This window comes from Manacus candei, unplaced genomic scaffold (assembly GCF_025592945.1).
Source record: "Manacus candei isolate 608988 ecotype Guabito, Panama unplaced genomic scaffold, ASM2559294v1 h1tg000043l, whole genome shotgun sequence".
Lineage (NCBI taxonomy): Eukaryota > Metazoa > Chordata > Aves > Passeriformes > Pipridae > Manacus > Manacus candei.
Genome location: NW_026138091.1, coordinates 10,772,131 through 10,916,309, shown reverse-complemented (window position 1 = coordinate 10,916,309; position 144,179 = coordinate 10,772,131). Strand labels below are relative to the sequence as shown.

The window sequence follows — 144,179 nt, the reverse complement described above, 5'->3', positions numbered from 1 at the left end:
GTGTTCTTTATTCTCCCATTCCCTGCCTTTGCCCTCTGAGACTTGGGTGGTGTGGCTGGAGCAGTTACCAGTGAACACTGAGACAAAACAGCCATTGAGTAACTCAGCCTTCTTCATATCCTAAGTAACCAAATCTGCCATTTCCTTCAGGAGAGGGCCCACATTTTTCCTAGTCTTGCTTTTATCACTGACATACCAACGGGAGCTTTCCTTGCCCTTGATATCCCTGGCCAGATTTAATTCTGTCTTTCCAAACGTGATACCTGGCTGCTTAGACAATTTCTCTGTATTCCTCCCATACTATCTGTCCATGCTTCCACCCTCTGTAGGCTTCCTTTATGTGTTTGGGTTTTTCCAAGAGCTCCTTGTTCATGCATGGAGGCCTGCTGGCATTTTTGACTGACGTCCTATTTGTTGAGATGCATTGTTCCTGAACTTCGAGGTGATCCTTGAATATTAACTATATCTTTTGGGTTCCTCTTCCCTTCAGGGCTTTATCCCATGATATTCTACCAAGCAGATCCCTGAAGAGACCAAAGTCTGCTCTCTGAAGACTAGGGCAGTGATCTTGCTGTGCACCCCCCTCACCGCCCCAAGGATCTTGCATTCCACCATTTCATGGTCACTGCAGCCCAGGCTGCCCTTGAGCATCACATTCCCCTTGTTGGTGATAACAAGGTCCATCACAGCAGCACTTCTCATTGGCTTTTCTATCACTTGGAGAAGGAAGTTATCACCAACACATTCTAGGAAAGCTCATGCCAGAAATCTAGGGTTGCTTACACTAATGTCTAGCAATGCAGCCCAGAAAGGACGCACATGTGGATCTCACTAGTGGGAGGAGGTAAGTTTCCTGCAAGCTTAATCAGAGAAAGCACACAATGTGATACTTATTACAGTTGTGCCCTGTGAAACAAGAACACACATACACTTTTTACTCAGCTGAGACAATGTTGTATATGAGTAGAAATAACTGTGCTGCAGCATCTTGGTGTCTGCTCACCAGGACTATGTTAAGCACAAGATGATAACAAGCTAATAGGTATTTCCTGCTTAACAATTATATGAATAAAAAACAGAGCAGCACATGCCAGACATCAGTAAAATGTGGCCAGCTCACAGCTGGGGAAATACACCCTAGCAACAGATCATAAACCAAACACAGGAGCAGCAACACTGGTGACCAGAGAAAGAAAAAAGCTTTCGTCAGTAACAGAGATACTTTTTATAGTCGTGACAGCCAACCTTCAAGATGACAAGTAACTCCTCCACAGCTATCAAACCAGCTGACTGAAAACCAACTGCAGAAAAACAGCCTCTTCTCTTTTTTTCAGGGAGAAGGGCTATCACAAGATACCCCAAGTCCAAATGACTACAGATGTGAGAAAACAGCTGTACCAAGAAAAACAAATAGCTTCCCCTCAGCCCCAAACCAACAGCACATGCCATAATAACATCCCAGTTCTATCAGCATGATTTATTTTTTGTATTTTCATTCCATCAAAGAAGTGATTTAAGAGGTAACACTTGCTGGAGTGATCGCTGCCAGAAACTGCACTGAGTCCTCTCCCTTGGACTAACTGAAGCTGCAGCAGAGCCTCAAGAAGTGTTTAGAGATGTACGAGTCATCTCCCCTATGGCTGTCCAATGAAAATGTTTGGGGTGTTAAATGTCATTAACTTGTCACAGCTTAAATTCTTCAAAATGACAGAGGGGAGGTGACAGACAGGGATGGAGAAACAATCAGTACCCTGACAATGTCATGTAGGAACATGGGAAGGTCCTTTCCGGTACTGTGAAAAGCTTCAGCTGAAAAAGTTCAAACATCTTATTGCAAGAAACTAAAACTAAAGATTTTGATATTTCTTTTTGAAACTGCATATTTCCTTTTAATAGAAACATGTATCTTAGAGAAAAGAAAAAGTCTTGAATATTTTTAAAGTTAAGCTCAACTGGAAAAATTCTTTCAACCATTTTCTTCCAGTTTAGCTACTAGTCCATTGCTTTCCTGGTTTTAATGGAAACCTGAACAACTTAGTGTAGTGATATGTCACTCCAGGCACATGTATTTGGAAGAGAAATGCTGTTTTTTCCTGTTTTTTTTTTTTTTTACCTGATCTTTGCCCAGAAATAAACAGCTTTCCCAACGCAGCCCAAGAGTGACACAGAATCACAGAATATTCTGAGCTGGAAGGTACCCACAAGGATCACTGAGTCCAAATCTTCAGTGAACAACCCATACAGGGATTAAACCCACAGCCTTGGCATTATTAGCACCAAGCTCCAATCAACTGAGCTGATCTCACGACCCAGTTTGGGCAGCAAATCCCATCATCCCCATCCCTGCTGCCCACATTGCCAGTTAGGGCTGGTGCTGAGCTGGGTGGCCCTGGGCAGAGGACCTGTAAGCAAATGGTGGGGCAGGCCTAGGTGGGGTCAGACCCCAGCTTTATGTCCAGGAGCAGACAGAGCAGCAGGTCCCAGTGAGGGTAACAGTAGCAGCAGTGCACAATGGACAGCGAGACCACTGTGCAACCTTAAAGTGACAGGGCTGCACCATCCACCCTGCGTCAGGGCTCCTGCGCAGGACTCTGGTAAGTGAGTTTGACAGACCACCACTGTGTTTCCTCCCCCTCTCAACAGTTAAAATTGCAGTGCTAAAAAGACAATATAGAAGAAAGTAAGGAAAAATAACAAAACAATCAGCTAAAAGTAATAAAAACCCAGCTAATGTTCTTTGCTCAGCCAGAAGGGTCCCTGACCACCAGTTTTTCCTGGTCTGCATTCACATGTCCAGCTCCTCCCTTTGTGCTCTCCAGTCAGAAACAAAGCCAGTAGGGAGGACTCCAGTGGGATGGTACAAAGACACCACTGAAGTTACCAAAATGAGAATTTGGAGACAGAACCCACTATTGGCTCACTCATAAGCTTATGAGTGGCTGCAGGCAATTTCCCAGGTCTCATTTCATTAAAATCATTCCCCAGGAGCTGTACTTAATTACTTCAGTGGGATTCACGTATGTTCTTAAGTATTTTCCCAATTCAGGACCTTAATTGCTCTGTGCCTTTGCTGCCCATCTGCAAGATAGGTTTAACATTTGCTTTCTCCTGAGCTCTTACTATTTAGATTTGCATTCTCCCAGTTGAAGCCTGTCTCGCAGTCCCTGTCTGCTCAGCACTTTGTCTGATAAGGCTGAGGTTTCACTTGAGCTATTTTTGGCCTTGTCACATTTCACACTTACAAAAGCCACACTCCAAAACCTGGTGGCCTTTGTGTGGCTTTTGTGTCTCTAACAGTGACAAAATAAGTTGCTTGTTGATTTGGGAGCAAAGCAGCAAGTGGTATTTTTTACTTTAACACCATCACAAATAGAATAATTACATGGCACTTTGAGGCAATTTGCTAAAGACACTCACACATTTCAAGAGGGTAAAATTACTTTATCCTAAGCAATTATAAAAAAGCTAATTAGTGAAACTGACTGTGAGTTCTTATAAGTGTGCTTTGTGGAGATGCTGCTATTGATGTCAGACAGCAAGCCTCCAGTTTATGAGTTATTTTCAGGTAATGAAGAAACTCTTGCAATGCAATAAACACATTCTTTTCATCTGAGATTTTCTTATCCAAGATGTGCATAGATTCCCAAATTAATAAGTCAGTGTTCTGGCCTTTCCTACAGCCTCATCACACCATTGTAACTTTGTCAGGTGAGCAGCAAGATAATCACTGGAGCAGCTGGGCAGGATCTTCATGGGAGGAAGGACAGCCAGGACATCATCACACTGGGCACAAAACAGACTTGGGGCACATCCCAGGTGAATGCACTCACTGCTGCACTGTCCCCAGAGGAACTTTGTTTTGTACTCCAGGACTAGTGGCGAGACAAAACAGCTTTGAAAGAGCTTTCTAGTTATGATATAAGGATTAATCATCTATTAATTCTTTCTGTCATCTCCCTGCAAACTGACAAAAGACCTGTGGGTAAAAAGAGGTTATTTGCCATTTGAGACAGTGGGAGGCTGCATTTCTGTTTAGATTCTACTAGCTGATAAAAAATGAACATGGGCAAAATGTCTTCATGAAAACACGACTTTAAAATTCTGTGAGGCGAACAATCATAACCAAAGAAAAATACAATTTCTGGGTTGTTGGAGTGTTCCTTTTATTTTCAGACAAAAGGTGTCCATTATGCATGCATTAATTGTTGCAGGCTGTGAAATTAGTCTTAAGCATTAGTGATGGACAGGAGTGACTTAGCTTTATGGAGTTAATAAAATACAAACCGGAGATGAAGTGAGTCCCCAGGTTTGGGTTTTTTTTTGGAGAGCTGTTAAAGCAATTGTCGGCAGAACATTACACCTCAGTGTAAATCTAGGAACATTTTGCAATAAATAACTTTTATAAAAAAATCCAGACTGTGAATTTAGCATAGAATTTTAAACCATCTGTGCACTGTCACTCTTATACTGACATCTCACTTATTTGTGTATTTTACCCATAAGATCTGATGTGAGTGGTAATAGGAAGAGAATATCTCCATTAAAATCGGAGATAACACAGATAAGCATTTCATTCTTTTGAGGTATAAAATTTGTTTCATTTCATTTTAAAACCACATCCACATTTAGGTTCCTCTTCATCTGTTTCATAAAAGTTAGAATTTATATTTATAAAGCTACGATAGCGTACTTTGTACATGGAACTTAATAAAGTGGAAAAATGGACAATTATACTCCTTCTGCCCATATAATCAGGGAAGAAACTATGGAATATACAAGTGTGTTCTTTAGTTATAACTTGTGCTTTACAAAATCACTTGTTTTTTGGATTGATATACAGATATGTAAAACTCATGTTCTTAATAACCAACAACTCCAAATGTGGCATCCACATTTCTGAATATCTAATTATAAGTAGGCAATAGATCTGAGGTGATTTCGGTACAGGAAAACAGAAGAAGATGAACTAAAAAATCAAGGATTGGTAAGCATTACATGTTAGATTTTACCACTGATATCTCCCTTTGCTGTTTCATCCATTGCTCCAAGTAGTAATATAATAATGTTGCCTCCATTAAAACATTTGGCTACCTTGGATAGAATCTGGGCTTGCTTACAGTTCCTGTATCTTAGATCAGAAGGGAACGACTTTTGCCCCCTGTCTACTGTTTTCATAAAGAAGACCTCATTCCTTATTTTAATGAGCACAAAACAGCCTTTTTTTTAGTGTTTGGCTAATCTATTTATTTAAGACTTCAGTCATGATACATTAATAGCTACATATTCCCACGTATTCATTACAAACTTATCTTTTACAATCTTTTGCAAGGAGCTGACCTTCACACCTGTAACAGTTATAGTTGTATTAAATGGCATAGCTCATCGCTATTGACAGCCATGGCATGATTTCCAAGCAAGAGAGGTTAACTGGTAGACATCAACAGCAAACTATGGTCTGGAGGATTTTCCTCCCCATTTTCTTAATGTCTTGTCATAGTTCTTTTTTAACTAGCTGTTGATAAGAAGCAATAAATCTACTCAAGTGCTGACAGGGACAATCCAGACAATTGTTGCTCTCTGACTGAGGTGGAACAGGTTTTCTTGGTTTGTTTATTTGTTGAACATAATCTAACACTTATTCCCTTTTGTATGTGAGAAATTTACTACCTGTTCCCCTCTGGCAGATGTTTGAGACAGTGTCATCCTACACGAAAGCTGTATATTTAGAGATACAGCAAGGTCCAGACTTGGTAATCATCATTAATCTATGTGTCAGGCTGTGGTTTATGTGCCTACTCCAGCATAATAGATATTCCCTCACCCAGATGGGAGGCCCAGGAGGCATTGTGTGTCTAGGAGTCCTCTTAACCCTAGAACATCACTAAATTACACAGATGCTATACCTGCTAGGTCTGTCCTGTCAGTCCTGGAAAAGATATAGCATGTGCAGATTTCTCTAGGCCAGCCTTCCTGCCACCCTCTCCATAGCTAAGTCTATCTCTTTCCAACCCCTTTCTAGGCAGCCTCATCTTGAGAAAGATAGTAGCCGGAGGACTCATATCCCCATACCTTAGCCCTGGCCAGCGGATGCATACCTTGCATGTTGGCTCCTGAACACCTCTATAAAAACTGGGACTGATAAAACCATTCAGATTGAATGGCTTATGTTCAATAGATATGTCATCGCAATGGTACACCATCATGCAAGTACAACAAACTGTATATAACAAGTAAACTTAAAAATTACTTTAAGATTCTGGACATCAAAGGTAAGTAGAGTTGTTCTCTGCCATTCATTCAAGTTGTACATTCATTCTTGTGCTCTTGTGTTCATTATAGTCTCTGATTTGTAGCAATTAAACTTGTTGCATTATGGCCTTATCTGAGTTTATTGCCAAACTTGACCATCTTTTTGTCCTTCTGCTGCTCCATCCTATTTCTGTTTCCCACTGCTCATCAGAACATGTTACCATGGGATGCAAACTGGGTGGAAAATGGGAGGAAAATATTTCAGCAATAGTCTCCAAATTGCAGATGCCTCTGATAAGATAATTAACTACAATGACAGCTGAACGCCAAGGATAGACACAAAAATAAAGATGTCAGTCTTTGACTTCTGCAGGAAATAAGAAACATTTGCTGCTTTCAGTTCGGAGGATTAGAAAACATTCTCAAATATTTTGGAAAGAAAGGCTGTTATTTCTTGGAGTGTGATATTGCCTCCTTATTCTAGGAGACTATCCTGGGGGAAGTCTCATGGAAGGAGACACTGCCTGATGGTAGGATGCCACCCAGACGTTAACACCTCACTGCCAGTAATTTAGGAACTTTCAAATCTAAAAATAGTTTTCCCCCAAGTACCCTGTTGGCTGCTAACCTCTTCTCTGGTGCCATCAGTGTGGAATTGTTTGAGTTTAACCTGGAAAGTCCAGAGAGCCTGAATTTCCTGATGCTGAACACAAATAAATCTCCCGAATGTGTGACAGCATCGAGATGGGTGGTCACCTCAGCCTGATGCCTGTTTGAGATATACCATGCTCATCCCTCCTGCACTAGGAAACTGCAGACTCTGGACTGGTCTTTCAGGGTGGTAGACTACTTCCCTTCCCTCCTACATAAGAGAATAGAATCATAAAATCATAGAGGAATTTGGGTAGGAAGGGACATTTAGAGGTCACCTAGTTTAATCTCCTGGCAATGAGTAAGGACATCTTGAACTAGATCTGGGGGCTCAGGGCTCTATCCAACCTGACCTTGAATGTTTCAGGGATGGGGCATCCACCACATCTCTGAGCAACTTAACACCCTACATTTGAAGGCTTAGAGCACTAAAAGGAGACATAGGAGACACAAAGTTTTATTACTTTGTGATAAAGAGATAAATACTAAATGGAACATCCTTTAATATCCAGGCCTCTCACATCTCAGATAAGAGCTATCCTCCCATCTGTAGATTCTTATGGGCTTTGACCCAAGACAGTTATAATGAATACATAACTAATCCATTTAAAATGAAAGAGGGACTACAACTTTCATAGCTTCAGACCAGAGGTTAGAAGGTAGCAAAGAAAGACTATAAGGAAGATTGAAAGAAAAGGGGGATCTGAACTTGAGTTCTGCTAAGGAAAGGACAGGAACCCAAATTTTTGTAACAGAAGATGATTATAGAGAAGATTTTTTCTGTCTGCACTTTATAAGAAGGCCTTGGCAAGAGGTCTAACCTAGGAGAGGTGCACATCTGAAAATTGTGCTCTGGTGGAAGTCTGTACTCAAGAGATGTGACTCCAGAGCCACTCTGTCCTCCACAGTTCTTCCCCCTGGACTGTCTAAGGAAGATGTCTCTTCCCTGGGTAGCTTGCAAAAGTTTGTGCATATCTTTGTTGCTAAATCCTCCTGCACACTGTAATAGCCTGTGGGTCTAACACAGCCTGTAGATTACACCACAAGCAGTGTATTTAGCGGGAAGGTTCTGTTGTGCTTCAAATAACAAGGCTGAAATCTTTTTGAGGAGCTACCCCAAAACACAATTTTGCTAATTTTTTCTATAAGAATGTCTAGTTTTCCAATACAAAAGATTCATAGCTGCAATGTTGAACTTGTGTTTTGAACTAGTGATGTTGATATAGTTTAATTTTCTAAATTAGTTTAAGGTCATGTCTCCAGCATGAACTTTTCCTTTTCGCTAACTATCTAAATTACAGCTAATCCGGTCCTACAAAACTGAGCAGTCAACAGCAAGATTCAATCCCCATGCAGAGGAGTAGCAAAATGTGCACACTATTGCAGTATTTGTTATCACAGGTCATCTGTTCCGAAGCCAATTTTTTTTCTGTTTTCTTCAACTGCATTATTGTCTTTCTCTCTCTTCAGAATGTGGTAAAGAAATTAAGAGAATTAGAGCAGCTATTCTCTACAAGTTTATTTCCTTTCTGATTTAAAATAAGAACAACCTTTCTTTATTTTCTTTCTAGCTCAGAACAAGAGCCTCAGGCTCCACTACTTTGTCAGACTGTTCCACAGCAGTCTAAACACTAAAACACACACAATTATTTTTTAAATTATGTTAGAGCTTGATCTTTATTTTAATAAAGAATATGGTTTGGCTACTATTTCTCACACAAATCAGCTGTTATAAATTCTAAGTTTGGTTTTGTTTGGTATCCGTACTTTTGCAAATACCACAGTAAAAGCAGCTCAGATATCAGAAATTGCATTCTGTTTCATCAGCTTACAAATGCCAACAGCGCATATGGATGTTCCATAAGCTGCTATCACCAAAGCAATCGTCTGCAATGGGTTGCCTTGTAAACACAAGTTGTGTGTATTTTACTTTCTGAAGTCAGGTGAAATTCTTTCATCTTAATTCAGATGTGATTTACTGTAAATAACTCTGATGTTGCTAAGAGACAACTTTCAAAACAAGTCTCAGCTACAACAGTGTTAATATTAAAAATCTTAAATAGATATTCATGTTGTGCAGGACACACTTTAACATCCTTTGATAAGGCCAAGTAACTTTTCTGGGGGGAGGACAAGCAGACTTGCCAACACTGGCAGGTCAGAGGGCAATAGGTCTGACATATTCCATACTGTACCTGTCACACACACTTGAGGAATCCCTACACTCCCAGTAGCTGTTCCTCCGTATGCCTAGCAGAGCAGGCTGCTGAAATCCAGAAAACTGGTACATTTGAGATGTCTTGGGGAGGATTTTTTTTTACACATAAAAATCACTTTGTCTTTAAAAGACAACATTGATCTCACTGCTAATCCAGGGGACAATTTGCTGAAATATGGTTGTTTAACATGAAGTATTGGAATTAGGCACTGAAAATACAATGCAGGTCTGTGTCTGTTGGAAGGACAAAAATGGCACTATAACTTAAAGTTGGGGACATTTTATGTTGCTTTTTGGTAAACAATCTAAACCAAATAAATATTCCCTCATTTTAATCCTTCCTCCTTTTCCAGCATGTATGCAACTTTGCCTGACTTGGGTAGGGAATAAGGAGACAGCTTTGCCTGCCTTAGGGTAACAACGTAGATGCTATTCAGGAAGAAACAAACAAGTTTTAACTATTGAATGAGATGCATGGTGAGTAAGAGACACTCTGATAGGAAAGAGAAAAAAAAGATGAGTAAGCTTTCTAGGTGTCTGTGTGAGAGTCTTCTGTGAGTGTCTGTGTTTTATCTAATGCCATTATAATACATATTCATGCTTTTTTCATGTATCTATTTAAGTATAATGGAATAATGTACCTTAGCAGTTACTGAATTGACATGGGCATGGTTTCACAAGACACTCATTTTAATTAATCCCAAGGTGGTAGTTGGTTCTCAAGAGAATAAAAAATTAACTTATCAACAAGGATTTAGGAGGGGATTGAGGAAGCAGAGTGCTGAGAACTGAGAGAGGTTTCCTGAAATCAGGCTGTGGGCACTTTGAAACTTAGCAATCCCAATATGTCTCGGTTCTTTTTGGAAGTTGTTGTTCATGTTTGACCTAAATTGCAGACACAAGCCATTTCGCCTTGTTACCTTCTTCACAGAGTATTGAATTTGAACTTCTAAAAGAAAGCAGACATTTAAAAATTAACATTTGTGCTAGTGGCGGGGCCAGGCAGCCAATATGGATTCTGGCCAAGGGAGGGTGCAGGGAGCCAGGAGATCTGGGAAGAGTCTGTTCCCCTGTCGTGAGAACAAGCACATGGAAAAGGATATATGGAAGACAAAGGGATAAAAGTGATGAGAAGGAAAAAAAAAGATATAAAGAGGAGAAACAGGAGGGTCAGACCATGCTGTCATTATTTTAATTATACTGTCTACGGTAACAGTAAAATTAATTGGCAGTACATGCAGTTCTGCATGGAGTTGAGATTGTCTTATGCCTAGAGACATTGAAGCAGAGAAAGAAAAAGGTATATGCAGTTTTAGAGTGCTTAAATACAACTACACAAAGTACCTGAAAATACATGAGAGGTCAGAAACTTTCTCTGTTTTTTACTGTAGGAACAAACTTAATTTACAATGTTCAAGTCAGCTGTGAAAAGATGGGAACTAAATGAATCCAAGCTGAATAACACTGGACAGATCTGCTCTGAGAGACCTTTCTGAGCTTTGGCAACCCTTGGTGAGCAGGTACTTCATGCAACCTGTTGTCCACAATGATAGGATGCCAACTACACTAAAGTCTGGTGTATCCTTTGGCAAGTGCTCCTCTACCATATGAAATGTTCAGGCTGATTTTGAGTGAAGAAGATTTCATGACAGTAGCAATCAGAATAAAACTAATTACAACTGTTTGATGGTAGGACCTACTTTAAAATAATTTGCAACAAGCTCCCTAGGGAAGTTTTCCCCTTTGAAGTGCCTCTTACTCCGGGGTTCCCTTTTGAAGTAGCTCCCCCTTTGGATTGCTTTTGAAGTGCTACTTTTCCTTTTCTTAGGTTTTCTTTGAGTTCTGCTTTGTTGCACCTTTCACATTGCATGTTCACAGCTGAAGATCACTGAGTAGAAAGAGAGACTTTGATTTAGACCAGTTTCTCTCTTACACTGTGCAGGAAAACCTACCTGCATCTCCCCAGAAGTAGCTATACAGGGAGAATTAAGAAAACCATTCATTTCCTTACTGGCACCAACTTCATGTGTAAACTGGCCACCATCCAGACTAATGTGCAAAAATGTCTCTAGCTGTTTAAAATGCCTGTTTTGTATGACTGCAGAACAAATTTTTTTTCATTGCCTTTCTCCCATCATCTTAGATATCTGGTTGTCTCCTCTCCTTCCTTACATGGCATAAGTCTCCACTGCCACCTGGAAAGCCCTTAATTCTGAGGGAGTTCATAAAGCCATTAGCTGTGATGAACAGTTTGGAAACAATACTTTACTCTGGCAGCGAGACATTCCCAGAAGTAGAAAAGTATCCATTCCTACACCTTCATCCTGGCCTGAGCATTTGGAAATGCTGTGAACAGAGAGAAGGAAGCAAAGGTTTGAGGGTTCAGAAGGCTTTCAGATCAGATAAGGATGACATAAGGATGGGGTCGGGAGCGCTTAGCAATAACACATGAGGTATACCCATGACCTGAGAGAGAGAAAGCTATCTCTCAGGTCTATCTATCCCTTAAAACGCCATATCACTCCTCACTACATGCTATGTATCATACTATGGGTACAAACTGAAAGAGAGGAAATTTATGTTAGATATTAGGAAGCAATTTTTTACTGTGAGGGTGATTAGACACTGTAACAGGTTGCCCAGGGAGGTTGTGGATGCCCCAACCCTGGCAGTGTTCAAAGCCAGGTTGGATAAAGCGTGGATCAACCTGGTAGAATGGGAGGTGTCCCTGCACAAGGCAGTTGGGGTTGGGACTAGATGATCTTTAAGGTCCAACCTTAACATTCTTATGATTCTATCCTATAGCAGTATTCTATGTTGTGGCAGTAGCTCACAACATTTTCTGTCATTCTGCATTGCATATCCACATATCCCACCAACTGTCATCCCAGTCTTTAGGGCCCAGTGGTTTTGGTTTCCATAATTTGGAATAGCTGGAAATACTGAAACAAATGGTGAAGGGGTAGATCGAGTATTATTTAAAATTATATGAGATCAGTGGAAATCCCTCTGAAATACTGTCACTCTCTTTATCATACTAGTAAAATACTATTAAATGAAGTGCTGGGGCCTTTGAAACATAGAATGATGCTGACAATACCACAATGTGCCTTGGTGAAGGGAGTCTTCCCTGTTTTGTTATACTGGCATCTTCTGTAACTCAGAAATGAAAGTCTCCCAGTTCTCTTGCTAGTGATAAAAATTTGCATCAATATAAAATTCTACCACTATAATGCCTGTTCATTAGGCGTGTCTGTGGTATATGTTGTAGAAAGTTTAGTTGTTAAGACTTGTGTATTTAAACTGAAGCTTTATTTTCATATTATGTTTCTCCCAATACTAGTGCTACCGTGAGGAGAATATTTCCTCCCTGTCATTGCCCCTGTCCCTGTCTTTACGTACCCTCACTAGGTTGACTGAAACGTTTGCAGGTCCACAAGAAGGTCATTGAAGCAATCTGATGCTTTTGGGTTGGGAGGAGTCTGAAAAACTTATCACTCTGGAACTGTCACCAGAGAAAACCTCCTATGAATCCATAGCCTCAGAGATTATTCAACACTCTCTATCGGCATTTGTCAAGCAGGGACACGTGTGTATTATGAATGAATTATCTATTGTCAGGGAAATTATAACACTTTCTGGGCCACCCAGGGTGAGGTAGAGTTTCAAAAGCCTTTTTGCATATCAAAAGCTAACATTGTATCAAGTAGCTTTTCACTAGCAAGAAGATCATAAATTGATAGCCTAATTAAACCAATTATCAAGTCTTTGGGCTACAGGAAATTCCCAGTGGTATTTAGACTCAGCTGAATTCACATGGAAAACATGGGTTCACAAGCTTTGAGTACAGGTGCATATTGCACTTGTCATAGAGGGATTAGGCTGTTTGGGAGTGTGGTTGCATTTGCCTCTGGGCTGGTGCCCAGCCTGCTGCACAGAGGAAGACAGATTTTGACACCCTCCATCCTGTGTCCACCATCTCCTCTCCGCTCTCTTCTGCCCCAATGGTATCCACTGGACATCCTGATGAGTCAAATGACCTCACTGAAGCTTCAGACAACTCTTTACTCCCTTTCCTCCTTCTGGGATTGGTTTTCTGCTGTTTCAGTGAGTTAAATCAGCTCATGAAAGGCTTCAGCAAGGCCCAGAACTGGTCCAAGGGACACACAGATGAGTAGCCACAGGATGGCATGTAAATGAGGTGTGTGACATCAGAGTAGGATCTGCCCTTTGATTCTTTGCACCTGTTTTACAAACCTAGAAGGCTTTTTAAAACAGTTTCTAGTGTAGCAGAACAAAACTTGTTTTATTTTTTCACCTCAGCAGGATAACCTGTGAAATGTTGAGATGTCACCCTGCACTAAGAGAGATGTGCAAAGAGGAATCCCTTTTGGAGTGTAAGTCTTGTGTAGTCAGGAATTTTCTTGCCACTGAGCTGATAGAACCTTCTCAGAGGTCTCCAACACTGACAGACAAATTGTGGGGAGCAGAGTGTCAATGGGAATGCATAGGCAAACTCAGTGGCATTAATCAAATGATAGGGATGAGTAGCAACCCCGAGCATAAGGATCTACCTACCCACTTGTAGCTCTCCCTGATCAGCTGACAAATTGCTCAAAATGCTTCTGTTGCCCCTCTTACATGCTGCCCTTGGTGTTGCTAACACAAGTGATGGTGGAGCAGTAATAGCAATAGGAAGAGTGATCACAAGTCTTTCTTACTCATCGGGTTGGACTCGCCACTCACCCTAATTTGAGCCCATCTGGGGTTAAGCACCCAGTATGCACCAAACTGACTAACTCCTCTGGTCACTGGGTGCAGTAGGACCATGGGTTTTTGCACTAACTGCTGAGGGGGCTTTGGGAGGCCAATCAGACTAGCAATCTGCCAGAGGTACCAAAGGGAAGGGACATTTCTAGCTGATTCTCACATGCATTCCCATTCCGTATCTTCAAAGTATGTTCAACTGCAACACAAGGTAGAACAAATTATCCTTTCTTCCTTTTGCAGTCATTGACACAGAAGCCGAATCAAGTTGCAATCATCCCTTGGACTAAGTACTAGTTAAACACAGAGACTTTCAAAGCAAAACAAAAAGATCCTGTATCTTTTCCTGATGATGAAATTATTTGAATTTATGAATTCCAGTTATTTCACGAAATGGCTCAAAATGTATTTGTTATTTGTTTCAAGATACTGTGAATCAGCCAGGAGCTGACACAGACCCTGGAACACATCACTCACCCTGGCCATAAAAAGCTGCAGAACAAACAACAGTGCTCATAAAGCATATCCATTGGGCTCTGGCCAAACACTGACTGTGATAAGGGAGGTGAGTGAGTGGGAAAATTAGTTTGATTAACTTTATCAGCAGGAAGGTGAGGAGTGGAAAATCCCCAAGCAGAAGAACAAAGGGGCAGAGGTGATAGAGCAGAGGCTTGAAGAGCAAGGCGGCTTTGGTCAAAAAGGAGGAACAAAGGCAGATATCTTCATGGAGGGGACTTTTCTCCCCTCCACCATCAGCTAAAGAAACAGAGAACTAGCTTGAGGGCAGGAGAGTCCAGAGAGAGGGCAGGAGGAGATTTTCAATGTGTTTCAGGGAAAAATTCATGTGAAGGTTGGGGAGAAGGGGTAGGTTAAAGGGAGATGAGGGTTCTGGCCTAGTTTTCAACCAAAACATCTCTAGATTTTTCCAGATATGTCCACTTTCACTCTCTACCCAGAAACTTTGTCAGGAGAAACAAGGAGCTTTTTGGCCTATTAAACGTGTAAAGAGAGGAGCAAGGATAAATAATACTAATGGAGTCACCAGATTTCTGTAAGTCCCAGACATATGACCATCACACCTGGCAGATTGATTATGTAGCACATAAAACATGACATTGGGGTATCCCAGACAGACTGGACTTGGCAAATAGACTCTGTATGGCTACTCTGCACATGGACTCAGCACCAGAACAAGTCACACTCCAGAGTGTGGAGGTATCATTTATATTGTCCCGGCAGATGTTTGGAGGCTATTCCAAAGGATGCTCCAGAAAGGTGTAGAATTTCAGGTGTTGAGATCTGTCTCTCCTCTGCAGTTTACAGTCAAGTATGATTGTACCAGATTGTACCAGATTGTACCATGATTGTCCTTCACAGATCGTGGTTGCCATCATTTACTTAAAATTACTTCAAATATCATATTGCTTTAAATATCAAATCAGAAGCTAAACTATAAATTAAAACTCTAATGTTATTTTTTGGCAATGAGTGTGTTTGCTTGTCAAGGGTTCTATGATGTGACTTAGGATGGACAGAGAATTCTGGTCCATTTTTGTGAGGAGTAAGAACACTGACCATGCCCAAAAAGTATAAGAGAGAAGCTAAGAGAAAAAAAATAAATAGTGTCTCAGTGCATCTGCAAGCCTGACTGCACACAGCTCGAGCATTCTCTCAGAAGACAGCAACTTGACAGATAACTAGGAAGGGAAATTGTGTTACAGCTTAGCTAAATTCTTTTCATCAAGAAATATTTAATATCTCTTACGTATTGGGAGACTGAAGCAAAGAACAAGGAACAAACTCCTCCAGGGTGACCCACTAAGAGAAGTGACAGAGATAAGAATAGACTATGCCTTTCAAATTCTCACAGACTGACCTGCAGATAACCATCACTTGTACAGTAACCTTAGCAAGGCTAAGGACACCTCAAGGGCACTGTGAAGAACTAAAGGTGACTTGAAAGATAGTACTGTGACTACTGAGGCATGAGGCTCATGGATTTTTTCAGAGATCACCATGAAAAAGATCTCAAGATAATCATGATTAAAACAAGTATCATAAATCTTTTTGATGAAGGGCAAAATATTAGATACATGGAGCTTAACTAGAAATGCACTTAAAGTGTATGGGCATGTTCACTGCTTCCTGAGCTCTTTCCCGGGAAGCCTGCATAGCCTTTCCCAGTGTCAGGTTTCCTTCAACCTTATGGTATCTTAGCAGTAAAATAAAATACTGCAGAGTGACTTCATTCATTGTCTTTCACCTCTGGGTGTCTATGGTGAATTTTTCTTGAGTCTTTAAAGACAGTGTTCTTGGTGGATGGATGGAGAACAGGTGTACTGAACTCACCCTGTTTTCATTTATGTACTTTATCTTAGAGCTCAGTGTGTTCAGCTTGGAGCTGTATGTCAGCATCTCAAACCAGGAAAATCTGACAGTCTGGGAATCACACACGCTCTTGGAATAATCAGTTAGCCATGGTGATTAAGTATGTGCTGCAGCTGGGAAAGGGCCTTACAGGAAGAGACTTTGGGGAGCACAGACGGTCTTCTAGGAATTGCTTAAATGTGCAGCATTTTGTTTCGGGTAGTAGAGCTAGTGTTGAAGAAGGAAGTCATTTTAATGAAGGCTTTGGCTTCTGAGGTTGATCAAATCATGGGTTCAGAGCCTTGCCCAAATGCATCACTTGATTTACTATGGTTTTGTCCAATTGAGTACACAGTTGGGAATGAAGTCTTACCAAGAAGAATGGCAAAAAATTACTTTAAAATTATAATTTCAACATCTTTCAGTTATCCTTCATTCTTGTGCAAAACAAAATGGATTAGCATAAAGTGGTGGTACTTTTCATATTAACCTCCTCAACTTTGCACTGGACTGAAATAGATACAATGGAAAAGAGTTTTCAGAGGAAATTTCTGTCTCGTGGCTACTATTGCTGCACACCTGTGTTGCCGGTGTATTCTGGTGCTGAAAAAAATCTCCGGAGCAGTTAATTAGGGGTGAGATAAGAAAGAGTTTATTTGCCAAGGCAGTAGATGGTATACGACGCGCGCAGGCCGTGCCTGAGAGGTTACATTTTATAATATCATCCATCCAATCCCAAATGTGCCCACCCTGGGCGCCCTTCCTCTGGTCCGCCCCGGGTCCACCCCCTGAGAAATGGGTCTGGGGGCTTTTACTTCATCATCTTCACCATCTTCAGAGCACAAAGGGTACATAGTTACCTAATTTTTGACCGTATTCTGTGGTTTAGGCCCTGATATGCTGTTCTGTCAACTGTCTGGGCCTTGCCTTGACAAAAGACTAAACACTCTGCTGTATTCAGGGGTAGGATTGATATGGGGAGCATAGAATGGGGTAAGAGGGTTAGGAATGTATAAACAAGGGAAAGGAACAAGGGACAAGGGGGGGGAAGGTTACTGCTTCTAAAACTTGCTTATAAAACTTACAATTCTTACAAATATTAGAAAAATAAAATAAAAAAAAAAACATTAGGGGCTTAAGGCATCACCTAGCTGTCCACACTGCACACAGGAAGTTTTCCTGAACAGGCTGGTATTTTGCTCATTCTTGGCTCCTGCTTGCTTAGCAGGCACCATGAAAGCGGGTGACAGAGTTGGAGTTCAGAGGCTGAGGAGTTTGTTTGGCTTCAAATCAACAGCTAATCTGGGGTTTAACCAACAGTGTGGCCTTACCTTTAGCTTCCAGTGTTCTACGGATGTGTGTCATCAACAAGGATTTGTGTGAGAATGAGCTGGGCTCTTGCAAATAGAAATGGAAATAAATAACTCTAAGTAAATTTTGGCCAAATGCAAAATTACCCAGCAGAGATCAGAAAACCCTACTTAGAGATCATCTGTTTGATTGTTTCCTTCCCTCAAAAATTAAAGGAGATGCAATGGGTCCTTTAGAGAATTCTTTCCTAAAGGTAGCTTTAAAATTACTTTACCTGAGTTAAAAGGGGTCTGTAGCTATACAGAGGGACAGTTTTTGGCTGACTTACAATCAGTGGGCTGTGTGGCTCTGATGGGCTGGGAAAGAGAAGAAAAACAAGAAAGACTCTAAGTGTCCAATATCACCTCATTCTTCAGTATAGATGAGAGAAGTCTTTTCTCCTCCTGATCCTACTGAGGTGATGACCAGGGCATAGAAGTCACCCACATTTTTCATCTTGAAATTGAACTGACTGTGGGGATGCACTGTATTTGAAGAGAGGCAGAAAGCCATCACCCTTGTGGTATTTAGAGCCCTCTAGATAAATTTAAATATCTAGATAAATAATTTGGATTTCTAGATAAAATAATCTAGAGATGTATCTAGAGTAAAACCATATGCTCATGTCTGCTAAGGTCACACACATAAGCCTCATCAACTTGGACAGTATATTTATTTTGAAAGGGAACACTAAAAATTTCATTTAGAACCAGCCACACTTAATTTAAGAATTAATAACTTACTTAAAATTTTTAAATGGGAGCGCTTCGATTGAGTAATATTTTGAATGTTAATTTTCAAGTATGCTGAACTAATATGACAGCATTGCAGCTGTGCAAAAGGAAGATGGTTAAAAATAGCTCTAATCCCATATCTGCTAATAACAACGATTTACTCATCACCTCCGTGTCCAGCATGACTGTGCCAGTTCAACAGCATCATTTCAGTGCCAAATGCCTTGTGCAAGCACACACTTGTGCTGAATAAGGAATAGAGCCCAGCAGGGAATCCCTCAGATGAGGGTGGGAATTGAACTGCCAGAAGTTAAGAGGAGGGATTTGTGCAGGGAGGGTGCCAGTGGAAAAGCAGAGATCAGCAACTGGCAGAGAGTAAAGACAGCCATGAAGAGGTGGGGAGGGCAGAGCTCACCTACCACAGACAAAGTCTAGCTGGGAAAAGGATGACCAAAGCTTAGGTGCTGGGTTTTTACTGTCTGTTCCCATGATAGATCCCCCATGTGCCTCAGGTGTTAGACAACTCTGGGATGTAAAACTCTCTGTTCAAGTGGCTCAGTGTCCCACAAGACAAGATTAGGCTTCATCCAGCATGAATAATCACCACACCTCTCTACAACAGCACCTGAAGTAATTGAATTTTGTAGCAGATGTCCACATCCTAGCATCAAGAATGTTAATATACGTATAGAAACATATACAGATAGCAGAATTGTGCTCATTGCATTGTTTGGATACTGCAATATTTTGATGGGCAAACTAATTGGTTTGAATTTTATTTTCATGTTTCCTACCCTTATTGCTCACTCTTCAGGGCATGCCAAAGCCACCACATTGTTTAAAATACTAAAACTTTGAGAGCTGCATGTCTTATATCTAATGATCTAGCTAATGATCTAACAAATAGACCATTAAAAAACCTCACAGTACATATTTGCATTAAGGAGATGGAAATTGCAAGCACCATCATTTGCATTTTTTGTTTTGTCTGAACTAAAAGTGTTCCCCCTCCTCCCCCCTTCTCTTTAAACACTGAAGATAAAGCACATCTCATTGTATTCCTCAAAATTTCCAATATCAGAGAGTAAGGGAAGTTAGCTTCTGGTCAAAACCTGCTTAAAAGATTTATGTCATCAAATACATAAAGAGGAATCTTGGGGCAAGAAAATGATGACTTGTAGGAAAGGGTAGGTTGTAAGAAAGTGTTAACACATTTATTATAGCTCTAGGGAAAGGTGTATTTTACATTCTTATCGGACCTGCTGTTAAAGTATAAAGGCACTAAATTTTGAAACTGGCTTTGAAAACCCAGAGTCACAAGATTGACCCAATACTGAGTTGATTAGATTTATTTTTTGATTATTAAATGCCTTGGTACATTAGACATAAAACTGAGGACAGTGGTCATTGCGGTCTACATACAACAGTGGTATTTCGGCTTGTATTAATTTTGTTGTCAAAGATACAGCTGTTGTAGGAAATATTTTGAATTTTTAGTACCATCTGGTGTGCTGAAAGAAAAAGAAGTGCTTTAAACTTGGCATAAATCCATTTTTCTAAGTGGGTAATATTGGTACTTTGAGAATGGGGTTGTCAGAGCAGGAGACGAGAAGTTGTTTTTTGGGGCTGTTTTCATTGCTCTATTACACTACAAACCCTATCCCACCTTAATTAAAACAAACATGTTTATGACTCTTACAGGGTCCTCATTATGGCTTGTCATTGCTAAATATATTTGCATTATCAAACCCTTTTTTTCAGGGTACAACTTCTGTCTATGCTGGGAAATGACAGACATGGGGATTGCAGAATGCAGGGAATGGAGAAAACTGAGGCCTTAAGCTGAGGCAGTTATAGCATCCTCCCCATGGGGATGAGTGCCTGTTTGATGGCCCCTCTGTAGTGCTTGTACCTCTTTTTGCCTCTCCACACTGTCTATGCAAGCAAAAATCTTACTGCTTTAACCTCCTTTTGTTGTGCAGATAACTGATAGTGAGATCGGCCTTTGTCTTATAATTAGATCAGAGAGAAATAACTGGGCTTTGGTAGGAATGTTAGATGAGTGTCTATATGTAGTCCCCTAGTAATCTCCTCTCATGATGACTTGGGTTACGGGAGAAGTAGCTGCTCTGATGCAGTAGAACGTTTCCACATGGGAGTCCTGAAATCTTCCTTCACAGAGTCTCCAGTGTTACTGTGAGCATTAAGACAGTCTTAAAACCACAGAAACTGTAGACAACAAAAATTAAACAACTTGTTCCAGGGCAAAAAAAATGAGATGAAAAGTCTCACATGCAAACATTTTCATACAGTCATCAAACCTCCTTTTTAAGGCAAAACACGGACCTCATTATCCGGGTGATTCAATCTCTAGAGTGGACGTTGTGTCTTTTCAGTAAGGGAGATTTTGCAGTTGCAGACCATCAGCACTGCATAAATCCTACAGAGTTTTAGGGAAACTTCCTGTCTTGTGGAGACCAGGAACCATGTGTGTGTATACCACAGTTTCAATGTGGGCTGTATGCCTGTCTATCGGGGGGACACTCAGAAGTGGCATCACACAAAGCAAGAAGAATTTCTGAGAACTGACTGCTTTTCTGTAAAAAAAAAAAAAAAAAAAAAAATCAATTAACATTTTTTTGAGAATCCTGCAAAACTTAATTTTTCTCTCTTTCTTCCCATAAACTACTGTTTTTGTATAATACTACCTTGTTGAACCATTAATCTTGCCAAACTATAATTTTTTTGCTGAAATACTACTAAAACCTGTTAGTATCATCTCTTACTTTTCCTCAAGGGATTCTTTGTGCAGACAACCGGTTTCCTGAGACCAGACTTACATCCTGCCTCTCTGTGGGATACTTTCTCTTTCACCAATGCTGGGCTGTAATTTAACTTTATTGAGTCTGCAGTTCTGAAGAGCTTCAACACTTAATGGTGAGCATATATTTTATTTTTCATTTCTATTCCCCTCCTTTACAGAGCCATACCTTGGAAACACATTGTTCTCACACAGATCATTATACTGGGTGCAGAGATGTTTTGAATACCACTTTTAATAAGCATCAGAACTGGATGCTCTTACTCTCAGTGTTCAGTATAATTTAAAGACTGCCCAAATGAGAGCTCTATCACCACACCATAGAGCAGAAATCAAGCCCCTCAAAACAGGGTTGAGACTCATCCTAATTGTCTCTTCTTGGAAAAATACTTGGTCTTGCTCTGGCATTTTGTAGCAGCAGGAGACCATCCTATGATGATATGTCCTTCCACCAGCATTATCACTTAATTCCCTTCTTTTTGAAGGTTTTTATAGGGATTGGGTGCAGCTGTTTTTCATCAGCCCCTTCTTATTAGAGTTTCTAAGAATCCTGATTAATTTAGAGCCTGTTTCAACTGCTGATTAAGGAGATTGAACATTTTGCCAGCTTGGCCTGCTTTCACAGCATTTAAAACATTATGTGCAGTGTTATGAATTTCTTTTTGTTGTTTATGGGCAAATATATGCATAAATTTATTGCTATTGGAGGTATTTGTCTTATTCTCAGGGTCTTAATCATTTCTTTCTTCTTCCCCATCTTTTAATTTCTTAAAATGTGTCTAATTTGTAGGACAGGACAAAAATGCACGGGAATAAATTTGAGCTCTGAGGGGACTGTTACATACAGAATCCTGGAAAGGGCTGAGTAATGCTAAGCTCTACCTGAAAGTGGGTCACTCACAGTACCTTGCAGGACTTCCCATTGTTCCTAACCCATCTGGTTGACAGTGAATTTTCAGGGATTAAACATGAAACAATTCTTAGAGGAAAGGATGTCTCCTTCCCCATATAATCATTTAGCTATCCTGTAAAGGATTCAGACTTCTTTTTGTGTTCCTTCCCTGCTGAACAGATTTGATCTGTCTCTTGGAAATTGCTGTGGTTCTGTTTGTTGCTGCAGTTTAAACCAAGCCTGAGGAATTGTGGTCACAGGGCTATGACCTCCTGGGGCTTGAGCTTGGGCACATCCAAGATGTTCTGCAAACCTCCTTCTCTTATTCTTGAAGGAAAAGGTGTTGAATGGCACAAGAGGGACACAGCACAGGTGAGAGGTTGCCAGAGGCAGAGAGCCATGAGATGAGAGCACAGCTGCGTTTGGGGGGTCACTGTCTCCCAGGGGAGGCTGGTGAATACTGTGTGGCATCTGCTTTTTGGTAGTTTTTGAGCATACACTGATAGACTCTGGGTAAACCAGAGGGTTTGTGACACCAAGAACATACCTCCAGTGTTACAGGGTTCAAAGAGCAGAGAATGGTGCCTTCAAGACCAGCAGGGCTGTGGCTGAATGAAAAATTCTTTGCAAGTGCTGAAGAAAAGATCTTAGAAAATAGTTGCCTGGAAGTAGGGACAGAAATCCTAAATGATTCCTATCCATAGGTTATGAGAATTTCTGAAATACCTTTTTTTTAAATGGCAACTAACTAACTGTCCTAAAAAAAAAACCCAAATAAATAAAATATGTAGTTATTTTGTTGATTTCCTGCAGGTAATTATAGGGATAAGGAAAGTAATTTAATTCTGAAGGCTTAAGGCTTCTGGTGTGGTCCTGTTTTGATTTCTTAACCTCATCCCTTAGATATGTTTCACCAAATGCAAATTCTCTTCTCCAGAAAGCTTCCTGATTGCTTAGTATGGCATGACCTTGTTCTCCCATAAAAAGCCTTTTGAAGTGTTCTGCCCAGACCTTGAGAAGATGGTTTGAAAACTAGTTGGCTCCTGGATTAATTTTGTCTGAATCCAGGAACAAGTTCACTGTTAAAAAGCCTTAAAAAAAATTCATTCACACATACATTTCAACTGTCATTCCCTTGTAATAAATTATATTTCTGCTATTGTTTACTCTGGTTTCAAGGCAATGAAAGTAGTACCAAACTGTTATATAAAAAGGTTGGAGAAACAGCCTAATTTTTAATTATGTGGCATGATAGGACCTATACACCTCAACCCCATTGTCTTCTACTGTATAAATACTATATATTGCATAACACTTCTATCAGTTTATTACAGGAAAAGCATGAATTAAGGAACAAACAGTTTTGTTCTTAGATTACCAAAAGGGCTATGCACAACCATCACAAGATTCTTGTTTTAAATACTATTTATCATTTCCTTAAGTGATCCATGAAGTTAGTAATATCTTAGTTTTATGCAGGGTATCTGATCAGTCTCACACAGCGAATGTGTTATAGAGAGAATAGACATTGCCTCTAAACTAGAGAATAGGGTTATGGCTTGAGGTTCTGTAACAATTTAGGCCACATTTGTAGTTTCTAACTTTCAGTAATATAATTTCAGCCTGACTTTTCTCCCCAAAAAGGAGTTTACTTCTTTTTTAAAGTGAACACCCTAAACATCTCAGCATTACTACAATGTTCTCATTTTCTCGTTGATTTGCTCCTCCACTTTCACATTCCTGTGGAGTTTCTCCTAAGAGTCATGGAAATTGTGTAATACTCAATTTAGCAATACGTTTCCAAACCCATTCTTGTTAAAATAGGTCAGAAATTTGCTAAATCAAGCCTGATATTTTTCCCCTTTCCAAAGGGAAAATGTGTCTCTTGAGGACATTAATGCAGTTGCTGCTAGAATGTTTTAGGACTTTATTTTCAACATTAAAGGAGTCCAATGAAAAATCCAATTACATTTGGCCAGTAGTTAAAAAAAGTAAGAGCTGTAATACTACCGAATACTGTCACATCTACATTGTACAATATTTTCTTTCCTAATCCAATTTCATCCTCAAGTAGTGATTTGATGCAAGGTCTGAAGTGACCAGTGAAACTCACTTGCTTAGAAAATCCCAGTCTTGGTTTTAATGAGCAGTGTACAAAGTTGTAGCAGGAAACCGATGATTTTCAGATATCGCTTACAATTCAGGTTTCCTTGTGAAGGAGGTACACTTCACAAAATGGTGTCCACAAGCACATACCTTATTTTAGTTTCATTTATTTAGCTCTACTATCAAAAGTTCTTCATTTTTACAGCAGAGTAAAACTCTTGAAGAGCCCAGGACGACGGTAAGACCACTTGGGGAAGCCTATAAAAGGTAAAAGAGACACAAGCATGGCTCATCTTACTGGTTCAAACAGAAGAGGTTGAGGAGAGCCTAATGATAAGTGAAAGGCAGAGAGGGGAAGCTTATGAAACAAGGCAGAGTTTTTGACTGACTGATGTTTCGCTTAACCGAGCAAATGAATGTAGTGTTTAATAAAAGAGTTAGTTATGTTTCTGATATCACTGTCTGGTAACTTAGTTAAATTGTGTTAGTTAGACATGAATTCACAGTTAATTGATTCCTCTGTTTGCAGCAGGTTTATGGTTCAGTGCCAGTCGGGGTGTCGATGGAGTAACACAGGCAGCAAAAGTGACTGGCAATGGCACAGCAAATGCTGTGAGGTTTGTACTCAGCTGTTGTAGCACACTTTCTGCTTCTTATAACCTTTAGCAGCTAAGGTTGTTAGACAGTATTTATAATGCAAACTTCATTTGTCTATCCAGGTAGCTTTGGATTTTCTGCTGCTAGAAAAAAAGATGGACCATAGATGCAGGACTAATTTACAAACTGGATGTTTATTCTCCCTCCATCTTGTTTTACTTTGCTATCAAAACATATTTTTTTTCTGCTAATCTAGAAAATTAAGCTGTAGTAATCTAAGGCTATTTACCCTGAATGAAACCATTCAAGAGCAGCTTAAATATGCTATTACTTGCATAAATTGACTTCACACCTTTAGCTGATTGATTTATTTAACTTTCCTGAGTGACCCTGTGTAGGCAATCAAAACCGCTTAATTAGTGAAATGAGGACTGCCCTATGAGCTGTATCTCTTACAGCTTCTCTCAGCCCCTATCCTGCACTTTTTTACTACTATGAACATTTAAAACCTTGCAAGGGGCCAAAGGCCAGCTTTAGCTCATTGCTTGGATGACACTTCGAACCCAGCCTTTTTCTCACTGCCGTAGGATCTTTGCTTCCAGCCCCATTCTCTGCAGAGCCCTGTCCTCCCACCCAAGCAGGGCTCCCAGTGCAGCGCGCTAGAGTGTTTTCCAGTGTTACCCAAGCACCTTCATTTTTCTTCTTTCCCTTTCTGACAAATTTTCTGCTTCTTTACGGTATTATTTTAATTTGGTATTTTTCCTGGAACCCTTTCCAACAAGGATTCTCTCGGATACATTTCCTACTAGCACAGCATAAAGCAAAGCCCTGATGTAAGAAATCCATGAGTGCCCCCTCTCGTCTGCTCTCCAGTAAAACATCTCTGGCGTCTTTTCCGTGGAGGAAGAGGAGAATACAGTAATTTTGCTTAATCAGTCCCTGTGCATTTCTTTACAGACTGAAATGGAATAAAATAGAGACACTCACAGCATGATAAATGTAGATGCCTGCACATGCTTGCAGACTGAAAGGTTGAGCTGTCCTTTTTCAGTGGGGAGGAGATTCAGAAGTACAGACAGAAGTAGTAATAGTTTTTCTGTCTACTCCACATTCCTCATTTTTTTTCTCTGCAGACAGAGAAATGCTTTTGGTGTTGCTTTGATCAGAGAGACTACAGATGATAAAATATTCCCTTTTTTCTCAGCCTTGCTTGAATCTTGGGATTCACTTTTTTGTGAAACTTTATCTTTGAAATGGTTACACTGTGATATGAAGTAGTTTGATTCCCCAGCTAGTCAGACTCATAAATATTAACATTCTCACAGCCCCTCTAGAATAATATAGAAAAAGAAAATATGTCTATCTTTTTGAAATGTCCTAGGTGATGAGAATGGAAGTGGCAAATGGAAGCCACACAAAGAATTACCAGGAGGACTGATTCCCTGTGGTTACTGTAGTTGAGCTGTCATCTTGAGAGCCAAGTCTGCAGAGCTAGCAGGGCTCTGTCAGGTTGCTGTGCTGCAGAATGGGTTTGGACAGAGGAGGCTGTGGGGTAGGATCCATTGGGAAGTGGACCCATGGAATCAATATTCTTGGGGACAGCCTCTGGCTGGGAAACTATAAGCTCCTTGCAGTTAGATGAACATAGAGGGCTTGAACATGAAAATCCTAATCTGTGGCTTTAAATATTTCCTATAAAAAGCCATGAAATGTTTTCATATCATAAATTGAAAGTCTGCAGCACAGTCTGATTTTTGTTCTCTCTTTGCCTTGTTTTCATTCTTCTGCACAGTTTTTGGTTTGCTGACTGGAAAGTGACCCCTGGAGACAAAGTCAATTTTATTTCAGGAACTGTGCCCACAAAACAGGGAGATGAATGTTGAGTTCTGGATAATATTAAAGAAAAACAAAACACAATGCACCACTGAAGTTCACGTGAAGGCAGTGCTTTCAAGCAGAGCCACACTGACAGTGACAGGGAATAGAGGCTCTGATTTACCTGGGTAACATGCAAGCCCAACGCTATGTTATCCCACTAGTACATCTAGGTGTCAGGGCTGTGACTCCACCATCTAATCAATATGATGCTGTGCCTGGCCTAATCGGCTCCACTTCCTTAATTAGGCCAGCCAGGATGCTATGCTGATACGGCTATGCTGCTTTGGGACTTTGGCAAGTGTCTCTGCACATCTCTGCACTGCACAGACCTGTCAGCTTGAAGAGATTTGAGAGGCCACCCCATGCTGTGAGGGACACAGACAGTGTAGTCCTGGTGTTTGTTTGATGTTCAGCCCTTGCTGAACCACCAGACTTGGTCTGACTGAGCAGCTGATATGCTTTGTTCATGCTGGAGTCCTCTCTTGGGGAAATGAATGACCCTGTAGCCACCGACAGGACCAAAGCACATTTCAGGGCTTTGTCTTAGTAATCTCAAAAAAACTGACTCCTCCATCACAGTTTCTGCCTCCTGGATGGATTCCCCAGAGGATTGAGTTCATGTCTCGTCCTTATTATAATTGACTTAAAATTCAGTCATCTATGAATGGCAATTCTACCAGAAATGGGGTTTGATGAGTTCCAGAGGCTTGAGAAAGGACACCTCTCCCAGGCCCACAGGGTGGGCTGACACCAGTCTCCTCCTACTCCTCCTCCTTGCCCAAGTCACCCAGTGAGGTGATTTCACTAATATCTAATCTAGTCCAGGTTTTTTCCAAGCCCTTCAATGCTAACATATTATTTTTATTTTCTTTACAGCTTCAGGATATTTTTGCTTTCCTAGGATACTGTTCCCAGTTGAGACTGCACTATATTGCCTTGGATCTCTGCCAGAAAGAACTACAGATGTTTCAAAGGAAATGTGCAGAAACCATGAGACTGAAACAGAATAAATTATGCTTAAAATCAAGGAAATGTCCTAATAAGTGAGAAATGCACCAATTTTTCTGAGAGCTTTTTTTCCCTGCCCTACCACCTGTGTTTATTTTTGGAGTTCTTTTTATTTTACTGTATGGTACAGCAGATGGTTCTTTCACATGAAGAAGTTTGCAGGAAGGCCAAAGTTTGAGAGGATTTTTAGAATTTATGAAATTTTCTAGCTTCATAATCCTTTACTAAAATTTGCAGGTGTATTTCTTAGTCTGTACAGACAGAAAACATGGTTCTGGAGCAGATGTTAGAATTACAAGCCCTCCCTCATAAACTACAGATGGAACACTTGACCCATTAAGCAGAGTCCCAGATGTTGGCAGAAGTGTTCCCACTTTGAATCAGTGGAGTGAAAGGGCTTTCCACCAGAGGACTGCATGTAGTCCACAGTGTTACATCACTGTAAAACTCCCCAGTGCCATCCCCCTCCCCTTCACCGAAGGTGCCTGGGCATTCCCACATTAGCATATATTAACCCACTGAACTTTGTGTTTCACAGGGTTTCCCCACCCCTGATGGATTAAGACTGTGACCATCACTTCGACTAACAGACATTAAAATTGCAGCAATCATCTCATCGCTGGATCTACGATGATATCTTTCTACTCTAATTCTTTCTTCTTTCTTTTTTTTTTCTTTCTTTCTTTCCTTCTTTCTTTCTTTCTTTTTATTTCTTTCTTCTTTCTTTCTGTTTCTTTCTCTCTTTCTTTCTTTCTCTTCTTTCTTTCTTTCTTTCTCTCTCTTTCTCTCTCTCTGTCTCTCTTTCACTTATTAATTTATATCTTATAAATATTAATATATACATATATTTTATATAATATATAAATAAATCTTATATCTGTATATACATATTTTTGTGTTATTTTTATGCTTTTGTGTTGCTATATTTCCACAGATAATAACCAAAACATAACCAAACATACCTCCTTTTTATTGTAACCACATTGTTCTGAAGTAAACCAGCCATATATATATATATTTATATATGGCAAATCATTTCTTGTCTAATCCATCCCAAGAGATCTAGTATTAACAAGAACCTCAGTTACCCCACCTTCAATGGTGGGTTGTAACACATGCTGTGTTCAGAGAGGAGCATTTCTCATTTTCTCATTTTTTTTCTCCCCATAGCTGTATCCCAGCGAAATTGCAAACTTGAGTGATGTCTCTTGGCTCCTTGCTTTCCAATAAGCCTTTCCCTTACTTAGCAGTGCCCGTTGCCTGCATATACACAGATTCCAACAATGAAAAATACTTCTGGCCAGCTGTATTCCTTTTTTAACTCTGCTTGAAAAGCCTAACCCAAAGTCTCAGAAAACCTGGTCTAATAGAAGATGACAGATTTTTATACCTTCCTTTCCAAACCACAGCAACTAATCAAATATCTGATGGAATCATCAATACTTGCTCATTCCATTCAAGTAATTTTGGAGAGAAGGCATTTCCACCTATTTCAGTCAGGAAAATACTTCTTAGATTAAAGTTTATCTGAAGACAATCTGCAAAGCGATCAAAATGGAATGTATTTTCCTCAGTGTAATTTAGCCCAAATTTGAATTCCTTTCTAGCTATGTATTTTAATTATGCAAACTAGGGACTCAAAACAGTTTTGCCATGTTAACAGAGAACACAACAAATTTTCCCAATGCCAAAAAATGTAAATCTTCTCAGCCTTTGCTTGGCTCCAACTTACTATATTTTCATGCACCTTAACACTCTATTTACCACTTGCATAGCATCCCCCTCACAAAATCAGGATCTTGCTGTCCCAAGTTTGGTTTGTAAATGTATAATTTGTTTTTTGTAGTTCATGAGTAAGCTATAGCTCCCACATTGTCTTTTTTTGTAACATGTGAACTCTGGTTGTCTGGTCTATGTTTGGGAAGAGGTTGAGCTTTTTCTAACAGAAGAAAATGTTTGAAACCACTGAGTCAAAATGAATCATGAGCCTCTTCTCAATGCTCCCCATCCACAGTGTAACACTAAGTAGTGTGCCCAGTTAGGGTTTTATGCCATTGAGATCTGCACATGCTATCCTGTGTCACTTCACACACTGCAACATATTGTCTCCCCATGTTCCCCTCAGCAGCCATAATCACGCTTTCCCTGGTTCTGCTGTCACAGCCACATGGATTGTTTTCCTTCAGACTTGAATAATAAGTCAATTAGAGCAGGATTAGCCTCTGGGAAGTGAAACCAGTTATTCCCTCTCTCTCAGAATGAGGACCTTAAACGATCTGCTTGAACATTTTGATTCCCTTTTGTTTTTTTCTTCAACCCAGTGAATCCCTTCTCTTCTAATTAGCTTGCCAGTAGCCATCTATCAAATGTTTCTCTCATTAACTTACAGACAGAAGAGTGCTTTGTAACATCTTATCAAGTTACAGCCAAGTTTGTTGTTTGGTGGAGCTGGAAAAAAATAACCAATCCATCCGACTCCCAAAAAAGCTCTGCCTGACTCTGTGCTATGTTTTCATGCAGGAACAAGTTCATTTTCCTCCCTGGCTGATGCTCTCATTTCACTCCTCTAGCAGTTGGGAAAAATCACGGTGGAGTCCTCTTTTATAAACACCAGCATGCCAATGTTTAGACAAGGGGACTACACTTCTGGTCATGTTTTTCATTTCCTGGATTAAGACAGGCAGAAAAAATGTGGTTAGCCAATATAAATGAGTTTTGGCCTTGTTCTGTGTTAAAAAGTAAGCAAATCCAAAATATCAGCTGGTTTTCTGTGCCTAGAATTTAAAGGATCAGCACTGGCTCATCATCACATCTGACCCTTGCTGCAACCTCAGGAAAACCTAATCCTTCTCCTGTTGGCCAGGCTGGTCACGAGGGCAGTTGTCCCAATGGAGTATCATTTGTTCTGGATGGTCCTTAAGGTTATGAATTTCCCCACTGCAGTTTCCCATGAGCCTCTGCATCCCCATGTTTAACCCCAGCCAGCAGCCAAGCTCCACGAAGTCACTCACTCACTCCTCCACCAGCAGGATTGGTGAGAGAATAGGAAGAGTAAGAGCCAGAAAATTCACAGGTTGAGATAAAGATGGTTTAATAGGGAAAGCAAAAGCCACACACACAAGCAAAGCAAAACAAGGAATTAATTCACTCTTTCCCATGGGCAGGCAGGTCTTCAGTCATCCCCAGGAGAGCAGGGCCCCATCAGACTTAACAGTGACTTGGGAAGACAAACACCTATCAATCCAAACCTCTCCTTCCTCCTTCTTCCCCGCAGCTTTATATACTGAGCATAATGCCATATGGTATGGACTACCCCTTTGCTCAGTTTGGGTCACCTGTCCTCACTGTGTCTCCTCCCAACCTCCCATGCGCTCCCAATTTCTTACCAACTTGGCAGTATGGAAAGTAGAAAAGGCCTTGGCTCTATGTAAAGCCCTGCTCAGCAATAACAAAAACATCTCTATATTATCAACCTCGTGTTCAGCACAAATCCAAAACAAAGCCCCATATCAGTCACTGTAAAGAAAGTCAACTCTACCCCAGTTGAAACCAGCACACTCCAGGAGCAGCAGCTGAGATCATGAATGGCAGCTACAGGAAAGGCTTGGAAATAGCCAAGGAGGCACTCCAGCTGTGAGCACAGCTGTGTGAGGTCTCTCTGCATCCCCTACTGCTGCTCAAGCCATACAGCAGCTTCTCCATGGTGTTTGGAGTTTTTGCACTCATGTTATGTATGAGATGCGAGATGCAGGTTTTGCTGCAGGGCCTCAACCATCAGTAAGCAAGAAGAGGAGGCAGAGCATGACAACAAAATCTGCTGGCAAATGGATTTTTGAGAAGCTGCTAAGAAAAAAATCTGCAAAGGTCCTGCAGCCTGGCTGTGGACCCCTTTTAGTTGATTCCTCTGAGTACTAGAAAATAAACATCTTGTTTGCAAACAGATCTCTATAACTGTAGTCTGGTTGTAACATGGGCCTTAATTTATCAAGAGCATACCAGAAAAATTCAGATTAAGCGAATCACAGCATGGATTTTTTTCAAGCAAAGCTGTTGAGAAAAGTTCGTTTTTTTCAAATCTGGAGATGCAGCTTCTGCTTTCATCTTTTCTACCAACTGGCTACTAGGAGCCTGCAGATGCAGCTGGATGCTCTGGGTGCTTTGCTTGGGGCTATGCTCTGAATCACACATTCATGAATCTTCATCTTCTGAACTGCAAAACACATCCTATATCTTAAAGTTAATAAAGCAAATATCCACTGACAGGGAATGAAAGGTTAACGTCAGGTGGAGCCAGTAAGAGAGACTAATGTAGAGATGTGCACGCAGAAAACATCCAGGCAGTCACCAAGCATCTCTTAATCAATTCCGATGACAGCTTTGCACGCAGCGTTCAGCAGCACTAGTGCTGGTCGCGGCTTTCCCTGCCAAAGAGCTCCCAGCCATCCAGGCTGGATTTGCTGTGCATCAGTCTCTTCTCAACATCCTTCTTCTGGCACTGGGGCTGTGATTAACAGCCTGGCCAGGCTGGGCCAGGGGCCTCTTAATATATTCAGTCTTTTAGAACAAAGCCATCATTCTCCAGGGCAGTTGAATGTGCTGTAATGAACTGAAGTAAGGCAGAATGTAAAGGCAGGGAGATATAGGCACTCTGCTGGAAGCAAAGTCATTAAAAATAATGAGCAGTCTTTCACTTCCTTCTTTTTATTAATTTTCTGCAGAGGACAACCTGGGACTTTATTTTTAACACAGTCGCTGCTTTACTAATATCTGTTAGACAGATGGCTAAATTTTTTTCCACAACGTGCCCCACAATATTTAGAAAAACAGTTAAAAATATAATTTAAAAAAGCAAAACTGAGCTCCTCCCTCTCTGAATTCAACAACTCCTGCCATGCTCTATGGTGATCTCATGAGAAGTGATGCACAAAGATGCCATGCCCAACAGAGTTTGAAGCATGTATATATTAACCATCAGTAACAATTAGTGAAAATTTGAATGAATAAAGTTCTGCAAGCTCTTCCTTGGGACAGATGCAAGTCCATAGCCACAAACAGAGTCCTGGCATCCCGATTCAGGCTGAGTAAATCAGCCCTGCCCTAAGAAGCAGGGGTGACACTGGTGACAGGATCCACCAAGAATTGCATGTCTTGGGCTGCTTTTGAAATGGTTGCTCAGGTACCTCTCCCCAGCCTTTAGAAAGGTCTGATCATTAGAAACAGGGCTGTTAATTGCTCTAGCAGCTCTCTCTACTCCTATAACTGCAGAAATATTCAGCCACAGCCCAGAACCAAAAGGTCAGATCCTGACTCTGTTCTCCAGACCAACACCACCCTTGAGCTCCTCTGCCCATGCTAGCTGCCCAGGCTTGTAATGCAGGGATTTGTAGCCCTTTGTAGACACTGAGGTACCAAGTATGGTGAAGATTAAGCTTAGCTACACGCAATGTTAAAATATTCCATTACTATAATCAGAAATGTGGCTGAAATCTTTGCCCCAGATCTAAAGAGCTGTTGAGTAGGATTTAGACTTCTAATTTATGCTTTTAACTTGTATTTGTTGCCACTTAAAACTGATCTTTTCTTATTTATTACTGCAATTCTACCATCCTGGTCAAGGCTTCCTAGGCTCCTAAAAACCAAAGGGTCTCTCCAGACTCCCTTGGGTGAGATTTGTCCCTTCTGTTCCCTGAGCTGGGCTCTTAATTTTTGCCACTTCCCTCCCTACAACCATGCACAGCACCTCTGCCCTCAGATTGCAAAACTCTGCACAGAACCCAGAAAGGAATATTTGAGAAGAGTGTAAGATAAACTGAATGTAACATCAAAATGAAAAAGCAACACATTAGCATCAGGCTTGAGAAGGGGGTGGGTGCATGGAAAGCAAGAGGGAGCTTCCTGGAGTCAAGAGAGCAACATCACACAGCCCTGCACTACCTGCTGGCCACAGCCCAAAGTGTTGGGAAAGCCTTAGAGGGAGAGCTAAAGGAGCCATGAGCAGCACATTAGTGCTCTCCTGATCTGCTCAAGCATGTATTTTACAGATACATCAGTAGCAAAATGAAGGGCAAGGAAAACCTCCATTCTTTACTGGACATGGGTGGGAATATAGTTACCAAAGATGACAGCTGGCTTCCAGAGCTTGTAGAAAGAGATAAGAATCTGAATAGCCCCCTGTAATCCAGGAGGAAACAGTTAGTGACCTGCTGAGCCACTTGGATCCCCACAAGTCTATGGGACCAGATGGGATCCACCCAAGGGTGACGAGGGAGCTGGCGGAAGAGCTCACCAAGCCACTCTCCATCATTTACCAACAGTCCCGGCTAACTGGGGAGGTCCCAGATAATTGGAAGTTGGCGAATGTCACACCAAAACACAAAAAGGCCCGGAAGGAGGACCTGGGAAACTACAGGCCTGTCAGCCTGACCTCAGTGCCTGGCAAGGTTCTAGGGCAGATCATCCTAAGTACAATCACACAGCACCTACAGGATGGACAAGGGATCAGACCCAGTCAGCACAGGTTTAGGAGGGGCAGGTCCTGTCTGACCAACCTGATCTCCTTTTATGATCAGGTGACCTGCCTGATGGATGAGGAGAAGGCTGTGGATGTGGTCTATCTGGACTTCAGCAAAGCCTTTGACACCATCTCCCACAGCATACTCCCGAAAAAGCTGGCAGCCCATGGCTTGGACAGGGGCACCCTGTGCTGGGTTAGGAACTGGCTGGAGGGTCGGGCCCAGAGAGTGGTGGGGAATAGTGCTGCATCCAGTTGGCAGCCGGTCACTGGTGGTGTCCCCCAGGGATCAGTGTTGGACCCAGTTCTATTTAATATCTTTATTGATGATCTGGATGAGGGGATTGAGTCTCTCATCAGCAAATTTGCAGATGACACCAAGGTGGGGGGGCATGTTGATCTACTGGAAGGCAGGAGGGCTCTGCAGAGGGACCTGGACAGGCTGGAGAGTTGGGCTGATTCCAATGGGATGAGGTTCAACAAGGCCAAGTGCTGGGTCCTCCACTTTGGCCACAACAACCCCCTGCAGTGCTACAGGCTGGGCACAGAGTGGCTGGAGAGCAGCCAGGCAGAAAGGGACCTGGGAGTTCGAGTTGACAGAAAGCTGAACATGAGCCAGCAGTGTGCCCAGGTGGCCAAGAAGGCCAATGGCATCCTGACCTGGATCAGGAACAGTGTGGCCAGCAGGACCAGGAAGTGATTCTTCCCCTGTACTCAGTGCTGGTGAGGCCACACCTGGAGTACTGTGTCCAGTTCTGGGCCCCTCAGTTCAGGAAGGATATTGAGGTGCTGGAGCAGGTCCAGAGAAGAGCAACAAGGCTGGTGAAGGGACTCAATCACAAGTCCTATGAGGAGAAGCTGAGGGAGCTGGGGCTGTTGATTCTGGAGAAGAGGAGGCTCAGGGGAGACCTCATCACTCTCTATAACTCCCTGAAAGGAGGTTGTAGCCAGGTGAGGGTTGGTCTCTTCTCCCAGGCAGCTATCAGCAAGACAAGAGGGCATGGTCTTAAGCTCTACCAGGGGAGGTTTAGGTTAGACATTAGGAAGAAATTCTTTACAGAGAGGGTAATCAGGCATTGGAACGGGCTGCCCAGAGAAGTGGTGGATTCTCCGTCCCTGGAGGTTTTTAAGATGAGACTGGATGTGTCACTTAGTGCCATGGTCTAGTAACCACAGTGGTGTTGGATCAAGGGTTGGACTTGATGATCTCCGAGGTCCTTTCCAACCCAGCTGATTCTATGATTCTATGATTCTATGTACAGACCCTTGTACAGCCCCCAACTGAATTTAGCATCAGAAGATGACACCTTGCAGCTGCAGAGGGCCCAAAGGCACCCAAAGAGCATCCTTTATAAGAACCTTCACAAGCAGCTGCACAGCAATTTGGTGTCTGTGGTATAAAAGTCTAACAAGTTTGCATAACTTGCATGGCCTTTGTGATTTCTCTGGTGCAAACGTTCAGAAAAGTGACTGAAATACTGTGCCTGCCCTCAGACATTGACCCAAAAGCTGAAGCAGAAAAATTGATGGTAACACTTATCCAGAAGATTTCAACAATTTTTTATGTCACTTTGACATATCTGTTCCTCTGCATTTTACAAAACATCAGCCTTTCTCTGAGGTGTCTTTGTGGCTAGGATTGCTTAGACATCCCTGTCAGTGGCAGGTCTGGTCTAAGACCTGGCCCAGGTCACATCCCCGATCCAAGATCCCTCACATATCCCCACTGGCACCATCAAGGGGTGATGCATGCCTCCCAGTAGGGCAGCATACAGGGGATGCCAAGACCCACATCCCCTCAACAATGGTCCCTGTGGACTTGGGGCACCTATTAAGTATTTGTAGTCCTTTAAATCTGTCGTTGCCAGAGAAGGTTTGGGAACCTGAAAGGAGTCTGAGGGATGGGGCTTTTACAGTCAGTGCTCATCTCCTAAAAACCCCGAAGTATGTGCTAGATGAGGATGGCTCTTGATTCATCGCTTTTCAGCCCAGCTTGTTTTCAGTCCTTTAACATTAAACACACATATCCCTACAGAAAAATCACCACCACTTGTCCCAGTGTTTAGTATAACCAAATCAGGCTGACACAGTATTTTCTTACATGACTGCAGCTAAGCTCCCTATTGTTCATGTTAGCCGTGTTAGTCTGGATTTACAGGGTTGTCATGATGACCTAGCACTGATCCCCTGATAAGAGAACAAATATTTAGGTCTGGGTTGGTGGCAAATATTTGCACTCAAGTTATGCTTCTCAGTTGTAACTGTTAAAACATGTGTTGCTGTTTCTGTCGAGGAAGTTCTGGTGGCTTTTTCATGATATCTTCCAGCAGGACATCCCTCTGAGTTTGCTATCCATACGCTGGCCAGTTTTACAGCCATTTTAAGCAGCAGCAGAATGGACAAGCCCATACACCAGCAGCAGGTCTGTGTTTCATATTGGATGTTGGATTTTCTATTTCAGATATTTTTAGAATTTCCTATTTGTATCTGTATTTGTGCGTATGTGTATGTGTAAAGATATGTCTGTCCTGCTTGGGACTGAGTCAAATTTCCAAAAACCTTAAACTTTTCATGAGCAGCCTGAAACAGCAGAGCCTTTGTTTCAGTCAGTTCGCTACAGAAGGCCAGAGGAAATTCAGTTAAGAGAAAAATATTCCTTGCGCTTATGTATCATCACGTATTATTCATCTTCCTCCTGTTCCACAAATTGCTGTGGGCTATACTGGTATACAAGGTATACACCCGCTGAGGATTTGTTTTTGAAACCCCTTTTGGGTTTACACTCCAGCAGGGCCTGTGCCAGAGACTATCTCTGACAGCTCAGAAGAGATATGAACTGTAATTGATTGTGCCCCTGAGAGCTTTTCTTCCTGTTTGTCTGTGTGTGTATGCGTGCATGAGGGAGAGAGGGAAAGGGAGAGAGAGACTTTTATTTCTTGCCAAAAGTGGCTTTAATCCAGCACTGAGCTTTTCTTCTTCACTCATGTTCTGAAATGCTTAACATTATGTGTTTTCAAAGTGGAATCAGCAAAAGGCAGCTTTCAGAGAACATCTTGCTCCAGAAATTTCAGAAAGGAGCTTTTTTTCTTTAGTTGAGAGGCAAGGGAAGCAGCAGCAGGGATGACAGAATTCAGTTTAGAAGATATGGAGAAAATGGCATTGCAGCACCATGACAGCCCCTCTGCCATGCTGAAGGACTCTGTCAGCAGAGCACTGCCAGATCCTTCCAAGGCAGTTGAGGGGTCACAGATCCTGAGCAACCTGATTTAGTCAGCGTTCTAGTTGGAAAGTCAGCTAGGAATGGAGGGGCAGGACTCTACATTTTATGTGGTATTTTCATGCACAGCTTGATGATTTTCCCCTCGTTGTATAGGGGGGAAAGAGCTAGTCCCTGTGGGGCCTGACTCAAAAAACTGTCATCTGAGGATGTTTTCTACAGTTACATCTTTGTTGCTTCTCCTAATGAAAAAACTCATAATGATTGTGTTAAATGCCCTGCAGAAGCCTAAATCATTTTATCATCTTAAAACCTTTATCAACCAACCTTATTTTGCTAAAACTTCTGTGTTAAAATAGCTTGAAAAATGATACTATGTGTCTGATGAACTGTTTTCCATAAAACCATATGAACTGGCATGGCTGATAGCATTGTGCTGTGCAGGGAACTCTTCATCAGTAACTCTGATGTTTTGCCCAGGATTGATGGTAAGCCCAGAAGCCTGCTTTCAGATCACTGTATTTATGCCTTTAAAATAATGGCACACAAATGAGCTTTTTTAGAGGCCTCTGGAAACATCAGCCAAATCTTTCCTAGTTGGGTGCCAAAGACTGCACATTTAAATAATGTCTGCAAAGGCCATGGGAACGGCAGATGCTTAAAATTAGGGCATGTTTATTTATATATTGAACATGGGTTTGGGCATCTAGGTTCTTATACGAAAGTTATACAAGTGTGAATAGCCCACTTCCAGACGAGCGTGGTTATGCTTGTGATCATCCACTTGCTTATATGTAAAAACATGCTAAAAGTGGGTGTAGACAGCAGGAACTCATACAGCACAACTGTGCCAGCATGGAAGGGCAGGATTTCCTCCAGTGTCAGGTGTCAAATGCAGCATCAAACAACAACAGAGGTGTGGAACAACATACAAATGAAGATGCACCACGGAACAGGTATGGGACGGAGATTACATGGTATTTGAAGAAAGACACTGAGATGGAGGGGGAGGGAGAGAGAGGGAGAATAACCCTTAAAATTAGATTTAAAGTGGGAAAATTATAAGTCCTGCCAAGTTCTACAAAGCTACTGCTGCTGAGGACAGGGCTGTCCCCATGTTCAAGCCATCTCACTTGCTGCCACTTATACTGCCATCAAAGCATGCTTTTCCAGCTGGCTACATTCCATCTCCCTGTCTAGGAGCTGCATATTGCTACAAAGAAATCCAACTGAAATTCATACATAGTGTTAAAAGTCATAAGCACATCAAAATCAGCCTGTGTTGGTTATGACCAAAATCCATAGGAAAGAAATTCGCAGCAAATGTCTTTGCAGTGCAGAGGGTGGGAGGTGAGATTTTGGAGATGATCTAAGTACGTCTCAGCAGGGCTGATTTTCTTGAATGGGCTGACGCATCACATCTCATAGTCAAACAAGCTTGCTTGGAACAAGCTGGGCATCTCTACACATCCTTGTTTTATCACAAAGCTTTTGAGTCCTGAATGAATAAATAATTTTTAGGTGGTACTTCTGGCCAGAAATGGAATATATTTAGACACCAAATTTGTATTTAAATCACAGAGAATTAGATGGCAGAACACCTTTGAAAATCTGATCCTGTGGCTTTCAAGTCACATCTGTAAGTTTTAGCCAAAGAACTAATCTGATCTTGCCATCTGTTGATAGAAACTCATGACTACAGCTGGGAATGTTTTTTTTTACAATCTTTTTCAGACATCTGAAAGGTCAGAGCCATTCAGTGTATGAAAATCATCTCCTGCCCTCACCAAACTGAAGAGTTAGTATTTACAGGATATTCATTGTCCCTTGAAAGGCTGAAAAAAGGCTATGTTGCCTTTATTGTTTCTAAAACAACACGATCCAGGAAAACAACTGTTTCTAATATTGGACAATATATTTACTCTTCAAAGACCAGCAGCTTATAATGTGGAATGCCTACTCCATCTCCAGTGCCCAGGTTGAGGGCACAAATTCCAAAAGGCAAATTCTACAGTTTAGGCCCCATTCAGGTTTCTCCACTTGATTGCCCAAAGAAGAAACTAGCCCAAACTGATCATAGTTAAAAATAAAAAGGAAGTCTAATAAACTATTTGGGGACTAAGGGTAGGGGAGAGGGTTTCCAGCCCTCCTGTGCTTCTAGAGCCTCACTTCTTCCCCACCACACTTGTTCCTAGCCTTGCCTCTAGACAGCAAATGTCTGCTCTACAGTGGCCACCTTTCTCATACCTAATGTACCATGCTACTTTTTTCATGCTTAATTCAGAAAGTAAGGCATTTATGGACCGTAAGACCTCACACAAAATAAAAATCACAGAAGGAGGGAGAAGAAACAGGCTGGCAAAGGGATGGATCAGAAGCAATAAAAGTGCTTTTCCTTCTCCAGCAGCTAGGGAATTTGTGACTTCTAATGTGGGAGGACTGAAACTTGCTATGTAGTCCTGAAGTTAATTTAAAATAAAATCAACAAAATACTTAAAAAAAAATGAACTTCTGTCAAGTGAGTGAGACATTAAAATATGCCCAAAGTTATATAAGTAGAGTTTAATGTAACTGCATGGTAAGAAAATACTTGGAGTCGCTAAGTCTGTACACAGCACAAATCAAAGTGTTGTGTAATTAGAATTATTTTGTCACCATCTTGTGGGACATTAGGGTAACATCTGGCATGCTTCTGATTTCAGCTTGTGAGTTCAATATGTGCTGAAGAAAATGGTGAGAAAGTGATAGCTCTAATATTACACTATTGCCAGTGCACAGCATACTGTAAAATTTCAGATTGTTTTTAGAGCATTTTGAGGCTCCTGCAGTTTTACAGTGCTGCTGAGCAAACTTTCCCATTTGCTGGCCAAATATTTCTCCCAAAGTGTGTATGCAGATTCTTATAAAAGTTGGCACAATAAAGGGGGAAGAGAAATCAGATTGCTAACGTAAACATTATGTCTTCTCAGAGAATGTCTCTGTTTCAGCCCTCTGATTTCAAATGGTTTCCTTAAGCCCTAATTTATTACTTCAAATTCAGAAACTGTGCCTAGTCTGAAGATGCTTGAGAAATATACTCCCTCTCTCCATCGGTCCAAGCAGTCTGATGCAGACTTTTCTGGGTAAATGTGAACCAGATGTTCCCCAATCCTAATTTGTAAACTTCTGTCCCAGGTTTCTACCCTGAGTCAGTGCAAGAGAGCTGTGCAGCAGTGAAGGGCTGTCTAAGTGTGCTGCTCTAGACACCCGTTCACTGTCACAGCACTCCTCTTTCTGTGCTTGGCCAGCAAAATGCAAAGCTCCCTCTTTCCAGGGCCGCTGCAGAGCACCCAGCACAGCAAAACAGATTTGTAGTGAACAGATACAAGGCATCAAGCCTGCACAGGCTCATTATGGCAATCCCTCTGTGCCAGCTCTGCCCATGGATGTCACTTCACAGCCAGCCCTCCCGCTGCTGCTGTGATAGCTGAGGACATTGAACACAAGAGGTCTGTGAGAGAGAAATCTGGATTGTGTTTCCCAACTATTAATAAAACTTCCCTTGGAATAAAAGTAGAGGAGTTGGCGCCATTTTATGTTATTCAAAATCACAAATTTCCCCTCTCCTGCAATCTGCCAGAATTACAGACTCTGTCGCAACTTCTTAAAAATACAAGATATTTTCGAGTGAACATGACCTTCCTTTGAAATTCATCCAGGGAAAATTAGTGATACACTTTAACATTGCTGTTTATGAGGAGAGGGAGTGGTGATACTGACCCAGCACAACCCCATGGATTGAGAAGATATTAGCAAGAGTTTCATCCCTGCATCTGTCCTGCCTTTTGCAGCAAATGTGTCTAGGAATGATGCTCTGCAGCCAAGGTGATGGGTATAAGCTGTATGCAAGAGGAACTGTATGCTCTCAGCCTCAGGGCTGCTCTGGGGCCAGTAAACTAAACAGGTCTGAGACAGAGGGTGACTTCTGCCTTATTGGCTCTGGCATTAAACTGTCATCACATTTCTTGGTGCTATTTGGCCTGTACTGCTCTCCAGACAGCGTGTGGGCACGTTTTGGAGCAGCATATGCCAGAGACTCCCTGCAGCAAGCAGGGACCCTGCCTCGGAGAGGGAACTTATACCTATAGACATACAGAGATGAATGATGTGCCACTACTTAGTAGGGCATGAAGGCAAGAATTTAACTGATGCCTGGTGAGATCTGTTAAATATCTCTTGTCTGTATTAATAGTCACATTTTCTTGTTAAGGAGTACCTTTGCCTCTAGTGCAGGTGTGTGGGGAACTGGATGAGAAATCATCAGATTATTTCCTGGTTTTTAACATCATATGTTACTTTATGTCTTTAACTGCTCAGTGTTTTACAGTCTTCCTGTCCCGAGGCCTCTGGTTGTATAAAATAGACCACTGATGTCAGCTGGAGCATCTTATTATTGCTGTAATGACCTTATGAAATTCGTTACACATAATAAATGCTAAGAACAGTCAAGAATCCTAAACCATCTGGCTCCTGAACTTAAGTAGGGCAGAAGGTCTGTCCTGAGCAGGACACAGCATAGAGCCCAGTGCCAAGCCTTGAAGCTGCACACAGGACACCTGGTCTCCTTGACAGCACCTGCAGGAAGAACCAGGGTTCAGATATGAGACTGATGGGTGGCCTGTGATCCTGGGGAACCAGCTACTACACTGCCTCTTGGTGGTGTGAAGGCATGAGCTCCATGCTGACCACTGAAGCCCACACTGGAAGGAAGTAGCTCCCTCCCTCCCGCCTCACAGACAAACCCCTTCATGATGACAAAGGATCAGCATACTATCTATCGCTGGAGAAAAGACAGGGTCAATGAGATGAGTAAGGATCGCTTCCCAGACGAAAAAGCAGGGATTGTATATATGCAAGGGAGATTCTTGGACATACTCTGTAATTCAGCAATTGGGAGCATGCTTTTTTTTTAGGAAGAAGATCTAGATTTGAGACTATCATCTGCTACTTGAAGCTATGTAGGGATGACAACCTGTCTCCTCCTTGCCAAGAGGTCATTTGAATGTCCTCATATTTAATTTTCTGATATTTTTAGCACATACTTGGCATGGTACTGAACACATCATTTAGCTTTGGTTCATATGATAAAGGCAGTGTGAATTAGCAGCACAATATACAGTCAGATTGATCTTTAAAGTAAAATATGCCCTCAGATTTGCATGAAATTTCTGCTTTTGGAGAAAGTGATTCTTGCGTATCTATGGGGAATTTAATTGGCAACCTTTCAAATAATACAGAAGTTTTGAATAGCAACTCCTATACCACAAAAATACCACAAGAGTTACTGTGTTATACCATTTATCCTGTATTTCTACTAGCAATAGTAAACTTTGAAAAATAATCACATGCTTTGTCCTGAACAAAATGCTAGAGGAAGGCACATGGCCAAGAACAAACATCGAAAAAACCTCACAGCCTAAGGTCTCAAGCATGGGGAACTGGATCCCCACACAAGATCTGTGCAACAGTGCAGAATTACATGCGTATTACTGGGATTCACTGAAGGGGTGTCTTGGTATGGTGACTTGTGGAATCAGAGCCAGAAGTCTTTTATTGTACTGAAGAGTGGTCCCACTAATTCACAGAAATTTTTGTAATGTACCACACTACAAAGTTGCTTCTCATGCTTATACTAGTTTCTGCCTTCTGACATGGAAAATGCCACTAGCTTGATGAGGAATGTAAATGTGAGGGTGGGTAGAAATACTTAAATATTAAAATACCCGATTGCTTCAATGTGCTTTTCTAGAGGAATACCATTAAAATATAACAGCTCACTTTTTTCAGTGAGTAAAGCAGAAAGAAATTTTTTTTAAGAACTAATTTCTTCAGACTAAGACTTTTTTGGTTAGAAAAGCCAAACTCATCCAAAGGGTATGAAATAATGTTTTGGTGCACAGAATAAAACAGTGAGAAAAAGCCCCTGCACAGCACAGAATTGCCTGTAGATACATTTTTTAATTAAAATTTTATGGTTCTTACAGCTTATATATAATTTAACATGGCAGTTACAACACAACACTGGTAACAACGATGAGAGGTTTGTTTGCTTATCAGCTAGGTAAGCTTTTCAGGTAGCCAGGAGCATGTTTCCATATCAGAGATAAAGCCCTCCCTCTCCCTTTGCTTAAACAGGGTATAAGCTACTGCTGGAAACAGCATTCCACAGTTCACTTCCTTTGCTGCTTGGAAAATATTCTGAACATTGAATTTCATATGAAGCAATGCTGTCGACAGCTGGTCAGGCAAACACATTGCAAGTGCACTTCCAGCCCAAAGATTATCTCCCTTTTTAATGCCTGCCTATCTGCATTCTCCATAGATCTGTCTGAAAATAATTCCTCTGAGTAAATATTTGGCAGCATGATACCAAAAATACACCTGGTCACAAAAGAAAAAGCAGCAATGGATCTCTAATCCTGGCATGGAAGAGAAGCCTCTAGAAGCAAAATACTGTCATTATTTACCATGCACTTTCTGGTCCTGCTTTTATGTCAGTGCACAGGTTGGGTGGTTTCCCTTTGAGGTAGCACCTATGAATTTACTCCTCTGTTTTCCTGCTCTCTCAGAAGTTAGAAGCAGGAATTTAGTTAAAGAACTGGAGACAGTGTTACTTTTCTGACAAGAGCAGTAATAAACCCAAGACAGAAAACAATAATTGAAGGGCAAAAGTATTCTTAGTTAAATACCTTGTAAATCCTGATGAAAGGGGCTACTGGTGGTTGCCTTCCTAGCCCTGTCTGAGTTGCAGAGCTTCCAGGAATACAAATATGAGCAGGGATGCTCGTATTTTTTTACTGAAGTGTTAAATAAATGTTTTACAACAAGCCTTTTCTGCAAGATCCTTCAAATACAAAGCACTAAAAAGAAACTTTCTGCTCCCTGATTTTACAAGTACCATTTTCCATTTGTGTTCTGTGCAACCACATTTTTAATTATTGCAGCTTCCAGAGGAACATCAAAAAACTCATGGAAAATGATGAACTGACCGTGAATGTCATTATCACGATCAATGAATGACTGCCAGAGACAACTGAAGTGCAAAAGAGAATTTCATCTCATAAGGCATAAATATATGCTTCTGCTATGAATCACTCTAGTCTTCTGCATATAGAAAATTCATGAGCTCTCCTTGAACGTTTCTTGCTTCTGTAAATTAGACTGTAAAATAAGACCATACAGTGATTTCAAAAAAAGTCTTTCAGTATTCATAAATGAGGGGTTTCACTTAACCAAACAAAATAGTAATGATGTGCAACACAGAAATAGTTTGTTTTATTTCAGCTCCTCCAAGAGAGCCATTTACTACCATTTACTTGGCTTGGACTCTTCCTGTTGCATACTTCATTTAATTATACAAATAAGATTTGAAAACTGTATGCAGACAAGAAAGTTTTGTTTCAGGGATAGAGATAAAACACACACACACACACAGATTAAAGAAGAAAACATTTGTTTATTAAAAAGGAAAAGGTTCTGGATGGCAGCACAGAGTCAGACATGAGACAGATGAATGCATGCACAGCTGTTCATGTTTAAAGGTAGAATATAGACATAAATACAGTTAGATTTTTGCTCTGCTCTGCTGCTACAGTATTTTTATACAGTCAATTCAAAGGAATATCTGTCATAACTGAACACAAGGAGAAATTTATCAGGAGCAGAGCACAGATTGCATCTCTAAAGCCAGGATAAATAAAGCCCAGAAACGCCTCTCAAGCTATGGTATTGCAAAATAAACTTAATTGTACAAAAGCAAATCACCCTCTGTGGATAGGAAGGTTAAATGACAGATCTAAGTCCAAGTCAGAGAGCTTGTACTTCTGTTTAAACAAAATGCAGCTGATTTTCCCCTTGTATTGTCACAGTTCTGCTCTGTCTGAAGGAAAGCCAGTATTGTGAAGAAGGAACGTCCTTTAAAAGCAATAACTTTTTTTCATGATCTATTCAGCCTATTTGCAAAGCACACCAGAGAGAGAGAGAGAGAAAGGCTGAGGCCCCCCTCATTGTTGTTTTTGATGCTTAGATACAATGAGACCATCCTAAAAAATCATAAAGGTTCAGGAAATGATGGCCAAGTATTACAGGAGAGCAAAAGAGATCGTACAAGAGAGACCATAAGCTGGTCCATAGGATAGAAATACTTCCCAGAGTTGCTACTCTGTAGCCTGGAGGACATTATCTCCTATTGGTTCTGCCTCAGTGACCACCAGTCATACTTTACCTGCATTAAGTAAGACACCATGTAACTCTTCAAGGTACTTAAGTGCAGTCTTTAGTATTTCATGGTTCAATTTCTACAAAAGTAGAAATATGGAAGTATATTGTATCATGAAAGCTAAATTTTGAAAAATGGTTTCAATTTATAAATAAAGCCACCATGGATTAACTGCCAGCATGGATTACTATGAAATCTCGGCTGCGATATTTATATGTGATGCTCATTTTATTGTTCCCTATTTAAATATTCAGTTATCTCACTCGAAAGTTATTTTTGTAAATAGCTTTCCTCCTTTTTTTTTTTTTTTTAGTTCAAGTTAAAATACTACAGCGTATTTCTGATCCACTAGCCACAGGACATCAATTTTCATAAATCTATTTGTTTCTTTGTGGAAGTAATAAAACCAACTCCTCACCTTCCTCCATAATCTTATTTAAAGCCCTGCAAGATGTAGAAAGCACTTGTAAGACAGTAATATTTTATTTCAATTCTGAATTTCTTAGGGATCTCATGTGTTACTGCAATAAAACTGCAAAGACAAACCACCTTCCTGTTACATGTAACTTTCATTTCAAATAGTCAACAAAACAGAGAAGTTATGCTGAACATATTCCAGGTTACAGGAGTGGAAGAAAAGCCCAAATCTTTCCCTCATCTTTTCAAGCATGTCTTAGATATTACAGCCTTTCAGTTAGATACGAAAAATACATGACCATCCACCAGAAACCAGCATAGACACATATACATGCTGAAGTCACACAGTCACAGCTCTTCCCATGAATGTAGGGTTGACTGATTGTGTAACACCTATATTCCAGGATGTGCTTGGGCACATCCTGCTTCTCTGTAGAAGGAGACTACACCAAGATGAATTCTGCCAGAACAGAGATCTGTTTTTGTACCCAGAGCCACAGTTTCCATCTGCTCTGCTACCTACAACATATAATAACCCTTGGGGAAATACAAGCAGAAGACATGTAAACAATGACTTTATCAAGAGAAGTCACAGGTACTGTCACATGGCAGTACACCATTTCCTAGCACATCAAATGACATTTTGTTAGATAAATGTGAGAAACAAGGTTTTTTACCTCTAGTCCATCTTTGGCACTCAATATTCAGATAAACATTAAATGTGTGTGTGCATACACACAAGCAAGTTAAGTACAGTTGTGTCACCTAATATGCTGTTATTGACAGGATTGAAAAGATCCTATAAGCTATGTAACAATCATTAGCTACTACCATTAGTTTGTTGGTTTTTTTCTGTATGGAATAGTGATGAGACAGGTGAGCATAAACCCAAGCTGTGTGACTGTGACCAGCCATTAGCAGCTCAGCACATGCAGACCCATGAGGTGGAGCTCACAGCACTCTCATGGGGGACCCTGCTACTCTGTCAGGCATCTTGGCTGCCCATTGTGAAGGAAATTCACAGCAACTTCAATTAAATGTTGCAAGTACAACCCATGATTCTCATTTTTTTTGCATGGACCTTCTAACAGGTCAGCATCATCAAGTCTCCAAATTCTTCAGAGCTGATCATCAAGCTTATGTTTTCCTTAAATTGCCTTCGGGATAAAAAGTTAGAAAGTTGAAATAAGGTGATTGATAAAGCCCTTTTTCCTCAACAAAATCAAAATTCTAAAACAGGGAAATCACAAAATGCCAGAACGTGGAATTACTTTTTCCCTACACTAGGCTGAAACTCCAAATCCAGGATAAAAGAAAGAAAATACACAAAAAACTACAATAAAGTACAGTGCTGTTCTATGCAGAAGTTGAAGTGGGCCACAGGGTTTGCTAGAATCATAGAAAATACATTTTTACTCAAAAATCATTTCTATTACCCAAGAAAAACACGCTGTGTTGAATATTGCATTGTCATTTTGCTTGGTAGTGGATTTTCAGAGTGCCTTTGAGGCAGCAGAGCTGAGTGCTTTCTAGTCTTTATATGGACTGGGGATAGAGGTGAACTGCAGTTTCCCTTCTGTCAAAGCAGCTGTCAAGGGACGATGCTGTAGAGGAATTGGTTTGAGTTAGCACAAGGAGAAGGAAGATTATTTCAGATTTTTAAATTATTTCAGTTAATGATTTACAGGGCAACCCCCTAAGAAAGGTATAGGGCAATATGGGTGGACAACAGCAAAGAGCACATAGACATGAAGTTCGTCCCTCTGAAGCAGAATTTGCTTCCATAGAAAATATTCCTATGATTATAACCTGCTTGTGTGGCAGTTAGTCGAGTATAAGTCAACATATACCACTGCGAAGAAGTATTAAGAATGCTGTTATTCTGTGCATAAAGAAGTTTAAACGTTTTTACAACATTTGTACTAAGCACACGATAAAAAAAAAAAAATTCCAAATGAAAGTACTCTGGTATCATTCACACAAACGTATTTATTATATAAATATTTTATAAATTACAAGATTTTAATTGTAAATGTAAACAGTTCTAGGAAAATAATGTTTTATATTCTTATTAATGTTTACAGCTATTACAAGGCACATAGTGCAAAAATACATTTCTGATGCAGAGATCACAAAATAATTACATACATGTGTTATCTAAAACAGGAACTGCATACAATTCTGTGGTACAATATTGTTTTTAATTAATACATGTTGCTAATTCATGACTAACTCTTTGTGGGTAAAAATATGATATAGCTGCCATTTGACCTACTAATTTTACTAGCATGCAAAATAAATATTTGGTATACAGAATGCATATTTTCAGAAAAAGCATGTATAGTTATCTGGTACATAATATATGTTATTATGCAGGTAAAAAATTTTATTCTGAATACCTGAGAATTGGCCCTGAAATGTATTATCTGTATATGCATATATTTCTACAGTTCTGGACTGTAAAGTAATACAAAACAACAAATCAAAGAGCGAAATAATTCTTTAAACCTTGTAACTTTTTCATACACTTACTTTTCTCAAAGAAATAATTTTAAATAGCAGATGTTAGAACTGTATTTGCAAACATCAAAAAATCAAACTGAGTCAAAGATGGACAGCAAAACCACTGTGGGGCTTGATGTTGCCTCTGTCAAGGTTTTTGACTAAGGTTATTGAAAATTATGTTGAATTGGAATATGAAGGACATATACTTCAGCCTTTACTAATATGCTATTTTCCAGGGTAAAGGAGTAAGGTGTATATGGAAAGTGCTTAAGCAAATACATAGTTGTACAACCACATACAAGATGGTACGGTAAACAGAATACACTGCTTTTACAGTATACTTGGATGAGAGGCAGGGATTTAAAATCAGTTTTCAAAGCAATTTGTTTCCTTATTTTCTTTTCCTGTACCCACAACAAACCTAAGCCCAGATGTTTAAAATGTGCCATAGAGACTACAGAGGTTAAACCACACTTCTCAGGATTACTGCTAGGATTTGAGCACCATGAAGAATATAATGAAAGGGATGGGGGAAAATGCTTATACTGACAGTGAAACACACAGATCTATAAAACTATCTCAAGCATTTTGGTTATGCACTTTTCTGCTGTAAGTTATTGACAGATAATCCCTAAAAGTTTGCACAAAATTGTAAATACTTGAAATTATTACCTTTCTTCTCTACAGAGCAATAAAGCTTTCCTTTCTATATTCTAGTACAGTCGACCAAGAAGATCAGTAGAGTGTAAATTTTACTGAATACCACATAAGGAATCACACTGATCAGTTGCAGGTAAAGAATTACAATTATGGTAAAATTTAAAGTGTTACCCATGGTAGTAACTTCAGTGCAATTTACTTGCTAATATATGCTGGATATTGAATTAATGCCCCCCACTAACCTGAAGGTTTATGGCTGTGATTTATGCACTTGCTAGCCCACATACACACAACACAACCCCAAGTAAATCCTGAAGAAAACAGGAATTTTTAGTAGTTAGTGTTACAGTAATGAGCATTACAGAGATGAAAGAATTAAAACATATATACATAGCATCTACAATTTGTGCCTAAATGGCAGATGTCCCTGCTTTGATGCTCTTAGTACATCAGAGTGCTCATTGTACTTGAAGCTGGAGACCAGTAATTGTGCTAGGAACACATTTTCCACAAAATCCTCCACATCTTCCATATATTTTAATACCATCCTGGGAATTAGACAAAGAGAACAGTCAATCAAGAAAAGCAATTGAAATCACAGTTGTACAAAAAGCTTCTTGAAGTTTGCACACAACAGGCCTTTTGACAAATTGTACCTGCAAATACTAAACCAAGTAACAGCATCAAATTAAAAAACAGGCACAGAGATCCTTTATCACTTTATACCTTGTTTCCTGGCTTATCATCCGATGTTGCCTTAAACTGCACATACTTGCTGTTCCTGTTCAACTGGTCTTGGTTTCCCATGAGAATCAATTTGGAGGTAAGCAATCTATAAGGATCATCTGTACTATGATATCTCTAAAAAAATGTGGGGGTTTGGGTGTTGTGTTTGTTTTTTTTTTAGAAAAGTATCTTAAGAAGATACTTGAAGATCCCTTTTAAAAGTAAAAACTTTAAAAGTAAAACTTCTTACGGACCTAATTAATATAACAACAATCTTAAAATCAGTTAAGAGAAGGGTAGGCAGACAGTGTTGGTCTAAATTAGATACTGGACAGTGTGATTAAACATGGTTTTCTCCATTACATCTGAAAGAAGACTTAAATGGGTCAGAGACCTTGAGTGCTATTTTTGATTCACAACTAGCTTTCACTACCGTCAACTGTACCTTTTCAGGCATAATATTCCGAGCCATAAGAGCAGATAAAGGAAAACACCACTGACTTACATGGGATTTGTGTATGTCAGCAGTCGCATAGTTGCCCTGAGCAATCCACCTAACTGTACTGGATAGTCTCAGACCTGTACCAGTTAAATTAATGCTGAACTGTCCCTAGAAAAAAAAAAAAAGAAAAAGACAAGGAAAAGAAAAAGAAAATACAGAGCTGATAAACAAGAGTCCAAACCACTAAAACACTTTACATTGGCATATCTGCACATATCACTTACGATAGATCTAAATATTAAGTACTCAAAGGTGTAAAAATAATATGGGTTAATTACACTGCAATATACCCTTTCTATGGATCCCCAGGACATAGACACAAAACCCAAGTTATTCTTATTGCTTATTGCAGTAAGCACCACCTGTGCATCAGTTGATCTGTAGCATCTGTCTGCAGAGTCTGAAGACAAAACTAACATCAGACAATTCAAATTATTTTTGCCTTTTCTACATAAGATATTTTAATTTACAAAAAGTCAACATCATGGCTAGGCTTCGCGAACGAAGATTTGGGAAGGCTCTATCCACATTTGCTACAGGCACGCTGGTGGCTTATGAGGTCAATACATAAGACATTTTAATTTACAAAAAGTACAGACTTGAAAAAGGCAAGAATGAGGTTGGTTTTCTTGAAAGACTTTTTTTGTTTTTTAAAGTGTCCAAACTTTCTGGAAACAACATGGTCAAAACATACTGCTGTCTGAAAATTACAGACAAATCACTTCTTAGCCATCTAATTCTCAAATTTTTGCAAGCACACCGTCTAAGCATCATCATTTTATCATCTTCTATTTCTTTTTCAGTATAACCATTAAGATAATTGAATATGAACATAAGTGGAGGTTAAAATAAATAAATGCATTGCTAAATGGAATGTTTTCCAATGTAAGCCATTCGAAACAGATATAGAAGCTATTTTTTCTAAAATATTTGCCTATGTAAATACCTTGAAAACTAGCTTTAAAATAGTCACGTCATATGAGAATAGGAAATATATTAAAAGCAACAAACTGCACTACCTTGGTAAACAAACTGGGATACAGAAAATTATTAAATTGCATTCCTACAGAAGTGCAATATGCTGGAAAGAAATACTACCTCCACAAAGCCTAATGATTAGTTTAGGCTGCATTACAGTCAGAAAACAGCACACCTCCACACTATTCAATGAAGGCTGGAATTTCTGCATTCAGACCTAGTCAAATTGCTTAAACTACAAGATCAAAGCTTTAGCAAAGGTAAAATTTTTATTACAAATGGTAGCTTCTGTATTTTATTGCTTAATAATGTCATATATATGTATATAAAATTCTGTGGGTATATGTATGTGTGCACGTATAAAATTACAGCGTTCAGCTTTTATTCTTGTGATTCACCAAAATTCCTTTGCAAAAATTCAGTCTTCCATCATTCAGCATGGCAGATCTATTCTGACAGCTCTTCTGTGTAAAGTTCCTGTGCTTATAGCATTTAACTCAGGAAGAGCTAACACAAACTTTTATGGATAGGGTAGGTTGTTCTTCAAGTGCCCACAAAGTGGAAGACTTCCTTTTAATGAAGGAGGAAATTCCTACAAATGGTGTGGAATGCTTTCCACAGTCAACAGGCCCAAAGTAACTTCTTTCATAGTGACACTTTGCAAAAATAAATGAGAAGTGCTATGCACAATTATAATGATAGTTTATCAGCTGTCTGACATATCATGCAGCATGCTCAAGGTCAAGAACAGATTTCATGGATGGAGAGTACAGGAATGGAGGCCTTTTGACTGCATCAAAAGTGTAAGATTCAGTGCAGATCTTATAGATGGAAATGTGTCAGTGCCAAACCACGTAAGCAGAATGACCTCACAACAGAAGTTACAGATCACAAACAGATTTGTATTGGACTGCACCAACAGAGTTTGCAGGTTGAAGGTATCCAATACTGTCATGAACTCCAACGGTTTTCTTGTCAGGGCTAAAGTCTGCTGAACCTAGGCCCTTCATTTGTACACAAATTGCACATAAATTGTCTCTAGCTTCCCTTGGTTACCTCCACCCACAGAGCTTAAGTTTAGGCACCCAGGATAGATAGACAACGTAGATAGATGTCCGTGCAAGTCCGAGCCAGTCGGTCTTAACTCCTTTATAATCAGTGAAAAGAAATTCACTTCCAGAGGACAATTGACCTCATACTAAATTGTCTAATAGGGTAAGATTAGCTGAGGTGTTTTCTAGGGAATCCTATTTCTGCCAAAAAGCTCCAAAGTAGCCTAGGTTGACTAGTTCAGACTAGGGCTACATCTGTCTTATTAAGAAGGACATGTAGAGCAAAAATGTTGACTCAGAGAGCCCAACATCTATAGACAGTGTACAAATCGGGGTCTTCCTTTGGACTAACTCTCTTCTAGTTCCACAGACTGAATCCTCATTAGAGTGTAATAAGAGCGTAATAACATCCTTCCCCTGAGCTCATTATTTGATTTAGCTTCATTCAGAAGGCATCCTGTTCATGTCTTTCAAAACGGCCCCTCAGAAGAGGAAACAAAGGATGCATCACATCTAGAGGGAGGGAGGGAGAGTAGTACATGAAACACATAGAAAGCTGGATATTCATGTATGGAGTCTACAGGGAAAGGGTAGAGTAAACAATTTGAGGGAGAAACTGTGAGAGCAGGGGATAGTGGAACAGGAGAGAAGAGAGTAAGAAAAAAGTACTTATTAATGTTGTACACTGACAACACAGAATAGGAGATTGTTTTAGAACCTTACAGCTCTAAATAAGTCACACAAATATTTTTTCTTCCCTCTTATGTGAATATTTGAAGGAGATAAGAAATAATTGCATCATTGAATACCTGTGGACATCTGGCAGCACTGTAGCAATCTCCAGCTGTAGCGAACGGTACTGCTCTCCCAAGTATAGTCCGAGCAAAAAGAAAATCTGTGGCTAGAAAACAGAAAATTACTCAATACAAAATGCTGCATCTGAAGTTCAGGTGAAAACAGTATGAGAAGTCCTTACAGGGTGTTTTAATTTTTTATTTGGGTGGGGTTTTTTTGGTTTTTTGTTGTTTATTTGGAGGGGGAGGATGTGTGTTTTGATTTGAGGAACTTTATTTAAATTTTAGTTATTGCAACACTAGTCTAACCTACAAGCCCAGATTTCTTTCTGACATACAAAGGGGCTAGGGGGAAGATGGACTGTGCCAAGTGTGCTGGTTATGGGCCAACTTGCCAGCTTCAGGCAGGGGCTTGAAAGTGCTGCAAGATTCCCTGTCCATTTATTTAGTGTGTGCCAAGCTCTGAGAAGGGACTAAGCACAGCATAGGAAGATTTCCACAAGAAAAATAAGCTGTGGACTAAAACAGAAAAAATTTATAAAATGAAGATAGTTCACATATAAAATAGGAATCTGTGAGATTCATGCCACTTGACCACCTGGGAGAAATTAACATGGGAAGTAGTAGTGGTTTTTCTTTGTTTTTATACCTTTGAAATTCCCATTGAACTCCTAAATTAAATAAGAATTTTCTTTGCCCCAAAATGGCACAACTGGATCTATAAGTGGATCAAAATGGTAATTTGGCAATCATAACCATGTACAATGTCAATAGAATGCTCACATTGGCTAAAACTGACAAAATGCTTACTTTTAATTTGCATGGAAGCTACATCAAATCTTATTTTGCTAAAAACCGTGAAGCCAGCTGCGAGGTAATCATTTCGACAGGCACAGTCTTGCCTTCTGCTTCCATTGAAAGGACATTCATATGGATTCTGCAACCTACAGAATAGCAAAGATTTAGTTTTCCTTTTTACGTTTTTCCATAACATAATATCATAGCGAAAAATAAGTGTATATGCCACATAAAAAATAGTAAACAACAATTACTGAACAAAAAGTTCAGCTTTTAATCTTAGCTCAACTGAAACATTAATGTCGATTGAAGCCGTTCCTACTAAAGTCAAGACAGAAAACAAATATAATCATTTAGTGTAAGTAACATTATTTCAGCCTGCAAGTACCCACATTTCTGCATGTGTGTTCACATGCCTGGATATTTAAAACAGAAAATCAAGGACAAATCTCATATTTCTCAGAGAAAGTATTATTTTATTATTTTATTTTGGAAGGAACAAATGCACTTCATAAAATTATAAAACTGGTTATGTACCTTAATCCATATACTTCAGAAAAGTTGTCTGCTTCACCTTTTACCAGTGTCAAATATTCTTTGGGATTCTCCAAGTGCATGCCTGAGCAATAGATCTGGAAGAGAACATACAACCCTTTAGCAAAATCTTTATTAGAAAAGTGTTATTTTCATAAACATATGTGTTCATAAAAACTCATAAATATTAACGGTACCTTTATCATCCTTCCCTTAATGTTAAGTAGGTATTCACCATCCTTTCTAATCCCTTTTTTAATCTGCATATCTTTGCAGGTGGTAAGAATTTCACCTTCAAAATGAATGATTAAATCATATTAATATTTCAGGAATCGAGCTTACTTTTAGAACTTTATTTTGCATAATTGTGTTCTGAATATATTTATAGCTTTAATATACATAGCCAGGGAAAGCACTAACTTCAGTAGAAAATTACGGTTGTCACTTACATTCTTCCTCATGGCAGATCCTTCTGGCATTTGGTTTTAAATGTGGCAGGCACAAGTCACTGGATAGGCCGTTTTCAGCCATACACTCTACAGTTCTCTCCTTTATCCCCACTCCACAAGATACTGAGCACTAGACATGGATAGTCATCAAGAGTTAGTTTAGAAAGTAGTAAATAATTAACATCATTATGTCAGCAAATTAGTCTTTTTTATGTTAGAGACAGCTATCAAAAATGAGCTTGCAGATCTCTACTCACTGCGGTCCACTTCCCCACTCTCCAGGTAGCTGCTTGTGAACATCCATTGATATTACATTTATAAATGTATGGGGATGGCTCTACCGGGCATTCTCGGTACGCTACAGTTTGAAGGCCATGGATATGCTGATTTTGAACAGAATGGATTCCAACACAGTACGTGATCCTCTGCTGGTAACCAAACCCACAGCTGGTTGAGCACTAAAATAAAATTCCCAAGCACAGACATTATTTCTGCGAAACTGAACCTTTTTGCAGAATCGCCATTACAGATAAGTCAGCTCTGATCCTTGCTCTGGCAAAAGCTTGTGATCCAATGCATGCCACCTTGGGCTGGCATATCAGTATGCAGAAGTGAAGGTCTACAAGAGTTACACATGCAAGGAGCTGGAAAGCTCAATGCTGCCCTTTTTTCAGAGCTCACAGAGGTTCCAGAGCCATTCCCTTACAGCTGTGACGTGCACACAGACAGGCACACACAGGTAGTGCAGATGTGCAAGGGAAACAAAGCACTGATCAATCGCTTCACTGACATCAAGGAAAAGATTTTTGGTTACTTGAGTGAGTCAGCTTGCAAGACAGTTTCCTGGGAACCAGCAAAGCAATCCTGTGGTAGAGGCTATAGGATTTCCTATAGCTGGTGATCACAGGTTCTGGCGGGTTAACAGAGGGCTGATAACAGCTGCTACAATAAGTCATGGTTGATTGGGAGGGTCAATGTGGAGAAAGTTTAGACAGCCATGTTCAAATGAAAACATACCTTTTTTTTTTTTTTGCTACACACATAAAGTGCATTTTACAGAAGTATAATATTTTAAAATGTAAAGTTATATAGAAGATGCGTGAGCAGTATAATTACTGTACCTGTGACAGGTCTCCTGTGAACACAACATATTTAGAGGGAGCCACTCTGCAGGTTTTGGATGATGGAGGCTTTGTGGCAGGATCACAGAAGCTTTCATCCACTTGGAGCTGGTTTCCATTCACACACTTAATGATCCGGTATATTTTCTTTCTTCTAAATGGTGCTGAGCACTAAGAGTGAGAAAATCAATCAGTTTTTGTACTTTAACTAGACATTTACAGAATGAAGTTTTTTACTGATTGCCACACACCAGTAAAACCCAGACAGTAATCCCTTTTATGACATCTGCTATCAGTATCAGACTGAATTACTCACTGAATCAGAATCCTTTACAGTTTTTTAAAAGTTCAGTTACCTCTAATCAGCTGACAAAAAAACCCAGTGTATAATAACAACACTGTAACAGTTGGGTTAGGAGAAAATGAAAATGTCAAGCCAAGATGACAGGGTGAGTGTAAAAGCTCTTTTGTATGAAAAGGGAAGCACCAAAAAAGGATTTCAGTAAAATATGAAAGGAATAAGTTGGTCTTGAAACCAAAACAAAAAGTATCCCTCCAAGCATGTACATTCGTTTTCATGGCTGGGTTTCGCGAACAAAGATTTAGGAAGGCTCTATCCACATTTGTTACAAGCACGCTGGTGGCTAATGAGGCCAATACGAGATAGACATATCCGATTGCAAAAGGCACAGCAGAAAGACTCCTTAGGTGGCATATTCTGCAAGGCACAATTCTTTCTGCGTTGTCTTTTCTCCTCCAGAGTGATCCTGCGTGCATTCTCAAAGGAAGCAGCAGCGTTATAGATGGTGTGTCTCCAGGCCTCCCGATTTGAGGCCAGAGTAGACCAGTTATGTTGATCAATATGGTCAAGGTTGAGATGTTGTTTCAGGGAGCTCTTGTATCTTCTCTTGCGGCAGCCAGTGGCAAGTTCACCATAAAGCAAGATCTTAGGGAGGCAGTGGTCCTTCACCCTGGAGACATGCCCTGCCCATCGCAGTTGTGTTCTCAGCAACATGGTCTCAATGCTTGTGACTGCTGCTTGTTCTAGAACAGATGTATTGGTCACATAATCTGACCAGTGGATGTTTAGGATTGTACGGAGGCAGCGTTGATGGAAGCGTTCTAGGAGATGCAGGTGGTGGCGGTAGATGACCCATGATTTGGAACCATATAAGAGAGTAGACAGCACAATGGCTTTGTAAACACTGATCTTGGTACTTTTCTTCAAGTGTTTATTACGCCATACTCTTTTATGGAGTTTTCCAAAAGCACTGTATGCCTTTGCTAACCTGTTGTTTATCTCCCCATTAATCTTACCATCCGAGGAGATGAGGCTACCAGGGTAATTAAACTGCTGGACTGATTTGAGCTCTGATTGGCCAATGGTGATGTGGGGATGATGGAAGACTTCCTGAGGTGCAGGTTGATAGACAACTTCTATCTTCTTTAAGCTGACTTCCAGCCCAAAGAGCTCGGCAGTGTCTGCAAAGCAGGATGTTAAACGCTGCAGAGCTGCTTCTGTGTGGGCAACTGATAAATAAAATGAAAAGAAAACTGCCTATTAATCAGACAGTGCCAGTTTTGTGTAGCAGTACCTGTTGAGCCTGTGCCTTTGCCCTCAGGGTCCTCAGACCTCTCCCCATGGCAAGCTGTTGGAATGGAAAGTCATCACAGCTCGGTCAGGACATGATGAGAACCTTGCTGCCACTAGAATCCAGAAAAGTGCAGGTACAGGCTAAGTAATACATATCAACATCATGTCCCCAGCTATGGGTGCCTCAACTAAGGTGTTTGGACTTGCTATGATAAAGAAGAAAAACTCGCCAGTCTCAGCAGAGGCAATAATCAATAGCACCAATAGGCTGCTGGCCATCCTTGTTGACAGGATGCACAGCTGACCCACTCTCAGCTCTCCACCAGGATCCCAAGGTCACTCATCCCCAGTCTGGGTTGCTGCAGGAGTGCTTCCTTTCCAGGGGTAGCGCTTTGCATTTGTCCTTGTTGCATCTCATGAAGTTCCTGTGGTCCTATTCCTGTAGCATGTCCAGGTCCCCTTTCAGGGAGTTGTAGAGAGTGATGAGGTCTCCCCTGAGCCTCCTCTTCTCCAGGCTAAACAACTCCAGCTCCCTCAGCTTCTCCTCATAGGACTTGTGATCGAGTCCCTTCACCAGCCTTGTTGCTCTTCTCTGGACCTGCTCCAGCACCTCAATATCCTTCCTGAACTGAGGGGCCCAGAACTGGACACAGCACTCCAGGTGTGGCCTCACCAGCGCTGAGGACAGGGGAAGAATCACTTCCTGGTCCTGCTGGTCACACTGTTCCTGATCCAGGTCAGGATGCCATTGGCCTTCTTGGCCACCTGGGCACACTGCTGGCTCATGTTCAGCTTCCTGTCAATCCAAACTCCCAGGTCCCTTTCTGTCTGGCTGCTCTCCAACCACTCTGTCCCCAGCCTGTAGCACTGCAGGGGGTTGTTGTGGGCAAAGTGCAAGACCCGGCACTTGGCCTTGTTGAACCTCATCCCACTGGAATCAGACCATCTCTCCAGCTTGTCCAGGTCCCTCCGAAGAGCCCTCCTGCCTTCCAGCTGATCGACACTTCCCCCCCAACTTAGTGTCATCTGCAAATTTGCTAATGGTACACTCAATCCCCTCATCCAGATCATCAGTAAAGATATTAAACAGAACTGGGCCCAACACTGATCCCTGGGGGACACCACCAGTGACCAGCTGCCAACTGGATGCAGCTCTGTTCACCACCACTCTCTGGGCCCGGTCCTCTGGTCAGTTCTTAGCCCAGCACAGAGTGCCCCTGTCCCTGTCCAAGCTGTGGGCTGCCAGCTTTTTCAGGAGAATGCTACGGGAGATGGTGTCAAAGGCCTTGCTGAAGTCCAGGTAGACACATCCACAGCCTTCCCCTCATCCATCAGGCTGGTCACCTGATCATAAAAGGAGATCAGGTTGGTCAGACAGGACCTGCCCCTCCTAAACCCGTGCTGGCTGGGTCTGATTCCACTACTGTACTAACACAACATGTACAGGGCTGTATATGAATGTAGTGAGAGAAGGGAACAGAACACAGGAATTTCAAGCAAACAGCAATATCCATGTGGACTAAGTTATGAAATAGCTGGAGGATGTAGTGAGACACAATGCATTTGTAGTGGAGAGCTCCAAATACCCAGCTAGAATATACAAATGTTTGCTGGGAAAGGAGAATTCACCATCATTCTTTGAAAGTGTATATTTGTGCTAAAAGGACATTCTGAGCCACTTTCACTAATCTCTGATTTTAACAGCAACATAGGAGAAGAGAATACTTGGAAGAAACATATATTTTTCCTCCTTCTCTCAATAAAGCTTAACAGAGGAATATGTATGTCTAAACTGCATTACTATAATCCAGGTTTTGCAGAGCACCAGAAAATGTTTTATATATTAACAGTTGTCACTTCTACAGAATTGTGTCCCTGAGACTTTTGAGTCTTCATTTTTAAGGTTTCGGGGGGGTTGCCCTACGAACTTTAGCAGTGCAGATTCTTAAGATGCCACAACTGTACAAATTGGGGTTTTGTTTAATGTTACAGCAAGAGACAGGCTCTTTTGTAAACCATTTCAGGAATTATACATAATTTTTGTTTTTCCTCTCTCCCTCATCTTTATATGTTTATATGTTTGTATGTTTGCATAAATAACAAAAGTTATTAAATTTTTAGCATGTAGAAAATAGTCATCACTTCTTGAGAAAGGACAGTTCTTTCCTGAAGGTAACAGTAGATTTTCTTAAATATGAAAAACCATATTTGGTAGGAGAATGCTGAGTTTTATTTTCTTAACTTGTTTCATAATTGGTAGGAGAACAGTGACTTTTATTTTGCTTCTTATCTTTTCTTTAAGAAGAAAAGATGTTTTAAGTTTTTAAGATGCTTTAAGTCTTCCATATAGAACTTTTTGAAAACACTGCTGGCCAAAGATTTTACCTCCAAGTTGTTTATTTCCACATGACATTTCTTTTGCATTTCTATTCTTGAAGACTCCTTTTTAAAACGATATTTCATAATGAGGATTTATTAAACATCTTATGCACTATGTAGAGACAGTCCTATCAATAGGTACCTGCTCAGACCTCCACCACAGCTTTTCTCTACAACAATAGATAAGCAAATCCTGTATAAGAGAGTAAAGAAAGTCTTAGACATATTTTGTCAGTTTTTAAGTTTGGAAGCTTGACCTTCAAAATATACAGTATGGTCACTTGTTATTCAGTAGCATGACAGCTATTAAAAATACATCCAAATGTGAAAAAAAAAAAGAAAAAAGAAGACAGTATGACATATGACATCACTCGTTTACTTCATACAAGTTGAAAGCCTTACTTACATCTTCCCATTCATCTGCCAACCATTGGTAGGCCATGCAGGCAGGCAGCCAGCAATGCCTCTTGCTAGCAGGGCGGGTCTCACGGCTACACATTGCTTCGCTCACTTGCCCCAGGCCTGTCAGCTGACAGTAGATGTCCCTTTGCTGAATCCCCACTCCACAGGATACAGAACACTAAAATTGATCAAAATTAGTTATGTCAGTGTGAAATGAAACAGTCCCCAGAAGGGGATACAGTTGTCATTATTGTGAGTCCTTAGGATATTATAAAATATACTTCACAGCCCTTATGAGTGTTTCATTATACCTAAAGAAATTGATGTTGAAAATGCAAAACTACAATTAAAATAAAATTTTTTAAGAGAGACAGAAAACAAGTGCATCTGAGTTACCTATCTGAGCTCTCTGCTTATCTTATTTTACAGTATAGACAATCATTATAGGCATATGCAAAGCAAAATTTACATTTTTGCAAGATCAAACATTCGCAGCTGTGGGTTTACATCTTGCCTCTATCAGAGACTGACAGTCATGTCTGTTGTTTTAAAATGCAAATATCACAATGAAAGAAAAAAAATCTCAGTATTTCATGTTAGAAAATCCCACAAATAGTGTAGTATTTTGAAGACATTTCTCTTTCTTTTGCAGGTAGTACTAAGGACTTTGAAACTCGAGGAACTTAAATGCCAAATGCCTCTTTTTGTTCTTCCTGGTCAAAGGCATTTCACTATACTACTAATGCTTACTGAGATAGACAGACCCCTTTTACACCAGTCAGAAGCAGGACTAGGTCCCAAAGCCTACCTAAAGACTCTTGAGCCTAATCATAAAGTTCATATTGTTTTATCAAGTGTGGCCAAAATGTGGAGAGTGACAGTATGTCTTTACCAATGTGGGGATTTATATGTTGAAAGAGTGAGTGAAATGCAAAATATTGCAACGTGCTCAGTTACACACAATTTTACAAGGTGAGAGATGTTTCATAATACCAAACCAACAAAAAGGCCAACATTTGTGCCCACAAGCCCTTTTTCTTGTCCTCCCCCCACAAACCTGGCTCCATTTCAATATTTAGATTAAGATAGCAAATACAGTGATACTACTGAATCCATCACAGAAGGTAAGAAGTAAACTTTAAAAATTTACTGTTAATTTGAATTTCCAAGTAAGTTTAGGAAAGTCCTAAGTACCTATTCAGTACAAAATTCAGCTTATGAAATACTTAGTTTCTACAGACTTTTATTTTTTATTACTCTTAAAAGAAAGAAAATACAATGAACTACTTGCTAATTTATAGATTTCATTGTGATATGCATATAAAAAAAACCATCCTGACAATTATTTCCATTGAAGCAGCGTGTCATAAATATGAGCTTGCCTTCTACTCTCACGAAGAAGATAGTTATGTCAGATTTTACTTACCTCTTTCCATTTGCTGGCTTTCCAAGCAGGACATCTTCCAGCTCTACATATTTTATGTGTTCGTGGTTTTTTCAAATGTTTGCAGTTTTCTTCTTCTATTTTAGAGTGGAAGCTATTAAAACAATGCACATCACGAAACTTCAAACCTTTTCCACAGGAAACAGAACACTGAAAAGAAGAGTGTTATTTCATTACTTTACTAAAAGTCTCAGAGAAGTAAGAAAACCCGAAGAAGCTGTGGCATCACCCAAAACAGACTCTGTGCCTATAGGAATAAGTTTCTGTATTATGACACAACATCTGCTGTACATATCTGAAATTTCTGTGTAAGCTCTCTTGCACTGAGCATTACTGATCAGGTGCCAAATATTTCTCACATCTTATTCATTCATTGATGTCATTATTGACAAAAACCTGAGCTCAGCCATCTGTATCCATGCAGGAGACAGTCTGATACTATGATCTCACAAGAACATACTCTAGTGCCCTCCTGTTTCCAGCATACTGCTATTTCGTGTAAGCATAATGCTTATCACAAGCATTAAAGAAAGGAAAAGGCAAAATCATGGCTAAGTGTCTTTCCAGCTATTAGGTTACAAAGTCACGTTTGCTTGGCATCACCCTTCCATGAGCTTTGGGTATCTTGCTGTATGTGGCAAAGAGGCAAGAGAACAGGTATAAAGTAGACACCATCAGTTAAGGTGGAGTCCTTGGAGGCATGGACTTGCCCTGCCACCCCAGTATTCTGTTTCCTCCAGGAAGCTTCTACAATGTATACAACTGGCTCTAGGATCATCTTTGCTTCCTCCAAGGTAAAACTGATGGGGCTGCAGACATATTCTGTGAAACCCACCTTGGTAGTATGCCCTAGCTGTGACTAGAGTGTGTCTGACAGACCAGACTCTTCCGGAGAAATGGCCATTCCTCTGCTAAACTGCTGGACTGCTGTCAGACTTTAGTGAGGCTTGATTTTAATTTTTCACATCAGGGCTGTCCTATGCACCTGCACTACCTGCACCTGCTTGCTTTCAGTATAAAACCTGGTCAATATTTGCCTGAGAACAATAGCTGAGTGACAGTTTTAAAAATATAGAACAAGCACCTAGAATAAATTAAACGGCAAGGAAAGAAATATTTTTCACAATAACAACAGTTTGCTAAACAGAATGTCAGTTGACTCAGTTGTCCTCAATACTGCAGTGATTCCTATGTGTCCTTAAACATTTCTATGTGTTATCTTAAAGGTTTAATTAAAACTGCCACTCTGTTTAAAATTAAATCTTTGCACAATAAAGCAATACATTTATCACACAATGCAATAGGTAGCACGTTTCTCTTATGCAACTGTATTTATAAAAAGATAAGAGCACTGATTTGGCCACAATTTGCCTTTTACATGTCTGCTCTAAAATCTCAGTAAATAAGAATGTTTGTTTCTACATTAAATCATTTTGCTCTCCACAAAACCTTTCAATTTATCTTTTTAAAATACTGTTCATGTAGTTTTACAATTTATGTTTTATTAATTTGGAAATGTCTTTAAACTAGGTAGATAACCAAATTACCTGAAATTTTAATACTGTAGGTCAGAAAACTTAAAACTCTGCAAACCATATCATTATAAAAGCCTCTCAGAAAACTCAGATCTGAATTAAAAGGATTTATTTATCAAAGCAAGTAAGATAACTTGTATGCATGAAAACCAAAATACTATTGTCATCTGATAATTTACTCTCCCTTAAAGTTTTTTTTCAGGAATTTCAAACATAAACTGTAGACATAAACTCTAAAGATTCTTCCTTTTAATTCTTTAGTAGGAAGTGAAGTGCAGCACAGAGTTACTTAACCTTCGCCTATGACGTGTTAGGAAAATACTACATGTCCCTCCTTCCTCAATGGCTTTTCCCTCTGCAGAATAAATCAGGCTCCAGAGAGCTCCCTTGAGAGGCCTTATAGCCCTCGTGGGGACATCACTCCAGGCTGAGAGCTGCAACCAAAGAAGCTGTCCCAAGAAGTTCTCACTTTAGGAGCTGAGACTACCACAGCACAGAATTATCTCCCAGCACAGCATAATCTCACTCTTTAATTTCTCATTGCACTCAACATTAAGTACTAAGACAATACTTTTCAGTAGATAAACATGTTTGTTTATATACCTTGTGCAGATATCTTATATTCAACAAAAAATTACATTTATTGTACAGGGCTAATGGCTGCTAACAGCAATAGACTATACAAAGAAATCTCTTATCCTGCATCTCAATCTTAGAAAGATCTTCCCATATCTCTTTCCACTAGATATAACATTACATGTTTACTTCTACACAGGTTAAAACTGGATCTCAATTTTTTCAGTTGGGTTGTTTTTCCCTTCATTGGTGCAAATTCAACCGAGTTATCTCTGTTATATTTAAATGGACTAATTTCATCTTTATAATTTGTGCTATTCCTTCTTCTAAAGAAAGAAACCAAAGGTTTGTGTGTTAAGTTAGTTTATTTAAGATAATGTTAGCAGTTCCAGAGCAATGCCTGCTTCTCTTTCATAAAGATGTTCTACTAAATTTTGTAATTACAATAGAATTATAGAGGAATTAAGATAATCCACATTTGGCTTTAATTCTATTAGATTGGAACCTGAAGAGGGAGTTCAGAAAGGAAAATGCCAGTTTAGATGTTAAAAATAACAGAAGATTTATGAACAGTTATGTAAAATATTTCACCCAAATACTGTTCAGCTCTGATGACTAAAGCTAGCTGAAATCTAGTTATCTTAATGTAAAATGCTGGAACACAAATGGAAGATACCTAAAATCTGTAGGTAGAAAATATTTTCAATTATTTTAAAAAATGTTTGTATTTAAAAAAAATTAAATCAATTATAAGGAATATAGTTTATCTTTCCAGTAATATAATTTTGTATAAGTCATCTGATTTATTTTTTTTCTTTGCTGTAAGAGACAGTAAGTTACAGGACATTGACAAATCATACCATGAAAATATTCACATTTAAATATCTTTTTCAAGGGAGTTTTTTCACTCTATGTTAATTTAATGTTATGTTAAAAACTTAAAAAGACACGTTCAAGAGGTTGGGATTATATAAAAAAATCTTAAATGCATCAAATCCTTAAAAATTGTAAGTTTTCCAGAAATACAGAGGCAACAGATTTGCTATCTTATTCTTTCACATATTCATCAAGATACAGATCTGATTTTCTGTTTCCATACATCCAAACCTCCTGTTGAATAGATCTTGCACTGAAAAAAAGGACCTTCACAGTGCAAGAGGTGATTCAACAGTATCCTAATATTTTGAGTTTCAAATTAAGAGCTTTTTAATTTTTTTTTTGTTGTTTTGTGTTTTAGTTGCATTTTTTAGCTTAATTCATGTAAGAACATTGTTGTTAAATTCATTATGTTAACATGTTGTTGCTCTGAAGGAATGAAAGCTCCTGATACTTTTAAAAGCTAAAAGACACCCCCAGACATTAAGCATTTGTAAACTTCTGCTTACATACAATTGCCAAAACTTAAAACCAAATAAAAGACCAAACTAGGATGTGCCTCCAAGCAGTTTTGCTAGAACCAAGTGCTTGGGGTACTTCAACTCCTGGAATTTCATGGAGCAGCTCCTACCTGCTTCAGCATGGTTCTACAGGGCCAGATTCTTACAGCTGCTGCAGTGACTGTCTCCCACCAACAGCAGCATGAGGAACAGAAACCTAATTATCTCTAAGGACCAGATCCTTTACGATTTCAATTAGACCTTGATAAAATTTAGGCAACTAACTCAAGGATTGTTATTCTTAAAGCCTTGCATACGTATCAGTCACAGAAGCACCTAGGTTGCCCTGAGCCACAGTCAAGGACCTTAAAAATCTTCACTACTGAACAGTCTAATTCTACAGGCATGTACAATCTTTTTAACAGACTACCAGCTCATTGCTTTACATGCCCATAAGGATCACCAACATTCTGAAAAGAGATTTTCCTCTATTTCTACTAACAAGTTGAAAAAAGAAAGCAATTGCTCTGAGTGTATACTGAGCACACAGCAGCTGAATGAGGCACATTACAAAACACAGCGATAAGTGATATTTAGTGCAATTAAAGAAAGAAAAATTCTCCTAATTTTTTTTTTTTTAACACATGAAAAAGCTAATACACTTGCTCTGGATGTAGCAGATCCAGGATCGTCAATGGAAAGTTCAAGAGGATATGTTAGTCTGTATTTACAGTATTCTCCTGAAATTGGGCATATTCTGGCTTCATTCCTTAGATAAACTATAAAAAAAAAAATTCTTAAAAGGATCGTTTCCTCCCCAAGTGCCTTGGCATCAGATGCAGGCAGGTGCAGCTGTGTTCTTTACTGGATAGTGACTCACCTTTAGCAAGAGAAATAAAGACTATTCCTGTCCCATACAGCTTCTCATGGGAGGCTCCTGACAAGTAGGCATTGCCTACCCTCCATTACAGAGAATGAATAGCAAAGATAGCAAACCAAGTCACTCAAATGCTGAATCAAAAGCTTTAATCAATATAATAAAGTGGGGATGACTCAACATTTCTGTAAGGGCAGAGCATAGATCCTGCTCAGTCCTCAGAATGAAAATATAGAATCCACAGAAGATCCCTGAGTGGGACTCCCAAGTCTAAAGGTCTCTACGCTTACAAGGAGATGTTTTGCCCACCTCTATCCCCACTGTCAGTATTTTCTTTAGATAGCTGCATACTGAATGTCGACCTAAGACACCTGCCTGACCAGCTTCCCCTCAGCTCTGTAACATCAGTAAGAAGTGTCGAATTCTCACTGGTACAGGAGTAAAGCCTCGTTCTGTGCTCTGGAAGCCACTTTTAATGCATCCAGCCTATAGAACATTTCTTACAAGGCTGAACTTTGCCCTTCATAAGCTTGTGTTTCTTCTTGAAGCTCCCAACGTGTTATTATGCGGTCTGTGTGGAAAGACTGGGGAAAGCACAACTGCACGTAACTATGGTCAAGAATAGCGTAGTCTTTACTGCTCAATTTTTCTGTAATGTGGTTCCACTTGTATGACATTCCACACAATTGGAGGTTTATGGAGAGTACAATTTTTCATATATTTTTTGCACATGTAGGGGAAAAAAAATCCATAAAATCTTTAAATCTCACAAGAAATTTCAACATTTCTTTAAAAGTTGCAAATTGAAAAAAACCCATCCTGTAACCATTTTACACAGAAATTCTAGCACTGTATCAATATTGGCAAACGTCATATTTCCCATATGTCATGTTCTTTTAAATACATAAATCTGCAGTAAAAGCTGGCCTTCATTACCATTGTTCAAAGTCATTCCATAACACTGGTAACTAGGATTCATCTGTTTGTGTTTTCTTCATAGCAATAAAGTTCTGTGAGGATCAACCTGACAGAACTCCTGGTGCTTTCTGTGGCACAGATGGACTCTCATACAGGCATGCCATCATCAATTCCTACAAAATTGAGGGTCTTTCTGCAGCAGACACACTAAAAGCTTTTTGATTCTTTTGCTATTACTATTTAATTGAAAAATTAAAGACCTTGTATTGTTTGGTGGATTGAACTCCAAGAGTTTGGATGCATACCAAATTTCCTTAACCTTTTCTTTAAAGGAAGTGTTTTTAGCTGGTGGCTCAGTGGGCTTTTGGATACTGAAAAAAAAGGCCAGTAAATGCAAAGCATGCAACAGTTTCTCTTTATATTCATATTAGATAGATAAAGACTTAAAATATAAATGAGTGACTAGAAGCAGTACTGTAACTTTACTGGGTTTGGCTGGGATAGAGTTAATTTTCTTCACAGTAGCTACTGTAGGGTAAGCTTTTGGATTTGTGATTAAAATAGTGTTGAAAACACATGGATATTTTAGTTATTGCTGAACAGTACTCACACAGCATCAAGGCCAGTGAGGAGGCTGGGGCTGAACAAGTGGTTTGGAGGGGACACATCTGGGACAGCCAACCCCAAGGCTTATCTCAGAACAAGTGATGTTGCCATCAGCACTAAAAACTGTGGGAAACAAGTAGGAAGAAGGGGCATGTGGAGTGATGCATTTGTGTTCCCAAGCAAATATCACATGTGATCCTCTGCTTTCCTGGGGATGGCTGAACACCTGCCTGTCTATGGGAAGTGGTGAATGAATTCCTTGTTTTGCTTTGCTTGTTGATGCAGCTTTTGCTTTACCTATGAAAAATACTTTTTCTTAACCCATGAGTTTTCTCACTTTTACCCTTTCAATTCTCTTCCCCATCCCATCAGGGGGAGGGAGAGAATGACTATGAGGGGTTCAACTGTCTACTGGGGTGCAGCTACAACAGTAGAAATGAAAAAGCATAAAATATATTCCAAATGTTTAAAGGTATTTTCTTCCTCTCTGTCTTTTTTGATTATAACTGTGACTGGACATGAAGATCAGTTTAAAACCTACAGGATTAAACATGGTAGTTGCTTGAGTTGTCTGACAAACTGCATTTTGATGATCCCCAGTTGTCCCAAAAGTCTGTTTGGACTCTTGTAAAACTATTCTTCTAGTACACTGGGATCACTACTACACAAGACACTAATAAAATAAAATGTTGAGCATTGCTTAGTTGAGAGTTACTTTTAACTTTTCATTTGCTTTATTAGAAGTAGTTCTTCTTGTGCCTGCCTCCTCTGCTAGCTGCATTTCCCCAGGGTTTATTGTGATGCTTGAGCACAAGACACACATTTTTTAGCTAAAAGCATTCAAAAAGTTCTTCTTTCCTTTAAGTATGTTGACTACTATGAAGAAACAACACAGACTCTGTAATTAGGTCCTACTGAATTCTTTGATTCTGAGTTAGCAATTCTTCACTAAAGCAAGTATAAACACTTGTGCCATTAGCTCAAGCACTCAGAAAAGACCTGCTTACAAAGGACCAAACATTCCATCCTCCTGAGAAGGAGCAGATTGAACTCCAACTGTTACATCCAAATTATATGTCAACTATGGAAGTTACACTGAAGATGCTTTTGTTTTCTCATTTGAGTACAGCTTGATTTCAAAACTTTAATGTTAATGATGCTCAGAAAATGTTTTGATTTGATGAATCCTCCTTTCATCTGCAGTCTGCAAGTCTGCTTTGCCACTTTTCTGAATGTGCTTTTGCAGCTATAGCAATGGAAAGGAGGAAGGCTAGGCCAAGTAGGACTTAAAGACTTCATCCAATCCATCATGCTGCTTAAGAGTTTGAATCAGCTGTATCTGGATCATTCCTGACAGCAGTTTGTCAGTCTTGTCTTCAATGACAGGGGTGCTAAAGCCTCCCTTGCTGTATTTTTCCACTGTATAACCATCCTTACAGTTAGAAAAAGTACTTTATGATTTAACGATAGTCTCTCTTACCATTAAAGAGACTACCCTTAGCAGACTTAGAAACACTCACCTCTTTATAACCACTGATTATGTGTTGCAAGAATACCCCATTCAGTCCGTTCTTCCACAGTCTCAGTCTTGAGAAACACAAGCTACCCCAGCCTTTCCTCCAAGTCTCTTACCATTTAAGTGGCTGTCCTCCATACTCTCCAAATCTCTGTGTGGCTTTTTACGAAGAGTTATCCAAGACTGTATGCTGTATATCAACTAAAGCACTAGAATTAAAATACGCTATGACAAAAAGCATATACCCAAAAAGCATATACCCAGTATTATTCTCCTTCATTCCAGTTCTTTGTGGCCCTCTCACTTTGCAGAGTTCTAGATGGCATTTGGAAGATAAGATCTAGAGTGAAAAGTTTCTGCAGTAATATTTTCAATCCCACAGCTAATGTCATGTGATCTTTGATGAAAATGCATAATAAACACACTTCCCTCTTGTAAGTACGAATCGTATTCCCACGAGGGCTGCAATACTTCAAGACTACGCTCTGATCCAGTCACTCCTACCACACAATTTGACTGGATTTCTAAGCTCAGTAACATAATTTTTTCTGTTTAAATCAAAAAAGACTATATTTCTAAATTGAATTTGACCACTTGTATATCAAAATGCGAAAGGTGAGAAACCAGCACTGAAACCTGAAAACACTTTGCGAAGTTCAGTCCCACAGCACAGATTCAGCTCCTGTGACACTGACAGATGGTCTTCTAAGGTCAGTAACACAGTAACACAAGGTAAATCTCCATATTCCTACTGCTGAACTTGTCAAAAACTTTTGCAAAGCATGCCATGAGGTACTGTAGCGCATCTGAAAACCAAACCACACATCTCTTCAACACAGCAGCTCAGGAAGGACAGCCGTAACTGCTATTACTACCGTTCCATCACTGGAATGGAAGCCAGAGAACAAGTGTTCTCTGCCCCAAGTGTTATCATCAAATATTGTAATTTTTTAACTCAGCAACAAAAGAAGGCAGTAATCATTTTCTCTAGTCAGCCCAAGAGGGACTTTTTTTCTCCTTTTAGTCTAGCTACGTATTGTGGTTGTGTAACAGGCTGAGAAGCAGGCACACACCCACACTGGTTTCCAGGGCTTCCAGGTGCATGTTGTGGATGTTAACACCAGTACTCTCCAAACCAATGCCAGTGTGGGAGTAGGAGACTCTGGAGTGCACTGCAATACGACCTAACAGCCAGTCTGCATGTCACAGCTGAGAACAGAGACTGTAGTGACTGTTTGAGGTCATCTAACCTGTCCACCATCCCTAGCCATACCTCTTCTGTCAGGATTGAGTACCATACACTTCATTAAACAGCAGCTTTTTTTCAGACTGTTTTTAAGACAATTTTTGTTTCAACTTTCATCTGAAGGGTAACAAAAACCTCCTGAATAACTATTTTCCAAGCATGCTGAAGTGTATCTATTTAATAGTAGACATAAATGAGAAACTACGAACATATATATCTATATAAGCATGGAAAAAGTAGGAATGATGGAGGATAAAGAGGATTAAGGACAGATTTTAGGATTGATGTGGATAACCAGAAGGAAAAACTGCTATGAGAGGATATATCTGGCATCTAATAGGAATGTGCTACTGTATTCCTCTTAAAAATAAAGACATCCTGATTAAAACTAAGTCAGAACCATTAGCACATATATTGAAGGTAAAATGATTTCACGTCTGCAGAAGCCAAACTCTACTGATGATGCTACAGAGAAATTTTACAATATTTTAAAGTTGACACCACATGGTCTGAATTATTTTATCCACTGCAGCTAGCAGTAGCCTTAATGGGGGAAAACAGCAATCTGCCTGGATGGTAGATGAGCAACCATACTCTTTGCAGCTGTTGGAAAAATCAGAACCAGAACTCTCGAAATTTCACTTAATGATCATCCACAAAATTTCTTTTATTCATTCCAGTTAGATTTGTAAGTTGTTTTTTGGTCTGCCTCTCTGACATCTCAAAGCACTGTCCATTACCTTGAGTTCAGCACAAATGAAACAGATGATGAGGTCCTTATATGAAAGCCCTATCACATCTTTCCCCCTAAGGAGGAACACCACTATTCTGCCCACCACTGCCTAAAGCCCGACATACTTCTTGATGCCAACAATAGAGCATTTGAAGAATAGACTGTTACCATACTCAGCTCCCCACCTACTGTGATACTCAGAGGCTTCACTGTGCCATGTATTCCCACTCTGTCTACATATATCTCATAAATGAGACTAAGCTTTTCCAGCCAGCAACCTTCTCTTTGTTTTACCTACATGATACACATAACACAATTAGACCTTCAAACAAGCTTTCAGCTATTACAATAACACAAGAAAAATGGATTATGGAGATATATGTCTGGGTGTGGATTTAAAACTAATAACCATAATTATGAGTTAATGATTAATACATTCTCAATAATAATGACATATCATACTTGGTATCTCATTTAACTCTTCCTTTATATGTTCCATTTCATCTCTCAAATACAGTAAAAATTTAATTGTATAGTTATTCTTCCTGCCTTACTTGCTCTTAATTTGAATCCACTCTGCCTGGTTACCACCTGAGCACCAGGAAACCAGCAGGTATTTCTGCCTCCTTTCAGCAGCCATTTGGCAGGCTCAGCTACTTTCTGTGCATGTCTTAAATGCCACTGAAGGGTCTGTATGTACCTCTGGTAGGAACTCCACCATCAGCCATTATTCAAGCAACATTATCACTGTCATTCATGACAGTATATATTAAAATGATGAAAAGTATGATCAGATTATTAATTGCTGAGAGGGACGGAACAGATAAAATGCATTACTCAGCCAGCATTCCTGCAGCACATCTGGTACATGTACCTAACTTTATCATCTGACAGTTGAATGATACATACAACAGGCTGAGGCAAATCACAATTAAAAATACAGAAACATTAGTAAATTAAAAAAAAAACCAACAAAGAAACAACATCCCCAACAAACAATTCTGCCTTACCTTTCCTTCTAAAATCAGTGGCAATTGGGAAAAGAGCTAGACACTCACTAGCTCTTTCTGCTAATCTAATCTACAAGTGAAAATTTGTGTCCCATTTACAAAATTGAAAAGCAGTCCTGCTCTTTGCCTTCGATATGTTCTGTAAGAGCTTCATACAGGCACTTTCACCATTACAGCATTGCAGACGTCAAATTGCTGACTTCTCCAGACTTCAGCAAGTCTGACCTTTCTTTACCCACAGTCATGTAACACTAGTAATACATTTAAGTGATTACATGAAGGCAGCAGGACTGAAGACAGTGAGTAAAGTGCAAGCATCACCAAAGAAGGGTGGCAGAAACAGAGCTAGAAAATCCACTGTGAGCAAAAGAAACATGGGGTTTTCCTCCCTGTTTCTAATAAATGGGTATATTTCCGGACACACTTTCCAAATAGAGAACAACAGGTGTATCTGTGTCCATCCGGCAGTTGTGTTCACAAACCCGAACGAAAACCCAAAGTGAATCCATTTGTTGCTTCCAAAAACTGGACACAGTTTAACAGACTGTATCACGGGGAGGTTAGACTCCTGCCTCCTGTGAAGCTGGGGAAAACTGAACAAATGCACAGGAATGACACAATCTGCACTCACTGAAAAGTAATTTTGGCCCCTTGAGAGGAACATTTTGTTCATAGGTCTTCATAATGCAAGTTGGACCACATTTTTAACATGATGGAGGATCTCTGCTATGGAAGTTACATTTGCACAAAGGGGTCGGACAGTAAAAAAGCATTAGTTTATAATATTTTCACAATTTAAAATTTCGTTTTATTATCTTTAGAGATAGGGTCTTTTCAATTAACCAGTTACAAAAGTAACTAGACATAATGCAGTCTTACAACAGTAGACAAATTAGTTTCATCCGAGTTTCCAAAAACCTAAATATGAGCAGAAGAAATCCCGGATGTCAGCAAGTGCAATCCCTGATTTATCATTTTTATTCATGTTAGCAACAGCAAAACAGTAGCTCAGAAATTAAAAGACTGACAAATACATGATCTCTTGTGTGTTTTTCTGCTCTATAAAAAGTATCACTTCATATCACTTCACTTTTTTCATTTTATTAAAATCTAAGATTTTGTATTTGAACTTTAAAAACTGAAAAGTCAAAGCAATATATACTGGAACAATATAGCATTGTCAGAATTTTTTCAAACTTTTTTAGACGTATAAAAATATAACTCTTTCTATGTCACTAAACTAAATATCACCTAAAGAATTATGCCCTCCTCTCAAATTTATATTAAATATTATTTTGGCATGAAAATATATTTTAGATGAGAAATGAAACATTTTACCTACCTTCATGTGTTGAAATCCAATTTGCTTTTAACCTAAGCCACTCTTCTGTATATTTTCAATTTACTAACAATCAAGGTTTCCAACATGATGTTTCATGTGCAAAATATGAGCACGCATGAAAGCTTCCAAATGATTGATTCAGTGGGAAATCTAAGTGCCCAATCCTGCTCTCACTGAAGTGAAAGGGCCAGGTAGATACATGCTAGAACATATACTGATATGAATATCAGGTTGTTTTAGTGGAGTCACCAGTCTCCCACACTTACTGGTTTTCAAAGTAAGGACTAGGAACTCCTGCAACACAGAACTAGGGAACATATTGTTCATTTTCCAATCCATGCCAGGTAATAAAAATATTTGTGTACTGACCCTCATAAATGCTTGGAAATGCTTATACTTTCATATGTTTGACAACTTCTAAATGTGGGTCTCAAAAACACTTTGAACCAACATTTATGAGTTCTGACTGTGGTTTCTGAAACTGCCACATCTCACAATGATTTTCACACTGATCTGACCACCTAGAACACTTCAGCTTTTCTGAAAGTTCTAATAAATACATCAGTAACTTCATATTCCTTTCATTCTCATTAAATGGTTGTATGTATTTAGGCACAGCATTAAGGACCACCTGCTTCTTTTCCCCTTCCACGATATTCTGGTTGTTGGGGTTTTGTGGGGGTTTTAATTATTATTATTATTATTTTTGTTTTGACTATGTTACCCTCTACTTGTCCTCTTTCTAAAAGCATGGTCTGAAATTTCTGCAAACCTCTTCCTGTAAAAGTGTTTGGAGAATGTAAAAACCCATGTTACATCTTTGAGATTAAGAACTGAGTATTATGTTATGATCCTCAGTTTTCTATGTCTTTTGTCACTGACTAAGTGGGAGCAGGACTGGGCTGTAAAATTGAAGCTCCAGCAAAACTGAAGCTCCAGCAAAAAAATAAGCAGCTAGGATCTTTAAGCTTTGTCATCAAAGATCATGTGCCTACTATCTATTTCAGTAACAGTATTTTTTTTCTGTATAAGAGTTCTCCCCATGAAAATAATGTCACTAAAATATCATATGTAGTTAATTTCAACACAAAGGTTACTCTAGAGTAAAAAAACCCTCACTTTCAGAAAAGTGGTTAGTTCCTGTCCCACCCTTTTATTTATTTATTTAAACATTAACATTCCTTAATAAAGGGCACAATAAATATAACACAAAGCCACACAACATGCATGAAAAAGAAGGGTTAAAATGCAACTGTATTTCACAGACACAAGTCACAGTCATTAAATTATCACACATACATTATAAATTATTTATTATTTCAAGCTATACAGGCAACATAGCACCAAAAAGGAGAAATTTCCTTTAAACTTGATTAACATTACACAAATATTTGCTTTTGAATTTTGGAAACAAATATTTTCTTTCATTTTTATCAGAATGACCCTAAATGAAATGCACTATCCCAAGTCTGTTTTATGACATTATTTGGGCAGTGACATATGTCATCAGTTATCTCTGAAAAGGCCTCCCACTATCAATTTCCAAAGTTTTAAAAAATGAATAGCAGATGCTAACATTAAGATTTCAGGCCGTGGGATATTAATTTAATGTGCTGTATTGGCAGTGAGGTATTTTGAAGTTTGACATTAGGCAGCAGCAGAAGTAGAGGTAAAGACTGAAGCTGGTTTTGAAAACCAAGTTCACTGATTCTGAATTCCCTTTTAATATAAAAGATCATTTTTAAAGATATAAATACTTTTTACACATTAGAAAAAGTGAATGAAGGCACTTATCATACATAGAAAGATTTTTTGCATTACAATAAAAGCAAATGAATATTTTACTTATGCAAATTAGGGCTGTTTCTGCTCCTGCAGAAGTCAATGGGATGCCTGGCAGTAACAACACTGGAAGGATACTGGGACTATTTAAAAAAAAATAAATTCATATTCATTACAAGTAATAATAGATTTCTTCCACTACTGCAAAGACAGAATTACATCGAAATTATTCTGGAGCAAGTAAGTAGAAAATTGAAGAACTAGAGAAGCAGCCACTTTAAACACTTTAAAAAATATTACATTATGTGTCTGAAGTAACAGCAGTAACACTTAAAGATAACTTTGAAGATGATCCACTCTTTTTATGCCTATTTTCTCTGAATCACAGGTAATAATTATGAATTACATACAAATCCTAAGAGTGAGAAAAAGATTTAAAAGAATTTAAATCTATATTTTATGAACATTTCAGACAAACAAAATATAACTATCTTTTGTAAAGAGCTATATATTCTTTCTAAAGGAATGAGAAAGAATGAAAAGTAAACATAAATTTCAAGTTAAAATAATTCAGGTTAAAATGTTTATGATAAAATTTAGGTAGCTATCCACACTCATATAAGAATTAATGTCCAAAGGAAATACAAAGCTTTCAAGGTAACATGAACTGCTACTACCAACTGCCTAAGCAGAAACCTTGCTGTTTCGCTACCTGGACTTTCAAGGGTTTTTGTAAGCACTGAAAAACCACAGGGGGCCAAAAATAAAGTCAAGCTCCTAAACATATTCCCATATATGAATAGTTTATTCTATTCCCCCAGTGTAATACCTGCCCACATTCCCTAAGATTTTTAGAAAAATATATAAAAATTGAACGTACACAGCACAATAAAAGCAGATATATATCAGGAATTTTGAGAAAGTTACACTGTTTTCTATTGTGCAGGCAACAAACTAGGTGGCATAGAAAAAAAGAGACTAGTAAGGAAGATATGACCATTTAATCAAGAGATAAATACCAAAACCCTAAAGAAAACTAAGATAAAAAGGTGATGCTTCACTTAGCAGTCAAATACAATCCTTGACGTGAAGGTACCATAAAAAACCTCCACCAGGAAATGCATACGAGATGTGTAGAAGAGTTATCACTTGCTGAACAGCAGAGGGAAGAGTAAAACAAAAGGTATGTTCACATTACACATTTTGCCCAGGTACCAGGCAAGGGTTTGGGCACAAGAAATCTCCTAGCTTGCTACAAATTATATCAAATTATTTCCTAGCCAAGTACTACTAAAAATAATATTTTATTCTCTAGCATGCTATACTTGAAAGCTTTTCAAGACTATAACTATATATGCACTATATATCTGCAGATTTGTTGTGCCTAAACATAACCATTGATCCAACCAACATTTGATTTGATTGTATTCCCACATAACTTTTTGTCAGGTTACAGACAATTGTTTGGTTAAGAATACTAAAGCATGTGGATATAGGAAATACTGCTCAAAGGAAAAAAAGCTTAGTATTGAAAGTAACAAAGCATCATTCTTGAACTCAAGATAGATTATTCTACAACTCTTCTAGCACAAAATTGTTAAATCTACTAACTATGGTTGAGTTTAAAAACCTTATGGTGTCTTTGCAAATTTGTAATACTCTCTAATACTCTCTCTTTTCATGCTTTAAGTAAAACACAACTGGTTGTCGTTAAGTTCAGAAAACCAGAACTACTCTGATGAAAATTAATACAATAAACCAGAAGTCTTACTGCATGGACTAAACACAGAAATCCAACAATGCACTCTGGAAAGAAGGGATACAATAAAAATCTATATTAGAACAAAGTATTCTTAGCCAGCTGTCAGAATGCTATGCAATTTTTCTTAATGTGACATGTGTTTTCCATACTTTTTAGCTTGTACTTTCTTCATTCTTTCATGAAGTTTTGGAACATTGCCTCAATCCCTTCACCAACGAAATTAGAGTAGCGGTGGTGCATCTACATTAAAATAAACAGCTATATTTAGCTCAAGTATTATTTAACTCATAAATACATTACATTTATTTGTATATCAAAATATATACATCTGTATTGTCCTTTCTATATATGAAAAAAGAGCTGGTGTACTTAAGCACATAACAATTTGGCAATGAAATTGAAATCAAATGTTTCAAATTTTGAAACACTTGAATTTAGGAATGCTTGTATAATATTTATCAAGCTCAATTACATTAAAAATTGACACCAATATTCTTTAAAAAAAAAGGCAAAGTCCTTCAAGATGAATGGACTGGGTGCAAATCCACTCCATTTCCTCTGAATTTTGGTAAAAAGGCAATCAAGAAAACAAAAGAGGAAAATGAATGAACATGATTCAGTTCTTACTAAAGAAAATTCACTTAGAAACTTGAACAAAACTAAGGGGGCAAAAGACATAAGCCACATTCTAAAAAGATCATTGTCAGAGTCTCTCAATGACCATCAGATCAAATGAATTTAACTTACAGGCATAAGGATGTGTTTCCTAACCATCCTCCCTGTAAAACTTCAGAGAGTCTTTCTGATTTCAATATCATTATATGAAAATACTGGACTGAATTAAAGATTCACAGGTTACCAAAAAATCAAAGTTTCTGCATATGCATGGTATTTCTGATAAAGCTTCCTGGACTGGTATGAGCCTTCAGAGTTTGAGATTTACTTGACTCACATCCATTTGGACAAATGCAGAAACCAGCAAGAGAGGAGCACAGAGCCTTTAAGCTTGTGATGATCAGCTCCAGCAGCCACAGACAGACATTACAAAGTGTAACAGCCCATAGCTGCTAAACTGCAGAAAGCATCAGCCAAAATTCTGGCTTCAAATCATAAACAGAGCCTTCCTTGCAACTGCCCTATTGTGCATTTACAAGATATGTTTTATTTTAATTACACTGTGTAAAATTAATCAATAACTGAAAGAAATATACTTGGCTAAAAGTTTCCTATTCTCAAATATATAACAATAGCTATTGGAAGAAGTTAGATTCATAGAATCACTAAGGTTGGAAGACTTCCAAGATCATCTAGTCCAACCTCTGATCAATCACCACCTTGTCAACTAGACCTTGGCACTAAGTGTCATACTCAGTTATTTCTTGCTAGAATTCTTGGCTAGAAAGAAGCTAGAATGCCCCAATATCAAAGAAAACACAAAAGACTTTGCTAAACCAAAACAATCCTTCTGCATGGTGGATCAGGTTCTTGACTCAGGGTTCTGAATTAGTCTTAGCTAATTTGACCTTTTCTGAATCTATTTCTGCTGGTATCTAAAATACAACAGGAAACTATCTTGCTATGAAAAAGTTGGAATAATCCATGAGTGAAGCTTTTAGTTCAGACATGGTTTAGATAAAGCTACATCAGAATAAGGAAAAGTTTTAAGCAATTTTGATACACATTTCTGAACTGGCTGGGCCAGAGAAGAGCCCATATTCAAGCATGTCAAGGAGTTGCTCCAGGTAAAGCAATTAGTCAGAAATTCCCTTCTTTCTACTCACCTTCTCCATGTATTATCTTTGCCATGCATGTCAGAAGGAAAAGGTGGCAGAATCTATCACACAAAATTAAGCTACAAGTGGGAATTCTTGCATCTCAGTTTCTGCTTAAGTTTTAACATTGGAATCTCACTAGTATATACAAAAGTGCACTGCATTGCTGTCCTGACACATAAATATTACTCAATACCTTTATGAAAATATAAGCAGTGTTTTATCTGGTTCTTGCTGTCTTTATAGAGAAGGGGGTAAGCACAGATATGGCAGGCTTGAGGACTTCAGTCTCCAGCCATTAACGGTTTCCTATATTAGAGCATCTATTATGTCAAAAATGCATAAGATAGTCAGGGCCAACCTAACATATCACTAGTCAATCATGGCTAAAAAAAGCTGTTTGTGCTAGACTACAACAGTGCTCCTGCGACTAAAGCTTTTATTGTTCCTTTATAATAGTCATCCTCAATGAATATATTTTGCCCTGTTTAAACAGCAATAAAAAATAACTAAAGATTGTGTGTTGGCAGCATTCAGACTATCTAAAATGTGACAGCATATTCAATATGTGAGTCTGCTTTTATTTCCTGAATCTGCTACATTTGTTTCTGCACAACACCATGTGATAGTGTAATGAAATAAAATCTTTTACAGATTAACCACAGAGCCACAAACTCTCTCTGATAAATAGAATCAACTCTAAACTTAGTTTTTGAAGGATTAAAATGGCTTTTCATATCAATTGAGATATAAACCAACATGAAAATCTTTATAAAACTAAGCCATATGTAACATTTACAATATAAGAGCTTACAGGTAACATTAATGCAGGACAAACTGCATCACTGAAGGAATGAACAGGTTGTGAATAATTCTTGCTCTAAAAGGAAAACAAACATTGAGTTCAAAGGCAACTCTGTGCTGAACCCTGCTTATCTTCTCAGCACTTGAAGTACACACATTTATTAAGCATTAGCAAATCACCATTATTTGGCTAATGGCTAAATAAGATAATCTAGTGTCTGCTAAACACAAACCAAAACTCTGTTTTGCATAGTGGAAGAAAGAGATAACTGTGGTAAACCATTAATTCAAAGTTTCATTTTACAGTCTGTTTGCAATAAATTAGAATAGATTATATAAACACTAGTAAATTATTATATTTGAAATTGGACAATACTTTTAAAATGTTCCCATATTAATTCATAGAATTAAATTGCATATTTATCTTAATAGAAAAACCACACAACTGTTATCCCAGCCCTTCTCCCAGGGATGTTAATGACAGGTTTTTTGCTCATTTTGATGGAACCACAGTTGGATCCAACCTCCTTTAATTGCCATTATTCTCCTTAGAATTTAGCACAGTAATCAATATTGTTATCAAATTCACAGCTTGGGAAATATAATGTATTCTATATTGTAGAGCTTGCTATGATTACTTCAGTATGTTAATAATATGCTAGTGGCAATTTTAAAGATTAATGGTGATTACAGTAGGCATTTTTATACATTAATAGACAGTGACATGTAGACAATAACATATTACAGTTATATATATAATTATACATAGATAGCTTTAATTAGTCCCTATTTTAAAACTACTAATATAAACTTTTATACACAAATGTACAGGTAATATGGAGTAAAATGTTTGATGACAGAGTGTAATATACATGTGTGTATGTTATTTTATACTTAAATATACTGTAAGAAAAGAGTTATATGCTAAAAAGTTTGGGATTTTTTTACAAATATAAACATGTAGATAATACTAGAGCATAAATTACAGCATACCCTTTTAAATTTAAACACAGATCAAATCATAACCCTTCAAAATAGAATAACTATGACGATTTCTGGTAATTTTCAAAATATTCCCTATAATCTTTTACAGAGCATGATACTGTTCCCACTGAAGGAAATGAGTGCTTCTCATTTAATTCAATGACTGCAGGAACAATTTCTTAATAAAAATACATAGCCTATATTCCACATGCATTATTATTTCACTGTTATCAAACCAAATAATAATAGAACATTTAAAAGACAAGGGGAAATAGAGTGACACAAAGAAGTAGAAAGCAAAAAATATTAGTGAATGCTATCGTACCGATTTCCACGGTCCCCGATGCCATGAAACATCACCAGGGCAAGAATGCACATTACATTGTGCCATATTAGGTGGCTTGTCTAGAATTTCACAGTTTTGATCACCCAACATTTGGCCAGTAGGAAGCTGACAAATCACCAGTCTTGTTTTTATTCCATCTCCACAAGTCTGAGTACACTGAAATACAGAATTTTATATGCAATAATTTTCTTAAGAGAGTCATCACATACCATTAAACCAAAAGATACAGCAATAATCAGTACATGTTATTATTTACTATGTTTATTTCCATATTCCCCTGACATCCTGTTGATGAATAAGGACTTAAAAGTCTAATCTTATGTAACGAAAAAAAATTCTCTCACCAAAACATTTACCAAACTACACTTTTATGGTTTATCAAGTGATTTTCTGCAGAAAGTCTCAGTTAGCAAGACTCTACTCTGTCAGGGAGAAGTAAACATTTGTTAGAATAAATGTGCATGTATCTCTTTCTTTACTAAAAGAAAAATATGGAAATTTGTCTTAAAACTAGTTTTCACTGCCAGACACTGGGCAGAAAACTTAGAAAAGACTCAGACACTGGGCATGCTTTTACATAGTTTAATTTATAGTGACTAAGTGTAAAATACTTATAGGATGTGTTTTCTGGGTTTCAGTTTGCCTGTAATTCTGCAATACCAGACAAAAATACTAATTCTCATTCCTAATGAGCTAATAAAAACAACCTATAATAGTTTATAGCATTTTACTGTATTCCAAAGGATTCTAAATTAGACAAAAACTACAGCATCTGCAGTAACTGTATATCAACTGTATGGCTATAGACAGAAAGAAAATGACACTCAGACTGACCTTGAAAACTGAATGGCTAAATCTGAACAAAACGAGGGCAAAAAAAGTAAAATAAAAAAGTTACTCAACCAATCTTTCTTCTTTTTTCAACTCAACACATTGATTTATCATGAATAAGAAAAGTGGGCAGCAATCATATGAGGTTAGATTAGAATAAATGCAAAACTAACCAGTTTTAGCTCTTTCTGTAGTGTTTGAGCAAGAATGCATGGTTGAGATATGACTTCACATGGCATGGAGAAACTGTCCAACAACATAAAATGCTTAATCAAAACATTCTAACCCAGGCACACCTTTTAGATGCCTGATCCTATCTTCATACTTCTAATTTGTGACTACAAGCCAGTAGCTACTACTACTTGCAGTTACTCTAGTCAGTACCTATGAAATTAGATGTAATAAAGTTTCTCTACAGCTTCTTGTGCTCATTTTTTTCTTAGACTAGCTATTGCACTGAGGTTTTTCTGCATACAATTCATCTTTTTGTAACAGAATATAATTTTGTATGTCTCAAGATTCAAGATGCTACTGCAACACTATTCTTAGCCTCACACAATACTTTCTTCTTTTGTTTACACCACTCATATTTCCACTACAGTTCTGGATTTATATTTACAAAGTTTATATTACACTAGACATATATTACAAAGTTTAGATAAACAGGTTGAAACTCATTCTTTTGAAATAAGTAAAAAAAAGCTGTTCAGTTCCATGCACAGTCAAATAATTATGTTGCAATTTCTAAGCTTATGTGGTAAACAATGTTTCCCTTTGGAAATGAAATGCTCTTACTTCTCCCCAGTTCCCAAAGTTCCACCGCGGGCAGGGTCCAGAATCACAGTGTCTCGACTCTGGAGGTTTTGTTGCCTCATCACAATAACTAGCACTTCTTCCTTCCTTATCTTGACATACTACAACTCGACGGTGAAATCCACCTGCACAAGTACTAGAGCACTACCAAAACATGTAAACATATGTATCGCCATCCCATGATCAGAAAAATGTAAAATATATTGGTTAAAACAACTTGGTTTTAAACGTTAACTTTCAAAACTGAAATTTGCAAATAAAAATGACTACTATGTAGAAGTATTTTAAATTTGAAATCACTGAAAACTTACATTTAGAATTTAATATATTCTGAATAACAATAACAACTACAATAATAATGATTTTTAAAATTAATGTGCTTCTCTTTCAACCAGATCTGTACTGCAATAACATTTCTGGAAATGTTAACACACGTGAGAGAACAGATTAATATATTCTAAAAAAATTTCTTACTGCTCCCCAGGGTCCAGTTCTCCATTGATATCCTCCCACAGAGGGATGGTTCCACTGGTTTAAATTGTCTTGTGGATGATGTATTGGGAGGTAACCTGTTTCTGGAAAATGGCTTGGAGGGTCGTGCATTTTCGGCATATGATGATAAACCCGTGGACATGGTGGCATGTTACATTCTTGTTCCTTAGATGGTCGGCCTTCAGGATCACAGAAATTCTCGTTGATTTGTTGATTATAGTTGACACAGAAAACTTGTCTTGTTGCAATTCCACTATCACAAGTAACTGTGCACTGACCAAAAAATTAACACAGTGTTTGAAACAGGAAATTGATAATTAATAACAGAGACATTTACATTTACTTTCGACAAGAAGAAACATACAGTTTATTTTTTTCAAGGGATAATTAATTATTTGCAATATAATCAATTTCAATCACACTTGCACAAAATATGAACTCCCAATTTCTAAACAGAGGCTTTGGCCAATAATCTAAATAGACACCAAAAAATTTTACCATTAATACTTACAGGGGACCAATTTCCAGCTTGCCACTCTCCACATGGGCTAAAGCAGCTTGCAGTTTCAGCTGGTCGGGGTAAATGAGCACAGAAAGATTCATCTGCTATTCCTCCATGAGCATCTCTACAACTCACATAGCGAGCACGATCACCCTTCCCACAGGTTGCAGAGCACTGTCAGAGAACAATCCAAGCTCATCACACTTCAGGAGAACAAACCAAGATCATGCAAACATCTAAAATACTAACATAGCTTAGTATGAACTTGGCTTCAGAATTAAATCAGATTTCCGTTTCACAGTAATAGAACCATGCATCCAGAAAGGAAAGTGAAATACTGCTGGATAGTATGGGACTTAAGAATCCTGTTGGCTTGGAACTGAATTGCATGGCCTTAATTCTCATGAAGCAATTCAGCATATATAAACAGGCAGCATTTAAACAATAACATGGAATAATTACACAGTTGCAAAGGCAATTTTTTTATTTATTAACAATAGAAACATCAGTAATTTCCAGAACATTTTAGTTATTACAAAGTGATGCAATATTTACATCAACTATTAAAATAAAAACTGATATTCACAATCCACTTGCTATTATAGTTTGTATTAGCATATTCCATTGAGCCCCTTCTGATGCCTTTATGTCTGAGGAGTTCAAGGTGGATTTAGCGAAGAGTTGCTGAGTAGCCTCAGTCCATGCACTCTTTACTGCTATTTAGTTAAAATAGTTGTGAGATATAAGATATAACTAACAGACACACACACATTTTTATAGATAATTTTAAAATTTCACATTGCTATTAAGTAAATCTAATTTTCCACATTATCAAAATAAAAAACTCTTCCATTGAAGAAAGTTCATGTAGGAACCATTATCATAATGCTGATTTTACAAAAAATCGCAAATTAGACCTTTAAAGACCCAAACTGTTTAATTACTATTCACATTAAAGATTTAAATGATATTTTAAAATCAAAAATGTTCTCCATAGTCAGAGACTGATCAATTACTTTTAAAAACACTTCCTATCACACTCTCAATCACATGAAAACTATTTTGCTCAATCCCCTCTCCTAGAATCCTGATTTTTTCCTCTCTTTTTCCCTGATTAGATTTGAAACACATGGTTTGCTGGGAGTATCTATCTCCTCCTTAAGAAACAGGTCCTTCTCTTAAAAAAATATTAGAATTCCTTTTTAATTTATCCCAGGTAGATTTAAGTCTGAAAAAATATATTAATGAGAGCTTTATGGAAAGATAGGTCAATGATTGGAGGACTGCTCTGCAAGATGTGACTGCTACATTACATACTGGTGTCCATGATCCGTATCTCCATTGGGTCACTTTCCCCCCATGAACTAGAGGAAGTGATGTAGTCCATAATTTTGTATTTTCTGGACAAGAGGGCAATTCACATTCCTGTGGGGGTGAGGAAAAAAAGACTTTCAAAATATACATTTTGGAAGAGTCAAATGTAAAGCAAAAGGCTCTGTAGACATAGATCCTACCATTACAATAAGCCAGTGTTAATTAATAAGAAAATACCATCTGCTAACTTCTCCCTGGAGTTATTCAGAGATTGTTTTGTTTTGCTTCAAATCAAGAATCAAAGAAAATTTATTTGAAGTTAAAACTGCATTACTAATAACTAATAATATTGGCACTTCGAGAAAGAACAGTTTTGGGCAACTTGCTGGAGACAAGTGACATAGATGTCACGGTGTCCTACTTCATAGCCACAGAAGTCAGCAAAGACAATGGCTGTGCTGTCCTGTCCTTTATACCTTTACCTATTGAGAACGCAAATTTGCCCAGTTTCAGTCAGTAGCCAAACAGGTCCCACAATTGAAAATACAAAGCATACTCAAACTCAGTGTTTTCACATGTAAGTGGAAATAAATTTATACCAATTAACTGGTTTTTATATTCAGAAATCTTATTCAAGAAGCCATGTACCAGATGGCTGGTAACTTGTGACTGGTTACCATAGAATGCTTTTCTTGCCCTCTTCTCCTTGAGACAAGAGGCAGAATACCTGCTTCACGAGATACATGGTTTCCAGCTTAGCTGGACTTCCATGAGATGTATCAATGTGGTGGCCACATTGACATATTAATTAATAGCACCTAAGACATCAGTTGCTTTCAGGTAAAGATAAACCCACTGACTGTATTAAAACCATTTCTTCTGAAAAATGACAGATTTAAATTAAACGAAGTGATGAAATAAATAAACCAAGGTAAGAAAAGATAAGGAACTATATTGAATTGTAATCCGTTTCTACAAAGTTTTTAATTAGTATTATTCCAGCTACTGAATCTTTCTTCAAGTAACCATGTTGTTCTTTTAAGAACTATATACAAGTAGAATTTTAGGGAATACAAAGCCAGTTAGGTACTATTATTTCTGAAGCACAATGGAAAGCAGTGCCCATTCTACAGGTTGGAGCTTTCCCAAATAATCACAGGCCTTTGGATGCCTTCAAATCATATACCCTCACCCTTCAATCATATACCAAATTTTAAAACCTTCAATGTCCAAATTAATCTTCTTTTGCTTTATTCCTGATGCTGAATTTGACATTTGTGAGAAAAAGCAGACAGTTCCAACAATTTCTTTCCTCATTTTAGAACTTATTTCCACCAAATTCCCTCAAAGAGTCAGTAGACAACACTTGTATTTAGATGCTTTTAACTAAGAAGTAGAGAGGTATTTTTTAACTTACTTGGTTATCTCTAGGCCGAGTAGCAGCATTGCACTCCCTGTCATCACTCAAAATAACACGGTAAGTCCCAGTAACACATTTGACTGCACGCATCTGGTATCCACGTCCACATGTTGCAGAACACTGTTAAAGTCAATAATTTCACACACTTGAAATAGCACCACTTATAACCAAATTTCACTTCTGTTAAATTTTCTATTTTAAAACTCTTTCCAGAATGAATAGGAATGACTACTGAGATGGCGTTAACTTTCTTTGTGGCAGACCATAAGGTACTTAAACAGTGTCCATAACACACTGTTTTGGCTATTGCTGAACAGTGCTTGTCCAGGATAAAAGCTTTCTCTCTTTAACACCTTCTATCCCCTGCAGTGAGTAGGCTGGAGGTGGGCAGGAAACTGGGAAGAACACTGCTAGAACAGCTGACTTGACCCTGTCAAAGGGACAATCCATGCTACATAATGTCATGCTCAGCAATCAAATCTGGTGTAGAGAAAGTGGAGGTGGAGGAAAGTGGGAGTAAGGACTGGCTTCCAAATGAATCGCTAGCTGCAGCTGTTAATGTCTCTCCATTATAGCTCGTCAATAGCACACTTAAGGCAACTAAAACGTTAGATGGCTGAAAAGAACTTGACATAAATCCTATCCTACAAATGCTGTAGTTCAAGCACAAATACTTGTAAAAACTTGGCTGTGAATGGCTACTACCAGATGGTACAGTAGAAAAACTGCAATGAAAAGCTCTGCTCCAGTGACATGGGTTGGTAAATTGCTTGTACAGGCTATTCCAGCATGCTATTTTTAATCCAGAAGAATTCTATCATGGGACTGAATTAATTTTTTATGTAATCTTTTAATTTAGTTTGTAGGAATGGAAAGCCATCACCTTGTGATCAAAAGGTTACACAAAAGGAATTCAACATTCAACAGGGTGGTTGTCTCTAAGGTAAAAATAGTAAAAAAATAAACCAAATTCTAGTGAAAAATGTATTTAATTTCCAAAGATATAATTATTCTGTATTTTACTAACAGATACGTAAAAAAATAAATATCAGCTGCTCTTCAGTTATGAATTCTCACTAACATATGAGAAACACTGAATAATCCAACACTTCTGTTGGTTTGAATAAAGTGATCTATAAAAGCTACATGAAATTGAGTACCTTATTTTTTTTTAGCTAATTCTCATTTGGGGACAAAAGGTTCTTTTGTAAATTAATTCACTTTGTTCTAGAATTTTGAAGTCACTCTGGTATACATCAGATGAGCATCATTACACACAGGAACATATATTTCAACAGCATTTTCACATAAAGAGATAGCAGATCTTTTATCACTGAAGATAAAAACAAAACATAACAACAAAATACTAAGTTGTTTTGCCTACTATTATTAGCATATACACTTCTATGATCTTAATTGTAGCTATCACTTGAATATGCCCACTCCCCTATAAACATTTGGTCTTTTACCTGTCTTATTCACCTGAACAGTTTGCTATCCACATTTTCATTATTCTGGTGATGTAACGCATTGATGTGCAAAAGCATCTTTGATATTAAGGCTCAGGATCAATGACTATTTTAGGCATTTAACTTACATGTGGGTATTCCTAAATTACAAGTTAGATAGCCAACAGGATCCTGCAAACAAACATGTTAATCAATCCAACTGAAATAACTGCTTAAAGATTCAACTAAAATGTTTAAAAGGTATCGTTTTGCGATCACTCATAGTCTGAACTATAAAACAAGAAGCTAGGAATCCTTATGTACTCACTGATCCCCAAGGCCCTACTTGCCAAGATGCACATTCATGAAGTTCACACGGCATCACTGTTTCTGGTCTGTCATTTGGATTACAGAAGTCATCTCTCATTTGTTCATCATGAAGTTGGCACCAGACTTGACGATGCTTTATTCCTTTGCCACATGTCACAGGACACTGTAACATTATTAGAATCATCAGTTTGTAAAGACATGAATCTACGTTAATGGCTTCAATTTCTTCTAGTAATTTGTCAGATTTTAAAGATCACATACATTACAAAAATATTCCATGAACGTAAGTAGTCAAAAAAACCCTAGTTCTCTCATGTACTCTCCATTTCCTGTAAGTAGTAACTCAAGTGTTAATACAAAGGAATCACTATTAACATTCTAAAGATACAAAATATGAGAACTATATACAGATCATTTATTTCTATTAGAATAAGGAATACTTGTTTAAAATATGAGTACATATAACACAGCTTTCACTGGAAAAATGTTTAAACTAACCATAATTCTTTTATATCCATATAATCTGTAATAAAATGAATATAATTCTGTTCTTCAGTTGGCTGTATAGTTCTCATTGCTTCATAAAAAGGGAAGGCATGCATAATATTACTGTAAATAGATTTACTTTAAGTAGCTTCACTACCTCATATTAATGTAACAAAATCTCGGAGAAAAAATAAATTCTAGGAGTGTTTTACAGAAGTTCTCATGTAATTTTTTTCTCATACATCTGGGATGTATATCAGCTAAATCATAAGACTTCAGAATTTTTACTGCCGTGTGCCCCAAAATAGAATAAAAAACCCTAAACACTTAATGAAGCTTATTTTAATATTGATGACCATGACCAAATGTGCCTTAAGTTTTCCACGGTTTCATTACCTCACTCCAGTCAGTAACTGACCAGCTTGGACATAAGAATTCATTGCAACTCTGTGTTACAACTTTTGGAAGTTCCTGGCACTCTCTGTCGGGAAGACGACGACCCAAGTTATTCATACAAAAAGCTTCTCTGGTTCTGACACCTCTTGCACAGCTCCTGGAACACTGCAGTGTATAGAAAATATTACAAAACAGGAAACAGAACACAATAAAACCAGGTAAAAATACATTATTAATCTTAAAGGTGTAAGACATTAATGACTGTGCTAGACAAATGTGTCCTGCCTATAATGCACAGACAGATAATATGTCCATTTGAGACAAATTCAGCACTTTGTTTAGTAGTTCCAAGATACAACTCTTGAATGAAGAATAAAATTGAATTTGTGCTTACTTTTTTTCTTCAAAATACTCTCAGAACTAAATTATTAAGACTGTAAATAAAACACACATCTTTAACTCCCAGATCTCTGCTAACTTCCAAAACCAAGCTGCAAACAAGCTACAGTTTCTTACAAAAGTATGAGAAAGTTGCTGAAATATAAAGGTTGCTATTAGCTGTTTCAATAAATCTGTATTCATCAAACATTTTTTCTTTTTAGTTAAACTAAAAAAATAAAAAAGAAATAAAAATTTGGTATGAATGCTAACCAGAACTATAATGGTACACTTATAAAGTTTGTAATTTGTACCTCTGACCATTCTGTGTAGTGCCAGTTTGCTAACATACAGTCACCATGGCAGGGCTCTCTGGCTGGTGGTCTCTGCTGATCAGCACAGTACCTATCATCCACTGGAGCACTGAGTCCTTTTGAACTAGAGTACTTCATGCAGCGGATCTCAATAGACCGATAACCTGGACCACACCTTGATGTGCAGTCACTTTTGCCAACCTTGTGCCACCTACAAGGACAAACTGTTGTAGAAAGCTAACTATGTTTTAAAAAATACGAACATGGCAAATAAAGCACTCAGAGAATGAACCAAGGATTATAATGTAAATACAGATGTATATTTTAGGGAACAGACAGAACTGTAAAGTCTCTCTCATGATTGGAATTTTCAAAGCAATATAAAAGGATTTGACTCACGGGCTTAAAACAACTTTTTAAACTTAAAGGATCTTTTGTCTCAATCTCCTAGGTGACTTTGAAAAATGTAAGCTATAATTCTAATTCTTCATCCTCTGAATACTTCAGCATGGGCTTTCTTGGAGTGCAAAAACACAAGTCTGTTTCAAATTAGTTCCAGTTGTGGGTACAATTCTGATGGAAAATGTTTTCCACACGGCAATACAAGTTTTTGTGCCAGAATATATAGAACTGATTCACAATCCTGACAAAAGACTTTGTACTTTACCAATAAAAATTAGAAAAATACCCTAGCTCTACTTAGATTCAGAAGTGTAAATATAATGTACCCATTATGCCAACAGATTTGAGGAGAAGCAGGAGAGATGGGAAGGATGAGGGAGGTAGAGAGGGATGGAGGGACAGAGGATAAAGCAATCTGAATTACTTTGTTTCAATCTCAATCAAAAAAAACATATAAGACCATAATAGCTCAATCAGTTAGGAACCTCTGTTTACCTTAATTCACACTCTGTATTACACTCCTCAAAGACACTTGGTACAGTGGGTACAAGTTCACATCTTTGATCAGACACTACTACATGATCACTTTTACGCATACATGTCATTCTCCTTCTTCGAATACCTTGAAAAAGTACCAAAAAAGGAAATAAGGGGCTAAAATAAGAGTGCCTTATGGATTCCTCTCATCATTTAGGAATTTAACTGAGATACCCCATTAACACTAATCACTGTATACAGTAGATTCTGCCCAAATATGCTGACTACATTCCAGGTGGAGAACAACCTTGTCCCAGTGATCTTTGCCATCTCCCAGCTGTCCTAGAGTGGTCTTACAGGATATCAGCTTCCAGACAACTACAAAAGTGCAACAGTCCATTCACTCATCAGGCTAAGTATTCCAAATGTATCATGTCTGTCCTTTACTAATTAACATATTTTCAAACCACCATGTCAACTAAGAGGTTGTGATCCTTTCCTTTAAGGAAGCAGAAAATTTGATCACAGGGTACCTAAAAGATACCCTGAGTGCTGGGAGAAGTAGCACAGTTGACAGTTGACAGATGCGCTGCTTCTCTAGCACATGATCATGTCTACAGCCAGACTCAAAACCAGAAGAAACTCATCATCACGTGACTTCAGGCTTTTCTAGCACCCACTAATATGAGTATCTGTCAAAAAGCTCTGTACATACACTTTTATATACTCATTTCATAAATATTGTGCCTTTATTTTTACACTGGAATGGCCTACAGAATAAGAGTTTAAAATAGTAAAATATATTTTTAAAGAGCTTCATCCCCTGTAGCAGAGAACAAAAAAAGACAAATAAATGTATAAGAAAAATACTAGACAAATCGGTGACCACCTAGAAATAGGATAATAGAACCTAACACATATTAGTAGATATACAATACTACTTTCTAAGGATGCATTAGACTTGATTCAACTTTTGTTTTAACAAACCACTCCTATGTCTACAAAGGTAGGTTTGAGTATAGAATTGCATTGCATAAGTACTGAAAATAGTAAAAACAAAAATCAGAAGCTATTCTGCCCTTAAGGGCTCTGTGCACTTAAAATTTACTGAGAGTAATAAATTTCTTCCTTACAAATAGGGGTGAAAAATCAGAGTACTTAGGACTAGTCTCATCCTAAATGCCATCAGGTTTTTGGTTCTGGTGAAAAAATAATTCACAGTACCTTGGCACATCCTGCTGCAGTCTTGCCAGGGTCCATAAGGATCCCACGTAAATAAATCACTTCTGTCTTCTATCGGGATATTGAATGAATAACGCACATCAGGGTTGTGTAAATTCCCTACACACAAAACCTTGATGAGATAAAATGATAGCTGTTTTTCAGTGAATATGAACATAAAACTATAAACATAATGTTCATGCAGGAAATTTTCAAACTTATGAAAAAAGTAAACATGCACCTGTAAGGTTAGCTCTTCTTCAACTCTATCAGTGCTGTTAATTCGTTCTATCGTATTGTTTGACCCACTGTACTCAAAAATGGCTCCTTGTATATTGACTTCTTTTTTTGACATGCTTACAACAAAATTTCCATTCAAGATAAAATTTCCATGAATATCAGACAAAGCTATAAGTGAAATAAAATATTGGAAATAAAGTATCTATTTAATTAAAAGGTTCTATTAATAAAAACTCTTAATAATATAACTTCTTATCAACACTTAGTTTTATTTTAGTCCATGTATAAAGTTGTATCAAATAGTTTCTAATGAGTAAATTCAATCCTAATCATCAGTAACTTTCACCTAAGCAGTTGTCATGGATTTTCTCTGCATTATACTAATATAATAATATTTCTTCTGCTGAAGGGTTGACTGCAGTCATGACTTCTAAATTTGGTTAGGTTCTGTTGTGTAGAAAGAAACAATAATTATCTGTATTTCTGCCCTATTCTACAGCCCACATCCTTGTATTTGCTAGAGCTACTTCTAGTGAAGTGGTTTTCAAAAGTAAACTTGAAAGTAAAAATCAATTATTAAGCATTTATAATAGTCATTTAATACAATGACCAATCTACAATAATGAAGATGAATGACAAGTTAAACTTTTTAAAATCAGGTAGAATTTGTAATACAGGCATGCTATTCAGGCAATACTACATTTGAAATGGTAGCTAATATCGGGGGTAGGGTTGTTTTTGTGTCCTGCGAGCTGCATGTGGGCAACAGCTGACAAGGAAAACATTTTGAGAACTCTGAAGTTTGTTGACTAGGATGAAAACAGAAGAAGAGACAGAAAGTAAATATGCATCAATATTTTTTCAGGCACTTCAGATACAATGTAATTACTGTGAAATAGAACAACCAAGATTTTTGGTACAATGTGCTTGTGAATCCTCTGTTACCTGCACACATGCAAATACATCAACGACCTTTATACTCAGACATGATAGAAAAAGAGAAATATGAGATAACTGATAAGTTTCCTGATGGTCAGACTGCTTTGTTTGTAAACAAAGTGTATGTTTCCAAGATTTAAAACAACAAATACCTGCATTATTCTCAAGTTCACTTTAATGAACACTGTGACAACAAAGTAAAAAATTGACAAAATGATGCCACATGCTGTAATTCCTCTTATCTGACAAATAACACACTCCTTTAAGAATCAGAAACCTAACAATATCTCACTCATTTTTATGGAAACCAATATCTACTGAGAGACTCAGGCAAAAAAATATACAAAGTAATTAGATATTTCATCTAAAATCATTATCAGACTTCTGATAATACACGTCTAGGACAGATCCCTGGTACGAGCACAAAACCTATCCACCAACGTTGTACACAGGAGGCTTTTACCAAGGTAGTTGTCGTCCTCTGGTTTCCCTGAGTAGCTGTACTGTCGAATATCAATGTTTGTTGCTCCTTTGGGAATATTTACTACAACATTGTAACCTGCAATGTAATTATTCACAAATTAATTATATAGAAAAATAGTCAAATACTAGTAAATATGAACATAGATTTAACCAGTTTTATTCACAAAACCCTACAGTGCACCAGAGACAACCAATGCTGAATGCCCTCATGTTCTAGGAAGTGTTAGGTTCTGTGTTCAGAAAAGTAAATTCAACTCTTTACCACTAACATGAGTTCAACCTACTCAGAAAAATCCCTAGAGAGCAGCACTCCTCTAGAAAGCAGTCAAGTATATCAAGTAGGACTCAGGAAACACTGTGACTCCTCAAAATTTAACCACAAAACTTTTATAGAAATCTGAATAAGTCACTTAACATGAAATATCTCAATTCCCTGTTTATACAATTGAGGTAGTGTTTCTCTCACAAGAGTATTTCATGACAGCACTTTAAAGAATGAGTCTTAAATAATAAGAATTTAATAAAATAATAATAAAAAGAAGGAATCTAAAATATTGCAGTGTTTCAGGTCATATGCACAGGTAGATGTTTTAGTTAAATTAGCCATGCTTAATCCACATTCTCCTGCTTAAAGGTTGACTGCACTCCCTTTAAAATACAAATGCTTCACAAATGAGCCATCATTTCTTGTAATATCTCCAATTACTACTATGGTAGCCTTGTCATGAGGTAATAAAATAAGGTGCATCAAGATCTGCTTCTTAAAAAAGTCACTCTGCACATAAACATAGGTTAAAAAATCCAAACCTGTTTCTCACAGATGTTAATCACAAATTCTAAAGGATTCTTATGGCTGAGAAAACTGAGGAAGGCAAACATTGGAAACATATAATAAACACAAACATGTAATCTGAAGTATTAATATAAGTTTTGATAACTTTTCCATCTATTTCACTGTGTTTAACAATTTTGCTGGGATTTAACTTTAATTGACTCACCTCTGTGGATAAAAATTTAAATGACAATATTCTTTTCCTTTTGTATTGGGTTTGGTTGGGATAGAGTCAATTTTCTTCACAGTAGCTGGTATGTTTTGGACTTGTGTTGGAAAATGTTGATAATTCAGGAATGTTCTTGTTATTGCTGTGCAGAGCTTACACAGAGTCAAGGCCTCTTCTTCCTCTCATACCACCCCACCAGTGAGGAGACTGGGGATGCACAAGAACTGGGAAGGGACACAGCCAGGACAGCTGTGTCCTGGACAACTGACCACAGGAATATCTCAGACCACAGAGTGTCATGCTCAGCATATAAAGCTGGGGAAAGAAGGAAAGGGGGATGGTCGGAGTAATGGCTTTTGTTTTCCCAAGTCTCTGCTATCTGTGATGGAGACCTGCTTTCCTGGGGCTGAAAACCTGCCTGCCTATGGGAAGCAGTGAATGAATTCCTTGCTCTACTTCGAGGCTTTGTGGCTTTTGCTTTCCCTATTAAACTGTCTTTGAATCCATGAATTTGCTCACTTTTACTCTTCCAATTCTCTCCCCCATCCCACTGGAAGGCAGTGAATGAGTGGCTGTGTGGTTCCAGCTGGGGTTAAACCATGACAAATCTCATAACTCACTAACTTTCCAGTGCTTTTAACCTATTAAAACTATGCCACACATTTAAATGATTTCTAATTACAGGTCTATCACATTTACCACCTGGGGGCAGCAGTGCAATTGCAAATTGACATGACAAGCTCTAGATAAATATGGCTTGGTCAATCTTCCAGCATACTGGGACAAAAAACCAAAACACATTCAAAAAAGCCCCTCATCTCATACATTAAAGACCTTGTGACAATAGAATGAAAGAAAACAAAATATGAGGGGAAATTATAAACAAAACTGCACAGCACATTGTCAAGGATACACAAAGAGAACAGATCACATACTAGGGCAATGAGAATGACCATTGTCCAGGAAATCCTCAGATACTCTAATGCAATGCAATAATAATAGCCAACATAATGATAATGTGTACATAATTAGATTACCATTTCCTAAAATAGTAGCCAAGTAAATTAGTGTTTTGCTGTAATGAATTTTTGATGATCGCTTTACTACTGTTTAAACAGTTACTGACAACATTATAACTGCATGAATACAAGCACATACCACAGGTTGCTACTGCCAATTCCAAATTCTGCCTTACATGTAAAATGACTTATTTCAGTATGAAATGGAACCAAATGAAGTTATAAGAAAAAGATCAAGTGCACAGACTTTGGCATACTTATTTTATTATCCTAATTAAGAAGGTTTTGGAAAAGAATATTTCCTCAGACAATGTCTTCAGTCATCAGCCTAGGGATGTCTTAGACCTGTCATGGACATTGGAGTTTTAATGGTCAGCTAACTACAACCTCTTGTTTACATTGTTGTACTCCTGGTTGAGCACGTCTAAATGATAATTCCGAATGTTTAGCATACGGTCTAGTAGTACAACTCAGTATCATCTTTTATATGCTATAATTCCAAGAACTTGAACATAATTTAAACATTCAACTAAGTATAAAGCCAAATAGTAAATCAAGGTTTTCCTCATCCCAAAACATGGGGCTTTTTTTTCCCTTCCAACTTCAATTTGAAGCAAATAAGTCTGTGACAATGGAAAGTTGATGAACAGCAAGAGAGTGACAGTCACAACCATATTTGCATAAATGGTAGTTTCCCATAATGGTCACTTGAATTGTAACAAATGTATTTGTGACAAAATTTGTGTACTACCTATAAGCAGCTTCTCAAGACAGACACAAGAAAAAATACACGTATTTGTATGGGAAAGGTACCTGTATCCCACCTTCAGGATTTTTGGTAATTTTCAATTGGTGCAAGCCCTCTGCCAGGGAAGAGAAAATCCAACAGGACACTTGGCATACTTTTCTCTTCACCAGCAACTCTATGTTCTATGAAGATCCTATTTGGCAGCTCTCCAGGTATCATTTTCACTTCACCTGTGGTCTCTTCCAACCAGTGAAGTGGCATGAAGGAGCCTTTAGGCTGATACTAACCTGGAGACTTCTCTCCTTATGTTCTGTGCTCTAACTACTTAATTGCACTGCTACACATGTACAATAGTCTCTCCATTCTTCCCAAAACAGACTACATACAGAAGAATTATCAGCAGCTCTGTTAGAGAAACTAAATCAAATAAATAGGAAATACCAGGGTTATTCAGAAGATTCTCATTCAGTACCTGCCAATGAAGAGGAAAGAACATAAATATTGCTATCCCTGTTCTCTGGAAAGATAAGGCTTACATTTCACAGGCTATTTTCTTCACTATAGGAGAAAAGGAACCTCATCAGCTGCTCACAACAGACTTCTTGCTATTTCTTTACACAACCAAAAGGAGACACTGAAATATGTCCTTCAGCTCATTAGTTTCAGACAAGAGAATGCAAAGTACAAAGCAGGAAGCATTCTTCCTTTTAAAATACTTTTATTCTCAGCATATCTTTTACTCATGTCTTTTGCTTTGACCTTAGGGCAGACTGACTTTTCTTGCCACTTGAATGGGTTACTATGTCACAATGCTTGCCTCTGCATCCTTAAGAGGGAATGTGACTGAAAATCAGAAATATTTTTTGTTGACAGAAGTCCTAAAGAGCATACACTGATATCCTACTGCCTTAAATGTAAAGCATAATATCAAAGCCATACTGAAATGTGCATTAAGATTAAAAAAAAAAAAACAAAACCAAAACAAACATACCATAATGAGCACTGTTGAAAGTACCTGCAAGTGTCTTACATGAAGAATTATCACCACCACAGATTCCACATTTGTCTATCCTTGCCTTGGAATTCAAAACGTGATCACAGCCTGCTTGCTACAAAAAATAAAAATAATAAAAAAGCCCTGTGTCAGTCAGCCCAATGGAAAACAGTGAAAACAAACAATGTAAGCTTCCCACTACCCCAAAATATTCTTGTTCATTGTATATATCTAATGTTCCTTGAAATTCATTAAAAGCCTTTTAAGTTTTTTGGTGCTGAGATGTAAGGGCAAAACACAGTGGTGCTGTTGTATTAAGAATGTACAATCCAAATAGAAGACTTAATATGTAAAGAACTGTATAAGAATACATAACAGTACATAAAGATTTTGCATTAAAAAATCAACATAGTGTATAAATTTTAAGTTATATTTATATTAAAAGTCTTAGAATCCTAAAAGCAGTATGTGTGTGTACATGGTCATCAATTCTTTTAAAGTCTGTCATTACCGCAAAATAAGCAAAGGAATATGCGTAGACTATGCTGGTTAAACTAACACAAGCACAACTTTTGTTTACGTATCTTTACTTAAACTTCCCTTTTTATTGAAATATGATAAAAAGAACAGTTCTCTGACATTTCCTCTTTCGTCTTGATTCAACACTACAAAAAAAGCTACATATTCTCCTCATCCTGAATTTACTATTTCACTGCAAACAGCAGAACAACCTGGGCTTGACAAAAAAGTCTTGAATTGTTATAACATAGCATCTTGCTTCTCCCAGTAAAATCTTGTGGCAGTGCCATAGTTGCTATTAAGCAAAGAATGCTGAATTGATCCCTTTCAGGAGTCAGTTCCTCCTGATTTTACAATGAAACAATAATTATGTAATCTATCTACCGTTGGATTTTCTACTTTTTTACTTCTCTGGTACCAGAAATACAATGGTAATAAACACACAGCATGTTCCTTTCTTCTCTTTATTTCAATTTTGGATCAGTTTCTCTCTAGTTACTTGGACAATATTAACTCTCTCACATATGAGGCTTAATGAGGCAAGACTCCGGGTCTTCAGATTCAATTATATGTTCTTTGCTTAATTGCCTCAATTTCTAGATCTCTAATTTGATAGGGAATAAAATCAGCTTAAGCAAACTCAGAACATCGTATTTTCATTAATGTTTATTTGGATTAATATTTAATATCTACTTTACCATCTGCTAAAATTGATTTTAATAATTAATAAGTTTAGATTTAAATACCCTGCATAAGCCTTGAACACAAAGGTCATTGGTTTCTGCTCCACAGGGAGTACCATCAGCAACTCTGTCCTTCAGCTGATAGTAGGAAGTTGTTCCAGAAACTCGGCAAAAAAGTTTACAGCGATCTTTCATAGAAACTGGAAAGAAAATCCAACAGGTTTCTTGTCTGTTTTAAAACTTTAATTAAAGTAACATTTTTATTTTGTTAGTTTAAAAAATGCATAATTACTTACTACCACTGTATTTTGGAAGCCAGCGAACCGCAGATGTAAGACCATTGATGTTGAAGTGTCTGCCATCAAATTCAGAGCACTGTTGCTCCCGGAAATCTTTTTTGCCTTTTGGACATGAATCCGTATTACAAGACCGAAATTTCATCCTGCGACCAACACAGTACTTTCCTCCATTTCTTGGCCTAACAAAAAAAGGTAAATGTAAAACACAATCATTTTCTAAAATTGCTGTTTCCATTAAAAGTGGCTCAAGCCACTGATATAAAAGGTAAAATCTCACACAGCATTCTGTCAGCTGTTACTGACTTACACACACACACTTAACTTCTATTGCACTATGCATTCATTTATACCCAAGAGAAGAAAATGAAACAATACTTGTAAAATACTACTGCTGAGGTAGGTGGTAATCAAGCTACTGATGTTTATTAATGCCTATTACACTTTTACTTCTCTTAGAGTTATAACTATTTTGCCTGGGAAAAAGCATTATTTAATGTTTTTATTCATTGAGCTAAGATTATAGCCTTATTTTTACAGAAGCAGCATCTCCTCAGTAATTTGAAATTATTATTTTACAGAATGACAAAGAAAGAAGACAATTAGGAGCTGACACACTCTTTTCTATAGTCCTAATATTGGTTTCAGTTTGGGAATCAAAAGAAATAAAAAGGGAAAATTGTGGAAAACACCCCATTTACTGTAAAGTCTAAAATACATTTCCTAACAGTCATAAACCCTGACACAAAATAATTCAGTATTAGTACGTTCTTGGGGAAAACAAGAATAAATCAATGGCATATTGATACTATCAATTACTACAGATTGACAGAGGATATCGAATGGCAATCTAGTCTACTGCTTCTTGTTCATCAGAGAAAATAAAATAACCCAGGGCCATCTGATAGAAGTTAATTTATCCCACTGATAATATCAAGTGGCATGACTTCCTAGAAAAACCCTGAAACAACCCAGGGAGCAGCTGTGATTCTGGTTCTGGACAAGTTAAGGGTAAAGTTCTCTTTGATTTTTATTACAGAGAATGAAACTCACATGGAATTATTCGTTCAATGGAAGTTTCTCATTACAAAGGTAAGCTGTAAATGACTCTGCTATAACCAGTGTTCCTTGTGGGGCATTACTGGTGGCGATGTTGTGGAAAAGCCTTAAAGCAAATCAAGTGTTTCACTCAACAGATTAGTAGGGAATACATATACTTCTTTTTTCAGCTCCTACTCGAAAGAAAGCATCTCAATGTTTAAAGAAACCTCAACAGTTAATCTTGAAAAAAAAGACCCTGCCAGTGTAAGTCTTCGGAAACATCTATAAGTATAAATTATATTGTTTAAAGACAAGGGTGATCTAAAAGTCCTCTGCATATCAGAGTATGTAGGCCTATATCTCTTTACAAACACAACTGAAACAAGCATGTTTTTACTGGTGCTTCAAACTAATTTGTGCAGCTCACAACACCTTCATTTTGATTTGAACCAATCCATTCTTTCTTAATATCTTCATTATGCACTAATGTAGAACACAATAAAAAACATACTCTGGTCGATTACACAGCCTGGTGGTGCTCTTGATTCCACCTCCACAAGTTCTTGAACATGAGCTGTAAGGTCCCCATGGCCCCCATTCTCCATCTACAGGACGCATCTCCATTTCTCTGCTCACACAAATTCCATGGCGGCAGTGCTGCACAGTTGACAAATAAAATAAAATTTTTAATTCCAAGCAAAAGTTTACTGTATATTTTAGCCACAGAAAGAAGAAAATTTAAGAGCTCACTACGCTTATCTGGATCCAGATATTTTCTAAAATGTTCAATTTCCTTTGAGATAACTTATCCAGTACTCATATTTTTAAAAATGCTGTCTAGATTTCTTTGCTCACTATGAAAGCTACTGGATGCTGAATACATATTTAAGTCTTCTCACTTTGTCCAAATGCCTCTACAAGACTCTTACAGTCTTGGATTCCCAATATGTTTTCTTGCACAAACTTCAAAAATAGATTTACAACTGTCTTTTATGTTTGAGATTTTCCATTTTAATTTGGAATTCATGTTGATACAAAGAGTGAAAACCCGTAACAAACCACCAAGCAAACCAAGGTGTTTTGAACATCTCAAAAGCTAACTATCTAGTGGGATTGTTTGGGAAAAGCAGCCAAGCATTTAAGACCTTGGTTATGGTAAAGCAAAGTGATGCTACAGATTCATGTTTGAACTCAGACTTTCATGCCTATAACAAAAGGTGTGAAATATTTTATTTATATTTTAAAAAACCTTTTTTATTTACTACTAATTATAACAAATTGTTATTACAATTAAAATGGAATTAATAGTTAGAGAAATAATAATTCTTAGAGCAAGATACTACTTTACAATGTCTATTCTGTTACTTCAGATTTTTTTCCTGGTGAAGAACTACCTATTTCCAACTAGAAATTTACATAAAGGAGTAATTTTTATTTCATCTGCTGGGATTTACATTATTAAGAAGACAAAGATTGCAAAACTCTTTTTTTGTAGTCGTGCCACTTATGAGACCTCAACACACTGTAACTGTAAATGGTTATTATTTATAGACAGGTTTTTTTCCCAGAAGCATAAAGTGATCTATCTCTTGCTTCTAAATATTTACTGTCCAGTATCTGAATGGACAGTACATGACTAAAAAGTCTAAATGAGAATCTTATGATTGGTGCATGTGTGACTTTTTCCAAAGAACCCACAGGAATTACCAGCACCAATCCTACTGATGACTTATGGCAGTTGGAATTCTACTTCACTTGTATGCTTTAGAAAATCCCAAGTGGTATATTTGATCACAACATAGTGGAATAGTTTACATACTAATATTTACAAGATACTATAATATCAGCACAATGTATCCTGCTGACTTCTATTTGAATAATGTGTCAACTCTGTCCTTGACTCCAAACACCACCCAAGGCATCAAAGACTGCCTGTATCTGGAGACAAGACACTGGGCAGGGTTGAATACATGGGGTCAGTGCTCATATATAGTAGAGAGAATTCTTTATTTTAGATGCCTGTTTGCAGACTCAGGATTAGACTGATCATCAATTAGGTTCGTAGTCAGGAGGGATTCTCCTACTCATATTGACAGGGAGTGGCTTATTCCATCTTTCCCTGCAGTATATACACGGATCAGTCACTGGAATCATCAAGAGAAGATTATGTCTACTCAACTGTTTCTTATTTCTGAAGCTTAGGCTTTGCCTCTCTACAGCACCAAACAGTCTTGTATTACCTTAAAATCTAGAAAGAATTTGGGTAACTAAAATCTCTGGCACATAAAACAATTTCAGAATCTCTGATACACAAAAGATAAAATAATTCAAGGATTACACCCCTTTTTTTACAACTATAGCATTTTACAAATTTATTTTTTATTTCCTAATTAGTATATGCTTTTATTATATTGATACTTATGTTCTTTGCTACTGATCATTTTGCTCTCAAAACAGGAATTTGTTCCAGAATCTGATTCTCTTTTCAGGGTTCTGCCTGAGTTCCTAATTCAACCTGATGACAAAACTGCCTGCTTGTATAACTCTTCATCACACCAACTCTTGCACATAGGCCATATCTTTTAAGTCCTGGATGCCTTCCTCTAAGAATATGACCATTCCAGGTGATTGTAATGCCCAAAGCAATCACAGAAAAAATCTAGATCTATCTTTTCATATAACCATTTAAATGATCCAGTCAATTGGCCAGATCATCACTTGCTTGATGTTAAGACTAATGCTTTAACTTAACACCAAGAAAACTACATATGTGCATATGAAGTCTCACAGGAGTGCTTACTGTTAGCTTTTATTATTTTTTTCAAGATGCCCTTAGGGTACTGGTACCTTTACATACAAATCTTCTAGTATTTAACATCAAGTACCATAAAAGATAGTGCAGTCATAAGGTAAATGAAGAAATAGTAAAATCTTGCCTTTCCAAGAATTGTCATTAGCATCTTAGGAAATAATTTTTTAGACTATAGGTTGAAGATTTTAAATACTCCTTCAGAAAACAAATACTGCATTCTAATATGTGACAATGACCTAGCATTTAGGTTTTTCTTCCATTCACAGTAACTTGAAGGGAACTTTCAGGAAAAGAGAGAGTTGTAAAATGAAATTTTATACCCACAACAGCATTATTTTGATCCATAAAAATGCAAAGCATATGTTCACATCTGGGATTTTAATAGCTTATTCAACAAACTTGTCTCAGCTATTATTCCGCTGCATTCCTACTGAAGCAACATGATGAAGTCACAGTAGAAAACTCTGGCACCAGACATGTTCCAGATGTTCCTCTGTGCTTGATTGAATCATTGCTTCACTGAGAATACTAGGATATACAGAACTTCCATAAACTTAAATATAATTCCTAAACAATTTTTTCCTGCATTTTTTATGGCAAATATAACGTATGCATCATGTAAAGTGGGTATCACAATTCCAAACATACTGACTGCAGTAAGTGACAATGCTGCTCTAGCCAAGATCAACAGTTGGTTTTCTGTCAAAAAGACAGAAATTCTGACTCAAAGCTGCATCTAATTATTATATCTTCAGAGATGAGAGGAGGGTTAATGATACAAATTTGGTTTGTATTTTTTAATAACCAGCTTATAATAAACAGTTTGAATCTTACCTATGGATTACCCTATGATTTGATAAATTGACTTTGAGTGCTTCCAACTTATCTCTTACTGAATTTGCCAAATTTCCAGGAAAGCAACTTTGAAAGAAATTATTAAAGCGTTACTTGCCAGACTATGCTTGATTTTGACTGAATCAAGGAGAGTGACAGATGCATGCAGAACAGGACTAGAGCTCCTCTGAAATCAAGCACTTCCTACACAGCCTTTTATGACTCACAGCAGGAAAAGAACTCCAAGTTCACTCTTACTGCCTATATTTTCCAGGCTACTCACAGATATATACATGGTTTTTGAAGACCTTAAGACAAAGACTGACACACTGATGCTCAGTGTATGAGGACATCATTCCATGCACTGGAGCCCCACATAGCCTTGCAGAAAAAGAGATGAATAGGTTTTCTTGAGCTTATTTCCAGATACAAACATGTTTCCATGGATGATACTGGTAGCTGCTGGTGCTTCTAAAAGGAAATAAGATGACTGAACACCAAAGACAAGTATGCAGAGAAAGTGAAATGGACAAAGCATTGCAGAAGTGGCCATGAAGGTCTGTATTTTGCCTGCCAAATATCCAGTTCTTTTGTTCTGACTCTTTTTTTTGCCTTATAAAATACAATCCAAACAGCACCCTGAGAATGCCTGTGAATAGCACAGGAAGAGAAAGTTATAGTGGACTAAATGCAGGAAAGGAAAACAGGCATAGCTGGTAGCCATGAAACAGAAAAACCCTAAACAGTGCTGCAGCAGATCAGTTCACTATGATGCATTTGGCCTGTAGCTGAATTATGAGCATGAACTGTCTCAAAGAAGATTGCAATCACGCAGAGCTGGGAAAGAAGTATGAATCTTCGAAGTTACACAGATTCAGCAGAAAATCCCAAGAGCAGGGAGTGAAGATAAACACTCACTCGAATGCCAAACTCCTGTTGGTGCTGCCTGTGTCCATGTCTGTGCAGTGTTCCCATTCATTCCCTTGAATGAATGTACTGCTACAGGCCTCAGTCTTAACTGCAAGTGGATGTAACAAAACCTTTTGCTGTACACTAAACCTATGCCTCCTCTCTGTCCTATAATACACATAGTCCAGAAAGCACACTGCTCTAAGAACCAAGATGAGAGTAGGACCATAGAGCATAAAAAAGGAGCAAAAACAGAGCAGTTAATAAAACGAGTATACAAGACAGAAGAAATGGAGCTTGGAAAGATATCTAACTGAAGTTGTAACCACGGTATCTCAGGTCTCTCTCTCTCTGTAGCACGGATTCTCAGACGAGTCTAAATTTATAACTCAAACACATTATCAACAAACCCCACAAAATGTTATTTTTTTCAACATTTTCAATTTATTCTTACAAAAAATCTGCATACTTTATTTTTTCCCTTGAAACTTTTGCTTTTTCTGTAATTATATCTCATCAGAAAAGTATTTCTGTGAAATCCCAGTTTATAGAAAAAATTCTTGGTTTGAGTCCATACTTTACTCTGTTCTTACAGTTCAAAAGATCTGCTGCTGCTTTCCAGATGGTGAACATATCCCCCTATCACTCAACTCTGATAAAATCCATCTGAATTTTTTATACTTACTTTACACATATACACATAAAATGATTTATTCTTTCAGATTAAAACTCTTAATGCATTACATTCATGAGGTAGTCAAGCTATGCAATGATTTTTAATAGAAATCAATACATGAGCAGTAACCTACAACTGAAGAACAGCAAACACACTTCAGAATCAGGCTGGTACTTCTTTTACTGTTCCAAGCAATTCTTTGTTGCTCTGCATCCCTATTCTCAATTGTCCCTATAACCCTATCTTCTATGTTAAAGTGATGAAATCTTAATTCACTTGATACCTATTCTAGATATTTTTACATGCTAGCTCAATATACACTATATATCTACAGTGAATAGAAGTGGTAAACATTTCTCTAAAACAGACAAAGGCTTTCCAATGAAACTGTTACTTGTATCATGTGAATTCCTTCTTGCTGTTAAACAGTTTTTTTCCAGACTTCTATGACATTTGCTTTTTTCAGTGTTTAAGTAGCAAATTACCATTATGTAGTTTCCAGGACATGGAAAAGTTTGGGTCAGAATCACATAGCTACCTCCTACCTCTCCATTCCAATGTCCAAGGAATCAATGGAATATGGGCATATTTCTATATTCCTCAGGAATCCAGGAAGGACCAGAGTGCAACCCTTTCAAGCATCTCAAAATATAATTATAAAACTCCCACACTTTATTAGGTATTTTTGCTGTTATTTTCATAGCAAAAACAACTTGTTCTGAGAATGCCACTCCTAGAAAACAGATGGTTTCAACAACTATTTTTATTTGGAGATTTTTTTTTTTTAGGCTCAGATGTGTATCACTAACTCCAACAGATGAGTTACCATTATTGGAATGAATATCATATAAATTACACTGCTAAAAACTGCATCAACTTCATTATACAGAAGCCATGATTCTGAGCCAGGTGTAAGCTGGAGATGGATGTGTAAGGAGAGTTTGTATATCAGTTGGCTTGTAGCTAATTTGGTTATATATAATAGTGTAGATATTTATTTTCCATAACACTTCTAGCTTCCTACTCCCTTTAATTAGATCCACCATGATATGGGATTAAGTATTTTCTCTGAATGTCATCAACCACACTGTGAAAACTGGTACCCGGAGATTTAGAATTTTGCTTGGGTTTTTTAAAATATGAGCAAAGACATTCAAAATACCAAAACTGCTTAAGAGTCTCTGAAATTATCATATTTCTATCTTCTTGTAAATTTTGGGAAGGAAAACACAAGAACTGTTAGAGTAGTCCATAGAGCAAGATCCATTAATCAGACACACAACCTGTGACAGTTAGGCTTAGAAAGCTGATACTAAAATAACAAATTCCTTTAATGGACCTTTTCTGTATTCATCACTGCAATAATGTCACAAATGCCAAAGATAAATTGATTTAGCTTGCTGTTAAATATTAATGTCTTATACCCATTAACATCAACAGCAGCTTGTGGACTGAACTTGAAAAGAGCTGTCCCTTAGACAGAAACAGATGACAATTTGTCAGATTAATTAATTGCTGTTCTTTCTTACATCTTTCAGAAGTAATGACTGTAATTAGCTCTTCACTTCCTAGAGAAAAATGGTTTCACAGCACTAATTACATAAAACAGGTTTTTGTATTCTTATATAAAAGAAATCCTCTGATGCTGCCAAAGTAGACTAAAGATTTAACTTGGCAGTAGACTGCCAATTTAACTAAAGATTACACATGAAGTTTACATAAAAGATGAACTTCCTTTCTGATCAGTGACTGACTGAAAAACGGGTTAAACACTGTAACACCAACTGCATACATAGACTATAATCAAGCAAAGCTTCCACTGCAACCTGCAAGTAATTTTTTTATAATCTTGCAAGACAGAAAGAAACCATTTGAGACAGTTTATGCCTAAATTGTTATCCATTAAGACACTGGTTTCAAACTTCTCACCAATATTGTCTTGTTAAACACAGAGTCTGTAGAGATTAAAAGTTATTGGGGGAAATGTAGAAATAACGGAGTGAAATGTATCAGCTTATTATACATAGAAATTAAATTAGATTTTTTAATCCTTTGAACATATAAAACTATTTAAAAAAAAAATTTAACATTGTTCGCACAGCCCCTGAAGCTGCCAAAGCACACTACTGTTAAAAGCAGCTCAGCATAATAAAACATCCCTTCTTAGATAATCACCGTCATACCTGAACATATAAAAAAATCTGAAAAATATTTCTTCTCACAATGCTCTGTTTGCCAGTGGTGAAGTGAGACATGAAAAAGCCAAAGACTAGACCAATAAAGCACTCAAGCACCTAATTTCTGTTCACTTCCCAAGCTACATACAAATCCAAAACTAAAAGCTCAAGTCTCCACTGGTAACTGGATTCAACTAGCCTCCCCCACTATTTCTGTTTCTATCAAGGTTCTGAAAGTGCCTTGTCTACTAATTAGATATTCGTGACCCTTATGGACAGGTCAAGAAAGGTTATATCATCCAAGGATACAGATCAAGATCTGCATTTGAAAACAAACTGCCAAATGAGGAAGCACTCTCATCATCCAAACACTCTTTACAAAATAAAACAATGAGCAGGTTATAGGAAACACAGCTTCCACTTCTTTTTTTTTTATCTATCAAAGCATTCAATCCATACTTCAGACAGTCAGGATATCCTACACATTAGGGTATAAGTGAGAAGACAGCTCTGGTTTTTAGCACTGAACAGATCCAAGTATCCCGAATTATGTTACAATAGGCAAGACAGAAAATGAACACAAGTTATGTGTGGTTAAGACACTTCCTGGACTAGTTGAAGAGGTACTGACACATGCTTCCGTATTTTGTCTGAAACAGATACAACGTGCAAATAACTACTGAAACCAGGTGCTAATCCAGAGACTCCCTCTTTCCAAAAAGTTGCACACCTGTATCTAAGTGACTCATACTTAATTTGTTTTGGTTCAGTGAAACAGCCTCAAAAAGAGAAAATGGGGGAAAAACAGTTTTGGGATGTCATATTTCAGATAATTCTACTTTGGAGCACTACTGATCAGGAAAAAAAATAAGTTATTATGGATGACCTGAACTTTTCAAACAGAAGGAAAGATGGCCATTTCCCCGAGTTCTCTCACCTATTTTTAACCAATGTGGCATCTGCAAACTTTAATAATTACTCTGAACAGACAATTATATTTTTTATAACATAACATTACAGAATTGCAGGTGAAGCCAGGTAGACACTCTTCACACCATCAGTGTACTACAGGCACAGTATTGCCACACAGCAAGCACTGATCTTTCTTATCTACATCAAAAATTGCAAGCACTGAGAAACAAATCAAGGCTTACCATTCCCACACCACAAACCGTTCCATCGGCCAAAGGCATGTGCTGAGTACGACAACCTTTGTGAACACCTTCTGTGCTTGTGCACCATAAGCGTTTGCATTGTTTCTGAAAAGAAAAACGGATTACTTCTTTGTACCTTTAACACCATTTTAGACAGTAGTTGTGATATTTTCTCATACTGTGTGGGCTTAGTGTTTGCTATTAGTACTACCATTTTCCACGGATAAAACGGCACAAAACTAAAACAGACCTTGATTAAGGCCAAACAGCAAAGTGGAATATTTGAAAGTGATCCCATGAGAGTAATAGATAACTTCATTTTCTATTTCAGTTGGAAAATTAATTTAAAAATATGCAAGAGTTTATGGTTAATACTATGCAGCACAGTTTCCACATAATTCCCCACAAAAAGGCTCTGAGTTCAACAATAATTAAATATACTGCCTATAAAATTAAGCAGAAAGCCTCCTTTTCAAATCATTAAAAGACTCTTAACAGACAAATAACCCTTATGGATTATAGGATTTAAAAAGCAGTCTTCAGAAACACCTTCTTCAGTCTTTGAAGTACCCTTTCCTTTCCTTTTCTATAATATTCCCATAAAGTGTGACTCCTCCAAAACAACAATTTGCCTCACCTCCACTTAATTCAGTCTGAATCTGATCTTAAATTCTCTCCTTCGAACAGCTCCAACAAGCCATACAATATTGGTAGAGGTATTTTACAACTTAGCACAAAATCTAACACTGACATCCTGACAGTAACGCATAAAGTCATAATGTTTTATTTATGTTTATATTGAAATGGCCATATTAAGTTTTCACAATACAACTTAAGTTTCAATATTAACCTAGTCAAGTTTTTTTTCCATATCTCAGTTTTGTGTACAAAATGTACACTCTATCAGGCTCAAAAATATTTTTTCACTCTCTGAGAAAGCGGGGAGTCATTTTGGACCATTTAGAACAAATGTTTGAGATAATATATTAGCTTTTAAGTTATAAATTTTTAAAAGAAGCAGAGAAGCAAGACCTGTTAATGTAAGATATGACCAATAATATGAAAACATTTGCAGAAAGTGTTGCAGGAAACCTTAATTTATGCAGTTTTAGATCTTTTAAAGGAATTATCACAATCACAGATGTGGAAATCAAAATGAATGCATCCTACTTTTTATTTCTATATATTTCTTGCATATGAAATTGCAGTGCTGTGCACTGAATGCTTCCCCATTCAGAAGAATATAACCTGAACTTTTACTTATTTCAGGATAAAATTATTCCCAAACCAGTAATTTTCAGTAACTTTCTAGTATAGATTGAGCACAACTTTGTCTGGTTTTCACTCACCAGATATGGGCACACTTGTGACCCAATACCAAACGTAAGTTCACACTGCTTGTTGACATCATACATTGCCCCAGGCAGCTGAGAGGAAAGATCATATATTCTTTCACTAGGTTTGTCTAGGAGGCATTCACCATAGCCAGTACTGTTGTAAAACAGGAATAAAACGTGAATAAATCACTCTTAATTCATTGGAAACCTTCTCACTACTCATCCAACACTTACACATGTATATCTCAGTGGAGTTATGGGTTTGCATGCCTACTTGCCTATATAATGACTTTAATTAAAATTCATGAATAATTAAACCAGGTTACTTGGTTTTCCTTTTTTGCACTTTGCATTTAGATCCACCAAACAAAATGAAGTTGGTTTTTTTTCTGGCTGACATTGCTCATTAGAAAAAAAAAAGGAAAGAAAAAGAAGATGGTACTGCCTAAATTATACTTATCATTTATTTTTACATAAAAACTTCAGAAAATAAACCGTTCCTATTCTAACCTATTAAAATCATACTGAAGATTTTTTCAATAAACTATGCCACTACATTTAAAAAAATAAAAAATCCTTTAGCTTTGTATGTTCAGTGCAACTTTAACAAAGTCATGAATCATGTATTTTTCTGGAGGACTAAGGCCCTACAAGTTAAACCCTCTTAGGTTAAACAAAAGAGCAGTGTAAAAACTGTATTTAAGCAATACCTTTAAAATGCTTCTCAGAAATACAAGAAATTGAAAAAAAAAAAAAAAAGAAAAATAACACTCTAAACCACAGCATTATATTGACACTCACTCGAGAAATTCAGTGATATATTTTTGACTGCATTTTGACCAGGTCCATGGACTTGTGTGATAATTTAAAGTTGGAGCCATTACGTGATACTGATGTTTAATTCCAGCTTCTTTACATTTAAAACTGTCATCATGAGGTACATTAAATCTAAAAAGCAAAACAGACAAACTCCAAAACAAGTTCAGCAATAATTAACTGAAACTCTCTTTGCTATAACAGCAAATGTGTTTTCAATTCAAACGAGTTTGAAAATGCCTTAAAATTTAATGGAACTCAATATATCTATCTGATATTATGGCAATAGGTATCTTTAAAATGCCTTATATAATTCTCTCCTTATCCAAATACCTTCTTGGGTACAGGAAGAATTTTACAATTACATAATTTTTTAGCTCACCAGAAAAATTCCAGTGTTTTAGGATTATGCCACTGTATATTCTCCTCAACTGTATATACAGGTCATGGCTAGACTGTCCACAAAATGTTACTCCAATATTCCCATCGTAACTCTTACTATTCAGTAACCAAAACTACAGAACACATTAATATTCATGCAACTACCACATCATCTTATTTTACATCTCAGCTTAAATACCATGACAAATAACACGTGTCTAAAGGAACTTGCAGGAACATGAAAATCAACAAGCTAGCTACTGAGCTCTGTCACTTCATTGTTACCTACACAGTAGCATGCCTCATGGAGCTAGAGTATAGCACCTTTCTGCCATCACTGATGAGGTATGCTTCATAAAATAAAATGCTGTCATCTCCTCTTATTTTTCTGTGTAAAGTATTTCTCTTTGTCTTACTCTACTGTATTCTGAAAGGATCAAACACGAGGAAGAATATTTCTGTGTTATATTAACAATTGTCTTTTCTTAAAGGTAAATTCCTAGCAGGGCTAGAATGCAGTTGAACTTAGCAGGACTATGTTGTACGCCTAGGACATGTCCCAGTGTCTTAACCAGTTCATACGACAAAAGGACAGAATCTAGTTGTTTGGCCAGTCTTTCCTATAATTCAGGATACCAACCAGGTTATAAAATTCACAACTTCTTTACCTCTAGGTGACGGGTAGAGTTGGCTCACTGGAAGAGGTAAAAATAATGACTCTTCTAAAAGGACATGTCAGACTGCGCTCTCTTAGAAATGTAGAGCCCATCACTGGAAATTGGTTGTATTAAAAGGAAATAAAAAAAATTACCTGCTGGGAAATAGGTACTTACACATGTCCAAGCTCATGTGCTATAGTGAAAGCAGCACTCAATCCATTTTCTTCACTTACAGAACAGCTGCGTAGTGGATCACACATTGTACCTAGCTCTGCTAAACCTGCAAAATTGAATCCTTAAATAAATGCTTAACAGAACGAATTTTCATGTAGTGCTATGTAGTGCAACAAATACTATGGTTGAAAGTCATTCCTCAAGTATGCAGCAAATTTATACAACCCCCTGGCACCAAACTACATGCCAGGAGACAACAGCAGTAAGAAACGAGAAACAATTATTTTTGTCTGTGTGACTTGAATTTTGGTTCTATTTTCTGATTTATTCCTAATTGATTTTTCTCTGTACAGTGAAATTCTCATGTATTTTGTAATATAACCATACTGATTAAAAAAGAATAACTCACCAAGAGTATCACACTTCTCTCTAGCTCTGCAGATATCTTCCCTTGAAGAAAAATATTTATTTAAAATTATTACAGTATGTAAAAGAATATTTTTAAAGTAATTCACTGTCGCTATACTAAAGTAATTGCAAATCTGATTCTCAATTTTTAATCTCACAGTCCATTCAAACAATTTGTATTCTAATGAAAGAAATAATTTAAATTCACCAGACTAAGCTCACAGTACTGTTTTCTATCTAGTGTGAAAAGAATAAAACTTAAAATACTATACTATTTCTCTACAATGCAGACAGTAGACAATTATGATATGCTGCTGAAAAACATGCAGATTGCAATATACTTGAAACCACCTTATGTTGTGGACCGTCTGCCAAATTAACAATGTAAAATTCAGGACTAACATCAAACAGTGTGATGTGCTGGAGGGTGACCAACTTGCACACTGGGGGGAAATATTAGTGAAAAAGAAGAGCAAAAGAGAGATTCTATTTCAATGAATGAACATCAGAACCTTCACTAAGGTTATTGGTGCACAGGAAGAATACATATTAATATTTAAATATTTTCCATTTTAAGCTTTTGATTGTTCTGATTACGCCTGGGCTATCAGGAGCTGACCATCATTGCATCCTTCACTGATTCCATTAAGTACAACACTGCCTCTATCACATAAATGTACAATAGCTAAAGACGTCATTTCCTTGTCACAATTTCAGGTCTAAGTAATTTCTATCATCTTTAACGAAAGGATCATCAGATGCTTATCTATCAACACAGTCAGAATAATTGCTCATGTATTGATAATCAGTGGTTTGGGAAGCAGAAGATAGTCTTCATTCACTTCAGCTATCTATGAACAATGTCAGGGGAATGGTTAAAAGCTGATGTAAAAAAAAACCTGGAGCATTTGTCTTACCTAGTTGAGTAGTTGTGGCTATTTTAGATACTGTACCTAGTGATGAGAACAGCAGTATCATGATGAGAAGGGTGAGTGTCATCCAAAGTGTTTTGTGATTGCTGCCATAAGCAAAAATTACGAAGTGTAGTAGCTGCATTAAAAGTGATAGCTGGTCCTTCCTAAGCAAGAAATGGTCAAAAATATCAAATAACTGGTTTAATATTCATGCACTTGCACTTACCGTGTTGTCATTTGTGCTGCTAATCTGTAAAATAATGACTGTGCATGGAAAGTCATGTAAGAGTTCCCTTAGGATCAGATCTGAATTAAGCCACAAGTTATCAGTCATGAGAACCCATTATTTTAAATAATGCAATGTGAGCATTTATCATGTGCTAAATATTTTTTTAAAAGTGACATTTATGATAAATAAATATAAACCCCATATATTAGATAAGCATATACTTCTTACAGTCTTAAAATATTACAACTCCTAGGGTTGAAAACACTCCATCAAAGCACTCTATAGAAGATGTCATTTCCCTGTCAGACTTTCACGTGTATAACCACACTTTAGGTTGTTACGCCATAAGCTTTCATATACTACCTGATTTATGTCAATATAGGTCAACTAAAGGTGCTAATAGAGAGACAGGGAAATAGAGGTATTAAATACACACCCTAAAGTTAACCTCACATTTGATATTTAGTCTCCTATTCTAAAAAAAAAATTTATAGTTAAAGAAAATATTTTGTATTTAAAACTAAAGCAATTTAAACTTTGTAATTACAATGAAAATTCATGCATTTTGTTTCTTATATTAGAAAGAAATCTTTTAAATATTTATTTTCCTTACCTGTTCATTGTGAATTACGATTAATTTTACAATAACTATATTTATAAGATTTCCAATACTTGAATCTTTATAGATTGCTGCAACCTAAAGAGAAAAAAAAGTCAGAAGATTAGAATATTTAATTCATCTGGTAAACCACATGTCTTTTAATCAAGAAAAAAAATAACAAAGAAAAACAAGTCACTACACAAGAGATATATCATGCATCCTTCTGTACCTTTTACCCAAGTATATGGTGACAAATCAAAAGTGTTGCCCAGGTTTTAATACCCAAATAACGACAATTTTATATTCACTTCCAAATACTTAGACACCATGTTGAAATGTTAATGTAAAAAGTACATTTATTATATGCTGTAAAACCTGTAGTTTATTGATAAAATATCAAAGGAAGAAAAAAGTAATATTTCTGCAACTATTAGGCATAAGCTGGTTTATGTGGATGATTTGTGCAATCAACACCTAACACAGAAGAGAGTTTTAGAAAGCAAATTTGAACAAGTAAATTTCTGTCCTTGCTTTTAGTGGAAGCTGGACTGAGTTGTAAATCTGTATTGCAAATATGCAAGACACATACACGAGTTTCTTTTCTCATCCATAAATTTTGTATTTACATACCCAATAAGCATTTTTATACATAAGTCTTGCAGACAGATAGTAAAAATCATGAGTCCATTCCATACACCAAAGTAAACCACTTTGAAAGTTATTCTTCATAAAATCAGTAAAAAAGTTTATACCTTCTCAATAACAGCTTCAGATATCTCATCCATATGGATTCTACAATTTGGCTTAAAGCAGTTGTCGAATGACAGCGTTATGTAAACAAGAGTTGCCACTATACACAGAAGTACTGACTTTCCTCCCTTTGAGCTTGTGCTAAGGCTGCCAGGCTACAAAAGTGATCAAGGAACTGATCCAGCTGCAAAATTATTTTTTTTTTTTTAAATCCTGTTATACTGATCAGCATGATCTCATTCCTGGTGCAATTCCTCCAACACAGGTGCTCACAGAGGGAGAGATGAAGAAGAACAGACCTCTCAAAAGTCACCTATACTCGAACTGGCTCAAATTGCTTGTGAGACTACAGCCTTGTAGTATATGAATTCTATTTACCTGAGATCAAGTAATCCTGCTAAAACTTGGAACTGACAGAGCACTGGCTCATGCCCCATCTTTCTCTAAACTGGAGAGAGTACAATGCACAGCATTGTCCTTCATTCATTTGTTGATATACAAGCTGGAAACAGACGATTCAATGAGGGTGGGGAAGGAGCCAGAGTTTCAGAATCCATGTGGAGAACACATGTCAGAGTAGTACAGCTATTGTTTGCTTCTTCCCATACAGACTCCTTTCTTGGTTACTAACCAGCAAGCATCCAATTATTCTGAGGTGGGAATAAGGAACATGTCTCAAATACTCACTGAAGAGTTGAATCCATTGGGCACGGACAAATTCAGAATCCTTTATCAAAGAAAAGGTGTCTGAAATGCTCAAGCACTATTTAAGCAGAACTTGATTAGAAAAAACTACCATTTTTCTACTACCAAAATGACTTTACCACAACCAAGCTCCTAATGTGTTCTTCTACCTTGAGATCCACTTTGATAAACTTAGAAAGGATATTTATCTTTCCCAAAAACCATGTTCCTATATGAACTGTTGTCTTAGAAATAACATATGACAATTATCAAATTCATCTCAGCTTATGTAAATAACAGTAAGCAAGTTGTCTAAATTTCTTCAATAGTCAATGAGAAGGAAAAGAGATGAACTGTTCTGTAGATATGACTATCTAAAGATATGTATTTAGACATACGTATTTTCATACAAGACCGTAAAATAAGCTATTTCATTTCTTCATCCCTTTACTATGGAAAAAGATAAGATTTTCAGATGTATGAGGCTGAGGGAGATTAATTCCAGCCCAAATCTTTTAAGTTTTATTTATATTTAGCAAAGAAACAGAAGATAGGTTCATATGGCATTCCAAAATCATGTCAGAGAGGAATCTGAAATGAGATCTGTGAGGATCTTTGGCTTGTAACATGAAGATGCTTGTTCCAAGGATTGACTCTTATACTATTTAAACTGATATAAGAGCTACTTACAACTGAGAATTTGTTACAACAGAAACCTATACAAGAAGATTACATGTGTACAGCATTAACAGAGACAGCGTTCACTAGACCTGGTTGTTGCATTTGGCCTTGTAGATCTTCATGAGGTTAACATGGGCCCAATCCTCAAGCCTGTCAAGGTCACACTGGGTGGTACCCCTTCCCTCAAACAGCTCAATTGAATCACTGATCTTAGTGTCATCTAGAAACGTGCTGTGGGTGCACACAATTCCCCTGTCTGTGTCATTAACAAAGATATTAAAAGTATTGATGGCAATATGGACCCTTGAGGGGCACCACTCACTACTGGTTTCCATTTGGACACTGAGTCATTGACAGTAACTCTTAGGACATGGTCATCCAGTCAATTTCTTATCCATCTAACAGTCCACACATCAAACCCATAACTTTCCAATTTACTGGTCAGAATGATGTGGGGACTGTATCAAAGGCCTTACAGACATCCAAGTGGATGACATCTGTAGTTCCTCCCTTGCTCACTGATGCAATCACTCCATCAGAGAATGCCATTAGATTAGTCAGTATGTAAGAAAAGAATATCTCATTGCACATCTGAAGAGAATCTGTTGCAGGACTTTCAACACCATATCTACACACGCCATCTGAATTATCTACTGGTTATCTCTGGAGATGAGATGAGGACTGAAATAATGTCATGTAGGTGCCAGAGGCTCTCACCAAATTCTGAAGCGTACTTTCTCGCATATTGGAGACAAGTTCAAGCTAAATGTAAAAGTAACACTGCTTTCATTAATCCTACATTTGAGTCAAAGTATGGATCCTTTGCCTCATGGGCACTTTCATGACCTCAAAACATTTAGCCATTACCACTACTTTTGAAAGATTGAAGAGCAAGGCTCTGCTGATAACAAGTTGCCCTCAAGAGCAAAGGTATATTCTCAGGCTGGTTGAACACGTGTGAAGAGAAAAATCCCGACAGTTGATAACCACAAACCAAATTTGAAGATTCACCTAGGGAGCTGTGCAGACTAAAGTAATCAACTGAGACTTGAAATGATAGACCAATGCAGGGAACTATCAAAGATCTGGAATATGAGATTCTTAATTTTGGTGAAAAAATTAAGGGATAAGTACTCCCTGCTCCTGTATTCTAAAGATACCTCTCTCCATCATCTCTTGTTGGAAGTATTCATGAAAAAGGATGATGAAATGCGATAGGAATTTAATAGAATACACCATTTCTTTACAATTTCCAGAACTACTTGATTTACACTGATTTAAATAACAGGCTTCACAGAAGTAGGAGGTAATAGCCAAGACAAAGTGAAATTAGTTTCAAAAGATTTTTCAGACTCTTAAAACCAGCATCCACACCACAGAAGAGTTCTGATTGCACAGCAAGAAAGGGAAAAAAAATATATAAATGAAACTAGTTACCCTTTGGTGGAAGGATCACAGCTTTTACTTTCATGGAATTCTCAAACATTAAGTCAGACCTTGTCATCACCACAGCTGTGGCTGCCAGTTGACTGGAAGCTGGTCACAAAGTTTAGTTTCTCTTGATATCCCTGTTGTAACTGTCCATTAAAGTGTGACTGTGAATAATGGAAAAATACCCTATTTAGAAAAGGGACTAATAAACAAGCAAGTATGCCTAGAGGCTGGAAGATAAGTAAATGATATATCCAAATTCAATTGGACTTCTTCAGCTCTTTTTTTCCTTTATTTTTTCCCTAAATATTGTATCACGAGGCCTCTTTTTTTTTTTTTCCTCTTGTCTGTTACACACAACCATGATACCAGGAGAATACAAACTTTCATATTCCTTGAAAGAAACAGGTATCGCTTCACAGGTTGCATGTCTTTTGGAGGCTCCAATAATCTCTTATTTATCACTGTAGTGATGAAAGGATGTAAGATATCCAGGATCCAGGAGATTTCTCCACGATCTGGGAGATTTCTCCTTCACTTCCTCTACTGTCATACCCTCATTCTGTCATATATTTCATAAGACCCCAAAATTGTCTGAATTTATGAGATATGAACAGTCATTGCTTCACTGAATGTTATTTCTGCTGTGTTATTTCTGCTGGTGTTGCTCTTACTCAGTTCTGCGCATATTTCTGAACTAAACTGGCCTCCACCAGTGGAACCTAATGCCAGAAGAGACTTCTCATGCAAATTTGCACAAGTATACCTATATGTCTCGGGGTTACCATTTTTTCCACTATGAGTTTTAGATCATCTCCTGTCCCCTCATCCAAGTCATCCTCAACATACTATCCCTTGAGTTAACCAGGTAGACATTCCACATGACACCTAGTAGAATGCTTTAGTGAAGGTAGAAAGAAAGAATACATCCTTTTTAAAGGCTGAGTCACCCTGTGTGCTGGTCTTGGCTGGGGTAGAACTAATTTTCTTCACAGTGACTGGTATGGGGCTGTGTTTTGGATTTGTGCTGAACACAGGGTTGCTAACAGACAGATGTTTTTGTTATTGCTGAGCAGGGCTTACACAGAGCCAAGGCCTTTTCCATTTTTCACACTGCCAAGCTGGCAAGGAATTTGGAGGTGCTGGGACAGGTGATCCAAACTGAGCAAAGTAATATTCCATACCATTTGACATGATGCTCAGTATAAAAAGCTGGGGGAAAGAAGGAGAAAGAAGAGGTTTGGATTGATGGTGTTTGTCTTCCCAAGTCACTGTTAAGTCTGATGGGGCCCTGCTCTCCTGGGGATGGCTGAAGACCTACCTGCCCATGGGAAGCAGTGAATTAATTCCTTGTCTTGCTTTGCTTGTATGTGTGGCTTTTGCTTTCCCTATTAAACCATCTTTATCTCAGCCCATGAGTTTTCTGGCTTTCACCCTTCCAGTTCTCTCCCTGATCCTGGTGGGGGCATGAGCGAGCGGCTGTGTGGGGATTGGTTGCTGGCTGGACTGAAGCCACAACTTATCAGAAATGCCTATGCTCTTTCTTGTGACTGAGATGGGTGCAAAGATATCCCTTTAATATTGCAATAACTCAGCAAACGATGACTTAGCCATGATCATTACCATCTACAACTGTTTGATGAAAATATGCACCACGGCCATAATCAGATCATATCAAATGCCATCATGCACAGCTCAGATATCAATGTATCCTTCCTTTCAGTATCTGAAACAGACTACCTCAAAAGAGCATTTCACAAGATACAACCATAGTCAAGCATCTCTAGCCACTAGAAGCTACTCAGAGAAAGACATGAGTGTTGCTTGGTTCATTTTTCACGAGATGGGTCCCAAATAGCTCAGAGCAAGACCTTTGTCATAATTAAAAAGTACCAAGGCTTCGCCTTAGGAACAGCCCTTGAACCCTGTACTACTTAGGAGAAAGTCATAGAGACAAGTACTTGTCTAATCATCAAATATCTAATCAACAACAACAACCACCAGTACCTAGGTTAAAACCACAGTAAATAGTACTAACAGCAGTGAAGCATAAAGATGGGCAAGTATGTGCCTCCCTACATACTGCAAGATTTCATAGAATCACTTAGGTAGGAGAAGATCCTTAAGATCATTGAGTTCAATCATTAACCTAATACTGCCAAGTCCACCAGAAAACCCTGTCCCTAAGCTACTACCAGGTATGGTGACTCCACTGCTTTCCTGGGCAGCCTGTTCCAATGGTAGTAAAGCCAAAAAAATTTCCATCGAGAAATTTTTCCTAAGCCTTCCCTGGTGCAGTCTGAGAGCATTTTCTCTGGTCCTGTTGCTTGTTACTTGGGAGAAAGTATTGACCCCCAGCTCAATATAACCTCCTTTTAGGTAGTTATAGAAAGTGATAAGGTCTCTCTGAGTCTTCTTTTTTACAGGGGAAAAAAAGCACCCCACCTCCCTCAGCTGCTTCTCATAAGACTTGTGCTCCAGCTCCTTCACCAGCCTCGTTGTCCTTCCCTGGACACACACCATAATGTCTGAACACAATGCTTGAGGTGCAGCCTCACCAGTGCCAAGTACAAGGGGACAATCACTTCCCTCGTCCTGCTGGTAACATTATTTCTAATACCAGACAGGATGCCATTGGCCTTCTGAGCTACCTGGGCACACTATCACCTCTGTACTACCTGATGGACCGCAAGATGTAGCCATGTATCATTATGACATTTAATATACAGGCACCCTGGAGCTGGAATACAAGGACAGTCACAATTTAAAAAATAGTAGGCATTTTTTATATTCACATAGATACCCATATGCCAAAGAAGTCTAGCTCAGAGAATTCTATATGAAAAACACTTTGAAAATAATTGCTTTCAGTTATGTACAGTCATTAGTGCATAAACAAATACCCACTTTCATTTTAACCATATCAAATACACAAGATCATGTGGTTTTATATACACAGAAGAAACATAAGGTATAGAGCCTAAGCCAAGAAATAAATGTCTTGTGCTGGTTTTCTAGATTTTACTATATGAGAGATGAAAAGCACAGAACATTCCTGTAGCATTAGTACTAATACACTAATCTGAGCAAAAAAGGGGCAATATAGAACCTTAGTAGTCCAAGTAGCAGATGCAAGGAACAGTATACTCATCTCTAAATTTTGAATGCAACAATATTAATTGTCTTTCAGATGTTAGTCATATAAATTAAATTATTAACCTACAAATTATTCAATTCTAATGACTATTTTTAAATTATGACTATATGGCAGAATCAGTAATGCCAAATAGTCTTAAATGATAGTATGCATCTATGTTTTTCCAGAGTGCTCTGGAAAGATGAACTGTTAACTGTTGCATAGTATGACCTGCAAAGAAAGCATAAGAACGTTATTTAAATTCACTCCATATATATTAAGACAAAATTATTGGGCTGTTTTTAATGATGGAGGCAGCACACTGGTGCACAAGATCATTCCATACAGAAAATATTTAATGATCAATGATGCTGGTTATCTGTCACAATGGAAAAAAAAAAGTATAAACAAGGCTACAACTAGAAAAATTTTTATTAAGACCTGTTACTCACTACCTTACATTTTACATCTCAGTAAATGATGGTAGTCACAAAACATTACTAAAATGACAATAACTATTTCAAGGTCCTTCAACGGCAGCTTCATTTGCACAGATCTGAAAGACTACACAGTGAACAAAACAATGGACAGTCAAAGCCATTTACGTGCAGTTTAAGTCAGGAATCTGTCTTGATGAAAATCAAACCCACCAGCTTATAACACCATATCATAACAGTACTATTTTACCATGATATTACACCTTTTCATGATTCCACAGTCTCACTGCATATTAGATGATCTAAACTGATGCTGTCTCAGTCCTCTCCTTGAATGCATGGCCGCCCCCCACCCATACTCCAATTTTAGCACTCACATGATTAGGCAGTCAGCCGAGTCCATGATCTGAGCTGGTCATCACAGCCCCACCACAGGTGGTTTTGTATATCATGATTTCTTTTCAAAAAGGAAAGACTACAGAGTTTTTGCTGCAAGCAGACTCAGAACAGACCAAGTAGTTTTTTACTACCAAACTAACTATATAAGCAGTACAGTACTTAAATAATCAGGTACTTGATACAGAAAAAGAGGATAGTACCTCAGAATGTCTCATGAAACCAGACTGGAGGTGGTTTTGGTGCTTTTATAGTAAACTCCAGTGTCTTATTTAATTACTTCAGTTGCTATGATCAAGGCTTCATGTTAGGGGCCTTGAACTTCCAGAAGATAGTGTGTCTAAGATAAAGTCTTCCAGATACTAAATCTATGAGGGCAGTGCCTACTGCCTGTTCTGCTGATACAACACTTGGAGGAACAATAAAAAAAACAGTGCAAGTTAAGCAATCACGGAATTCTTTATTATTTTATTTATAATTTGACATTAAATAATGCCACTCTCTATTGTATTTCAATACAAAATTTTTTATAAATTCCTACAGCAAAGGTATGTAATTCAAAATACATGGAATATTTCAATCAGAACCAGTAAATATTTCCAAGACATAATGTAAATAATGTGAATACTCATATTGCCAACATTTATGCAACTTTAAAGAAATTAGAAAATGCATTCCAGTTCCAGTTCAATGGGATTACTTGCATGCTGAGAGTTAAGCCTTTTCAGGTTGAATTGGATGAGTGACAAGACACTTAAAACCCTAAAAATATTTAGCAGTATATTTCAGTTCTTATTTTCCACTCACAAAAGAGCAGCAAGTTTACTTTGGTGGCTTTGTTACTGATAAAAAAAACCTCAAAGAAAATAAAAGAAAAATGGGCCAGGATTTCAAAGGTTCTTCTGAGAGCTAGATGACTAAGTTTCATTAAAATTTAATGGGATTTATATGCTTAAAGTTTTTAGGTTTCTTTAAAATCCAAGCCAAAACTGAATAACCTTAAAAGTTTCAGAATTATTACAAGACTAGAGTATAATGCTTGTTTCACTTAAAATGCCAGCAACCTGACAATTTCCCATAACACGAGTAGTTGCTTGACCAGACACAAATACCAGTTAAATTCAATAATCAAAGCTATCTGTATAATGGTAGAAACGATAAAATTTAATAGTTTCATTTCTTTCCTTTAGGGGTTATTGAATAAGACTAATAATGCTTTTATTTCAAACACTAAGAGGCTGTGGGTTAAGAAATGACCCACCTGCATACTGATAAATTCTAATACAGATTCCATAGCAAAGCATGGTAGTCATTTGTTTTCCTATCCTTCACATTTTTTTACTAGTTTACTGAAAAGTAATTATTATGGGAAGGAGAAGGATGAGAAGAGACTGAAGACTGTATATTCATTATTTGATTTGTATATGCATTATTTGATTTGTTTGAAAAAACAATATATATGCGAGGAGAGGGTTGGACCCAATGACTTCCAATTATTCTGATTCCAAGACATTGCTGAAATGCTTCAAGGAGAAGGGAGATCAGTTGGGATACGTATTCTTTGGGGCAGAAGGAGGGGGGTAGAATTCACTGAACTGTAAAGAAAATCTTTGAGAATTAAGATCTGATTTTATATTTTTTTAAAATATGCGTTTGTAGGAGCTCAACGTTGCTATAAAAGACATCTTAAGAAATTTTTGTTTGAAGATTACACTCAGAAGTAGCAGATATACATGTTAATAAGAGCTGCCAGAAGATGCAAGCTATACATCTTACCACCTGGAGTGGTAGTCAAAGATATTACATTCATGCTAAAGAGGTAGTGTTTTATCATATGCTATTACCTCAAAGCCAGCAGCAAGTGTAAAACCCTAGTTTTACAGTACAGATAGGTAACCATAAGAATTAAATTGTAAGTTTTTTAGCAAAGAGCTGGTGTTCTTTCAGTCATACAGTATATGTTAAATACTAGATATTAAAAACAGTTCATATATTGATTCTCTATAGCAGCAATTATACAATGTTTCTCTTATTTACCTAGAAGTCCAATTATGTAAGTAAAGAGACTAGAAACATTGCACTGTAAGGAATTGTAGTGGAATGTACAACAGCTACAGATGCAGGAACAATGTTTTGTTCTTAAAAAAAACACATCCAGGAATTACATTACCTATAACCACAATAACACCTTATGAAAATGATATCATAAATGTTCTATTTCATCTTATTGTAAAGTACTGTAAAAAACAGCTTCCATTTTAAAATAATGTTTTGACCACTTTACTTTGTTTCTTGGAACAGCTCTTTATTAAAAAAGTCCCTATAAAAAATGGCATCTTTGGGATCACTTGTTTCTAAAAGAACTCCAAATTCGGTCTGCACTATAAGTTAAAGAGAAAAAACCACTTTCAGTACTGATTTTTTTTGGTAATACATGAACTTTCAGACTTTCACACCACTGGAAGTAGAAAAATTCAGAAGACTTAATAAAATTAAAGTATGCTAATCTCCCTTAAAGTATAATTATTTTTCTTATAAACCAATAAAATGAAACTCCATCTTCTACATTTAGGTGCCTACATCATCTGTGTAATAGATGACAGCACCTCTACTGCCATCAGCTGGATATGCAGATATTAGAGCAAGCAGAATTCAGGTGAGTTGTCTAACTGCGTATTATCCAGCATCCCTTCACGTGATATAGGTTATCAGACACCTATACACAACTGGCAGTTATGACTTGTCATTTACAGGAGACTTGCAGAGATTTGACATCACTGGCGTAAGTGGAACCCGGTGGGATGAGATTTGTGACTGGAGTGCCCTGATGGACAGTTACAGGCTCTTCAGGAGGGATAGGCAGGGCAGAAGAGGCAGAGGGGCGGCACTGTATGTAATGGAGGGGTTAGAGTGTATGGAGCTCACAGCTGGCAATGGTACCATTGAGAGCCTCTGGGTAAGAATCAAGGGGCAAACAAATAATGCAGATGTCATTGTGGGAGTCTGCTACAGACCTACCAGCCAGGACAATGACACCAACAAATTATTCTTTGAGGAACGAAGAGACACTTCCAAGTCAACTGCCCTTGTCCTTATGGGGGACTTCAACTTGCCAGAAAGTAACTGGGAGCATCACACAGCTGGTACAACCCAGGTCAGAAGATTCCTAAAAAACCTGAATGACAACTTTATGGAACAGGTCCTAAGAGAGCCATCTTGGAAACATGCCCTCCTTGATCTGTTGCTTGTCAACAGAGTGGATCTTGTGAGCAAAGTGGAGATTGGTGGCCATCTCGGCCACAGCGACCATGAAAGGATCGAGTTTAAAATCTCTGTTGACAGGAGGAAAAGTGTCAGCAAAATCTCAACTCTGACATGAGGAGAGCAGACCTCAGGCTGCTCAGGGAATTAGTAAGTAAGGTCACCCAGGAAAATGTTTTTCCAGGTGCTGGGGTCCGTCAGTGCTGGTCACTTTTCAAACATCACCTCCTAAGGACACAGGAGCAGGCAATTCCAAAATGTCAGAAGTCAAGCAGGCAAGACAGAGGGCCAGCTTGGCTGAGCAGGGATCTTCTCTTGGAAATACAGCAAAAAGGAAGGTGTAAGCCCAGTGGAAGTAAGGTCAAGTGACATGGTAAGAATTCAGAGACGCTGCTTGCTGCTGTAGGGAGAACATTTGTGCAGCCAAAGCTCAACTGGAGTTGAAGCTGGCATCAGACAAAGCATCACCAGCTGGTCGAGGGAGGGGATTGTTCCACTTCACTCTGCACTGATGTGGCCTCACCTTGGATATTGTGTTCAGTCTTGGCACCACAACATAAGAAAAATATTAAGCTATTAGAGTGTCCAAAGGAGGGCAACAAAGACTGGATCACACTCTCAAGCACATGATGTGACTCTTGAGGATGGTCCTGTGCAGGGCTAAGGGTTGGACTAGTTGATCCTTGTGGGTCCCTTCCAACTCAGCATATTCTATGATTCTGTGATTCTGAGCTTTGTGAAGCAGCTGAGGCCAAGTCAGATGCCCTGTGGCTTCTTAAATGGCACTGGGCACTTCTATGAAGCAATTTAATTGATCACAGTGAAAACTAGAGAGCTATTGTGTCCATTGAAAAGTAGATATCTATAACTGGTCAAGTGAATAGCTGTCTATAAAGCAGATGTCTGTATAGACACCCATATGGCAGGTGCTTTAATTTGCAAGCCCCAAGGTAGATGCAGTCTCATATAAATTAAGCTTCTTGAATAGATGTAAAGATAGAAATCTAGAAACAATTATAATGCAGAATGTGTTAGCATGGCTTTTGCCATGGTTCAACAGATGTTATGATAAACTTTTTGATTATACAGAGCTTATTGTACTATATTCTGAATCAATACAAGTAATGACTTTTTGTTCAAAAAAGAATTTACTACAGAAAGATCACAAACAAATTATGCCAACTCAAAGTCTGACCCATATTAATCTGAAATTACTTGAAAACTTGAAAAACTAGGATTACTATAACCAAGCATTTTTTTCACAATGCTTTTTAACATCTGTCTGCTGTAATTAATCCATACATTTAACTCACTGAAGCTTAAGAATTCTTCTAAAGCAACAGAAAATCAGGAAATCAGTCACATCATTTCACCTAGACACTGCATTAAACCGAAAAGATTCACAGTCTGAAATTTTGGCCCTACTTTTTTATTTATGTTTATGGAATGTCTTTCTTTTGATACAAAATTTGGTCAAACTGGAAGACAGGACAGTTGCAGAAAAGAAAACAATGGAACAGAAATAATTGAAATTGTTAATACTTAAGAACTAGAGTTTACTTACTATTGACATCAGTGTTAGTACGTAGTGCTGTAAATTCTGCCCGTGGTGACGAACCATTTTGACATCAGCTGTAACCATCACTTCTACGTATCTTGGATAGGAGAGAAAACGTTTTTTCCTGGAATGTGGATTGCCACCATCCTCTATAGAGAGGTTATTTAAAGCATACTTTAAACCGAGAGACTTCTGTAAAACACTGCTCTCTTCATTTAAACTGCTGAAGGTTGAACGCAATAAAGCGCTCTTCTTCAACTCTTTATCTGCAAAGTAAAAAAGATTTGCTGTTAAATGCAGTTTCTAAACCTAGAGGCAGAGACCTTCCCAAAATAGACAAAGCAAACTTATATTTATGATCTTATTTCCAAGAGAAACAGTGCAAGAACTAAAAAAAAAAATAAAATATGAAACAGAAGACTGTAATAGGAACATCAAATTAGATGTCTTGTACATTTTCATACAGTACTATCATAAATGGATTCTTTGTTAAAAATTAGTTATAAGGCAGGAGTATTCTGAAGTTCCTAGAATGCAGTATAATCCAAACAGGCAGGCTGGAAGGAGAAAAGCACTACAATTTAAGCAGTACAACAAAGGAAGCAAGTTAATTAAACAAAACATATTTTTACACACAGACTTTTGGCACCAATGGAACGAATCAAAACAAACTAGGCCCAACTCCAGAATTCAAGTCCCTACTGACTTTTAAATTTATGTAACATATTTAAATAAATATGGAGTTTACTTCATAAGCAAGTACCCATCAAAAACTGTCAGTGACTTCCTTGACAACTTTGGAAATATTCATCATGTAGGATCAGGTTCTAAAGGAAATATACAAACTAAGTACTGTAATACTTCCAATAACACTGTATAGTCCAGCCACCAGAGGCTTCTGATGCCTGACACATAAAATCCATGCATTTTTCAGAATCACCTCAGCAACAGCTCACATAAAAATACTTAACTGAGAAGCATACCTGAATTCTCACTACTCTTCAGAAACTACACAGTTAACTAGACACTTTAGCCCCCTCCAAACAAATCTCCACTGTCTTTCTGGAAGCTAGATTTCCTTCTTAAAAAGTAGCTGCCAAAGAACATCTCAGTGTCCTGAATAGGCTGAAGCCCTCCCTCTAGAAATCCAAGGTAGAAGTTTTGTTGACTCCATTCCTTACTTCACAAAGAATCAAAAACTCAATCTCATGGTCGCTATGCCCAAGGCAGCCTCTGACCACCCCATCTCTCATCAGCCCTTCTCTGTTCATAAACAACAGGTCTAGGAGGACATCACCCCTGGTGGGCTCACTTACCTGCTGTGTCAGGAAGTTATCTTCCACACACTTCAGGAACGTCCTAGACTGCCTCCTCTCCACTGTGTTGAGTTTCTGTTTCATGAAATGTCAGCCAGCAGCTTATAGAGTACTTTATCTGCCTCTTCATCCTGATTGGGTGATCTACAACAGACTTTCACCAGGATTTCTGCCCTGTTAGTCTTCCCCCTGATTCTTACTCAGGCACTCAACCTTATCATTATTATCCTTGAGCTCTATATAGTCAAAACACTCCCTAATGTACAGAGCCAGGCCACTGCTTCTCCTTCCTCACCTGTCCTTTCTGAAGAGCTTGTAGTCATCCATGGTAACACTCCAGTTATGTAAGTCATCTCACCATGTTTCCGTGATGGTGACTACATGGCTTTCCTGTTGCACAAAGGTCCTCCTATTGGTTTCCCATACTCTATGCACTGGTGTAGATGCACTTCAGCTGGGCTATTGATTCCACCCCCAGCACTTGCATGACATCCCCAGGCTCATCTCTAGTGAGCCTGGTCTTACTGCCTTCCCCCTTTAAACCTAGTTTAAATCCCTCTCAGTCAGGCCTGCCAACTCACGGGCTAGAATCCTTCTCCCCTTTTAGACAGGTGAACCTCATCTGTCTCCAGCCTGGTGCCAGGCAAATCACCCCATGATCGAAAAAAGCCAAAATTCCAAGGATGGCACCAGTCTTTGAGCCAGTTGTTCATCAGGCGGGTACTCCTGTTCCTTTCAAAGTTCTTCCCTGCCACTGAAGTGAGGGGGAAAAACACCACCTGGGATCCTGTCCCTTCAGCTAGTTGTCCCAGTGCCCTCAAGTGCTTTTTGATTGCCCTAGGACTTCTCAACCTCATCACTACCAACCTGGAAACCAGAAGCAGGTAATAATCAGAGGGCCATGATTATAATTAACCTATATACTGTGAATCTGTGACAGTACAACCATTCACTTGTCACATATCCTAATAATATGCTTGTAAATTACTCCACTCTATTTTAAATACAACTAAATATTATTAAAATGTAGCATGAATAAATTATTAAAATACTCATAAAGACAAAACTCTACATTAATGGGTAATATTAGATACTTCCATTATTAAGGAAGACAGATGCCCTGTACTATCTGTTAGACTTACAATAAGTTCATTATCTTTTGTGAATATAAGCAACAACTTCCATGGATCTACTCTTACATCTACATTGTCCCATATGTAAACACTGAAAAATCAAACCCACAGAGAAGTTCTTGCAATATCATGATTTCTTTTTTTATATGTACATTCTGTCCTACTTTTGAATTAGCCACTGACACAAAACAAAAGGGAGACCTGCCAAGCCCACGTGAAAAAAATATGCAGGTTCAAATGGAACAATCTGGAGAAATATTACTTACAACATTAAATCTTGCCACTTTTAAAAAAAAAAAATCTGACATTTGAAAAAGTCACAATGAAATTTAAAGTATGACTATACCTGAAACTTCACAAGGTTTATGAGATTTCTGGTACTTTTTTTTAAGTTCTTCATGTCTGTATATTAGATGTGGTTTGTTATGTTCATCTTCATGTTCACCTCCATCTGCTTTCATCAGAGGTTCTAAAATGTATTCACCATCATGTGCCTTAAAGATGCCCATCTGAAAGTAAGAGAAGTAATTGATTTATTTTCCACTAAAAATACTGATATAAAAATAAATTTCATTGAAATAAAAATTATTTATGATAATATTTTGAAGTTAATGATAATACATTTACATGTGAGACAGAGGAAACCTCAGTGGGCACTGGAGATGGAAGCTGGAAGAGAATTTTGCTTTCAGAGACTTGTCCCACCAGGGTAACTCAGACTATCTTGCATATTAACAAAGGATCACAGATAATCACTATACAGAGTTAATGAAACAAAGGGGATAACAAAAATAAAGCAAAACTAGGTATAACCAAGCAGGACCAGTTGAGAACGCTGCAAAGGAGAGCAGAGGCCATCAAGAACTTCAGAATTTGAGTGCTGTCCAAATTCTGGACTGATTTGTTGCCTTCTGTCCTTAACGTAATTTATATAATATTTTTCTTCTAAAATTGAATTTTCCTCATAAATTAGAAACAATGTTAACCTGATATTCTTTTTAAAGACTTTGAAACGAGTACCAGGAATTCAAAGATGACAGTGACATTAAAGGGTTTTTCTCCTTGATTCCCCCAACACACACCCCCCCCACCCATCTCAGACACACATTAACTATGTAATGGGAACCAAAAGAACTTGATTACTAACAAAAACACATACACAAAGAAAAAGAACAAAAATTAAGCTCCTTTTCCCCAACCCCCTGCCCCATAATCCTTTTAATTATGAAATCCTAAAACAGAATTGCTTCTTTCTCACTGCACTTCTAACCAAATTTATAGTTTCCTATGGTTTAAGAACTTCACTTCAGGAGACCATGAGTAGGAAAACACGTGTAAGAATGTCATCAAATTATTTTCAGATGTTTTAGCAACTTTCTCACTTTAGTCAATTAAGCATCTCAAGAGAGTAGTTGTACTGCATCCTGGCAGATGTTTTGCCAGTTAGGCATGTTGACCAATAAGATAAGAGCAATAATCTATGTAATATGCTTTAAGAGATGAGGTGTTCATGTTAACCTTGAAACTCCAGGTTATAGAGAGAGTGGCAGAGCAGGATAAATGAGAAGGGTTTTTTTTAAAACAAGCTACTAAGTCTTTTAAAAACTGCTGCAGACTACCTTAGTGTCCAGGATACTGTACTGGAACTCTAATATCCCTTGAATTTGGGATCCTTCTAAGAAGTTATCAGTTTTCTTTGTTTAAGAGTCTATTAGGCTTCAGGCATGTGTCAGAATATCTGTAATCTTGCCTGATACATAACATTATTAAAGATACTGTAAACGCAGCACAGATGGATCCTCTGCACTACACAGCTAAATAGTATTTTCCTTTCAAGACTTTTTAAATCTAACTCATAGAGTTATAACTAACATCTAAATCTAACAGTCCTTCAAGACTGTTTAAATCTAACTCATAGAAGCACTTTTTTCATTCAGCTTCATTTAAATTCTTTGCAAGTACTCTTCATGCCAGATCCTTTTTACATTCAGTTTAGCCTTCTCACATCCAGTGTTCCCAGGACATGCAATTTGTAGAGGACAGCAGTCCGAGTGTACTGAGAACACCATGTGTCTCCTTGGAAAGGGCATCGGGAAAACAGGCATGACACAGCTTGTCAGTTAGTCCTAAGGTGCAACCTTAGGGGAAAAATGACAGGGACAGACAAGAGCATGCCACTCAGGGACAAAGCATCAATTCTTGCTGCTAAGATTCATGCTAGTGTTTATTACATACACTATTAAAGTCCCATTAAACAAAACATCATAAATTTGACCCCATATTATTGGTCAACACTAACAAGTTAATTAATTCTTTTCTCCTGACATACCATAAACCCTATTTCTAGACAACACACATTTAAAGCACGTTCTTTCAGATTTAAGTAAGAACTTTATTGCTACTGCTTTATTTCACACGTACATTTTACTTCCATCCTATTCTTTCAGATAGGTTGAGCAGATATTCTGAATTTGTTTCTTCAATGGCTTTTCCAATAAACAGACTTTTGGATTTTACAAAGAAAGGGTTTCAGCTACAACAAACACAAAGATTATGAGAATAGTAGCCCAGAACTAAAAAGGAAAGAGTTTGTACTACATTTTAAACTAAACTCAACTTCCAGAATAAAATATCAGATTTCCACTGGAAAAGATGAACTGCAAGAACACGGCTATATTATTTTTCTACACTTTCACTCTGGGAAAAAAAACAAAGGAGGTAAAACCCCCAAACACTAGGACATATGTTTTTGACTGAGGCTCCTCACTTTGAAAATTCACAATAACACACCATAAATTTACAGATCAAAAAGTTAGGACAGATAGCTGGAAGGGAAGAATCCTTTATTATGCTTCATGTCCTCACAATTGTTCTTAGTTTTTTGTTTTAAATCAAAAGATTAATACAAGACGATAAAAGAACATCTTCGAGACTGGAGAGTCCACCCTCACAAATACTTGGGATAACTATTTTAGAAAAATGGAGTCAAGCTTCCCCTCACTTGCTCAGTCAGGCCCACTGATTCTCACACAGTATCCCAGGGTCAACTGCCTGTTTAAGTATGGAAGAAATAGCTGAGAAAAATATATAAGGCAACAAGCTTTCATTCTTTCCTCAATGAATTCTCTTCTCTTCAACAACGTACAGGTAAAGAAGTAATTACTACTACTGAGCAGTAGTTAGGAAGGCCTCTCACCAGTAGACCACAACACTATCCAAGTTGAGAAGAACTCATTACGTTGTATGTGAGAAAGAGCAAAGGTTAAACATAAGGTTAAACATAAGCAGTGCTCTATCTTAAGAAAGGTATTTGATATTTGTCATTCAAAATCCAAGAAGACATTGAACTTCAAGCCACCAATTCTAATCCTTTAACTTCTCTATGAAAACTAAAAGTGGATTTTGATTAGCTATACATGGTTAGCTCCTCATTTTCCTAACACATGGGTCTACAAAAATTCAGTCACCAGCTACACTGTCTGTTTATAATCTTCTATTCATGAAAGTGATACTTCACGTGGTGCTAATTACACCAATAGAGCTATTACATCTTGGGGGCAAAAGGAAAAGGGCTATGAGATCCAAATGAAAAATACTTCTAGTAAAACAAAATAAAGTCACTTACATGTACTCAGCAACAGAGGCAGAGTGCTGAAACAGGAGCCAAAGCATTTTTAGGAAATTAAATCAGAAATTAACTGAATTTACTTATCGTCTACAGATGCCTCTGTACTGGGTTTGCATGGCCAGGTTTTGGCTGGAGCAGCCTGTTTCTGAAGGATTGCATCTCGTGGAAAAGTGACCCACAGTGCAGCAGTTTGTGAAGAACTGTTGCCCATGGGATGGACTCACGCTGACGAAGTTCATGGAGGACTGCCTCTCGTGGGAGGGACCCCACAATGGAGCAAGGGAAGGACTCCTCTCCCTGAGCAGCAGCAGGAACAATCTGTGATGAAAAGACTGTAACCCACATTCCCCATCTCCTTGAGCCACTAGGGGGAAGGAGATAGAAGTTGGAAGAAGAGAGGTGTGGGAGGAAGGTGTTTTTAAGATTTATTTTACTTCTCATTCTCCTGGTCTGATTCTGTTAGTAATAAATTTAATTAATAACCCCACTTTGAGTCTGTTTTGCCCGTGACAGTGATCAGCAAGTGATCTCTCCCAGCCCTTATCTCAACTCATGAGCCCTTCGTTATATTTTCTCTCCTCTGTCCAGTTGCAGAGGGGAGTGAGAGAGTGGCTTAAGTGGGTACCTAGTATCTAGTCATGGTCAACCCACTACAGCCTCTCAAATTATCTAACAAGAAATCTGTCTGTAACATTCTATTTCTGTTCTCAGATAAAGAGATAAAAGTAAATTTAAAAGACCTCTTCAGCAGAAGTGGAGTACAAAATTGAAAACAGTCTCTTGCACATCATAAATAAGTGGTCCAAAAAGGAGTGCTACCCAGGACTATGAATATGCATAGATTTGAGGAAATTTATGACAAAACCCACACGAGAATGATAATTTATTTTTTGGATTTAAAATACTATGGATGAGTTAAACACTTTATATTAAATCAAGGTTCAGTGGATCAACACAGCTACTCACTATATATGGTATGACTTAGTGGTTTAAAGTGGCTTAAAACTGTATAGTCTTAATCAATGTATTTGCTCTATTCCAAGAGCAATAGAAATAAATATTGCAGAAGTTACGGTTAAAGAATGCACGATGCCCATATACAAATTACATCTTTGTGTATAATAGCAACTTCATAGAATGCATGGAAAACATAAGGGATATATAGCAGGTTTCAGAAATGAGGAATTAATATGTCCAACAGCACAATTGAAAAGGTTTCATAAAAACTCTAAAAGAAAACTGAAGTTCTGGAAAACATGACTCTAAACCAGCAGACTCCCCTCCAGGTAAGCTCTATTCCCATGCTCAAGTATTTTTCACATATTCAAGGTATGGCTTCTCAACTCAAAAACCTGCAAGTAGTTTACAGCAAGAGCACTTTAATGGTCAAAGTAAATTACAAAATCCCTTCTTTTTATATTATTCTCTTCCTCTCTTCCATCCCTCCCCCTCGTGTTTATTCAAAGCTCTTGAATGATGTGAGAAGCCCTTCACCTTTTTCTTCCTGCTTCACTGTTATGTTTTCTAATTAAAGACTTAAGCAGCATAGCTTAATTAGTTCACTAAAGAAAGAAGTATTAGAGGCTATCTGATCATGGTACACTGCCAACATCCGGAAGAAGTATTTCTACTAGAAGATAATTCAGCTAGAAATACAACAAGAGCTAGTGGCTGCAAGCTAATTTCTTAAGACCAGAGCTAACATAAGAGAAATAAGAAAATAGCAATACAATCATAAATAATACACCAGCTAAGTAGCAGGAAGAAATATCTAACACCTTTTCAGAAGTGATTGAAAGCAACATTATGTTTGAAGTTCTTAGAAAGAGAATAAAATGCTAGAAGTTTGTTATAGGCAAAAACACCTTTCCTCGTAAGTTTAACTATGATCTAACTACATCTCTTTACAAATTCTGTGATGTTAAGATTTCATAAGCTGACAGTAATCACACCTTTAGCATGCTTAATCACACCTTGAAAAGAATTAATGGGGCATTCACCTAAGCTTGGAAGCATTCAGGTCTGCAAAGGCATCTAATCACTGCTTAAATAAAATTACCTATTTACAGACTGAAATTTAAGTTCCATGTAAATGCCTAAAGAGATCTTACCTATTTTTATGTTTACATCACACGTTATATAACCATAGCACTGGATCCAGTGTCCTTACTGTCCTTACTGAGTTACTTTCACTCAGGAACGAATAACGCATAGGAGAAAAGATTACTCTTGCAGGAAGTATAAAACCTGGCAACAGGTACCCTGAACATCACTTTGTAAAGCTACTCTAGGCAAGAAAGTCTGGCTGAAACCTAATGAAAACGGTATTTCAGGAGTTTCTAAATACAATTTGTAACAAAAAGAGACTGGCTAAATAGCAGAGAACTTGAGAGAATGTTACAATAACAATCTCAAAGCCAGCTGGAAAGATCAGAGGTTCACAGCAATTAACAAGATTCATTGGAGTGGAAGGAAGAGAAAGAGGCCACTTATTTATTTTTACTTTTATATACAATTCAAAGTGGACAAGTTAGACAAGTCAACTAAAAATATGCATAACAGGTTTTTTCATAGTTATATGCATGGAGATTCCATTACAGAAAGGCAGCTATTCTGCAATACCTATTGAGACTGGCAAACCAAAACGTACATATACATAAAAGGATATTTTTGTTTGTTTGCGGTTTTCTGGGGGAGGGTTGTTGGCTTTGATTTTCAGTTTTTAGAGGGGTTGGTTTTAACACAAACTATCATGAAGCTAAGTATTCCAATAGACCACAGATCTAGGCAATCCGTACTCTTAATCCGGAGGAAACTCCATCATATCATCTTGCCTTGACCATCTCAGATAATGTCAAGCAAATTTACAATTGCAACTTATCTCCATTTAAAGAGTACTTTCTAGTTTTGATGTTTTCAAGTACATGCAGAACCACCTTTTCCTCTCACTGGGAGATGAATAGTTCTATATAATCCTTTCAACCTCACAAGCACCATCAGGCAGTTATTGCTCAAGTACACACAAAGTCTGGTTAGATTTTCACCTTAGTCAGCCACACAAGCTCAAGCTACCTCGAGTACTTCTGTCAATATGTACATTCCCAGAAGGTATAACCTGTTCTCACAGGGTCTGGCTTTGCTACCATAACCTTGCCATTTTCTACATGAGGCTACATCTGAAACAGAATGAGAACTGAGACTACCACAGATACATTACCTCATGTGGAAAGCCTCTCTCTTCCAAGAGTACAAAGTTTCCCAAGATACATGATGGCTAACTATTGACTTGTTGACTGCCACCTGGGGATGGAAGTATTAATTTCAGACAAACAAACAAAAAAACGCAAATAAACCCCAACCAACTAAAAAGTGTTTGCACACCATTTCAGTAATTTAGCTCACCTAGTGAAAGCAAAGGGCCATGTGTGTTGTCCCTCTGCCCTCCCCTGACACTCCTATGACACACTCATGCACAGAACCTTCTGTGTACTTCCTGGAAGTTTAATGAACATGTGTATATGTAAATATATGTATAAACGTAAATCAAACTTCCTGTGGCTGTCCACAGCTTTCCAGCAAACTCACCTGTGTCACATACATCCAAACTATAAAGGCAGTAGTTAAGAACAGGTTGCAGCCATCAGAACCATTTATTTGGCAAACAGAATGTGCCCAAGTAGCCATAGGGAAGGAAGGCCACCAGACACAGGATGTGGGTAAAAGTCAGGCCAGTGATGGCTGAGCACCCTTGACATAAAACATTACATAAGCAGGTCCCAGTCTGTTTAAAGGACAATTCATGCAGAACCACTGGTGAACAGCAAGACACATACTCAGGTCCTACTGCTTTCAATAATGATGTTTTCTGTGACAGATCTTCAGCTGCACAATCAGCAACTCCATATATTTCCTCCATTTACAATTGCAATTACCAGCTGTATTTGCTGATCTGTGCTGGCCCATGTGAGAAGGTATAGCATCTGTGGAAGTACTTTCTGGAAAAGTAGAGCCTGGGGAAAACACACTGGAGAGGTTTCAGGTTTTTTATAACAGTTGAAGGGGGGGGAATCTAAGCTGTCTCACTATTTTATAACAAGTTGTGTGATTAATAGTGATTTTGCCAAGGCAAGCAGGCAGGCAGGCAGAAATTGACTCTGGGATACAGGATCACATTCAAGTAAATTCAAGTGTTATGATCCATTCTCAGATGTATGCGAAATATGTATAGTGACTATATGTGGGAAAACAAAGCTAAAAAAGGATGAGATAATATTATAAGATGTATTTCATTCATTCTGTGACCATCAGGGCAACACTGGGAAGACTGGAGACAAATGCAGTCATTAAAATGGACTTTTGTCGAAAAATGCTAGATCAAGTGTCACAGAAGTGGAAATGTTTAAAAACTGGTCCTAATTGTGAGAATACATACTAGGGAAAAAATAACAGGAACACAAACCAAAGTAAATGAGATGAAAATTGCCAAAGAAATTAAGTCAAGAGCAAAAGAATAAACAAACAGAAGAAAACAGGAAAAAGGAAAATCAAATGAAACAATCAAGGACAAAATTCTTAATCTAGACCTTTTGCAAGTAGGAAAGACAGAGTTCAATCTACTTCCTGGTCACTTTTTGTTCTGTTTAGATACAAAGACAACAGCCAAAAAGAAAGAACGTTGTATTTTTAACCTGCAAAGTAAAGCCTTTTACTTGAAACCACTCCATGCTGATCAGAGACAATGCACAGGATTACAATGGAAGCACAGAAATTTTTCCTGTTTTGCAGAGATTCAGGGCTGGAGTCTCATCTCGTATACCTATATGACAAGATAAACTAGAACCACTAAGTGGAAGTCCTCACATCAGCCAGTCATTAGCATTAAGACTTGGTTTGTTAAAACAAGAATTGATTGTCTTGAGTTGACATTTTCATAGGATTTTTTTCCTAGTTTATGCTGGAATCAGTACTTTAGGACAAAAACCTAAAAACCTAGCATGTGCTTTATGGATGCTCACAGGTTTATAAATGTGACCTGAATGATAAAATCCCTTTCAGATTTAGAAGGTAACTTTCTTGAACTGACAGCTTTTAAGTTAAAGCATTAAGTTACATCAAGGTAATAATATCTTTCAGTTACAAGTGTTAAAGCTGTCTTGGAAAAAACAATGTAGTTTGTTCCACTCATTGAAGTTATTAGTACTAAGAAGCACAAAACAGGGGAGCAAGTACCTGGAGTCTGTGACCTCTACTAGATCTTCACAAGAAAATAAATGCTGGCTATGCTAACACTAGCTTCTTGGGCTCTGTTTTTTGGGGTTTTATTTACCAAACACTTAAAAAAAAAAAATCACATTTCATTAAAAGAAATTCCAGGACTGCCTACTTTTCCTTAAAAGGAACCACTGTATCCACCCATAGTACCAGGCAGAATTGTTTTCAAAACCTCTCAGAAAGGTGATTCACTGACCCATATTAACAAAAAATAAACACAACCTCTTTTACTGAGGATTCTGAAGATCCTCACGTAGGTTCATACTCCTGCCATTCTCCAGACAAAAGTAAGTCTGATGTGCAGTAAAGGAGTGTTACCAAGGGGCTTCCTTGAGCTGCTAAGGAACTTGTCGCACAGACCTTGTTACACTTCAAAGCTACATTAGAACAAAGCAGTCCTGCCCTCCCTGACTGCAGAAAGCTGACAGCTAGCAATCCATGCAAGAAGAGATTCATGTGTACTTTTCTACTCTTAACTTCCACCAGTCAGTGCACGTGTGAAGTTGCTCTAAATACCACAGATGATACATCCAAAACAATGCATTTTTCCTTCTTTCTTACCTTTCCCTCTCTCACAGTAGTCATCTTTGGCACATCCTCCCAGCTCGCAATAACTGATTTTAACTATCCTCAGCATCAGTCAACATATTCCTAACCCCCAAGAAAGAACACCAAGTTTCTCAAAGGACTGAACAAACTGTTTTTGTAGCATTCATTCAGGATTTAAAAAAAAAAAAAAACCCCTTTCTGTAGATAGGGTCCTGCTAGGAATTGAAGGTGCATTCTAGTAATAAGTGGTGACAGTTCCTTTATTTTAAGACATTTTATTCACTGGTATTTGCTTGTATTTGTCAACAAACTTGCAAGTCATAATGTTCTCAAAAGTTAAATGATTTTTAAGCTTTTGGGTTTTTATCTCTTTGATTTTGCTGTCTGGCTAACATTTGAGAGCTCTCTTTAGCTCTCTACATGCATCCAGGGACATCCCCAACAGATCTTGTTTCCTGTGTTTGTACAAAGCTATAACTGACTAATGCAGTAAAAGTAAAAAATATACAGAACTTAAGAAAGTAAAGTGAAATAAAGCATGAAATCTCAAAAATTACTCTACAGATTCAAGAAATATGTCTGTATATGATCAGATGTTCAACTAGGCACCCAGGTCATCACTCCAAATGACCTTCTGCCTTTGATGGATCCCAAAGTTCCTTAATTACACACTCCCTCCTTGCAATTACTATAGACTCCCTGCTGACCTTCTAACGTCCCTGTGCCATTTGCACCCCTGAACCCAGGGCATGCTCTGAAATGTAACACAACAAAGCTGCACACAGGGTGTCAGGAGCCATTAAGCAATGCTCCATGGGTACTCTGGTTTGTCCATGCTTGTAGCGCACCAGAAAAAGGCTTAACTGAGGGTGAAAAGGCAAAGCAGAGTGGAGGGGGAGAACACACTCAACATAAGAATGCAAAAACAGAAAATATGGAACTTGAGAAGCAGGAGTGAAGCTGTGAATGAAGTAGTGCAGAACTTGGGGATAGATGCCTACAGGATAAAATGAACACAAGTACCTGGTTTCACTTCAGATGATTAAGGTGCATCTCCAGAGCAATTTTTAAAATTCCATTGCTACATTTCTTGTATATCTTTATATTTATGTTCAGGTCATTTTTTTCCTCCCTAGCTTTTACAGCATTGGTCAAATATAAGCAATTGCCTTATATATGCAAAGCTGGAAGACAAAATTGTATCTAATAGTTCAAAGCAATATTTTTTTAACTTCCATTACACTAAGCTCAAGTTCAGCATCAAGGAAAATAGATCTACAAAAAGAAGGGATTTACTTAAAATAAATATAATGCTAGACTATCAAGTCACTGGTTTCCTACTGTCTCGCTCACAATAAATAGTATCTTACCTCAGCAGCAATCCGACTTTAATGTTTGGATGTATTCATGAAGCATGGCACTGTTCAGTAAAAGAGCAGTAACTGACTGGTGCATTTTTGCAGGTACATTTGTTGAATGCACCTATGAAATTTTAAAAACCTTGAGAATAAAAACACCCTTTTGCTAATTTTTGAGGGTAGCCCCATCTTGGAGTGGGGAATGCATTCAGGGACAATGCATTCAGGGACAATGACAAGATCTCACAGGATAATTCCACTCTGCCTCTATTTCCCTCTTTTCACATCCATTCTTCTCTGAACTCCAAAAAAGTTTTCTCCCTTGGCAATCACACAATGAGTGTCACATTTGCTTTGAATCCATGAGGATGAGGAAGAACATAAGCTTGAAGGTTCTGAGTCAGGTTGGAGGACACTCGGTGTAGTTATAGGCAACCAGCTGGCTATGACCACCTCTTTGTCCCCACACAACCCCTCCCTGGGAAACTATAGGCATGTCCCACAAAAGTGCACCAGCACCCATGCAGGGCTCGGCTTCTTCTGAACACCTCACCAGCTTCATTAGTGAGGAGAAAGGAGCCATAATGCTGGGTATGCTGCATGCCCTCAAAGGCTGTGCTCGCCTGGGCAAAAGGTGAAACGAGAGCTAAGAGAAGGTCCTGGGAGCATCAGGACAGAAAGGCCTTTGCTGATGGCTTAGGCTGGGCACTTTGTCATCAGGCAATGACTGAGGACACAAAGTCCAACTGGAAGCTGCAGTGAAAGTTCACAAGGCTCATCTAGAAGAGGCAAAGGCTCAGTTTAAAAGCATTCAGGGATTTCTGAGTGGTGCAGGCTGTAATGTACCAGTGAGGGACCACGGAGGGAAGAGAGAGAAAAACGAGAAGTGAGACATTCAAACTGGTACAGAGAAGAAGAGGGTCTTGTGATGAAGAGTTTGAGAATTGCTAAATAATAGGCAGTTGAGACAACTTTTAGATGCAGTAGGTACATGTTTTTCAGAAAAATTGTTTTCAGTGCACATGGTCCCTTCAAGTAATGAAGAACAATGGTTTACAGGAATAGAATTCAAACAGGTAAAAAAGGTTAAGAAAAAAGAAAGGTTTGAAACTTCTCATTTATTCCATATAAAGTATGATACTATTCTCAATCCAATGGTATTTGAGCAACTATTAAAACATGAAACATGGAAAAAATAAAACAAAACCAACCATATTTGTGATCCCTCATCTTTCCTACTCTCTCTGTTAGTACAACAGCGTGTGTTCAGTATAGGTTTGAACTGGGTTTTGGATAACTCAGTCAATAACTAATGACAGTTGTTTGTAAAGCACGATATATAGGCAAAACTCAGATGAATACAAAATTACTGTTCTCAGATGCTCACTTCTCCAGTAATTTCCAAGGACTAGACAAAGTCTACACACCTCAACCCAAAGACAAGGTCATATATACCCAAATAACCAAGAACAAGCACAAGATAGAGGTGTCTCTCAAGTACAAGTTATGTCTGATTCTCTCTTTCATCATGTGTATCATCTTCTTTTAATACATATTAAATGCTCCTGCACACATCCAACGAACTCCATTCTATTTTCTGTAGGCTAGTAGAAAGCGACTAGAATACAAAGTTGGATGTTTTCAGGTTCCAAAAATACACCTTTACTTTCCTGAGTGACTGTAAAAAAATGGAACAACTTCAACTTAAATTCTCAGTAATATTTACAACATCCTATTTTTACAGTGTGCGTATCCCACAGACTTGCCCTCAGCATTTCAATAAATAGCGATGTGCTAGAGCACTAGATGTGAGTCTTCATGACTTCCAGGCAAAAAATTATAAAATTCAGCAACACAATACAACTGTTTTGATAGACAGTTATGTGATACTATTTCTCCATTATCAGTTTGGAAGACATAATAAATTTTATGAAGGGATAAGTAAAGAATGTATATCATTGCAGTTTTGTTTGCTCAATTCAGTTCTTAAGAAGCATTTCATAGACATACTCCCACTAAAGTTAGCAGGAAGCTTCCCACTCCCTTTTATCAGAAACATACTTAGAAAGCACTGCTCCCACTTTCTAGAATACCACATACCTCTACAGTGTTGCTGAAAGCAGAGGAAGAAAAAAGATCAACGCTAGCTCCCCTCCCATCATCTCAAGCACCATTATTCATCACTCACAATCACAGTATCTGTTAAGCTACGAACACATAACTGATGCCGACTGACAGCATCATTTTATCAAATCAATAGCTTACTGTGTTACTAAGTTATGCTTTTTCCTCTGTTATAATGCTCTTGGAGTTAGGAGTTACATCGACCAACTATATTACTGGCCAGCAACAGATCCTTTGAAAGCAGCATTTGTATATCCCACCAAAAAAGTATCATCGTGACTGCACACTGCTGATGCCAAGACATTTCATGACCAACTATTTGGAACGATGCCCAAGAATTTCCAGCTTAGCTCTCCGGCAAAGGCATCCCACTACATTTCTTTCAGGGAGAAGAATATGAATGGAGACAGGAAGCAGTGACCAACATGCTTACCAAGCCACCGCAGATGCTGAAGACAGCCACGTGCGTCTCCTGGGCATTGACATGACCGCGGTAGAAACAGTGGCGCAAATCAGGGGAGGACTGCTTCTGCGGGGCGCCGACGTGCACCACCGTGTACTCAGCAGAAACGAAGCCCGCATCAGCACTCAGGTTGAGCTGGAAGACCTGCCCGTATGCACTGAGCTGGTAATGGGTTCGGAAAGCAGCAGGCTCCAGCGGTGCCTCCAAGCTCCTTTTCCTCCTTCTGAAGTGATGCGTGTGCGGGAAAACCTCTCCAAACTCATTCACTCGGACAGGTGTGATGATCTCATAGGAGGAGAGCTGCTTCACTAAGGTCTCTGCAACAGAGCGCAGGAGGCTCAGCCTGCCGCCGCAGCACAGCAACCCCTCGCTGGCATCCGCACGGCTCCTGGCAGGGCACTCGTGGCGCCAGCCCGGGCTCCGGTGACAGGCGGGGGGCGGGGGGCTGCCGCCAGCACGCCCGGCGAGACCCCGCGGCGGCCGCCCGGCCCCACCGCCCCAGGGCCGCCCTGCTGCCACCGGGAGGCAGCTCTGCCTCCTCCCGCCCGCCGGGGACCGGGGAACGGCGGCTGCCCCGCGGGGCACGGCGCACGCCGCAAGGCCAAGACCCCCAGGGCTGTCGCCGCCTTTGTTGCCGCTCGCTTACCTTGTCCCGGGTGGAAGCGGACTCCCCATGACGCGGTGAGGAGCAGGGAGAGGGGGCACAGCAGACCCGCCAGCCGCCTCGCACCCCGCATGGCTCGCTCCGCGGCTGCCGTGCCCGCAGAGCCCCCGGGCCGCCGCTGCCTCAGTGCCTGCCGCCCGCCCGGGCCGGCCCCGCACCGCGCCGCTCCTCCATGCGCCCGCGCCCCGCCTCGTGTCCCGCCGCCCCCGCGGTCCCCGCACACGCCCGCGGAAAGCCGCACCGCGCCCGCGCTCCCGCTCTCTCTCCTCCCGCCCCTCGCCTCCGCTCCCCCAACTCCCTCTCCGCCGCCGAGGTGGGCGAGGGCGGCCCTTCTCTTCCCGTCCCTGCCTCCGCCTCCCGTGCCGCTGCCCCCGCGGCCGGCGGGGCGGCGCGGAGGTGCCCGCTACCCTCAGGCGGGGCCATCCCCGCACTCCACCGCGGGCCGGGCCCGGCCCGCCCCGGGGCACGAGCCGCCCAATGGCGGGGTAGCGCCCCCTCCCCGCCCGCCCCGGGGTGGGCAGGGCGGCCCGGGGGCTCGGCCCAATCCAGCCGGCTCCGCCCGGCGGGGCAGCCGGCGCTGCCACCTCGGAGAGCTGTCGCTTCAGCAAAAGTGTGGTCTTTTGAGAAGCCTGACAACGCCGAACTCCCCCCAGGAGCGGCAGAGGCCGCGCGGTGAAATCCAGGGGTGTCAGTGTCCCACAGGATCAGTGTCACCCACGCGCACCCACCGCCCATCACTGTCCCTTGCCCCTCAGCTCTGGGGTGAAGATGTTTCCCCACGCAGCTACGAAGGAAGGGCATCTCAAGGCAGAGCCTGACACCATGGTGTCGACAGATGGGACTTGTTTTAACTCCGGGTCCCCCATTTCGGTTGTTCTCTCTGGACAAAGTCTTCATAAGGCTGCTTGTTCCAGCATTCAGATAGCCCGGCATCCTTTGCATGGAGCTTGTGGATTATCTGCCTTACTGAAACCAGGTTGTTAGGAGGCCATACTTTTCTCCTGAAGTGAGGGAATGGGCTGATCACTGAGTGAAGCTATGTAGTACTGGAAGAGCCTCCACTACTAAAGTCATACATCCCCTATCAGAGTCCAGGACTGTAGAAGGGATATATGGATTGTTCCAATGTATATTGGTATCCAGCACAATCTTGAGAATATTGAGTCTTGTTGGGAATACCAAATTGTCTTCTTGACTACGCAGAAAATGGAAGCTCTCAGATGCATATCAAACTGTCTTCTCTGTGCGGGGTCACTGATAAGCACTGTCGTATGAAAAGAAACAAATATTTGAAATCTGAAGACTTCT

The 144,179-nt window shown here is 38.3% G+C and overlaps 1 protein-coding gene across 2 annotated transcripts; it reads right to left on the bottom strand.

Moving 5' to 3' along the window:
- Positions 1-48,027: 48,027 nt before the first annotated feature.
- Positions 48,028-143,325, bottom strand: ADAMTS20 (ADAM metallopeptidase with thrombospondin type 1 motif 20). Of its 2 annotated transcripts, XM_051795360.1 has the most exons (39): positions 142,854-143,325; positions 142,178-142,524; positions 129,161-129,323; positions 126,372-126,631; positions 114,044-114,127; positions 113,241-113,365; positions 112,289-112,329; positions 111,880-111,985; positions 110,651-110,797; positions 109,862-110,003; positions 108,513-108,617; positions 100,462-100,607; positions 98,910-99,091; positions 98,677-98,813; positions 97,409-97,526; positions 93,630-93,725; positions 92,229-92,395; positions 91,991-92,120; positions 90,785-90,911; positions 89,888-90,098; positions 89,196-89,360; positions 88,312-88,476; positions 86,533-86,655; positions 85,119-85,226; positions 83,811-83,975; positions 83,282-83,572; positions 82,790-82,951; positions 81,143-81,319; positions 61,961-62,128; positions 60,539-60,712; positions 56,160-56,330; positions 55,296-55,496; positions 55,039-55,168; positions 54,787-54,881; positions 54,593-54,687; positions 54,068-54,201; positions 53,273-53,364; positions 50,437-50,541; positions 48,028-49,753 (listed from the first exon to the last, which is right to left on the bottom strand). In XM_051795360.1, the coding sequence occupies exons 1-39, from the start codon at positions 142,942-142,944 to the stop codon at positions 49,664-49,666; spliced, it is 5,736 nt and encodes a 1,911-aa protein (XP_051651320.1). In that variant the 5' UTR covers positions 142,945-143,325; the 3' UTR covers positions 48,028-49,663. The 2 variants fall into 2 exon arrangements, with proteins under 2 accessions (XP_051651320.1, XP_051651321.1); XM_051795361.1 differs by lacking the exon at positions 110,651-110,797.
- Between the last annotated feature and the right edge of the window lie 854 nt (positions 143,326-144,179).

What these genes read in the sequence shown, in the direction of transcription:
- ADAMTS20 (XM_051795360.1), bottom strand. Translation starts at nt 142,944, where the DNA reads ATGCGGGGTGCGAGGCGGCTGGCGGGTCTGCTGTGCCCCCTCTCCCTG. An exon ending in GAGTGGGGAAGTGGACCGCA is followed by an intron (nt 55,169 to 55,295) that starts GTGAGTAGAGAT and finishes ATCCATGTCTAG; the next exon opens with TGCTCAGTATCTTGTGGAGT. An exon ending in GATCTGCCATGAGGAAGAAT is followed by an intron (nt 54,882 to 55,038) that starts GTAAGTGACAAC and finishes TTCATTTTGAAG; the next exon opens with GTGAAATTCTTACCACCTGC.